Raw genomic sequence first — 144,179 nt, forward strand, 5'->3', positions numbered from 1 at the left:
ATGTTGGATAGAGAGATAACCTGGTACTCAGGAAAACTGAAATTCAAATTTAACCTTTGACAAGAATTAGTTGTGTGATCCTAGTAAGTCACCTAACAGGCTGGTTGCCTCAATTTCCTCATCTGTAAAATTGAGATAATAATAATAATAATAATAACTATATCTCATAGGATTATTTTGAGGACCAAATGCGATGTTTGATAGAAAGTGCATTATAATGGTTTCTTTCTTTCCTCCCATTGGAGGTAGTACCATCATCTGAGCTGTGCATTAAAGGCAGAGAGCATTTTAAGGGAGGGTGGTAAAGAGGGAGAGCATTCCGAGCATAGGGGAACAGAAGGGAGACTCATACACAGACATCCATGATGCAAGGTAGAATGTAAGAGTGCAGGAAAAATAGGGAGGTGGTGGAATAGAGTAGTAAGACCTTTGAATTTGGAGTGATGGGACTTACAACTGACTATTGCCCTGCCACTTATTGACTTGAATTCAGTTTTTTCTTTAATAAATGATGGAATCTGAACTAGATGAACTTTGAGATGCTTCAAACTCCAGATTAGGAGTTTCCTAACCATTTTGTATGTGATGGACTCCTTTGGCAAGTCTAGCAAGGCCTATAAACCCCCTTCTCAGAATAATATTTTTAAAAGCATAAAATGAAAATGTATATAATTATCAAGTAAACAAATTATATTGAAATATAGTTATCAAAATAATTTTTAAAAATTTATTTATGTCTTGAATTCTAACCACATGGATCTGGAACCCCCAAGTTAAGAATCTCTGGTCTGTATTCATGACCCTATAATTCTAGCACTTTTAGGTAATAGGAGCTCAGAGAAGCTTTCCTGAAAAATATGGCATTTGAACTGGACTTGGAAGAAAATGAAACTGGGTAGGCACAAAATGAGGATGAATCAAGAGAATCATGTACTTAGAAAACATAATGTGACTGTGGGTGGTACTGTGAGTGGTACAATGAGAAAGTAATGTACAATAAACAAGAAAGGACCTTTCTGAATTAGTAATATTCAAATTAAAATAGTGAACCAGGTTTGAAAACGTTTTTTAAAAAGGAAAAATCAAAGAGAAATATGGGAGAACAGCAAACATTGCTTTAGAAATAGTGAAAGCAATCAGAATTAGTCTGGAGTAGAGAAGGCAAAGGAATGAGCTGATTTCTCTCTTCAAAGATAGGAAGGTTTTTGTTTTTTTATGAGGAACATGTGCTGAGACTGTTTTTAGTTCTGTGGATGATTACATAAGAGGAAATGATCTTAAATTAGCTCAGAAGAGATTCCGGTAGTACCTAAAGAAGGTTTTCTTTGGATAAAACACTTAAACAAGCCCTCAACAGAGGTGGGGTGGCTTTGATCTCTGGAGAACTTTAAGAGAGAACATTAATGGGTGTTCCATCCTCAATAGCTAAGGCTACCTTTGGGATCTAGGTTGGAGCAGAAGAGCTTTGGATATCTTTTACCTTGAGTCTTATGTGATTCAGGGTTTAATCACAAGCAACTTACTTAACCTTTCTTAGTCTAGGTTTACTCATCTGTAAAATGGCAGTAATAATAAGCCTTACTTCTCAAGGTTGTCATGAAGATGAAATGAAATAATTCACATAAAGTACTTTCTAAACTCTAAAGCACTATGCAAATATGTTATTTATATAATGACTATTACTATAATGTACTTTATATTATAACATTATTTTTTTAAAACAGATTTTCTCCCCCCCCCCCAATTTTTTATTTTTAATCCTTTTAAAGAAACAGTTTAAATTTTGAACAAAAAACCATTAACCTCTAGCCTTTAGGTTTTCTTTGCTCTCTCAAATATGATGGTCAAAAGGATGAAATAATTAATTTTTTTCTTCCATCTAGCTTCATTCACTGCTATAAAGATTCCAGCTTAGTTTAATTTAGTTTTTATTTAAACATCTATGAACTTCAGAAAAGGTGACACAGTACAGAACAGTGAAAGGATTGTTATGATACATCTCATTGTCACTTAATAAAAGTTTTATTTGAATGTATATAAAGAAATAAATGTCAGCTCTATTGGTCAACAAACATTTATAAAACACTTATTATGTATGTCCAGTTTAAACAGATTTTAACAATGAGTTACCCCTTCCTCTACAATCCAATTCATCATCAGAACTAAAATCTCATTTTTAAATTTTTTCTTTTGTCTTTTATGGCTAAAGGGCTGAGTAAACCAGAAACCCAAAAATCAGATAGTTGAAGAAATAGAGATCAAAAAGTTGAAGGATCTACAAATTAGATGATTAGGCTCCAAATAATTTAGAGGACACCATCATTATAATTATTATAACTAACATTTATATAGGATCTACAACATGCTAGGCATTGTGCTAAATGTTTTAAAATTAATATCTCATTTGATTCTCCCAACAACTCCAAAAGGTAGGTGCTATTACTACACCCATTTTATAAATGAGAAAACTGAGAAAGGCAGAAGTTAAGTGACTTGTCTCAGTCACATAGGTAATAAGTGTCTGAGGCAACAATTGAATTTAGGAGACTTCCTGACTCCAGGTTCAGAACTCTTGTTACTTCATACATTCCCAAAGTTCTCAATATTAAATTAAAACTACATTTATTATTTTTTTCTATATTCTTGGGGGGGTATTCTTGCTAGAGAAATAAGATTAAAGATTCAGGACCAGAAGAAACTTTTATAGAGTGTCTAACCCAGTCCTCTGATTTTACAGATAGGAATTGAGGTCAGGCTAGCTTTTAGTGACTTGCTCAAACTCACACAGGTAAGAAGTAACAGAGAGAAGGTTTGAATCTGATTCCATTATACTAAGCTGAATCCCTGTGGTAGACTGGCACTCTAGGAGCTTACCCATTGAGATCCAGGGAATGTCACCTACTTGATGATTTACCTCCCATAACAAAAACACTTGTAAGTATTAAAATGCAATATAGTATGTGAACTACTATGATTATTTATCTACCTTGCTCTAGTTTTCCAATCTGTAAAACAAGGACACCTTCCCATTCCCTCTTCCCCATCTTTCCTTAGAACTGTTGTAAAATGAAATAAAGATTGTTTGCTTCTTATGGAAAATCATTAAGAACTGCTTCTCCAGATTCAATTCCTTTCATAAAATAAAAGTGAAATTGCTCTAAGATTGAGGGTATTGAGAAGAGAATGGGGATTTCCCCAGGGCCTCTATTTTTGTCAGACATGGTAACCAAATCCCTTCTCAGGAGAGATAGAAAATGCCTCTATTTGAAGATGGAAAAGGTATATAATTCCATGGATCTTTTCCCTCTCCTAAAGAACCTCCCCCTGACACACACACTTTTTAAAAAAGTAGATGCACTTATTTTAGTAAAGAACCACAGCATTAAAAACAGAACTTGAATGAGTAGAAGGTAAAAAGGATAGTTTCAATTTGAGTCCTTTTCTGGAGTTTAAACTAAAAATTCTCAAGAGACAGCAGTGGAGTAGCTTCCATAAGAACCTCAGAGAAGGGGTAATAATGTCTCCCTAAGCTGCGATTCTGAAAGTGCTGGACTTCCCAGGGGTTATGGATTGCAGTCTTCCCGCCTTTCTTCCAAAGAGGTCTAGAAATTAATTGTGAGACCTCAGGTCTTGCTAGTTATATGGATAACACCATTCTCTCAGAGGCAGAAGGAAGAGAGGGCTGGAGTGGCTAATTAGACCAACTAAATGTTCCCCCTTTAAACTCCTTTTCTGTGTTCCCTCCATTTTTTCTCCCCCAAGATTCTTTAAGGAGACACCAGATAAAATATCCATCACTTCTTTCTGGGGATTGATCTGTGGAAGGTTGAGCAGGGAGACTCTTCCCTGCTCTTTAGCCAGAGGACAGGGTCTTGGGAGATAAGGGCCAGTGGTAGTGGTCCCCAGTCTTCTGCTTTCATTTCCCCAAAAGTCGAGATTGACCGCGAGGTGCGTGTGTGATGGCAGTGAGGTAGTGGGTGGTATAACAGTGAAGTCCCTGGGGGGTAAGGGGAATGCTGAGGGTAAAATCCTGGTGCCAAGCCAAGACGGGCCATTCCTGTTGGTTCCCTTCCCTCCCCATGGGAATCCCAGAAGATGTTAGAAGATTGAGGCTTGGTGGAGACAAACCACTTGGACATCTACCAGGTAAGTCTTTGAAATATTGCAGTATATCCTAATATAATGCTTAGGGGACCAGTGATGAAGAGACCAAAGAAGGGGACAAAACCTAGAGTGGATTTCCCCCAGACTCTCAGTGCATTAGAAATGAGGACAAGTTCCCCAACTATTTTTTCTTACTGCTACTTATAGAATTGGAAGGGGCCTTAGTGGTAATTTAATGCCCACCCGCCCCATTTATGGCTAAGAAAACTAAGACCAGGATTATTGGTAAGTGACTTGCCCTAGATCAGTGATTCTCAAAGTGTAGTCCAGAGAAAACAGGGGGGTCTCTGAAACCCTTTTGGAGGGCTACAGCATATATCTTTAAGTATAACTAACATAAAAAAACTCTTTAGACAGATTCTCAATAATTGTTATAATATGATATTTTTACATAATATAATAATATAAAGATACTGAGAACAAAAGAACTGCCCTCCAGAATACAGGTAATGAGAATCAGATGTGGCATTTGACTTCAGATCCTCAGGCTCTTTGATTCTAGTCCTTTATTACACCATACCACTTTCTATCCATCTCTTTAACCATCTTTCCCCTCCAGGATTATCTCTAATTAGACAAAATTTAAGGAACCCTAGCTCAGGGTCTTAATGTTCAATGAGCCTTCTTGGTTTTCTTCTGACTTTATATCTCAAGTGTAATAATAAAAATCTTACCTTATCTGCTGTGATTAAGTCACTGGTTTATATCTTATTTCTGATAACTGGAACTTGATTTGACTTGTTTAGGTTGAATTTCTTCCTTAGCTGTCTTGGCTTCTTAATCCCTGAAATCTTGCCCTTATGTCTGGGTTTAGCTGCTTTTAATATCTGCATCTCTCCTACCTCCCACCCTATGTTTTTATATTTATTCTTGTAGGAGCACAGGGTCTTTATGATGACAGATCTTTTCCCTCTACCGCATTACATTTTTAAAAATGAAACCTCTTGCATCAGCTCCTTCAATGCAAAGATGACCGGATATTTCATTTTCCTAGATTATACTGTTCTCTTACACTTTTAGCTGGCATTCTTTAAAATCATGCTTTAAAAAAAAACTCTTATGTATATGGCAATATACATGTACACTTAATGTATAAGGTGATTCAGACCAATTCCAATAGACTTGTGATAGAATTATCTGAATCCAAAAGAAGGACTATGGGGACTGAATGTGGATCACAACATAGTATTTTCACCTTTTTTTGTTGCTGTTTGCTTGCTTTTTTTTCTCTTTTTGATCTAATTTTTCTTGGGCACATGAAAAGTGGAATTATATATAGAAGAATTGCACATGTTTAACACATATTGGATTACTTGATATCTAGGGGAGAGGAGTGGAGGAGAGAAAGGGAGAAAAATTTGGAACACAATGTTTTTACAAGGGTGAATGCTGAAAACTATCTTTGAATATATTTTGAAAATAAAAAGCTATTATTTTTAAAAAATCTATTTTTTTCGCTACTGTGCAAGTTTATTTTATAATGCTATGACTTGGACAAGTAGAATGAAAGAGAAAAGGAAGACAGCTAAGGCATGATCTATACATAGTGTCCAGGAACCAATACAAATGGAATACTAAAATATAATTGGTTACAAAGGGGAGCCTATAATTAAGCATGTTGTTAGGCAGAAAAAGATGTGATAGAAACCATGCTTTCATAAAATGACCCTGACACACATCAGTGTGCACAGTAGAGCAGAGCAAAGAGAGTCCAGAGTAGGATAAGTCAATTCTAAATCCAAATTCAGCATCATGACACTGGGAAGAGAGAGATGAGAAGGAAAAGCAAATCTTTAAAACTATACTATATACTATACTTTCACATGTTGGGGAGACAGTATGAAACAATGTATAGAAAGTTGGCCTATTTTCCCAGAAGGCCTGATTAAGTTTGACTTCTGCAACCAGAATGTGAGGCCCCTAATATATCGGTACCCCAGGTAACACTATGAAAATACAAATTACAAAGAAGTCATATTTTCAGAGATGATTCTTCACCAGAAGCTTTTATCAATAAAACTGATAAAATTGCAGATTCAATAAACAAAACAAAACACTAACAAACCAAAAACTTCTAGACCAGCTGATCCTTCTAATTTTGAAATCATGACTTCAGACCCTTTTTCTCTACCCCCTGTCTTTTCCCAAATCCAAATCTTCCAAATGTAAGCCATGTTTAAATCAGATGAATTTGGAATTAGCTGCATCTCTTTGCATTAATATACTAAATTCCTAAAAACTGGATTGTTCTCTAAAAGTAGGCACAAAGGTAGCAATATTCTTGTTATTCTATTAACTTGTGCACAAACCATTTCTTCACAGATATCACAAAGATCAATTTTGAAATTAACATAAATTTCAAGTTATAAAGACTTAATTAATTAGATTTTACAAATAGTTATGGGAATCACATCATAATAGAAGGCTAGATTTAGTGTCTGTAAGACTTAGATTCCAATCTTTTTTTAAATTTTATTTTTCAAAATTTTTCCACTTACTAGTATTTTATTTTTTCCAATTATATGTAAAGAGAGTTTTCACTAATTTTTGTAAGATCTTGATTTTGTATTCCAATCTTGACTCTGACACTGACCATTTCTGTGGCCATGGGTAAGAAACAAACCTTCTGAACTTTAGAAAACAGTAAGACTATAAATTAGAAAGGAGTTATCATCAGCATTAATGGAAAGATAAAATCACTTATGTGTTACACCGATAGCTTAAGTTAAATTTTAAGTTAGGTCCTTATTATATTTTAGTTTCTATACATTGTCTTCTTTTTTGTCTTGATCTATAGTGGTATGGAGAATTCCCAATGTGTAAATGCCCTCCACAAATGCAACTCTTCTGTAACTCATAGTCCTAGAGTTGCCTAAATCATAGAGAAGTTAATTGCTTTGACCAAGGCCCACAGCTAGACTGTGTTAGAGGCACTACTTAAATCCTGCTGCTTCTCAAAGAGTTTTTAATAACTACTATTTCTGAGATCATTGATGAGGGGAATTTTTTTCACATCAGGTTTCAGTTAATTTATAGTTAGTTCCTATGAAATTATTTTGGGAATACTTATTTTTTTGGATTCCTTACTGGAGCACATATTACTAGGACAGAAGAAGGTCTGTTTTAGGACATTAAAACTCAGTTAACTACTGCAGCACTTCAACTTCTCCAACTAGATAAGCTGGAAAGAATAAGTAATTTGAGAATAAGTAATTAAAATTGAAAACTAAGAGATGGTGGATGTTTTGGGGTCTCTGCTAATGAGGTTCCTGAGCTTTTCCTCCCCCATCAGCTGATTTTGTCAAAGACTAAGGAGTGGGGATGGGGAGAAGATGGTGGGGAAATATTTTATGCTTTTTGCCCTGAGTTTATTTCATGAAGCTTTCTCCAGGACACCAAATTTTCCAATTACAGCTTTTGACCTTGCAATTTTGTCTGCTTGTGAGACTGGATAAAAATTACCACACATCAGAATGCATTTTTTAAAAAGTGAAACATACTTATGAAGCTAGTGATAAGGTCTGCATTTTTAAAAGATGCTCTCTAAATAAGGAGTTTATGATTAGATATTAAACTACTAATTGAGCTAAAACGTATTGTTTTCATAATTCACTTTAGTAAACGTATAACTTGGTAACCGTTATGGCTAATATAAGTGTTTACTAGTAGAAAAATCTCACTTACTTCTATTTTCCCTAGCAGGTTTCTGCAAGTGGGAGTGAGTTAATTCATTGAAACTAAGACACCATTTTGTTTCTGTCAGGATTCTGAGAAACCAAAACTTGGCTACAATGTGATATACTAGGCAAAAAGCAAAAACAAAAAAAAAACAAAAAACGATACATATCTGCTGTGTGACCTTATGTAACTCAACCTTTTAGGGCTCTAGGCAACTCTGAGTTACAGAGAAGTTGCCAATTTTATTTAGAGAGACTTATCTAATGAGAGAAATCCCTATAGTAAAATAAAATAAGGTCTTATCTCTAAAAGCCAAAGTCTGGATTTCAGAGTTTTCTGAATAGCATTACCCATTTTGGGGGGTAGGGGGTAAAAGGAGGGGAATGCAACGTATTATCATTTCATAAAGATGAAATTCAAGTGGTTTTATTTCAAGACAGCAAAAATATAAAAAAAAATCTAATTTCAGCTCTCTGGTTCTAAAGACTCTTCTAGACTCTACTCCCAAGAGGGTGGGGTAGGGGTATGTCTGAGGGAAGGGCTAGGGGGGGCTTCCCTATATATCCAATTTCTCCTTATGTCCACCAACCCCACCATTCTATCTTTGGTTATGTTATTCTCTCTGCCTGGACCCCGTGTCTCTTTTAAGGGTCAATATCATTTTCAGATGATGTGAAACTTAAGGTTGGTTAATTTACTGGATGTCAGAGTCAGGATCCAAAGTGTTCTGTATAAGCTAGGAGGATGTGGTTGAATTATTTCAGTTGTATCTGAGTCTTGGTGATCCTCATTTGGGGTTTTCTTGGCAATGATACTGTAGTGCTTTGCTATTTCCTTCTCCAGCTCATTTTACAGATGAGGGAAGTGAGACAAGCAGGGTGAAATGACTTGTCCGGGGTCACACAACTAAGTGTCTGAGCCCATGTTTGAATTCAGGATTTCCTGACTCCATGACCAGGGCTTTATTCACTGTACCACCTACCTGTCCGATGCTAGAGCCATGGGTGATTTCTAATAAAGTGAAATGCATTAGGAATAAATTCAAAGTCTCACTCTTGGGTTAAAAAAAGAAATACTTTCACAAGTACAAATGGTTGGAGACGTGGCCTAGATAATAGTTCTGGGGAAAAGAATATGGAGTTTGAAACTGAACGTTCAAAGGGAGTTAATAATGGATTATAGCAGCCAAAAAAGCCATTATAATCCTAGGCCACATTAAGAAAAGCATGATGTCCAGTTCTTTGCACTTTGCCCTAGTTAAATAATGTCTAGAATATAAAATTAGGTCCTGGGTCCCTCATTTTAGATATAATTATGAATAGAGGTAAGGAGACTCAAACTCACAACACATCGAGATGAGCTGAAGAAAATGGGGATATATTTTGTTTGGAGGTAGTCATCTTCAAGTATTTTCAGGATTTCTCTTAATTTGGAAGAGAAAATAGACCTTTTATACTTGTCTGCAGAAGGCAAAATGAAGAACAATGGGTAGACATTGCTGAGATAGATGTGAAGAAAAACTCTCTAACAGTTTGAGTGATCCAAAAGTGGAATGGACTGCCTTAGAAGGATCCCCTTCAGTGGGGAAGTTTTGAAAGGGATTCCAATTCTGGAAAAGCCTGGACTTCACTGGATGACTGCTGAGGTTCTGAAACTCTACTATCTACAACCATAGGAAGTGTGGAGGAGTGAAATATGTCAAAGAGAGTTGTAATGTGTAAAGTGCAGAATTTCCCGGTATATTGAAGTTCATTACAGGTGTACCTCAAGCTAAGAAAATCAATTTTAAGAAAATCAAAATTGACATTAAGCCTGATAATGATTTTTAATCTTCTAAAAGGAGTCTTCACAAAAGGACTCATCACTGACTTATTGATTAATTTTTAAAAACTTTCTACTGTTTGTCTTTTCTTTGTTTTTAATATCTCAAAAATACCTTTTTTTTTTTTTTTTTTTTTTTTTTAGTACTTCACTGTTTACCAAGAGTATTTCTATCTGAAAATAACTCTAAGGGACAAATAGTGAAACAGATAGTGAGAGTATTATTATGCCCATTTTATAGATGCAGAACCTAATTTCAAAGCAGGTAAAAGACAACAGTAATACAAGTACCGGAACTAAACAAATCAACTTAATTCTTCTTTTTTAAATTTTTGTTTATTTTATTTTATTTATAATTTGTGGAATAAAACATGCCTTCCCATAACATAGTATAATAAAAAATTATTGCACATGAAACTTCAAATCTATAATGTACAACTTGCTATTCCTTTTAAATATATAATAAAGTTATGTAAATTTTTTCCCTTTTTTTCTCTCCTCCCAAGATGGCTTCCATTAGACACAAATATATATGTGCCCACAAATGTGAGCATACACAGACACACACACACAAATTCTATAAATACCTCTATTTATCAGTTCTTTCTCTGGATGCAGATAGCATCTTCCTTCCTAGGTTCTTTGTAGTTAATTTGAGTATTGATAATAGGCAAATTGACTTATTTGTTCAAAGTAGTTCTTAAAACAATATTGCTCTTTCTTACACAACATTCTCTTGGTTAGGCTCATTTTGTTTTTCATTATTTCCATCCAATCTATCCATATTTTTCTAAGATCATCAAGTTTATCATTTCCAAAATTGGTTTTCCATTACAAAGTACCCATGAGCATGATATTATCCTTCTGTATGCTTCATGTTGTTTTTCCCATAATGCTGGAGAATTTATGCTTATCCAATTTTTCTTTCACCAAAAGTATACAAGCATTGTCCTATGTATTGGAGATACAAAAAAAAGAAAAATAAGAAGCAGCAGCTATTATTTATTATATAATAATTATATTATTATATAATATTATATATAAGTTCCTTGAGCTACCCTCAAGGAACTTATTATATAAAACATAGAGATGGGAAAGAAAGGAGGGAAGTAGAGTGAGATCATATAGCCAAAATATGTGATGGGGGTAAGACTCTTACTCCCAATGCCTTAAAAAAGATGTAGTCAGGGCATGTAGTCAGGGCAACCTAGGGTTCAATCCCAACTCTTACATATACTGGCTGTGTAATTGAGGCAAGTCACTTAACCTTTCAATGTCCCCCAGGATACTCTGTAAGACCATAAATTTCAGATCTACTTTAGCAGAGGGAATTTCCACCTGAGACCTCAGTATACTAATGTAATTATAGGTCTAAACAACAAGAACAAAAGAAAAAAAAAAATCCAGCATGATTTTGGAACATCTGGACAAGACATGTGAGTTTGGGAGTTAACCCTTTACTCACCCAATGCCTTGGAAGCATTCTGCGTATGTGTACTTGATCTACTAACTTCGCACAAAAGCCTTCCCATGTCTTAGGAGAAGGTTTAATGAAAGGAAAGTTTTCTTATTGAGTCATTTCACTCATGTCTGACTCTTCATGAGGCTATTTGGGATTTTCTTGACAAAGATACTGAAATGGTTTGCCTTTTCCTTCTTCAGCTCATTTGACAGATGAGGACACTGAGGCAAATAGGGTTAAGTGACTCGTCCAGGGTCACACAATTCCCTGAGGTCAGATTTTAACTCAAGTATTCTTGATGATAGGCTCAGAGTTTTATCCATTGCACCATCTACTTGACCCCAATAAGATACTATTTGCAAAACAACAAACAAAATATCCCAAATCAAAATTATCATCTGGTGTCCAGTGTTTTGAAAATCAGCTTGTCTAAGTTTAATTAGACTAATTCTTGGATGACAAACATTTAAATCAGTGGTGTCAGACTCAAATAGAAACATTATAATAAGGATTCCTGCCATAGCATATTGACTTAGAAAACCACATATTTTATATTTTAACATATTTAACATGTATTGTATTACCTGCTATCTAGGGGAGGAGGTGGAGGGAAGGAAGAGAAAATTTTGAACACAAGGTTTCTCAAGGGTCAATGTTGAAAAATTACCCATGCATATGTTTTGTAAATATAAAGCTTAATTAAAAATTAATAAAAAGAAAACCACATGTTAACATTATTTGTGATCTATTTTATTTCTTTATTTTGTTAAATATTTCTCAATTAATTTTTGATCCGATTTAAACCTGCTGTTGCACTGTATTTGATGTAAGTTATTGGTGGGTCTATACTTGAAGACCTGATATGATTTGTCAGAGTTTGTGGCTTAGCCTTTGAAAAACCAGAATCATCTTAGAACCCTGAACTATTTTTATTTTCAATTTTTTAAAAAAGGTGAAAATGTTGTGTAAATATATAGATACAAATAAGTTCTCTGTGAGATAATCAGGTAGCCCAAAAGTCAGAGGTATCGATGACAAAGAAATGTGGAACAGGAGGGTGGAGGACAATTCCTTTTTAACTTATTTTTTTTTTTTTTTTTGTGCTTAACTTCATTTGCATCCCAAGCTTAGAGGATCTTGAGAGTGAGGTGCGTTTTACAGTAAACTCTACATAGCTCCTAGAGATTGGGGTTTTTTTTTTTTTTTTTTTTTTCAGAATCTTTGAAATCGGTTTTGTGGTTTATTTGGTTGTTTTTTGTTTTGTTTTGTTTTGTTTTTGGAGGGATACAGCATTCCCATGAAGGATTGAAGAGTAATTACAAGGAATTTTCTTTGTCATTTGTCTGGTACCATGGATCAATGCCAAAAGCACATAATTAAAAGAATAATCTTAACCTGAAACACTCCAGTAATTTTTGTTGGCTGCTTGGCTTTCGGTATATTTATACTAAAGGAGATCAAGCTTCCTTTGTCAGGGAGAGGCTTTCTAGCCTCCACACCTTAGAAGATGGGAGCACTGAGAATTAACATATAGTGTGAAAGAGCTGAAGCCCTCTAGGTGGTAGAAGATAGAATCTTGCAGACTAGAGATATTCAGTAGAGACAATGCAATGCTTAGTAGACATAAAAGTAAAAGTTGGGGACATGGACTCACCAGAGAAAGCATGCCCAATGGAAAGCAGAGATGTGATATCCAGTTGGTGGTAGTGTGATAACATTGTCAGAGAACACTGACAACATCAGAAGTGGATGTTGCTTCAGCCATATAGATGCCTTGGACACTTATGTTCCTCCATGTGCATTTGTTCTTGAGTCATGCCTTTCCCCATATATAAGAGAGTATATCCCATATATGTGTGGGGTGATCTCTTCCTGTCACTTTATGTGTTATGTTATTTGATTAGCTCACTTTTGTTTTTAACTAATATATACCATTGGTTGATTGATAAAGTAAACAAATTGGTGAGAGCTTATTAGCTATGGTTTTGAATAGATGCTAACTCATAGAGTGCTTTGATCCTGAGATGGTTTTTCTGAGTGCCAATGTATGAGGTGAAAAAAGAGAGAAAAATAAATGGAGAGGAAAGGAAAGAAATGAGAGCAATAGAAGTCTTCTAAGTGGATAATAAAGGTCTCAGACAGGAATAATACAACCTAGTATTTGTATTATAATATGTATCATATATTTTATAATTATTATATATTTATGTTTCCCCACTTTAATATTTAGAGTATAATAAATTTAACCTTCTCTTGCTGACTCATCATCATTTTAAATATGTCTGCCTATATTTGTCTGCTAATTATCACTATTTTTCAGTGTCATGACTGTCTCTAATCTCTGCCTTTTACTCTCTAGGCAACTAGCTGGTATTGTTCATAGAGAGCCAGACTTGGAGTTAGGACTATAAGAGTTTAACTCTAGCATCAGATAGTGTACTAGCTATGTGACTTCTCAGTGCCTCAGTTTCCTCATCTGCTAAATGTAGATGATTATAATAATACCTATGTCCCAGGGTTGTTGTGAGAATCAAATGTAATATCTATGTAAAGTATTTTGCTAATTTTTAAGCCCATATAAATGTTAGGTACTACTATTACTGTTTGAAACCTTTGCTATCAACTTAAAAGACTTTTACTGCTCTCATCTTTCCTCTCTTCTCCTTTTATTCTTTCCTTTTTTCTTGTTCCTGGTATCTTCTCTCCTTTCTCTGTCATTTCTTCCACATTTCTTGGTTTTAGCACTACCTTTTAGAGCAAACAGAAGCTAACAATAGCATTTTTTTCCAACCTGGTCAGCAAAATTACATCACTTCTCCCGTAATTTTATGCATCTTGGGCTTTTCTTCACTATTTCCCCCATTACTTCTACTCTGTGGTGATGCAGTGGTTTATAGGGTTATTTCCAGGTTCTAGATGGTCAAGGGTCTGAGCATCTTCTTTTGATTCACAGTTTCTGCTAACTTCTCTTGTTTTCTTGGTTTTCCATCTTCCACAAAGGAGATATATGTTTCCCTTTAGTCTCTTATTCCCTGAGATCTTCACAGTTCATTACTTTTTTTCTTCTTCATATCAATCAGTAAGCATTTATTAAATACCTCTTATGTGTCAAGCACTATGCTAAAAACTAGGGACACAAAAAGACATAAAATACAGTTCTTGCTCTCAAGGAGCTTACAATCAGATGAATGAGGGACTCTATTTACTATTCCTTTATTTTAACCATTGCAAACAGAAGATGTCATTAGTTGTAATATACTCTGCAGCGATTTGGATTTTCTATGATCTTGATATTTTTCCAGGAGGGCATCAGGCTGGGGTCCTCAAATCTACGAAATTCCAAAAGAGTTGCAGAATCTAAATAGAACATAACCTAACAGTATACTTAGTGGGAGCCATGAGGATTAAGGCTTGGGATTAAAATGTCACAAAGTAATGAAAAATGTTGGGGGGGAATGTGGGAAAACTTGGATACTAATGCACTCTTGGTTGAGTTGTGAACTGCTCCAACCATTTTGAAGAGCAATTTGGAACTGTGGCCAAAGGACTATCAAACTGTGCATACCCTTTGGTCCAGAATGTCTCTACTGGGTCTATATCACAAAGAGATCATAAAAGAGGGAAAAGGGCTCACATGTACAAAAATATTTGTAGCAGCTCTTTTTGTGATGGCAGGGAATTGAAAATTGAGTTGGGGAATGGCTGAATAAGTTGTGGTATTTGAATGTAATGGAATACTATTGTTCTATAAGAAACAGGTACATTTCAGAAAAGCCTAGAAAGATTTACATGAACTGATGCTAACTGAAGTGAGCAGAACAAGGAGAATACTGTACACAGTAACAGCAAGATTATGTGATGATCAGTTGTGATGGATTTGGATCTTCTAAACATTGAGGTTATCCAAGACAATTCTAAAAAGCTTAGAATGGAAAATTCCATCCTCATCCATAGAAAAAACTATGGAGATTGAATGCAGGTTGAAACATACTATTTTCATTTTTTTGTTTTTTCTTTCTTATGGTTTTTCCCTTTCATTATAATTTTTCTTTCACAACATGACCAATATGGAAATATGTTTTAAAAGACTATACATGTGTAAGCTATATTAGATTGCTTGCTGTCTTGGGGAAGGGCAGAAAAGGAAAGGATTAAAAAGTTTGGAACTCAAACTCTTACAAAAGTAAATGTTGAAAACTACCTTTACATGTAGATGAAAAAAAAATACTATTAAATGAAAAAAATGTCATTAATCAATCAACAAGCATTTCTTAAGGGCCAACTAGACTCCTCTCTAGCTTATTTTTGATCTGTTTTTATTTATGGTGTCACTTAATAACATTCCACCAAGTTCTTCTTCAAACCTTCATTGAAGGTTGAAGTACTCTTGGGTTTTCAAAGATATACCAATGAAGCATATTCCATACAATCAGAAAGTTTTGAAATATATTCCTACCATCAGATTATATGTGTTCTATGAAGCTGCCTAGATTAGTATAGAGAGGCCCATCACTACTAAGTTGGCCACCTCATGATTAATTCTTTGGCTATGAAAATGAAAATTAAAAAAATACAAAGTAGTCCTCAGTCCTGGGTTGTACAATGGTAGAAAAGGTGGCATAGGGAACTAAGATTCACAGTTTTTAGACCATCTTAGCTAATGGTATTCTAAATGGGAAAGATTTGTCCAAGACTAATGAGTGGTACTACTTGAGAAAAGAAATTATATGTATTTCTCTGTTTTTTCTTCAAAGCATTCTTTAGTTGCTTCCTCCTTCAGGTCTTTCCTGAAATTTTCAGTTATCATCATTCTTTAGTTTTTTAAAAAAATTTATTTAAAATGAACAAGTCATTTTTCTTTCCTTCCTTCCCCCACTTCAATCTAAAAAGAAAAGAAAAAAAGGAGGCTTTGTAAAAAAAAAAAATCTGTGTGATCAAGCAAAATATTAGCCATATTAAAAAATGTATATAAGTGTTCAACATATTGAATCCATCTTTCAGGTGATGGGTAACATAGCTCATCCTCAGGTCTCTGCTGTTATAGTTAGTGTTGCTCAGAGTTCTTATATCTTTCAAAGTTTATGCTTACACATTTTTATTATTGTATAAATTGTTCTCCTGGTCTTACTAAATAAAGTTTAGTCTCATTCATTTCACATAATTCTTTTCAGATTTTTTGAATCAATTTCTTTTATCATTTCTTATAGAATAATAACACTCCATTTCATGCATATATTATAATTTGTTCTGCCATTCCCTAGCTGATGGCACATTTTTTAGTTTCTAGATCTCTGCTAACACAAAAAGACCTACTATCTATACTTTTAAGCAGCTAGATGATGCAGTGATTTGAGCACTGGACCTGAGTTCAAATCTGGATTCTCATACTAGCTATATGACTCTGGGCAAGATAGTTAACCTCTGCATGCCTCGGTTTTTTTCATCTATAAAATGGAAATAATAATAATAGCATCTATCTCCTATAGTGATAGTGAGGATCAAATGAGATAATAATTATAAAGCTCATAGCACAATGCCTGATGCATAGTAAGAACTATATAAATGTTAGCTACCACTGCTATTGCTACTACTACTGCTGCTGCTGCTACTCCTACTACCACCACTACACTACTACTACTACTATTGCTACTACTATTACTACTGCTGTTGCTACTGTTACTACTACTGCTACAGCTACTACAACTACCACTACACTACTATTGCTACTACAATTGCCACTGCTGCTGCTACTGTTACTACTACAGCTACTCCTACTACCACTACACTACTATTACTACTGCTGCTGCTACTGTTACTACTATTGCTACTGCTGTTACTGTTACAGCTACTCCTATTACAACTGTTGCTGCTGCTACTCCTACTACTACCACTACACTACTATTACTACTATTGCTACTACTATTACTACTGCTGCTACTACTGTTACTACTGCTGCTGTTGCTGTTATTGTTACAGCTACTCCTACTACCACTACTGCTGCTGTTACTCCTACTACTACCACTACACTACTATTACTACTACCACTATACTACTATTGCTACTGCTACTATTACTACTGTTACTGCTTCTACTACTACTACTACCACTATCACTATTACTACTGCTGCTACTACTATTGCTGCTCCTCCTCCTACTATTATTACTGCTGCTAATGCTATTACTATTACTACAACTACCATTACCACTACCATTACCACTACCACTACTACTACTATCACTGCTATTACCACTAGTACTATTATTTCTCTTTCTCTGATCCCTTTAGATTATAGTCCTATAGATTTAGATTATATACTAGAGGTATCGGTGGATCAAAGTATATGCAAAATTTAATGACTTTTGAGGCAGAGCTCCAAATTACTTTTCCAAATGGCTATTAAATTTCATAGCACCAACAATCTTTTTTCCCCACAGTCCCTTCAACATTTTGTCATCTTTACTAATCAGATGGAGTGTGAAGTGAAACTCTCATATTTGATGTGTGAAGTAGAACTCTAAAAGATGCTTTAATTGTTATTTCTCTGTTTATTAATGACTTGAAGCCTTTTTTTCATGTGGCTTTTGATAGCTTGTATTTCTATCAGAACTATTTGTTCAAATCCTTTGACCAGTGGTGAATTTGGAATATTCTTTACTTCTTGAAATGACTTTGCATTGCTTTGTATTTACTTTTTTATTTATTTGCTTTGTATACATGTTGTATATCCCTACCAGAATGTAAGCTTCTCCAGGGCAAGGACTCTTTTCTTTTTTCTTTGTATCTCCAGAACCTTGAATAGTGCTTTTAATGTTTTCTGAACTGAACCTTAAAATTCCTACTTTAAGTGTATGAGGGACTGGGTTTGGTAGTCCCAATCCTACATTACAAATGAAATTAGAAAGAGTGAGGGGTAACCAATGAACAATAACATTCTGCATAGAGGTGTATGTAATTTTATTATTATTGTTTCTTATATATATATGTTTTATATATATATATATATATTTGTCTAGTATATATATATGTGTCTAGTAGTTTGTTTTTTCTTCTCAATAGTGTTTTATTTTTCCAAATACATATAAAGATAGTTTTCAACAATCATTTTGTAAGACTTTGTATTCAAATTTTTTTCTCCCTTCTTTCCTTACTTCTATCCTACTCACCACAGCAAACAATCTGATGATGCACATTGAACCTGTGCAATCATTTTAAACATATTTCCATATTTCTTACACTTTTCAAGAAAAATCAGATCAAAAGATTGAAAAAAAAAACACTAGAAAGAAAAAGCAAACAAATAAAATTTTTAAAAGGTGAAAAATAGTATTTTTCAATTCACATTCAGTCTCCATAGATCTCTCTCTGGATATGGATGGCATTTTCCATTACAAGTCTGTTGGAATTGTCCTTGACTCACCACAATGCTGAGAAGAGCCAAGTATATCACAGTTGATCATCCCATAATCATCGTTGTTACCGTGTACAATGTTCTCTTGGTTCTGTTCACTTCAATCACCATCAATTCATGTAAGTTTTTCCAGGCTTTTCTGAAATCGGCCTGCTTGTCATTTCTTATAGAACAATAATTTTCCATCACATTCATATACTACAACGTATTCAGCCATTCCCCAACTGATGAATATCCACTCAATTTCTGGTTCCTTGTCACTATAAAAAAAGCCTGCTACAAACATTTTTGCATATGCAAATAATTTTCCTTCTTTTATGATTTATTTGGGATACAGACCCAATAGTGGAGATCCATGCAATGTTAAGAGTAGTCAGAAGACTTGAATGTGAGTCTCAGCTTTTATGCTTCCTCTCTGTGTGATATGGGGTTTGACACCAAAATAATGCGTGTTTTGGCACCAAAAGGATGTGGGTGATATATATACCAGATGATGGTAGGCATGAAAAACTGGTGTTCTGTCATTTGAAGAATTCACAACAGCCATTCTCTTTGGCAAAAGGTAGATTTATTTAGGGGAATAGGTTACAGATAAAATGAAGGAATACATAGATACCAGGAATGGTAAATATGAAATAGAGTAGGAAAGCATATGAAAGACAAGTTCCTCAGTGAAACTCAAAATTACCCAGTAGAAAAGGAGCGCCCTGTGAGGTTGGGGTATGTCCTTAGTAGGCAGACTAAATCCTGAAAGATTAGCTATAAGGAGGAGAAATAGGGTTGAGAGGCATAGTGGGTAGAAGAGATACCACGTGGCACGGGGGAAGGGATATGAGGCAGAGTGACATGGTGGACTGACAAAGAAAAGCAACAGCCATGGGATGACCCATAAGTATATTTTATAGGGGAAATTTAACCTTAGGGACATGACTGGGATTTTTGACAGAGCATGGCAAGGTGAGACTTCTTGAGGTGCCTATAGATGGTGAGTTTTAGGGGTTTAAGATAACTTGAATTTGTGACCAGACCTCTCCAGAAGGTGGGATCATGAAGCCAAACTGATTTCTATCAGAGTCTTTTCCCTGTCTGCCTCAGGAATCAATTCTTTAGTTTCTTTCTGTCCAACATCCCATTCAGGATCTCATCATGTGTCAAACTGTAAAAGGCATTTCACCTCTGAGCCTCAATTTTTTCATCAATAAGGAAGACTTTCTGAGCTTTCTGTACATCCCACTCAGCCCCTACTATAGTGCTTTGTACATAACAGGTGCTCAAAGAGCTATGAAGAGAAAGTTTAATTTAGAGATTAGAGATTAAATTGATGAAATTATTTTGTTCCAAGGTTTGGTTGGATCTTGATGCAATCCATTCCCCAGAGTACCCCATTATATGTTATTTTCCAAGCAGGGCAAAGATGGATTTAAGTAACATTTCTGTTACAATGTTCTGGATTTTCTCACACTGCTTTGCCAATTTTTGGGCAAGAAAACCATAGATTTAAAGCTGAAAGGGGCTTTAGACATCACTATACTAACCATTCCTAATATAGGTATGAAAATTGCGGACCAGAAAAATTAATATTTGCTCAAGGTCATGTAGGTAGTGTTGGGATTTGAATCCAGATTTTTTTATTTCAGATAACAGATTCTTTCCATTGTGTCACATTGCTGTTTGAACCAATGGTGTGCTGGCAAATATTTAACAGGCTCTCTAGAAAAAAAGGAATGCAAGTATACTTTTTTTGCACTCTTGGAGATGTATTAGGAGCACAGAAAATCCAAATAGCTGTGAAATCTATTACAATTTAATTTAATATGGATCATAGACATTTTCTCCATGACTTTCTTAAATGTAGACAATAAATAAAACAATAAACCAAATCCTGACAATACTATTTGCTGATTTCCAACATGTAAATGCTCACACTGAAAATTTAACAATAGGTTCTCAAAAACTGGTGAGCTGGCTCCAGCACATTCCTTGGCTGTACTCCTTACTAGGTGCAGAAGGGAGGTAGTGGGGAGCATCATAGGAGTAATTTAAACTTGTTAAATTATGGAAAAGAACCGAACCATGAGTCAGGAGGACTGCATTATAGTCCCAAATTAGCCAAGAACTGATTGTGATCTTGGACAAATCATTTACTTGATCTCTCTGGGCCTTGGGCATCTGTGCAAGAGATCTGGTTAGATTACTTTTAAGTTTCCTTCTGGGTAACTAGATGGCACAATAGATAGGGTCTGGAATAAAGAAGACCTCATCCTCCTTAGTTCAAATCTTGCCTCAGGCACTTCGAGCTGTGTTATCCTGGGCAAGTCACTTAATCCTGTTTGTTTCCATTTTCTCTTTTGGAAAAGGAAATGGAAAACTACTCTAGTATTTATGCCAAGAAAACTTCAAATGGGGTCATGAGGTCATTTTGGACTGAACAAAAGTTTCTTTCCAATTTCAACATTCTCTTCTAATACTATTATCTAACTGGGTATGAGCAGAATAAATGGAAAAGCTACTGGATTATACTATGTGGGGATGGGGAGGGGAGATAATATACACTGATAAGTTCCATATGTATGACACATATTGAAAAATGATTGAAGACCTATTTTCTTATAAATTCTGGAAAAGTTCCTGCAGAGTTCTGAGTATATATGGGAAAAATTCTTTGCTACCAAACAGTAGCTTTTCAATATCTGGGAAATTCAGAAATTTCATTTAGGTTAGGCAAAGGACTTGAAGTGTAACTAAATCCTGAAAGTCACTAGAGGAGTAGGTGGGGGAAATCACTTTCAGTGGTTGCTTTGTTGTTCCTTTACACTGAAAGTTGACTTGGTGAACTTGCCCCAGATTTCCCTTCTTAATTACAATGATTTTGCTGAAATCAACATAAAAGCTACTTGATAGAGTTTTGATGGATCTGAGCAGAGTGTGGCCCAAGAGTGGGCTGAATGGTATCCAAGGAGAAAATAATTTGATATTTTAAATGCCATCAAGAAGGTAAACTGAGGTTACCATAATGTGGAATTTGGGAGCTAGAAAGTCTTTGTCTGTAATATTCTTATCTAAAATGTAATCTTCTCTGGGAGCAGGTTTTTTTTGGGTTTTCTGGAGACAGCCTTTCTTTCAGTTCAGTAATCACCCCAAATGCAGCCAGGTATTAAAGTCCAAATCCTTTATTGTCTCTTTCCAAGTCTTGTCTCCTTTCCTGCGGCCTGGTTAGCTTTCTTAGAGGCCTTCTGTAGTCTTGGTTCCAAGAGCTTGAGCTCTGGCTTCTGAATCTCCCGGACTGAATCCTAGAATATAATCCTAGTTTATATATGCTCTCTTAAAGGTGTGAATCTTGTAGAATTATAGTAAATACTAAGTAGATGTATGAACTAGAGAACTGTTTAATACCATGCTAAATAATCATTGTCTCTATCAATTCCACTGACTTAGCACCTTGTTTCAAGTTCTGGTCCATAACAATTATCCCTGGCTAATTTCTTTTTTACTCTCTGCTTTTGATTTGTTTTATTTGTGGTATTGGAGTGTGAAGAAAACCAAAGATCTAAGTCTGAGTGCTGGCATTGGCACTTCCTAATTGAATGATAGTGGACAATTCATGTTGATAAGGCCTTTCAGTTTAGGTGTAGTTAGCAGAGGAATTGATAAAAATTAATCCCTGAAGCAGGCAGGGAGAAAAGCTCTGATAGAGATCTGTTTAGCGTCATGGATCCACCCTCTGGAGAGGTCTAGTCTGAAATCCAAGTTATGTCAAACCCCTGAAACCCACTCTCTGGTTGAGGTCTGAAGCAGTGTCACCTTGCCACACCTGGTCAGAAATCCAAATTATTTCCCTGAGGTTAAATTTTCCCTACAAAATCTACTTATGGGCCATCCCAGGGCTGCTGCTTTCTTTTGTTTTGGATCAGTCCACCAGGGCACTCTGCCGTGTGTATTTCCCCCACCCATGCCATGTGGTATTTCTTGTAACTCCACCATGCTTCCCACACCATTTCTCCTTTTTATAGGTAACTGACTCTTTTAGGGTGCCAAGTCCCTTTCAGGATTTTGTCTTCCAGCTAAGAACATGCCCCAATCTCATGAAGTGCTCCCTTTCTACTAGGTAATTATGAATTCTACTTAGGAACTTGTCTTTCATGTGCTCTCCCTCTCTATTTCATATTTACCATTCCTAGTGTCTATTGTATCCCTTCATTTTGTCTGTAATATATTCCTTTAAATAAATCTTTTGTCAAAGTGTGAAATCTTCATATGACAGAACCCCAACTTTTGATGCTTACCATTATCAGGTGTCTACATCACTCACATCATTTTGATGCTTGAAATGCATCAATGTCAGTTTAGGAACCTTATTTCTTCAGCTGTAAAGTGGGTATAACAATACTTTCATTATGGGTTCCACATGATTATTGTGGGAAAGTGTTTTGAGGTTGAGAAATGTGAGTTTCAAATTGACAAGTATAACCAAAAATAAATTATCAATGTTGGAGGAATAGGGAAAGACTGGCACACTGCTGCATTGCTGATGGATCTGTGGATTTGTCTATTCTGGAAAGTACTTTGTAATCTCTTTCTGTGTATCTCTGTCATGGTCTCTCCCTATCTCTGTCTTTCTGTCTCTGTCTCTCTGTCTCTCTCTTTTCCCCCTTCCTTTTCTCTCTTCCTTTCTCTCTATCTCTGTCTGTTTCTGTCTCTCTTCCTGTCTGATTCTCTCTCTCTCTCTTCTTTTTTTTTAACCTCTCTTCTTTTTCTCTGTCTCTATTCAATCTATTTATCATATATAGATATGTACATATGTATATGTAAAATCTATATACCTATCTTCAGCTATCTCTATATATTTGACTGCACTGACACCAGGCACAATATCCCAGAGATTTCACTCCTATCAAAGAGGTCAAATAAAGAATGAAAAAATATCCCATACAATCTGAAATATTCATAATATCACTGAAAAAAAAATAATGAAAAACTTGTACCTGCCACTGGGAAATGGCTAAACAAATTGTGGTATATGAATGTAATGGAATATTACTGTCCTGGAAGAAATAATGAATATGAAGAATCCCAGAGACTGTTGGAAAAACATATAAACTGACATTGCATCAAATTAGCAGAAAGCCACAAAAAGCAATAGATTCAATGACTGCAACAATGTAAAAGAACAATAAAACCCAAACAAAACTAAATGTCTGGTAATGATCAAGCTTGGTTCCAGAGAAGAATTGAGATAACACAGCTCATTTCCTTTGGAGTGGTAGGAAAATTAGGAGGGTAGAATGTTACATATTCTGTTAAATTTGCTAATTTGGCTGGTATTTTCCTGAACAGTTTTTCTCCCCTCTTTTTTAAAAATCTTTGTTACAAAGGATGGCTACTGAAGAGTGAAGGATTACATTTGAAAATTAAGGAGATTATAAAAAGAAAATATATCAATTACAAAGAAATTTTTAAAAGAAAAAATACAAAATGAAAACAATATACCACTTTGTAACAAAGGATGGCTACTGAGTAAGTAAAGGGCTGTGTTTAAAAATGAAAATGATGTAAAAACAAGATATCAATAAAAATAAAATTTTAAAGGAATAGAGATGATTTTAGCAAATGAAAAGAAAATACATCCCATTTTGTTAAGAGGGATGATTCCCAAGTAGGGAGGAGGGAAAGAGGTATTAGAAAATCAATTATGAGGAGGAAAAAACTTTTTTTTAGAAAATGGAAAAAAAAAGAACTATGAGCCATATTAAACTTGGATATATCAAAGGCTTCATACATTCCTTCTGAAAATCAAACTCTTCTGAGTTTGGGTGAGCTTTCCAGGCCATTATAAGTTTCTCTAGAACTTCTCCCTCTTATTTTGGATTGGCTTAATTTTTGGCTGAAGTCCCCCCTGTCTTCCTGGGCCTCAATTTTCTCATTTGTGAAATAAGGTGATTCCTCTTTTTAAATTTTTTGGTTGGACAACATTATCCACAATAACAGCAAGATTGTGTGATGATCAACTATGATACTCAGCTCTTCTATATAGCAATATAGTGATCCAAGATAATTCCAGCAGACTTGTGATGGAAAATGCCATCCACATTCAGAGACAGAATTATGGAGACTGAATTCAAATCAAAACTACTATTTTTGCTTTTTTTTTCTTTTGTGTGGTTTTTCTCTTTTGTTTTGATTTTTTCACATGATAAAATGACTATATATATATATATATATATGCTATAAGCTATATCAGATTGCATGCTGTTTTGGAGAGGAGATAAGGAGGAAGAAAAAAATTTGGAACTAAAAATCTTACAAAAGTGAATCTTGAAAACTCTTTACATCTAACTGAAAGAAATAAAATACTATTAAGGGAAGGGGGAAAAAAGAATAAAAGTAGAATTAATTCCCCAACAGCGCTCAACAATACTTTCCCCCAAGAGAAAAAAGAATATGAGAAAAATCATAAATCCTTTTAAAAAAATGTTCTTGCAGAGAGAAAAAAAAAAAAAGCCAATGGAAATGAGCAAACAATAAACACTTCAATAAAGGGGGGAGGGGGAACAACCAATACCAAAACATTAACAAACAAACAAAAAATCATTCTCCCGTCCTCCTTTTATCCATTTCACGTCCCTTTTGCAGAGGACCTAAGGGGCAGGATAGTTCGTATCCAGTATTTTTTTGTTGAGAGGATTCAATCAGCCCGCCCCGCTCCGTCCGCCTGCCTCCTTAAAGGGCGCGGCTATCCCGGGTATGAATCTTTTCTCTTTGCCCTTGTTCCCGTCTGGGCAGACCCACAGCAGGCCGGAAGACAGCTCTGGGTAGAGTGGCCGTTGCCTCTGACCTGCAAGCGCTTTTGGCCTTCATCACGATTGGATAATCCCTCTAAGCCGAGCCGGATCCAAGGCCAGAGCCAAGAGAGCTTTCTCTTTCTGAACCCCACGCTCGGCTTGAGAAGTGAAGGTATGGGGGGAAAGGGGAGTTTATCCCCCCGTGGACTCCTTGGCACAGAAACGGGGCACAACCAAGAGTGGATTTCCCCAGGGCTCCCTGTCGCCAGCAGTTAACTAGCTGGGTGGGTGCTGGGTTCCCGATCATAGGCTGAGTGGTTTCTGTTTCCTTACGTTTGGAGAAGGACCCTGAGCATAGTTGGTTCCGAAACCGCAGCGTTGGGCTAGGATTTCCTGACGGCCTTTGCCAAAGTCCTGGATGAGGCGAGTACCCGCACCCAGCTTCGCAGTTTTGTTTCTCACCCACAGTCCTGGACTATCAGGAAACCACCGTCTGGGCCTTATTTTAGAACATTTGATTTCATTGCTGTGAAAGTGAAGGGGTCCTCAACACTGCTGGTGTATTTCAAAATCATGCACTACACATGAGAAATCTCTTTGTAGGCACAAGTTAGAAAAGCAGTAAGAAATTGCTGTCAGGAAAGGTTTGGATTCAAATCCCGATTGTGAGGCTAATTACTAGTTGCATAATCTCGAGCAGGTTACTTAATATCTTTGAAACCTCATTTTTCTTATCTGTAAAATGGGAATAACCCTCCCTTTTTTACTGAAAGAGAGAAAAGAGAGTCTGAGGCCCTGGCTTGAAATTCTGACTCGCCACTTACAGCTTATGTGACACTGGGGAAGTTACTTAAGATTTCTGGGCCTCAGTTGCCTCATCTGTGAAATGAGTAGGTTGGATTGTATGATTCTATGACCTTTCAGGACCTCAGTTTCCTCATCTGGAATAATAATAATAATAGTTAACATTGACATTGAAGTTTGCAAAGCATATTACAAAAATTCTCTTGTTTGATCTTCATAGCAACTGGTGAAGTGAGGTTGTTCAGTCCTGTCCAATGAGATAATTTTAATAATAAATAACAAATTAGCTCCTTGCAAACTTTGAAAGGATATGTTCAGTCATTTCAGTTGTGTCCAACACTTTGTGACCCCATATGGGGTTTTCTTGGCAAAGATGCCAAAATGGTTTATTTTCTTCTCTAACTCATTTTACAGATGAGGTAGACAGGGTTACATGACTTACCCAGGATCACAAAGCTAGTAAGGATCTGATGTCAGATTTGAACCCAGATCTTCCTGACTTCAGGCCTATCATTCTATTCATTACCCATCTAACTGCCTTGAAAAGCTATATAAATGTTAATTATTATTTTTATTATTAGTATTATAAATGTGACAAAACCCATCTTAAATATGTGATGATGTTAATGGTTAAATGACCAATGATTATGAAAGAAAAACCCATATCAGGAAAGGTGGGGTAAAGGCTCTGAAAATTCCCAGAGGAAAGCACCAAGAAAATGGAAACTCACACAATCCCTGGAGGAATTCACCAAGATAAGCAAGAGTATTTAAAGTATTAAAAGACCAATAGTTTTATAGTCAGAAGATTAGAAGGGATCTTAGGGATCATTGAATGCGATGAGAACAAAGATTGTGACTGGCCTGTGGTCACAGGGAGGTATAAAAGCTAGAATCAGAATTTGAGCTTAGGTCCAAATCCAATAACTCAACAAGTATTTATTAAGTGCCTATTATGTGTTAGACATTGTCCAAAAATGAGAGAGGTACAAAAAAGAGCAAAAACAGTCCCTAACCTAAAGGAGTTTATTTTTTTTAATGAATAAAAATCTATTTTCTTTCCCTTTCTACCCCCACTGGAAAAACAAAAAACAAAACAAAACAAAAAGCCCAATAAAACAAATTCCTATCTTGATCATGCCCCCAAAATATGTCTCAACTGAAGTTTGAGCCCATTATATCTATCAGGAGATAAAGAGCAAAGCAAAAGAGTACACATTCTAATATGAATTAGATATGTATCGAGCACTGGACCTAGGATCAGTCTCAGAAATTTATTACATATGTATCCATGGACAAGTCACTTAAGTTCTATTTGCCTCAGTTTTCTCCATTGTTCAATGGGAATAATAATATCCGTCTCCCAGTGTTGTGAGAACCAAATGAGATGATGATTGTAAAATAATTAGCACAGTGCAGTTAGTGATAGACTGAAACTCAGAAGAGAGACTAGGGTAAGATTAGGTGTAGGTATGCACATACACATATATACACCCATATATGTTTATATAAGTGCATATATGTGTCTATGTATGTATTGTATGTACAAAAATTTATTAAGCATCTCTTATGTACCAGGCACTGTCCTAAGAACTGGGGATACAAAAAGAGGCAAAAGACAGACTCTTCCCTCGAGAAGTTTACAATTTAATGGGGTAGAAAACATGGAAGCAAATATACACAAAGCAAACTATATACAGGATAAATAAAAAATAGTTAACAGAGGGAAGGCACTGTAATTAAAAGAGGTTGGGGAAGGCTGCTGATAAAAGATGGAATTTTAGTTGGGATTTAAAGGAAGCTATGGGGTCTGAAAGCATTGCAAAGGAGGGAAAGGGTGTGTGTGTGTGTGTGTGTGTGTATCTCTATTTGGAAATTATCTGCATTAGAAAAAAAAAAAAAAAGCAAACTGGGGCAGCTAGGTGGCGCAGTGGATAGAGCACCAGCCCTGAATTCAGGAGGACCTGAATGTGGTCTCAAATATTCAAATGTGGTCTCAGACACTTAACACTTCCTAGCTGTGTGACCCTGGGCAAGTCACTTAACCGCAGCCTCAGAAAAAAAAAAAAAAAAGCAACTCCCCCTCCTGGAGTTGATAAAATCACTGAGTGAGTTAGTTATTTAGAATGAAGTGGGACCAGGACAGAGCCTTGGGGGACTATTCAGTTGTTTCAGTTGTGTCAGACTCCATGACTCCATTTGGGATTTTCTTGGCAAAGATACTGAAAAGGTTTGCCATTTCCTTATATATACACATACACATACACACACAAACACACACACACACACACACACACACACATATATACACAAACATACATACATACACACATATATACAGATGTATATATACATATACACACACACATACAAGAGGTAGTTCTGGCAAAGAGAAAGGTTGCCTTTTCATCAGACACTAGAGTGAAGGAAACTTGGGGAGTGAGATGGCTTTCAAAAAAAACTTTTGGGGGTGAATTGTCTTTAGCTAAGCTAGTGAGGGAAGTATGTAGTATCAGAGGCTTGAAGTATGGAAAGGTTTTCGAACAATCTCTGTAGTTATTTGAATAGTTCTAGGAATCAAGGCTAAAGGTAGTCTTAGATAAACATACATTCTGTGCCTATTGTATATGGAATTTTGTTCTGGAGACTAATGAAAACATAAGCTGGAAGAAACAGGTCCTGCCCTCAAGGAACTTACAGATGAAACAATACTGATAACTATAGTATAGAATATCACATATAAACTACAAGTGTATTAGGAGGATACAAAGCAAAATGCTTATGAGTTCTGAGTACAGTAAGACTAGGTATAGTGACCTAAGAACATTCTGAAGGTCTAAGTAAGCCAAATTGAAAGGAGAATCTTATTTGACTTTATCAGGTCTCTTATAGAGTTAAACTTGACATTCACAGATGTTATATTCTCTTCCTTTGTATGTTTACAGATTTTCTCAAAGGGGACCTATTTGGGATACACAATGTGCATAGCATTATTAGAGAGATACATGGCTGCCATGGTACTAAGTGCAGTAGGTGACTCCCTGGGATATTTCAATGGGAAATGGGAGTTCCTCTTTGATGGTGAGAAGATCCATCAACAGCTTGCTGAACTTGGAGGATTGGATGCCATCAATATTGAAGGCTGGAGAGTCAGTGATGACACAGTGATGCACTTGGCAACGGCAGAAGCCCTCATTGCTGCTGGGAAAGAAGAGGACTTGACCCGGGTGTATTCCCTCATAGCAAGACACTACAAGGAATGCATGAATGACATGACTGGCCGAGCTCCAGGTAATCATCATTTTAGGGACTGGCAAATCAAGTGTGTGTTACGGGAACTACCTGCTAGTGGCTGCTGAGGATCTAATTCTGACCAACAGAATAGATCCCTTCATGTGAGGGGATGATAATGATACATCAAGGAGACTGAAGGGCAATTGCATTCTCTGATTTCTCTCCTCTCCCCTCTTGTCTCCAATTTATTTCATTTCCAATCCACAAGCAACATCTGCCTCAATAAAGGCTGATTTGCAGTTTCTTCATGTATGTTATGATTCACAGCTGTGGGGGCTTTCAGAGAACTGTCCCACCCCGTCCCTTAATGGTACAGTCCCCTTTAACCTTTTACAAGCTTTCTGAGTTTTTCACTTAGGTGTAGCCCTTAACAAGTGTGGTTAGGTGAAAGAGAATTGTGTTTGAATTAGATTGGGATATAGAATTTTCTTCTGGACTTTCAACCATTACCAGTCTATTTTGTAAAATAGTGGCAAAATGTAAGACCTGTGGATTGGAGTCAGAGGATCTTGTTTCAAATCTTCCTCTGCTTCTTTGGGCCTAAGTGACCTTAAGCCAATCATTTAACTGCCCTGGATCTTACTTTTCTCATTTATACAATAAAGGATTGGACTAAATGACTTCTAAGGTCTCTTTCAGTTCTAAATCTACCATCTTGAAACCTTAGAGGGATTAATACAGTCCACTTTTCCTTGTAGTATTCGAATCTAATAGTCTGCCACTCTTGCCAAGGAGAGGTATTTCCTATTTCTGGAACCCTATCTCCCTTCATTTTCCGATGGTTTGTCAAGGTCACATAGATGGTAACATTCCATATCTTGCACCAACTCTACTAGATATATCCTCTTTGATGTCTCAAGAGTGAACTCAAATCTATCCTCAACACTTATAAGCTATGTGGCCTTGGGCAAATCCCTTAACCACTATCTGCCACAGTTTCCTCAATTATAAAATGGGGATGATAACAACACCTCCCTTCCAGAGTAGTAGTGAAAGTCAAATACAGTAACATTTTAAAAAAATAATAAAGTAACATTTGTAGCACAGTGCCTGGATTATTATAGACCCTGAATAAATACTTATTTACTTTCTCCCCCTCCTACTTTTATAAAAGAGACTGGGGAAATGTGTGTTATGTGCCCAAGTTAATTAAGCTTTACTATACATGCATCCTTGGAGCTGGGGCCAAACTAATCAAGCTGAGTTTCACCAGTCCATGGCTGGCACTGATACATTGCCTTACAGGTGCTGCTAGTGAGAGCAATGCTTTGAAGCTGAAGCCAGATGAACCCAATGGATGGAGGATTCCATTCAGCAAAAAGGAGGGGGGCTGTGGTGCTGCCATGCGTGCCATGTGTATCGGACTAAGGTTCCCACACCCTGAACAACAGGACACTCTGATCCAAGTGAGCATTGAAAGTGGCCGCATGACCCATCACCATCCCACCGGCTACCTTGGGGCTGTTGCCTCTGCTCTTTTTACCTCTTATGCAGTGAATGGCAAACCCCCTCAAGAATGGGGAAGGGGATTGATGGAGGTGCTACCAAAAGCCCAAAAGTACATTGACCAGGCTGGCTATTTTGTGAAAGAGAATCTTGAATCCTGGTGAGTCTAATGCTATTTTTGGTTTATAGTATACCTTGGTCATACGATGGGATTAATAACTGTTTTTTCCAACCCGTGGCTTAGAGAGAAGCCCTCAATAGGTATCTTCTCCTTTCTCTCCTCATTCACTTAAGTTTTCAGGTTTACTTGAAGTTAACAGCTACTTGAAAAGTTGGCTCTATTGGGAGATATCTTGGTTTGAATATCATCCCTAATGTTCATACTCAAAATCCATAGCCTATGATAATCAGGATGGTCCAAGTGAACATACAAATAATCAATCTAACTCCCCCTCATTATTTGCTTTCTAGCTTTCATTTGCCAATGAGAGGCATCTACACACAGTAGTGATTTTTTATTTTAGTGCAAATGCAAAGATGTACTATTTTCTGTCTTCCCCATGGATCCCTTGATCCATGATGCTAATGCATTGCAATACTTAGTGATGATCCTTGAGAGATGATTTTTTTTCCACTTGATATTTTGATAATGTAGGAAGTCACTTGGAAAGCAGCCACATAACTTCCTTTTTCCTCTGTATTCTAGAGGTCACTCCATGCTGCCATTCTTAGAATAAGAAAGGCACAGGTAGATTTTTCCTGAAGACTCCTGTAGTTGTGGTTATGTGTTTCATGTTCTCCTTTAAAAGGTGAAATTTTGCATAATGCTCCTTCCCTCCCAAATCCATCCATGAAGATCTGAGTTCTTCCCATCATGCTGTTTATTCATATCAATCTAACTATCTATTTAGTAGAAAAAGTACTTTGTTTGGGGCCAGGATTTTTGGGTTGACACACAACTCTGATATTGTTTATGATCATAAACAATTCACTGATTCTCCTTAAGTCCCATTTTCCACATTTGTAAAATGGGGTGAATGCTACCTGCACTAGTACCTATCTCACAGAATTGTTGCAAGGAGAGTGTTTTCCAAATCCTAATTAAGTCTCTTAGAAATGTTACTAATTTTAATTTTTATTCCTGTAAGCTGTTTGCTATCAGTTTGCTAATTTCCTTAGTAAGGCATCTGCTTTGGCTTTCTACTGTGGATTGCTAACTTTGGGATTTACAGTTTACTGCACATTCTCCCCCCAACCTTTTTTTTTTTTTTTTGGCTACAGGGATTATTTCAAAGATCAATGGGAAAAGTACTTGAAACTTCGAGGGATTTCAAATGGTGGACCTCCTATTTTTCCAGAGTCCTTTGGTGTGAAAGAGAGAGATCAATTCTATAAGTCAGTGAGTTATTCTGACTGGGGAGGCAGTAGTGGACATGACGCCCCCATGATTGCCTATGATGCCATCCTTGCTGCCGGAGATTCTTGGAAGGAACTTGCCCACCGAGCTTTTTTCCATGGTGGGGACAGTGACTCAACAGCTGCCATTGCTGGCTGTTGGTGGGGGGTTATGCATGGATTTAAAGGGGTTAGCCCCTCCAACTATAAAAAAATAGAATATAAAGATAGATTGGAGAAAGCAGCCAGGGCTTTGTATGCTCTCCAGTCAAAAGAAAGTTCGACAATTAACCTTTAGGAAAAACAATGTTCTTTCCTAATTAGTTATAACTCTTTGTTAAGAGAGAATGGCCTTTCACATAATGGACACTTAATAAATGTTTATTGACTGATTGATTAACAATCCTGCCTCACTTTTTCCAAAGCTGAGGTTTAACTAAATAGTCAAGGAATTTTAAAGCATTAAGTTGCATTACTTTTGGAAGATTGTTTATGCCCATTTTTTTCCCTGGAGCATATGCAATCCTATACCAGGCTCCATATTGTCATTACTCGCTCTCATTGTTTTCTTAATTAATTTATTTATTTTTAATACACATTGCTTTATGAATCATATTGAGCGAGAAAAATCAGAATAAAAGGGAAAAATCATGGGAGATTATTAAAAAAAAACAACAGAAAAAAGAAGTGAACATAGCATATGTTTATTTACACTCAATTTCCACAGTTTTCTTTCTGGATGCAGATAGAGTTTTCTATCCAAAATCTATTGGGATTGCTTTGAACTGTCATTGCTCTCTTGAGCTCCAAAAGTAACATAGTTGGAATTGAAAGTAATCTGATCTAGTGTTTCAAGAGAGAAAGCAGAGGCAGTAAGATCTTACCCTTGCCTTCTTTGCAAATCTCACTTTTTGTCAACTGCATGTTTCAAGTGAAAGAGACAGAGAAATGAGGTGGGAGGGAAAAGGAGGGAGAGGAACAGAGCTAACATAAAAGCACAGAATCAGTATTTTGAATTTCAAGGGTCCTCAGACATCTATTTACCTAGAGATATGTTAATATATCTATTCACTTAGGAGTATATTAAGCTTGAAGAACAAAGGGCAAAACAGGTGAAACCAGCCATGATTTTGTTTAAATAGCCTGAGTGGTTGCTGAATAATACCAGTGGCAGGTACTGGATGATAGGATCTGTGCCCTTGTGCTGTACCTCAAAATTGACTTTTGCTTGGTTTCAGGCCACCATTAAAATGTTTGCAGTGGCAGAAAACATCAAAGTTTCTTTGTTTCGAGTGGCTTTGTCTATTTCCTGACAGCAGGGTACATGTTCCAACTATCCAATTACGCCTACCAAGACATGAATCGGAACTGTCTTTTAAAAGAAAGGGCACCAGATCAGAGAGTCCACTCATCTTTGATTTAAGTCTGTATAAATGTGGTCCATATGTACACTGTTTTATCATTTGAGGCAATAAACTTTCAATGTGCAGATGGAGGGAGAAACACAAAATAAAGAAAAAATTAAATCTCAACTGATCTTGGGATGTCATGCTGATTAGACTAGTGACCAACAAATACAAGGAAGAGAGAGAATGTCAAGAGTATTTTTATCTATGGAGGACATATGTCACTGCTGTTTTGCTTCTGTAACCACATTTGCATATGTGCGACAGGCGCTTGGAAATGCAAAATTATGGTGAGATAGATTCCCCTGCCCTCATGAAGTTTAAAACCCAATAGCATGTGAGCTGACAGAGGAATTTCTTCAACCATGCTTGTTCAAGCTCATCATATACTGCTTTATGTATTTTGAAGCAAAGCATGTATAGAACTCTGATTGTTGTTTGCAGTTGCTGAGTGCATCCAAGAGAGTTGGGAATGAAATGACACTTTCTGGGCATTCATTCATAACAAAATATTTTGGCCTGCAGCATTTTCATAGACCCCATGCACATGTACCTTTCTTGTTCCCATCAGTTTCACCGGACCATACCCACTTCTTATTACTCACCCTCTGTCTCACAAACATAGACAATGTCTCACTAAAACATTTGCCAGCTACAAGATTCTATGAAGAAGCTTTAATGTTCCATGGAACAAAAGAGACTGGAAAGGATATCTATATTTGTGTTTCAAATTTCCTTCAGTGTGTTTTGATTTCTTTGAAGTTCATGAGTATATGGGTCATCCTCACTAGGTACGAACCCCCACGTGTTCCAGAGGCTCATCTTTAATCCCAATTTCAAATCTAACCTTGAAGAACTAGAACTGAAAGTGTTAAATCCATTCTTTGATCTGTGTCCAGGCCTGTGATTTTGCTAAGTTCAGATCTAGGGAGCTTGGTCTTTAATGAGATATCTCCCTTTTCTCACATATTTTGGTTCATTGAACTGCCTACTTCCATACCACGAGAGTTAATTTTTATGTAAGACACTCATCTAGGGCTTTTCCAAAGAGAGAGAGTAAAAAAAGTACATCAAGTACCAAATGAATAAGGTATAAGATAAGTAACTTATTGGTCCACACATTGAACAGAACAGGATTGATTTTTTTTTTATTATATATATATATATATATATATATATATATATATATATATATATATATATATATTTTATAATATTATCCCTTGTATTCATTTTTCCAAATTACCCCCCCTCCCTCTATTCCCTCCCCCCGACGACAGGCAATACCATACATTTTACATGTGTTACAATATAGTCTAGGTACAATACATGTGTGCGAATATCATTTTCTTGTTGCACAATAAACATTAGAATCCGAAGGTACATGCAACCTGGGCAGACAGATATTAGTGCTAACAATTTTCATTCCCCTCCCAGTGTTTCTTCTCTGGGTGCAGCTACCCCTGTCCATCATTGATCAACTGGAAGTGAGTTGGATCTTCTTTATGTTGAAGATTTCCACTTCCATCAGAATACATCCCCATACAGTATTGTTGTTGAAGTGTACAGTGATCTTCTGGTTCTGCTCATTTCACTCAGCATCAGTTGATTTAAGTCTCTCCAGGCCTCTCTATATTCCTCCTGCTGGTCATTTCTTACCGAGCAATAATATTCCATAACCTTCATATACCACAATTTACCCAACCATTCTCCAACTGATGGACATCCATTCATCTTCCAGTTTCTAGCTACAACAAAAAGAGCTGCCACAAACATTTTGGCACATATATGTCTCTTTCCGCTCTTTAGTATTTCTTTGGGATATAAGCCCAGTAGTAGCACTGCTGGGTCAAAGGGTATGCACAGTTTGATAACTTTTTGGGCATAATTCCAGATTGCTCTCCAGAATGGTTGGATTCTTTCACAACTCCACCAGCAATGTATTAGTGTCCCAATTTCCCCACATCCCCTCCAACATTTGTCATTATTTGTTCCTGTCATCTTAGCCAATCTGACAGGTGTGTAGTGGTATCTCAGAGTGGTCTTAATTTGCATTTCTCTGATCAGTAGTGATTTGGAACACTCTTTCATGTGAGTGGACATAGTTTCAATTTCTTCCTCTGAGAATTGTCTGTTCATATCCTTTGACCATTTATCAATTGGAGAATGGTTCGGTTTCTTGTAAATTATGGTCAGTTCTCTATATATTTTGGAAATGAGACCTTTGTCAGAACCTTTGTTTTTAAAAATATTTTCCCAATTTGTTACTTCCCTTCTAATCTTGTTTGCATTAGTATTATTTGTACAGAAACTTTTTAGTTTGATGTAATCAAAATCTTCTATTTTGTGATCAATAATGATCTCTAGTTCTCCTCTGGTCATAAATTCCTTCCTCCTCCACAAGTCTGAGAGGTAGATTATCCTCTGTTCCTCTAATCTATTTATTATCTCCCTCTTTATGCCTAAATCATGGACCCATTTTGATCTTATCTTGGTATATGGTGTTAAGTGTGGATCCATATCTAATTTCTGCCATACTAATTTCCAGTTTTCCCAACAGTTTTTTCCGAATAATGAATTTTTATCCCTAATGTTGGAATCTTTGGGTTTGTCAAAGATTAGATTGCTATAGATGTACCCTTTTTTGTCCTTTGTATCTAATCTGTTCCACTGATCTACCGGTCTATTTCGTAGCCAATACCAAATGGTTTTGGTGACTGCTGCTATATAATATAGCTTTAGATCAGGTACACTTAGACCACCTTCCTCTGAGTTTTTTTTCATTAGTTCCCTTGCAATTCTTGACCTTTTATTCTTCCATATGAATTTTGTTGTTATTTTTTCTAGGTCATTAAAATAGTTTCTTGGGAGTCTGATTGGTATAGCACTAAATAAATAGATTAGTTTGGGGAGTATTGTCATCTTTATTATATTCGCTCGGCCTATCCAAGAGCACTGAATGTCTTTCCAATTATTTAAATCTGATTTTATTTTTGTGGCAAGTGTTTTGTAATTTTTCTCATATAATTCCTGACTTTTCTTTGGTAGATGGATTCCCAAATATTTTATACTCTCAACATTTGTTTGGAATGGAATTTCTCTTTGTATCTCTTGCTGTTGCATTTTGTTAGTGATATATAAAAATGCCGAGGAAGAACAGGATTGATTTTGAAACAACTATAAATACTGGTACAATCTGCTGGGAGGATGTCAGTTAAATCCCATTAGTACATCATGTGGTTTATACTACTGCTAATTAAACATTTTATATTTCCTCCTGGCACTGCACTTTCCATACCATTCCTTGTCCATTTTTTGGTAAATTGGTGAAGCTTGGATTGATTCTCTTGTTGATAATCTTCTCTGATACGGAAGGTTTCCCTACCGCCAGTCTATTCTTACTGCTACTGCAATCAACCACTCTTGTAGATGGATGCAGGATCCTTGGACCTCTCAGACTCAAAAGATCACTTCCAAGTCTCAACAAAATGAGAATAGTGCTAAACCATTCCATAAAGAAAACATAAATCAGAAAAGATTAGGAGGGGTTCACACACTTTTCCCTTCCCATACTCTATACCCTTGCACAAGAAAGACAAAACAATGTACTCTCTCCTTGCTATACAAGTGACTTGTAGACAAAAGGCTGAACTTGAAGCTATCTGATTTTTTAATCAATATAGCTAGTCATTCAGTCAACTAAAATTTATTTTTTCCCATCTAAAATTTATTAAGTACTTATTTGTGCTAAATATTGCACTAAGTTCTAGGGATACCAAAAAAGGTAAAAGATGGTCCCTGTCACAATCAAATGCAGCCCCTGCCATTGCCTATCCCTGCTATCATGAGGTACAGGGACAATCAAGGTATTACTCAATGTGTTGAAACACATCACAATAAAATATGAAGTCCTTTCAGTACTAGAAAGCCACGTTGGTAGAATAAGATGCTCAAGCATCCATGCAGTGACTGAGACTAGCAATGACAACTTGAGCATGTTCTATGGGTGTGGAGGATGGGGGAGAAAATGTCTCATTACTTAAATATTTTTTGTTTCTAGTGATTGACATCCCAAAATTCTGATAGTTTGGCACATGTTGCTAAATGAATTAAGTCAGTGCTCATTGCAATAAAAAGATGCACTAATCCCAAAAGAGCCATCGAGCCAGTGAACTACTGTGATCAGTTGTGAAACAGGAGAGAACTAGCTTATTCCATCATATATTTCTATAGCTCGTGTATGAGTGTGCATGTGGTATAGTGCAGGTGCTAGTTGTCCCCATTGTTTCTCAATTATCTGTGTCATTTGTCTGCCTTTCAGGTCATTTTGTTCTGGGTTCATTGCTCTAAGATTGCCTGACTTCTCAAGGGCCATCTCCAGTCATCCTGCTCTATTCTTGCCTCTGAACCCAGGTGGTTTCAGAGGAGAGAGTGATGCTTGTGATTCTGCATAATTCTCCCTCACGTAAATCCATATCACTTGCATGTTATGGCATCATCTTCCTGATGTCATAGTCCTCTACAAGAACAAAGGACAAACAACAATAGCCTGCCTAATCAATAGAGGATCTTGGCTCTTAGTGAAGAACAGATTTGTGGAGAACTATTCTATTTTTGGCTATAGGGCAAAGAGTTCTCCCCAACTGGAGGGTGGCAGGCCGGACATAAATACTGGTGCCCAGAATTCTACACCTGACTCAGAAATAGAACAGACAGTATTATTCCTATATAGAAAGGTAAATGCTAAACAGTAGATAATTATAGAATAATTATAGTCATTTGAAAGTCTAGTTTCCAAGGCGCATTGGGATATTTGAAATAGAATTGCTCATTAGCTATTTGACATTTCGTTTCCACTGAAGAAAGTCTAATCATCCTTAAGTGGGTTCTTTCCCTTCCAGTGAATTGATTCTTTTTTTAAAATTTATTTTTTAAACTTAAATACAAAATAAGAAAAAAATCATTATATGCACAGCAGAAAATAAGAGGATTCAAAATATAAAACAAATTTCCCTTTCGAAAAAGCCTATATAATAAATACTACACATTTTATTCAAAGTTGCCCATCTTTTCTTTGCTTCCTCATAGGTTTTTTTCCTGCCATGTACTTTTTGCTATATTTCCCTTTTTCTTCATGTCCCCTCCAGAAGGCTACAATTAAGCACAAATATATTTATTATATAAACACATAAATATACATATACATACATATTCTAGATTCTACTCTTTCCTTTTATAATAATAATGATAAGAGTAATTATTATTATTATTATTGTTGCTGTCTAATAAAATGCAGGCCAGGGCAATCTCCAAACAGCCTGTTTTGAGGCTAGTCCCTGCTTTTGTCTTAGGTAAATTTCAGTTGCCTGTATCTGGGAGAGCAGGGGGATTTCTTCTCTAAAGATACCATATACAAATATATATACACCCCACATATACACATACATATACATAGATATCTATAATCATGTATATAATATATATTCATATGCATATATATGACAATACTATGCTTATTTCTTCTTCTACTGTTTCTCTGAAGATGGATAGCATCTTCCTTCATAAGTCCAAGTCTGTAATTGACTCCACGAATTACCCTTTTCTTCCCAGATGCTTTGCCAAACCCTCTGCTGCTGCTAGTGCTGCTGAAGCCATGGCCTCAATAGCTGCTATCTCACTATCAGGGTGCTCAGATAGGAGGAAAGATGCCAGTTGTCTTTGGTGATCACACAAGGCCCAAAGGAAAGAAGAGGCGAATGAGAGGTGTACTCATTTTAGACACATTTCCCCAGGAGGCAGTGCATTCTCAGGTCAGGACTGATAGAGTATGGTGCTCACTGAGTCATCTTGGCATTTGAAGGGCAGCAGTAATGACTGACCTCAGAAGTGGGGATTGTCCTTTTCCTCCACATAGTCATGGAGTTCTGGCATAGCTCCCAGTTGAGTTACCATGATCAATAAGAAGCTGTCAGAAGATATCTGTGCTTGTTCTAAAGTGGGGAAAGGGGAGACTCTCCCTCCATCCCATCATATACCTCCACTGGAAATGTGTCTAGAAGCTTGGGAGTGTCCTTTCATGGAAATTACAGTTAAAATAGTCTGGGGAAAGGAGGTAGAACTTAGACAAAACAACAAAGTAGTCAAAACTTATTCTCAACTCTCCTTTCAGCATCCTTTTTCTATCATGGGAACCTTTCTTCTCCTCTACTCAATTTCATAAGTGCCTTCATGCAGTCATCTCTCTAAAATCAAGATCCCCCCCTCTCTCTTCAACCTCTAACTGTTGCTCCTTTTCCTCTCTAGAACTCACTCACCTTTCCCCTAATTAAAATTTGCTTCCTTTGTCACTTAAGGATCTGACCAATTACTTTGCACAGGGTGGTTAAAAAATGAGACTTGCTTATCCCCCCTTCTCTCCCCATCTTTTTTGTGCAATGCTTTAATCTGAGGTTCATGAACATTTAAATGTGTGTGTGTGTGTGTGTGTGTGTGTGTGTGTGTGTATAAACCCTACACTCGGAAGGAATCTTTAGACTTCATCAGATTGCCAAAGGGGTTCATTATACATAAAAGGTCAAGATTGACTACTTAATCAAAATAATAAGCCTCTTGGTAGAATTTTAGGCATCAGTGGGAGGGAGGAGAGGGACATTTTTAAACAGGAGAAGAACATAGTATAGCAGAAAACATTGTTTTTCAAGTTGGATGCATGGGCTGAAGGCACCACTGTGTGTTTTAGAGTAAGGCATTTAATTTATGGCTGATGGTTTTCTTATCTGTAAGATGAAGATGACAATGTTATGCCTTATTTAATTCCTGGGCTGAAGTAAGGAGTAAAGGAGAAATTAGGTGTGGAAGAAAAGTATTTTATAACTTGCAAATAAGTTAGAGCTTTTCCAAGGATCTCAAATGCTATGAAATAGACCGGGATTGAGGGACCTGAAGGACAGGGAGCCTGGGGACCTCAGTCAATAAGCAGCCTGTATTGTCTGTGATGTATCCTTCTTTTCACTATCTGTTGAAGATTTTAGGTTCTGTTCTCTCCTTTTTTTTTTTTTTTTTTTTTTTTTTTTAAATTATTATCGCTATCTAATAAAATGCAGGTCAGGGCAATCCCCAAACAGCCTGCTCTGAGGCTGATTCCTGCCTTTGTCTTAGGTAAATTTTAGCTGGCAGTATCTGGGATTGCAGGGGGATTTCTTCTCTAAAGACATCAACTCGGAATGAACAGCTTTTCCCCTTTCCCTTCTTCTACAGAGCTCCTCCCCTTACCAAATTCCACCCAAGCAGAGCTCAGGCAAAATCATCTGTTTAAAAATCTATGCAATGGGGTTGAGGGAGGGAGGAAATCACTGGGAATAAACACAAGATCATAGAATGTCAGTGCTGATAGACGCTTTAGAGATTACATAGTGCCTCTTGCTTATTTTAATGAAGGCCCATAGAGATGAAATGACCACAACCACATAGTAGGAAGAGGACTGCACCAAGCTTTCTTGGATCTCAACATCCTTTCTACTATACTAAACTATCTTTTCAAAGATTAGTTGCAGGCACAAATCCTCAACCCCCCATACTCTTTAACTCACTGACTGCAAAATGTAAATGCATAAAGTTGTAGATAGGACAAGACCTTAGAAGTCATCTATAACAAATTCCCACCCAAAGCTGGAAGATTCTCTATAACATTACTGAAAAATGATCTGCTTGGAATAGTTCTAATAATTGGGTATTTTTTTTAATCTTCCTTATATTCATACAAAATCTCCTTCACTGTAATTTCCCCCATGATTCCCAATTTTCTCCTGTGGATATAGATAGATTGATAAACAGATGACAGATAGATGATGGATGAATAGAGCATTTATTAAGCACTTACATCAGGCACTGTACTAAAAGCTGGGGATATAAATACAAGTAAATATGATAGACTCTCTCCTCAAAGAGTTTACATTTTATAGGGAACCCCCACATTAAAGAAAGCTGCAAAGTGGGAGAAGTTACCAAAACTAGGACAAGTGAGTGGAGAGGATATAGAAGAGAAGCAGAAATTGAGAAAGTGAGTTGAAGTGTTAATGAAATGAAATTTAACTAGGAACCTTCCCTGAATAGATATCTGAGAGATGGAATCACCATTCAGGAGAGAATGGGGCTTCAGGACAGAGGTTTCTCCAGTATGGGAAGCTTGCTAGTAAAAAATAGAAGTCCAGACATCTTCAAAATCTTTGAAAACAATTATCCTATTTCCCCTTGAATCTTTTCTTCTCTGGATTAACTATCTCCAATACCTTTTATAGGTTCTGATCTCTCTACCCTTCACTATATTGGGTGTTCTGTCCTGGATAAGCTGTAATCTGTAAACAATCCTTTTAGAATCTTGACCCCAGAACAAACACAATAATCCACATGTAGCACTGAAGACATTGTGATATATTGGATAGAATGATGACCCTAGAAGTAGAGGTTCTGAGTTCAGAGGGATGAATCTAAGAGATGAGATGTCAAGTGGTAGACAGTGTGGTGCAATGGAAAGAGCCATGGATCTGGAGTCAGAGGAACTAGGTTCAAATCTGGCCATCTATTGCCCATAATACTTACTACATGTGACTTTGGGCAAACCACTTAACCCTCTTTGGTCTCAGTTTTCTCATCTGTAAATAGGAGGATTGGACTAGATGACCTCTGAAATCTCTTCTAGGTCTATGATTCTACAACTGTATTGCCTTTTTTGTCTTTAAACATCATGCAGAGTACTTGATATCTTTGTATCTTTGATAGACATCTCTAAAATCTAAAAGATACTTGCATTATTTGCTTCATCAAATTCTTGTGAGGAAAGAACATTGTAAACTCTAGAGTGCCATATAAATATGAATGATTATGAGGAACATTATTATTCACATTGAACTGTAAAACATTTTTCAAATCAACTGTTGTTAAGCTATTTCTTGACTTCTGTACTTATACAACTGAATCTTGAGCTGAACTGGTCTTTTTCATTTATGTTCCTATGTCTTTGTACCAACTGAAATTTAGACTAAGCTTAAAATCGCTCTGTGGATATAAACTGCAGCCCTAGTCCATTTGTTAGTAATGGGGTCACTAGCCAAGAGAATGTGGATGGCTCAAAAAGCCCAGCAAACAAACCAAATGTGTTGCCTATTGATGGTGAAAAGTTCTAGTTAAAAGCTTTAACCACAATCAGTCCTCTGCATCCTGCAGATGGATAGCTCCCCTTCAGTGTCACTCCATTTGCCATCATCCTGCTCTGACTGAGGTTCACTATGCGGGAAGGAATGAATATAGAAAGGCTAGAGTAGCTGTAATGAATCCAGAGCCATGCTCTATGTGATAAGGTAATCACAATGTCAATACTCATTCAAGATGTGTGACTTGCCCTTTGGCCAAAGAGATTTTGCCACCAATCAGAGACACCAATTTACAATTTTTCACAATAGCCTGATTTAATAAGTCTTCTGGTCAACTCTTTGCCAGTTGTTTCAGTGGGGAGTGCAGGAAACACCAGGATCACTGTCCAGTACTGCTCCTCAGCAGCTGTAATTCCTTAGGCAAGTTCCAAGAGCAAATATTTCCCTTGCTGAGTTTCAATTTCTTCCTTTATAAAATGAGGGAGTTCTATATAGTTATAGATGGGGAGTTATAGATGGGGAGTTCTTACCCTCTTTTTTTATGTCATGGACACCTCTGGCATTCTATTCAAGTCTATAATCCACTCTAGAAAAATTTTTTTAAATGCATAAAATAAAATATGTGGGATCACAAAGGAAATCTATTATATTGAAATATAGCTCTCAAAATAATAAATTTGAAGAAATAAAAACATAATGTTCACAAATCCCAAGTTAAGGTTTGGACTTAACTGGGCTAGATGATTCCATAGGAGGGGGGATAAAAAGGCCATAAAGGCAAGATTTTACCTACTACAAACGTTTCCAAGTTGAAGGCATCTTTGTTGTAACTCTATTGTTATAGACACATTGTAATGGGAAGTGGGAGAGGTACAGGAAACTGTTTCCTGAAAATATTTGATTCAAAGAGGAAGGAAAATTTGTCTAAATATCCTTTGGTTTAAAAAAAAAAAACAAATAAACAAATAATAAAACAACAGAAAGTACCCAGCACATTTATTTCCAATAGGGAAACTTTGGTCATTGAGCAAACATGGACTGAGTCGATTGCCACATTTTTCTTTTGGGGGGGTCATAAGGCCAGTTAATGATTAGGATAGTAAAAGCAAATATTCGTGCCTGTCAGGGGTTGGTTTGTTAGCCTTTTGCACTAAGAAGGAGTTCAATTCATTCCTATGCCAAAGGAGACCCACTTCACCATGACCAACAGTCTCAGAAGATGCCTCTGTTTCCTGGGGATACTGTTATTCTCTAATGGTTCAGGTAAGATTTTTTAAAAAAAAATCTTATTCTTCTTGATATCTTTTGTTTACACATCAAATTCATTTCCAAACACATCCCATCCTTCTCCCTGCTCCCTCTCCCAAGCTATCTTTTTTTATAAAGATTAAAAAGAAAAGAAGAAAAAATAGTTTAACAAAATCAACACACCAGCCAGCCACCTGTGATAAATAGTTCCTCACCTTTTCAGAGAAGGGAAGCTAGTAATATTTTAACCAAAATGAGAGGAATCGAGTATCTCTTGTTGAGTTTTATCAAGCAATGACTTTGGCTCTCAATATTATATTAATGTGGTATTAATTCTGGGATGTCCCTTGAGATTCTTTTCCCCCTAGTCAGCCTGATTTTTTTTAAGCCTGAAAATCACATGAGTGACAGTAAAGATGGCACTTTCTCGTTCTAGAAACACCAACTTCCCCTATGGTGGCTGACTCATTTGTTAAAAGTCAACTTTACTTAGATTCACAGACTAACACTGGAAGAGAACATGGAGGTCATCTACACCAGACTCTTGGCTTGACATGAAACCTGATCCAATCTGCTTAGGATGCTAGGATCAAAGCTCTAGAGCTAGAAAGATCAACCCTCTTATTTTATAGATTATGAAACTGAGACCCAGAGAAGTGAAGTGACTGGCCTAAGATCACATATGCACAAAATGACATGGCCCAATTTTAACCCAGTTCCTCTGACTCCAGATCTAGAACTCTTTCCATTGTATTACATTGACTACTATTTGCTACCTTCTCTCTTAGAATCATCCCTTCCTTTTTAATCATTCTGTCACTACCCAGATCCAGCCCATTATCAGCTCTGTTCTCTCCAAGACTCTGGACTGACTATCTGTCTCTATCTGCCTCTTTCTCCCTCACTCTGTCCCTCTCCTATCTCCTTTCTCTCTGTCTCTTTCCTTTTTCTGTTTCTCTTCCCTTCTTTCTGTCTCTGTTTTTGTTTCTTTCTCACTTAACAAGGGGTTTGAATTAAATAGTGCTCTCTCTCCCTCCCTCTCTCTTTCTCTCTCTTGCTCTTTCTCTCTCTCTGTGTCTCCACATATACATATACTCACACACTCTCTTCTCTCAAATGTATGTACATACTCGTACACTCTTGTCTCTTTCTGTCTCTGTTTTTCTCAATCTATTTGTATGTGTTTGTCTTGGACTATCTCTGTCTCTCTGTTGTCTCTCTGTCTCACATACATACTCACACTTTCTTCTCTCTTACATACATACAACACACTAAACTTTAACTATAATTTTGTATATAAAAGTAACCATATATAGTTAGAAAACAATATAATCACAACAAAACTCTCAAGAATATAGCACCTATATTACTATTTCAATTTTATAATCAAGGTAACTGAAATGAGTGACTTATCCAAAATCAAAGAGATTAAAAACAGCAAAGGGGAGACCTGGATTAGGATTTGGAATTATTATAGTAACTTTCTATTTGGTTTTGGTGGATCAAGTCTTTCATAGTCTGCATCCTCTTAACAAAGCTACAAATGGGATTTTCCTAAAGCCCAAATTTGATTGTATCACTCTCTTCACTTAATAGATTCCAATGGGTCCCTCTTACTTCTTAGGATAAAATATAACCTTCTATTACAATCTTAGCTCCATCTTAACATGCCTTACTCCCACTTTTTGTACTCTACAATTTTGCCAATTTGCCCTTCTTGCTGTTTCTCATATAGATCATCCTGTTTCTTACTTTTGTATGTTTCTAGTGACTGTCAGTCATTCCTGGAATGCCCTCTCTCCTTGCCTCAAAGCTCATTTCAAGTGCCACCTTCTGTGTGAAGCCTTTCCTCATCCCCTCAGCTCCATTTAGTACTGTACATCTCTTTAGATCACTTAGTAATTATTTTGTAGATACAGTGTTGTATGAGTAATACACAGCCTGGATAGAATAAACTATTCTATTTTTGTCTTCCTACTTCCATTGTCTAAAATCCTTGTCAACTATTAAACATTTTTCATTCTTAATAACAAAGAAACAAAAATTCACTTTATGCTAACTTTACTTTAAGCTGTCATCTTGAGTCTGTCCAATCTTTGCCAAACTCCAGGAAAAAATTGGCTACACTTGTTACCTCTTCTTTACCACCCCTTCATTTCTCATCTCTTCTCACTACTGAAACCACTTTATCAGTTATCAATGATCTCTTCACTGCTAAAACTAATGTCCTTTTCTCAGTTCTCACTCTTTTTGACCTCCATAGTTTTACTCCTTGACCAGTTATTTTCCTGGTTCTTCTCTCCTCCCTCAGCTTCATGAAAGAAGCTGTTCTCTCCTGATTTTCTTTCTAGCCATAAGGCCATACCTGAGTCTTTTTTGCTGGTAATCATCCATCTCCCAATTTGCAAAGTTTTCTTTTTTGCTGGTCATCATCCATCTCCCATCCTGCAAACAAAGTTTTCTTCCAAGAATGTTCTAGGACCACTTCTTTCTCTATACCATCTCCCTTGATGATCTCATCTCACATGCATTTAATTATCATCTCTACTCAGATGAATTCAGATCTACATATTCAGCTCAAATAGTTCATCAGATCTTTAGTTCTGCTTCACCAATTGCTCATCAGATGTGTCTCTCTGTTCACATTAATCACTTTTCTAGTAATACTTCATCCATTTGCCAAAAGATTATCTCAGGGCGTACATAACTTCTGAGCAGGTCACTTGCTGATAAAAATCCTTCTGGAGCTATCTATTTATTGACTAGAGTAAAAGGCAGATTCCAACATTTAAGGCCCTCATCATCTGGCTGCAACTTACTTTTCCAGACTTTTTTCATCCTATTCCCCTACTTAATTTTCTCTAAATTGGCATTCTTTCTAGTCTGTATATTCATATAAACTGTTTACTTCCTAGACATCCATGATTCTTCATACTTATCTTCTGTAGAAATTCAGTTCACATGTCACTTTCTCTGTGGAGTTTTCCCTGTTCTCTTCTTCTCTGAAGATGTCATTGTTTTTTCCCTCCCGAACTTTGTATTTGCTTCTCTCTGCAATATGCAATGTCCCATTCTGGCTTCATCCATGACTACATGCTTTTAAAGCCTACATGGCTAAGGCCTCCAATACTGACGCAGATATAACTTAGGCTGACAAAGTATAGGAGAATTGAATTCTCACTATCAGTTCCCCTGGCCTCTTTGAAAGCACAGCTTAAATCCCATCTCCCAAAAATCGGCCTTTCCCCATATGCTACCTTTATCTTTTCTCCAAGATTACCTCCCACCTACTCCGTATATTTCTTGCATAAACATTGTTGTTTGCATATCCCCACACTAGAATATGGACTCCCAGAGGGCAGAGACTGTTTTGTCTTTCTGTGTATCACTAGAGCATAACACCTAGTCTGATACACAAGCACTTGATAAATGCTTGTTGAGCAATTGATTGGCAGTTTCCATTATCAGCTTTCAATATGAGAACATGAAGGCCTTGTTGTTATCAAGGCCTTCTTTCTTATATTTCTATTCTTGACCAGGAATTGGAAATGAGTCTGTCCTCAGATTTGAGGAATCCTGTGTTTTATGTAGGATCCTAGTGCTTAAGACCTCCTACAATCATCCTGATGCTGCATGGACAAGTGAATAAATATGTCTAGGAAATAGAAACTACAAAGTCTTGAAGAATCCAGATAATTTTGTTGCCATGTATACTATGCTAGTATTATCACTTTGGAAATGAGATGAGTCTTTAAAAAATGTTGGAGATAGGGTGCCAAGGGATATTAGCTATTTTGTCCATATAACAATCTATTGGATCCATTAGGGGTATGCTGGCAAATATTGAACAAATGACTCTACCAAAAAAAAAAAAAAGTATGCTCAACACAATTTTAATTATTTAATCTGTATAATTAACAATTTCTTCATTGTTTCTTTAAGTTTAAAAATCAACAATAAATCAAGTCCTGACTTGTAGCATTTGTCAGTTTCCAAGATATAAATAATCATACTGGAAATTTAACAATCAGCTCAAAAGCTGGTTTAGCTAGTTCCAGTATACCTTTGTACTTAATGACCCTTGACTCTTGTGCCCCTAAACAAATTGCTACAGGCTTGGAAATAGGAATTTATAAATATTTTCAATAAATTTTTAAAAAAATTAATTACTGATATCTTTTGTCTTTATATCATTGTGCTATTTGGAGATCATAAGCCTTTGTCCTGTGTCCAATGTATCAAATCTACTCTTGAGACAGAAAAAAATTGAGCACCAATATTAGATACTCTGATGGCTCTTGACAAGGTAGACAATATCCTCAGCCAAGAATTATTTCATGGCATTTTATAGCAAGAAATAAAAAATTCTTTAATAAAATAAATATTATGCACAGATTCTTTTTTGGGAAAAGAACAATTTAGCACATAAAGGCAGGCGGTGATATGTGTGTGTATGTTGGGAAAAGGGATCTGGATCTACTTTATACTAGCTACTTAATGGCTGTAACTAAACAAATATTATGCCAACAATGAATAAAAGTTAAAAGCACAAGGAACCACCTTTTCTCATTTCTAACTTTAGAAGGAGACAAATGTATATTTCTCATTTCTAATTTTAGAAGGAGACTAAAGTATCTTCATAGGTTTTACATTTCTGATTTATAGTTAGTTATCTGTCACTAATCAGATAAGGGAATTTAGTCTACTCAAAAAGCTTATCAAATGTGTTCTCTTATCTATCATCATGCTTATATATAGTTGTTATTATTGAATCATTTCAATTGTATCTGACTCTTTGTGACCCCACTTGGGGTTTTCTTGGCAAAGATACTGGAGTGGTTAGCCATTTCCTTCTCCAGGGAAGCAGGGTTAAGTGACATGGCTAAGGTCACCCAGCTAGTAAAGTCTGAAGCTGGATTTGAACTCAGGAAGATAAGTCTTCTTGATGGAGGTCTGGTACTCTATCCACTGTATTACCTAGCTGCCCTTTGCTTAACTCCGTGTGGGGGGGTGTGTATATATATGTATGTGTGTGTGTGTGTGTGTGTGTGTGTGTGCTTGTAATAAGTATTGTGCTTGCTTTTTTCAGTGTGGAAGAAAAGGGAAGTGAGAGGGACAGAATTCAGAGCTGAAAAAAAAAATTTAAAAGAGACATTCCCTAGTTGATGGGTACCTACTTTATTTGCAGGTTTTTGCTACTAGAAGTTATGAATATTTTCTGTAACATTAAAAGGGAAGTACAGAACTGGGAAAAAAATCTTTACAGACAATATTTCTGATAAAGGTCTAAACTATATAAAGAACTGTGTCAAATTTATAAGAATACAAGTCATTCCCCAATTGGTAAATGGCCAGAGTTTATAAACAGACAATTTTCAGATGACAAAATTAGAGTCATTTATAGTCATATGAAAAAATGCTCTAAATCACTATTGATTAGAGAATACAAATTAAAATAATTCTGAGGTACCACCTCACATTTTTCAGATTGTCTAAGATGACAAGAAAAGACAATGATAAATGTTGGAGATGATGAGGGAAAACTGGGACACTAATACATGTTGGTGGAGTTGTGAAATGATCCAACTGTTCAGGAAAGCAATCTGGAACTATGCTCAAAGGGCTATAAAACTGTGCATACCCTTTGACCCAGTAGTGCCATTACTAGTCTGTATCCCAAGGAAACATAAGAGGAAAAAGGACCCACATGTGCAAAAAAATGTTTGTAGCTGTTCTTTTTGTGATAACAAAAAAATGAATAGATGCCCATCAATTGGGAAATAGCTAAATAAGCTGTGAAATATTAAGGTAATGGAATATTAATGTTCTGTAAAAAATGATGAACAAGCTGATTTTAGAAAGACTTGGAAAGATTTACATGAACTGATGCTGGGCAAAACAAGCAGAACCAAGAATACATTGTACACAATAACAGTAAGAATGTGAGATGATCAATTATGACACTTTGTTCTTCTCAGTGGTTCAGTGATCCAAAGCAATCCCAATAAATTTTGGATAGAAAACACCATCACCAACCAAAGAGAGAGAGAACTATGGAGACTGAATGCAAATCAACATATGCTATGTTCACTTCTTTTTTTGTTTTTGTTTTTTTTCTCCCTTGGTTTTTCCCTTTTGTTTGGATTTTTCTCTCCCAGCATGATTCATAAAAAAAAAAACAATTTATTAAAATAAATAAATTAATTAAAATTAAAAAAAGAATATTGTGTATATTGGATCTTTGTTTCTACATGAGATCTTTCCTGATCTTTGTAGTTGCTAGTGCCTTAGCTTCCATAATTATATTGCATTCTTTTTGTATATTTTCTCTATACACATATGTGTGTATATATGCAGGAGTGGAAAGGACTTTGGATTTGGATTCAAAGAATAGGTTTGAATTTTGGTTGAATTCCTTATTATTTATGTTGGGTTTTGGGGGAGGGGTCTTCCCTTCCTTCCTTCCTTCCTTCCTTTCTTCCTTCCTTCCTTCCTTCCTTCCTTCCTTCCTTCCTTCCTTCCTTCCTTCCTTCCTTCCTTCCTTCCTTCCTTCCTTCCTTCCTTCCTTCCTTCCTTCCTTCCTTCCTTCCTTCCTTCCCTCCCTCCTTCCTTTTTTTTTTTCAGTTAGGTGAAAGAGGAGATTGTTTGCCTCAATTGCTATCTAGCCTTAAGCACTGAATGTGTGCAGGCTTCAGTTAAACTGAGAACTGCTAAAAAACCTTAGTTTAAAAAGATCAAGGTTTCCCATTCCATCCAGGGCCCTCTTCAGTCATCTTGATCTATTATCTTGTTTCTGGGTCCAGATGCCTCGGGAGGGGAAAGTGAGGCAGGTGATCTTGAATAGCCCCTCTTTCCCTTAAATCCAATTCACTTGTATGCCATGGCGTCATCTCCCTCTTGTCATGGTTATCTTCGAGAATGAAGGACAAATAACAACAACAAATAATGGGAGGTTAAATTAGATGTCCTTAAAAATCTTCTCCAGCTCTAGCTTTACAATCTTAGATTGTTTCTTCTCTTGGATGTTAGCTCCTCTAGGACACAAATTATTTAATTTGCTCCTTTGTATCCTCTATTCTTTATCTTTTTTTTAAATTGTAGTAAGTTTATTTATTTTTAATACACATTGCTTTATGAATCATGTTGGGAGAGAAAAATAAGAGCAAAAGGGAAAAACCATAGGAGAGTTTAAAAAAAAAAAAAAAAACAATAGAAAAAGAAGTGAACATAGCATGTGCTGGTCTACATTCAGTCTCCTTTGTTCTTTTTCTGGATCAAATGTTATTTTCTGTCCAAAATCTATCGGAATTGCTTTGGATCACTGAACTGCTGAGAACCAAGTCTTTCATAGTTGATCACTGCACATTCTTGCTGTTATTGTGTACAATGTTTCACCTAGCATCGATTCTTGTAAATCTTTCCAGGCCTTTCTAGAATCAGTTTATGATGAACATTTTTTAATATAATAATATTCCATTATCTTCATATACCATATGTTTCACCATTCCCCAATTGATGGGCATCCACTCATTTTCCAATTCTTTCCTACCACAAAAAGAGCTGCTACAAACATTTTTGCACATGTCGGTCCTTTATGATTTCCTTGGGATACAGACCCAGTAATAGCCCTACGGGTTGAAAGTCCCCTATTCTTATCATAGTGTGTGGCAAATATTTTTGCTGTTGTTGTTCAGTCATATTTCTGTCACATCTTACTCTTTGTAATTCCATTTGGTTTTCTTAGTAAAGGTACTGGAATGATTTTTTCATTTCTTTCTCCTGCTTATTTTAAAGATGAGGAAAGTGAAGCAAACAGGGTCAAACAGCTAATGTCTATTGTCAGATTTGAATTCAGTCTTCCTGAGTCCAACCCTTTGCCGTATCTACTTGAGTCACCTAGCTGGCACATAGTAGGCACTTAATACATGTTTATTGATTGGACTTTGATTGGCATATGTAACATATATTTTAATGAGGCATTGTGGTATAATGGAATGAGTTTGGGGTTAGGAATCAGAGTACCTCAGTTGAAACCCCTTTTCTGTTAAAGAATTGTGTGATCTTCCAAATAAGTCTATGATACTATGATCTTTATTGGTGATCTTTTGTATTAGTCACAGAACATTGGAACTAGAGGGGACTTTGGATTATCTAATCCATTTTCTAGATGGGGAAACAGTCTTTGGCAGACCTGTTTAAGGATATCCAGGTAGTTAGTAGAACTAGTTATTCAAACTTAGGTCTTTAGACTCTGAATTAAATTTTTTTTTGTTGTTTCTCTTTTTAACGATGAAAAAATGCTATCTTGACTTCACATCAGCCACCCATCAGCATGACCACACCCTGGCCCCAGCTATTAGATACTATGTCTTTGTTCAACATTTCCTCTCTAACTACAGCATTTGGACATGCAGTTCTCATTACAACTGCTTTTTAAATCCTTACCTAAAATCCTTTAAATTTCTATTCCACATGGTTCCTAATTCCCCTCCTGCTGCATCCCTTTTCTCCTCTTTCCTATTCTAAAACCACCAACTCATGATTGGCTATTTTATTTTTTTAATTTTTATTGGTATCTTTTGCTTTTATGCCTTTATTTTCTTCCTTCCTTCCCTTCTTCCTTTTTTTTTTTTTTTTTCTTTCAGTTAGGTGAAAGAGGAGATTGTTTGCCTCAATTGCTATCTAGCCTTAAGCACTGAATGTGTGCAGGCTTCAGTTAAACTGAGAACTCTCTTGCAACAAATAATAAAAAAGGAATAAAAAAATAACACCAGCAAAACTAGGCAGTTTTCAAAAGAAAAAAAGTGAAGTATCAACAATCAATGGAGAAAAAAAAGTACAAGTCACTTAATCTCTGCATTTTAGCTTTTTCATCTGTAAAATAAGAGGTTTGAACTAAATAGATGTCTTATCAGTGAAGCAGAATGAAATGACTGTGGATTATTTTGCTTAACTATAACACACAAATTACAAGGGAAGGTTTTTCTGAAGGCAGAAAGGAGGAGTGAGAGAGATGTCAAAAAATCAAAAAAAAGAAAAGAAAGAAAAATGCCCTCCCAAAAAAATTTTCTTTAATAAGGTACAGAAGAACAAAAAGTTCAGAGACACAGATAAGCAGGATAGCTTTGGAATTAATATGTTGCATTTATTTTATGTATTTTTTTAAAAATATACTTCACATTCCTTTTTGCACAGAGAAATGTTTATTTGTTTATGCTTGTCAAATTCATAATATTTACAAATTTAAAAAGAAAATGTAAACCTCAAATATATAATTCTTTATTCTTTTCTTTGTCTCCCAAAGCATGAATAAATAGCTTTTAACTTTCTTGCTCATAGGTCATGAGCTTCCCCTTGTACAACACAAATGCACTGACTATCAGAATGCCAATTTTCTACGGGGCACCAACCTCAAAGTCCAATTCCTACTCTTCACTCCTTTGGATCCTGGCTGTGGAAAGCTAGTAAGAGAAAGTAGTGACCTTCAGCATTCTGGATTTAATACTTCTCTGGAAACCAAGTTAATTATCCATGGATTCAGGTAAGAACAGAGCTCTTTAAAGAATGCATATTTAGGGGCAGCTAGGTGGTGCAGTACATAGATCACCAGCCTTGAGATCAGGAGGATGCAAGTTCAAATCAGATCTCAGACACTTAACACTTCCTAGCTGTGTGATCCTGGGCAAGTCACTTAACCCCAATTACCTCAGCTAAAAAAAAAAAAAAAAAAAATACATTTAGATCCACATTGTTTGTTGATAATAAGTACTAATGTGCTTAATAGTACCATGAAAGTACAATGGGAAAAAGGTAAAAAAGAGAGAATTGGCTGATTACCTATTTAAATATTCAAGATTTTATACACATTCATATAGTATTACTATACTGAAAAGTTGCATATAACATAACCTTTCTGGACTTCAGTTTCCCCAACTATAAAGTGGGAGTGTTGTACAAAATAATCTCAAAAATTCCCTCTATCCAATCATCTGCCAAAGTAATTTTCCAAAATAATTTTTTAGGTTTGACTATAATACTATCATCACCACCTCCTTCCACTGAAAACTCAATAAATTTCAGTGGTTTCCCTTTAAATAATATAAAAATATATTTATAACAAAAATATAAATTCTTTCATTTGAGTTTTAAAGCCTTTCTTAATCTATTCCCTTCCTACCATCCCAGTCTTTTTACACTCGACTTTATTTCCTTCCTTCATGTTTACCTCTTAGCTTCCCTGACTTATTTTAAGGTTCAGCTAAAGACCTCTCTTCTGTAGATAGATGGCCTTTCCGACCCTCCGACCCTGAGTTTCAATAAGTTCTCTGATTACTTGTTCTGTGGATCTCATTCTCATTATCCTAGAGAGCTCAAGCAATATTTACAGACCAACATAGGAGTATGCTGGTAAATGTCTAATAACCAACCTTTTCAAGAGAAAATAAATGAAATGCATCTTTTAGAATTATTAACGGGGAGAAGATTCTGTAGGTTGAAGTAAACTTCAAACTCTCCCAATTTCCCCTACAAAGAAAACAAATTTGTCTTAGGGCTAACATAGATTGGCAAAAAAATCAAAAAGATTTAGGACTGAACAGGGATCCTCCCAAAACAACCCAAGAAGATCTTGAAAAAAAGACTTTGGGGTGGGAATTAATCTATCTGAAGTACAAGCAGCTCCAAGTTAACTCTGTAGAAAACATCACATGCTAACGCTCAGCTAGCTATGTCTATAGCCTCAGCAGAAACCACAAAGACTTTCACCCTCAGGACTATTTGTCCATTTGGGTCTGAGTCAGGGAAGAAGAAGTGAATCTGGGCTGATTGGGAGAACCAAGCCTATCTGTGCTGCTGACATGTCCTTGGGTGAGAAGGAACCAGCACCCAGTGAGTGCAGAGGCAGAGTGGGCAGGGATGCTGCTGGCTTCGGGTAATTGCAGGAGAATGAAACTCTTGGTTTAGGCTTCCTGGTCAGAATGGAGAGCTGAATGCAAGGTGTTTACACTAATACCTCTTATTTTAAAAATTGAATCAGCAAAGAAGAAAGAATCCTACCATTGAAACATATTATGGGAACAGGGAAGACAGGAATTCATCTTTACAGGACATTTTAGTAAAAGCAAAACAAAACAAAAACATTCTACCCCAAAGAGTAATGTGCAATGGCTCTCTAGCCAGAGAGAATTTATAAAAGAATTTTTAAAAGAATTTAAAAATCAAAAGAGAGACATTGAGGAAAAACTTAAAAAAAAAAAAAAAAAAAACACACAGCCAATTAGAAAAGGAAGTAGAGTCTCAAAGATGAAAATAATTCCTTGAAAATTAGAATTGGACTGTGTGAAGATGTATTCTGATGGAAGTGGTTATCTTCAACATAAAGAAGATCCAACTCACTTCCAGCTGCTCAATGATGGACAGAAATAACTACACCCAGAGAAGGAACACTGGGAAATGAATGTAAATTGTTAGCACTACTGTCTATCTACCCAGGTTACTTATACCTTCGGAATCCAATACTTATCATGCAACAAGAAAATTGGATTTACACACATATATTGTATCTAGGTTATATTGTAACACATGTAAAATGTATGGGATTGCCTGTCATCTAGGGGAGGGAGTAGAGGGAGGGAGGGGAAAATCTGGAAAAATGAATACAAGGGATAATGTTATAAAAAAAATTACTCATGCATATATACTGTCAAAAATTATAATTATAAAATTAATTTTAAAAAAGAGATTTAAAAAAAGAAAGAAAATTAGAATTGGGCAAGGGGAAGCCAACGAATCTATGAGAGACCAAGAAATGACAAGCCAGATTATAAAGAATTAAAAAATAGAACAGAATGTGAATTATAAGAAAAAAGAGAGATCTGGAGTTCAGATCAAGAAGAGAAAACATAAGAATAATTGGACTGCAGAAATTTGTGACCAAAAAAAGATCCTTGACACAACAATGTAGGAAATAATTCAAGAAAATTGTCCATGAATGATAGAACATAAAAGAAAAGTAAAAATAGAAAAAAAAATCTGCTGATCACTATTTCAATGAGATCCTTTGTGGAAAACATACAGGATGTTATTGGCAAATTTTGAAATGGCCAGATCGAAAAGAAAATTTTGTAAGACACAAGAAAAAAAATTCAAATATACTAGAGCTACAATTTAAATTGTACAAGACTTACCAGCAGCCACAATAAAAGATTGCAGGTCCTGGAATCATATCTACTGAAAATCAAAAGAAATAGGCCTGTGGCCAAAAATATCATATACAGAAAATTTATCTGTAATTTTGCATGAGAAAAAAATGGATCTTCAACAAATTTGCAAATTTTCAAGACTTTCTATCTATCAAACCCAAACTTTTTTTAAATTTAATTTTATTTTTTTATTCATTTTTATAATTATAACATTTTCTTTGACAGTACATATTCATAGGTAATTTCCCCCCTCCTTCCCTCCACCCCCTCTCCTAGATGGCAGGCATTCCCATACATACTAAATATCTTATAGTATATCCTAGGTACAATATATATGTGCAGAACTGAATTTTGTTGTTGTTGTTGTTGCAAAGGAAGGATTGTATTCGGAAGCTAAAAATAATCTGGGAAGAAAAACAAAACAAAACAAAACAAAACAATGCTCACAGTTTACACTCATTTCCCTGTGTTCCTTTTCTGGATGTAGCTGATTCTGTCCATCATTGATCATTTGGATCCGAATTAGATCTTCTCTTTGTTGAAGATATCCACTTCCATCAGAGTACATCCTCATAGTGTATCATTGTTGAAATGTATAATGATCTCCTGGTTCTGCTCGAATCAAACTCAAACTTAACAGAAAATTTAACATATAAAAGCCAGTATCAAAGATCAGTTTTATGAAACTCAACATGGACAGACTGTTTAAACATGGCCAAATCGTTTTTTTTTTTTTTAACATGGGAAATGTATATCATATGTTTAATTTTTGCATCAACAATAGAACAGCTCAAAAGAAAGATTGGCAAAGTTAAGATAAAAATAATAACTAGGTTATTCAAATGAGGTATAGAGGAAGAATAGACACAGAGTCATTGAGGGGAGGAGCAGAGGAAAGCTCATAGTTCTGAAAACCTACTCACATCTGGAATGGGATCAATAGGCAATACTACATATATACCATGAAGGGGATACAACCCTCCAAAATCTATGAAGAAATAAGGGGGGGTGTTGATGGACAGATAGGGAAGGTGAGGGAAGAAGCAAGGAAGGAATCCTTGGGTGAGGAGAGATTAACAATAGCAAGGCAAACTATGGAGCAGAATTTAATTAAAGAGCCAGTAGGGATAGAAATGATAGGAAAGAAAATGCCTCTCATATAAATAGCTTTTCCTAGGATAAATATTAAAGAATGTTTTCCCCAAAATTCCCGCTTTTGTGTCCATGAAGGGATGGGAATAGTGTCTGAAGCACTGGCATTATACACAGTGAAAGGAGCACTCAGATAACCTGGGGTGCAAGCACCATAATAAGTCCTTCAGAAACATCAAAGTAGAATAGAAAACCCATTTTACAAAGAAAAGCACATCCCTTAGTTACACAAAGGGTACCTGAAGTCAAGTTTTGTAGTACCTTCCTAGTTAAGTTGTCCCCAAGGATGATTATAATTATGACATTATAATGACCTGTTAAGTCTCAGGAAGTAATGAAGAGAGTCCAAGGAAGATGGGGTAGAAGTATTATGAGTGAGTTGCCAGAATAATTTTGGAATGAATATCCTACAATTATTATGTGGGTAAAAGATCCTTTCTGTCAAGAAAACAGGATAATCAAGTTAAAGTTATTCCCCTGGAGGGATAGCTAGTACAAATAGAATGACATCCAGGGTGGGATGGTGATATTTGGGAATAGGGATTTTGAAAATATGCAAAAATGCATCGGGTTGAGTATGTGGGCTGCCTTGAGGATGCTGAGGGCACACTCAACAATCCTGAATGCTCCCATTGCCCTCAGAGTTCCCTAGCCTGACTAAAGACTGAGAATTTATCTCCCCATTGGTTGGGCCCACAGAGTGATACCCAGAGAGTTGGAGAGAAAATACTAAGAGCTAAGCTCTCATCCTCGGAAGTGTTGTTAAAGGTACACCTGGAAAAAGTGGAAAATAGCAAGCAAGCAAGAAAGCTAATCTTAAATTATTTGAGAAGTAAAGGCTGGGTCATTGTGGATCTGCAAAGATCTGGGCAGATAAAAGAGAAATTCCCTCTAGCTTACTTCTGTGATTAGAAGTTGTTTTGAGAGTGTTTGAAACCACCAGAAGGAAAAAAGCTATACCCCCTTTCTTTAGCAAAGAGTTTGTTCCTGGGAGCTATAAAACTGTAGGAATTGGGGAGCTGGGGAGTTAAAGGTCATATGCTCAGGAGCAAATAGGTAGCAGTAATCTGCTGAATCTGTAAGCCTGTTTCCCTTCATATTTAATAGGAGAAATTTTGCTGTCAAAAGTCCCCTTTCTTTCCATATAGCTCCATGAGTGTGCAAAATATGAAAAACATATTTGGAGCCTATATAGATGTTGACTCTCTTTCCTTTCCCCACTTCCAAGAAAACTGGACCCATCTGTAAATCATTCACCATCTAGGTTGTCAAGAGGAATGTTCCTCAAGTCAGGTCAACTGGAGGAGACAGAATCTAAAGCTTCCTCACAATTATGAATAATGACACCTGATTGAATGTTGTCAGGGAGCAGAGTGACAGGATTAAGTGTGTGGCACTGTAGGAGAGTTAAGTTGGAAGTGTCTAGCAGGAGACTCTGATATCTGGTAAGCCTTTGGCTTCCAAAATGCTCTCAACATGATGAGGGTTGGCCTGGGATGAGCTCAGAGGCTTCCTCAATTAGAAGGGCTGTGGCAGCTAACTCTAAGGCAGGAGGGTCACCCCAAAGATATTAAGTTTCTTTAAGAAGTAAGCAAGGGGTCTGGAATAAGGTTCAAGAACCTGAGTCAAGGTCCTTAGGGCTTGGCCCCACCTTACCTCAGCATACAGAGTAAAAGTAGGGCTAAGGCCAGAGCAAGAGATTAGTTTAACTTTCAGGATCTTAACAAACTGATAGGAAGAAACTTCATACCCCTGGGTGGGAGAGGGGGAGGTGGAAGTTAGGGGTTTTCCAAATGTGTGTGGAGCTGTCACAGAAGCCCTGAGCTACCTCCGTGTTATGGACATGACTGTCCATGTTCATTGGTGGCAGGTTACATTCCCTTGGATTTGCTCCTTCAAGGATAAAAAAGAAATTGTGAGTCTTAATACAATGATATGCAAAAGAAAGCATCTTTAAAATCTAGAGCAGAAAACCATTGTGTCCACTGGGATACTTGTATTGTGCTCATGGCTTCTACTGACCATTGCTCTAATTATAGAAATTTGCTATAAGAGGAAAAAGCGGGGACATGATTATAATAGCATCAAAATAAGTCCTTCAGGCTTCAGCCTGAGAGCATACACATGACAGGATAAAGCATCCTTAGATCCCAGAAATAATCAGGTGGGAAACAAAGAAACAGAATTGGGAAACTGAGTCAGAAAGATTTCACTCTGAGTAGAGGCTAAAATTGTCCTCCCAACTCTTATTCATATAAGATATTCACTTAGAGACTTATGTCATTTCTCTGGAAGGGTGGGCTACTGATTTAATGATCAGGCAATCAAATTAAGAACGCAAAAGAATAACAGGTACAGTCCCAAGAGATTTTATCTCTACTAGCTAATTCTACTAATCAAAGCTTAGGGCTAGATAAATTATTTTAAAAGTTTACTAAGATTCACACACATAGGAGATCTTGTTTAGTATGTTTAATATGTTTAAACTTATCCTGGTGCAAAAGTTCGATCATTAAACAAGCTTATACATTCTTAGTATTCCTTGTTTAGATACTGTATAAATCCTAAACTGGCTAAGTTCTCAATGACTTTGCTTACCCTGATGGTTTCAAGAAAACTGGAAAGCTTACAAATTAAAAGGAGCTGACAGAGACCCTAATGAAGTGGCTGAACTTGTTGCTCCCCCTCCCAACTATTCTTAGTGTTTTCATGGGCTGTGCTGTTTGATACCTCTCCCTATTCTGTGAAGGGGGAAAGGAGTTTACAACTCATATTTGGAGGTAAACTGATAGGTTTAACATTATGACAATGACTCCAAATAACTTAATTAACAATTTTAGAATTTTCCTAAATAATAGCCAAATAATTTTAGCCATAATTTTTATTCCCTTAAATAAGTTTCCCTTTTGTTTTAGGGAGAAAAAATACAATTCTTAAAATTGGGATAGAACAAATTTTTAAATTGATAACTTTAGTTAATGAGATTCCCTAGATTCTGATTAAACATCCTAGATAAACTGAACTGCAATTTGATTATTTTCCAATTCACAAAAATCACTTCTTTTGTGAGCCAAGAAAAGGGGTAAGGTGCCAGTTTTTATTGACAGGGAGCTAAGAAGTCTGACTAGATAACTAGAGGTTTGGCTTTTTGTTTTGTTTTGTTTTGTTTTTATTATAACTTTTTTTTACACTACATATGCATGGGTAATTTTTTTACATTATTGCTTGTACTCACTTTTGTTCTGACTTTTCCCTTCCTTCCCTCCACCCCCTCCCCTAGATGGCAGGCAGTCTTATACATGTCAAATATGATAACTAGAATTTTTAAAGTAGTCCCAAACTCTTCTGTTAACATTATCAGAGCAAATAGATCCCTTTAGTGGGTTTTCATTAGAGCTCCTTTAAAATTACTTTACACACACATAGACTTCATGTATCTGTTGGTCACATTTTTAAAAATCCATAAAGTTATCAAATATGAAGCAATTATATCCAATAAAGCAATTAACATTCATACAGCACATTTTATGCTAAATATTTTGCAATCATGTGGTCTTCAAAACAACTATCGTTTCTCTTGACAAATCAGAAAACTGAGGAGAGATAAAATAATTTGCCATAAATTACATAGCTAATGCATATCCACAGTTGAGACAGAGAATGGTGAGAGGCGGACTAGCTTTCTCACCTCACACTGCTGTGCTGGGTGGTGCCAAAGGTACCAGAATTCTTTCCAGTCAGTTCTGGACAAAACTGCTAAAAGCTGAGGTGATTGGCACCAGGATCTCCCTTTGATGGTAATTTTAGGTGCCAGGGCTCAGGGAATGCTGACCACTGGACCTTACCTCCACTCACCCAAAACTGAGCTGGGAAGGTGTTTGGGCAAGGTTATGTGGGGTTCCCACAGGCTGCTTCCCCTATTTCTACAGGTGAGGCAGAATTTAAATTTTAATCTGATCTAAAATGAGAGGGGTTAGCAAAGAGGGACTTGAACTGTAGTCCCCTATAGTTAGTAATCCCCACAATTGAGATAAACTCAGAATCACTCTGGGGAGTAGAGTAGAGAGGATCCCTTAATTAATACCTTCTGGGGTGCTTTCCCAAAGGAGCAGAAGGGGACTTCAGACAAGATAGGAACCAAGGAAGGGTTAACAAAAAGTTGCTATTTACCTGGTTTGTTTTTCCCTTTTCTTCTATAATGAGATAAATTCTTGGAATTATCTCCAATGTTTCAGGAATTTTTCTTGCAATATTTAAATGACAATTGCCAAACTTCTTAATCATTGTTTTCAAAATTTTTAGAATCTGTTTAGATGTTATTTTAATTTTAATTAGCCAATTTTTTGTGTAGCCCCCAACTTGGCCAGAGCTGAAGTCCACAGAAAAAATTAGTTTTTTAAGAAATTTCCCCAGCATTATAACTACAGCATACATTTTTTCTTGCTGGTTGCATTTTAAATCTTTCTTGATAATAAAATCTAACTCATAGAACATGACACATTCTGCACAGAGCACAGACACAGAGAAAATGATGTCAAAGAGAACTGTCCCATCTTTGCCAAAAGCCATCTTATAGAACTTCTGTCTTCTCTGGCATTCCAGAGAAGGTGAAAAAGTAGTAAAGGTTCCCTAAGAACTTTGCCAAAAATTGCAAGAATTTCTCAGTCTGGATGTCCCCAATCAAGGAAAACTTGCTGAGTGTGGAGTTCATGATTCAGACAAGCCTTCTCCCAGTGGCTTGGAGTATCCTGCTATAGGACTGTGGGGGAAAATGGGAGGCTTGCCTTGACAAGGAGGGAATCAAGCCAGGGGAGGCCAAACTCTCCCCGTATGGGCCACTAAATGTTGAAATTGGTATGGGGACCCTAAAAGATCTGATGATGTTAGTGGCAGTCAGAGAGTTGTTAAAATCCCCTTTTGATCGGCCTACAGGTTCAAAGTGAAAGAATTCACTTATCCAAAAATATTAATTGGCAAAAATGAAAGTTTATTGTTGGATAGAAATTAATTTGCTAAGAGACTCACTTCTATAATGGCAAAGTCCTATTAAGGAAATGGAGTCTGGCACTGAGAAGAGAACACCTTCTCAGCAGGCAGGGTCCTAGCAAACTCTTGGGCCTCTGCAAAGAGTAAGTTTAGAAGTTGCCCTTTAAAAGGAGTCTTGAGGCTTCAAGGTTTCCAGGCTTAGATGCTTATCAGTATCCAGCCCAGATCTCCTATTGGAATTAACAACACTTCAAAAGGTGCCTTTTGACCAGGATTTCTAATTGAATCAAAGAGTAAAGAGTTTGGTATCCCCAAAAGATAACTTATCTAGGGGGATAAGCCTTCCCTAGGAGGGACTGAGACTCCAAAAGGGATTACAGTTTCAGAGTGATAATCTTAAAGGGAACATAGATTCAGTAAAGGGAACAGTTTCCCTCCCCCTTCAAGACCAATGTCATGAAGTATCTCAAAAGAATTTGCACCCATTTTCCTAGTCAAGGGGCAAAGTTTTATTGTAATTATAATGCCATTACTAGCAGGCTAAATTCCAAAAGAAATTAGTAAAGAAACAGAAGCAAAGATCTACATTTATCCAGCTTTCTATCATTGACATGTTAATTCTGTGGCCCATGGTAAAGGCCAGGGAGTGGTCTCTAGAATTTGGTTCTCACTGACCAGATTGTATTAGGCAGCAATGAATTGAGTGGTCTATTCAGAAATCAAATTGTTCTTAGAATCAGATTGTGTGGGAAGTCCCTGAGGATTACTGACTTATTGTTAGAACAGAAGTCCCTCCCCACCAAAAAAAATCAGGGGACCTCAAATGCTATATTACATCAGCAGGACTGCTTAGCCTGGAGAAGAAAAGCCTTGAAAGACCTGATAGCCAGCTTCAAGAACTTGAAGGATTGTCCTGTGAAAGAAGGACATGAATGGTCTCAGAGGGCAGAACTAACAGTAATAGGTACATTGGCAGAGATTTAGGCTCAATGTAAAGAAAAACTTCCTAAAAAAAGGTGTCTCAGGAATCCCAACAGATTCCTGTTGGACCAAAGGGCTTGTGAAGCAGGGATATGCTGATGTTTAACTGATTTTCCCCTCAAAAACCATACAGCATACTTTTAAGTTTAATTTGCATTGCAAACGTGTTCTCTACTACTTCCTTAGGTATAGACAGTCAAAAACAAACAAACAAACAAACAAAACAATAAATCATGCTCAGACTTGTAGCTCCTAGGATGGATGTAGCAATAACTTGAAGGCTTCCTGGCTTTGGGAATGTCACAAACGATACTGGCTGTCAGATGACAAAGTTTCTAAGAATTCAGTAGTAGGGTACAACTCTTCCTCTAAGTCCTAGAATTCAATACTCCTCAAATCCACTCCTCAATTTTACTCCTAAACTGTAGAATTCAATAATAGGTACAACACCTTTGCCACTTCCCAATTCTACCTCTAAGCCATGAAATTAGCATATCAGCTTAAAGAAGGGAAAGGGACCTGTATGTTCAAGAATGTTTGTGGCAGCCCTCTTTATAGTGGCCAGAAACTGGAAACTGAGTGGATGCCCATCAATTGGAGAATGGCTGAATAAATTGTGGTATATGAATGTTATGGAATATTATTGCTCTGTAAGAAATGATCAACAGGATGATTTCAGAAAGGCCTGGAGAGACTTACATGAACTGATGCTGAGTGAAATGAGCAGGACCAGGAGATCATTCTATACTTCAACAACAATACTGTATGATGATCAATTCTGATGGATGTGGCCATTTTCAACAATGAGATGAACCAAGTCAGTTCCAATAGAGCAGTAATGAACTGAACCAGCTACACCCAACAAAAGAACTCTGGGAGATGATTATGAACCACTACATAGAACTCCCAATCACTCTATTTTTGTCTGTCTGCATTTTAGATTTTCTTCACAGGTTAATTGTACACTATTTCAAAGTCTAATTCTTTTTGTACAGCAAAATAACTGTATGGACATGTATACATATATTGTATTTAATTTATACTTTAACATATTGAACACGTATTGGTCAACCTACCATCTGGGGGCGGGAGTAAGGAGGGGAAAAATTAGAACAAAAGCTTTGGCAATTGTCAATGTTGTAAAATTACCCATGCATATATCTGGTAAATAAAAGCTATTAATTAAAAAAAAAAGAAATTAGCATATCGATGACTGGAAGAACTAGATCTTTCTTTTTTCCTATAAATTTATCTTCTTGCTCCTGATTCTTTGCTATCTCTTAGAACTTAGCCAGTGTAAGAAATCTTTACCCTTCAACTTGGAAACAAACTGAGTTCTTTCATCATATTGATAACACTGAAGTGGGTTGGGGCCCCTTTAAGAAACTGTATTTCCTATTGATCTGTGATTCCTTTCTCCCAGAGTCTCCTGCTTGAGGCATATCCTCCCCAGACAAAGTTGTCTTTCCTGGATGCCAGGGCCTTTGCTTCATAAATCCTGTTCAAAACATCCCTTTGAATTCCAATAGGAGATCCAGCCTTATCTCAGCCCCCACTGGTTCTGATCTGCTCTGGTTGTCCCAGCCCCCATTCTGACTTTCTTGGGCCACCCAACTTGGGCTTCCCAACCCCCACGAAGGTACCCAATATAATAAGTGTCCATCAACTAAAGTCTTTGCAGATGGATCTCAGTGGCTCACTCAACTGCCAGGACTTTCTGTCCACTGAGAACTGCATTCTCAGTGCAAAACTCCATTTTCCATAAATCTGCCACTACAGAAGTCAGTCTCTTGGTAAACTGATTTCTATCTAACAATAAACTTTCATTTTGCAACTAATATTCAGGAATGAGTCGATTTAAAGGGGATTCTTAATAACTCTCTCATAGTCATTAACCTCTAGAACACCAGGAATCTAGACCACTCTTAACCTCATCAACACCAACCTGGGGACCCTAATATTGTTGAGATGCCTTTCACCTTAACATAATGTTTACACTGAAAAGTTCAAGAACTGTTCAAGCTGGGAAAAGCTGGCTCTAAAACAGCCATGCTCTGAGTTTGTATCCCTGGGCCTCATTTTCTCATATGTAAAATGGGGATAATTTTTGTCCTATCTACATTAAAGAAAATATTGTCAAAATCAAGTAATATAAAAACTTTTTGCTAACTATAATTTATTATCAGTATTTTTGGACCATTTTTTTTTTGTAGCATTTTAGACTATCAATAAATATTTGACAGTGCCAGTCATTGTACTATACACAAAGACAAAAATGAAATAGTTCCTGCCATTAAAGAGCTTATATTCTATTCAAAAAGTTTTCACGAATAGAGTGAAATATATATGTGAGAAATGGATGGGCATTTATTTGGTTTCCACAATTATGAAAATTAAATTGGAGAAATGAAATTTAAATTAGAAAATTGAACACACACACACACCCAGGGCACCAAAGAATAATCAAGGGTGGAATTTTATCTTCCTTCAAAAGAATGTAAGCTCCTTGGGAGGGACTGACTTTTGTAATTAGGGATGGTGGCCTGAGATTTGAAAAGAATCTTTTGTTATTTGCTCTAGCCCTTCTCTGTAATTTCCCCTCTTGTAGAATGTGAGCTTCTTGGGAGCAGGGACTGGCTATGTAATGAGGGCTGGAGATTTAGATCATGTAATTTTTGGAACATCCATTTAATGGGGAATGGGGTAATGACTTGCTCTTTAGTATAGAAAATAAAATATTACCTTTGGAGTTTCAAAGTTATGTCTACTAACTTAGGCACCTATTTTGCAAGAATCTAAAATAGATCTTTCCTATTCATCAGTGAACATTCTTGCTAAGACATTTTGTTTCTAACAAATGGGGCTCTGTCCAGTATCCAGACATTATGAGCTGGGAGTGGCCCCCATCAAAACATGAGGAGACTCCTCCCATTGATAAATGATTTCAAAGCCTTGGGTTCAGCTCCTGGTTCCTCATTCATAGATTGTCCAAGATTCCAGTATCACATTGGTAAGTAAGGTCACTGATGAATTCAGGAAACAGGAACAGAAATAAAGTATGTTCTGCAGCAACTAAGCAATTCTGCACAGACCAAGAGTAAGAATGCAGACTATCTAATATTACTTTTGTTGGCTGGGGACATCTTACAAGGTCTGAGGTGTGAAAAATGAAGGTTGAGAGATCTCCTGACAGCAATGGGTCCTCTGGCCATTTGCTGCGAAAGAATTTGCAAACTCAAATGAAAGAGGGGAGGTTTGTGGCACAAAAGTTGGTTTATTAAACTAAGAAAATAGCTTTCTTAGTGGGAAAAAATCCTGTTAGGATTATTTGTAAAAGTTTGGGCACACAGTGTTTGATTATATTGGGATTTTTTTGGCGCATCTGGGAACCTTTCAATAGATGGTAATGATTATGCCCCTGGCCAAGATCTCCAATTGAATCATAGGAGGAGATTACTTATCTGGGAGTTTCTCTTATAAACAGGAATGTGGGGCCCCTCCAAATGTCCGGGAAGCATTTCAATTCAGGGTCTTTCCAACCCTTCCCCCACAAAGATCAGGGGGACAGTTTACATCAGTATCAGATAGATTGGTAAAATGGGGAATTTAATGGTACTATGGAGTGGGAACTGTGGGACATACCTCTCATATAGTCCTAGAAGACAGGGGATGTCAGGAAATCTAGAAATGAGTAAATATTAGTGATTTGGGATTACTGTTGTGGAGTGTTATTTCATGTGAGGTGCAGGAAGGAGCTGCACAAGAGATATTTACAAGAAACTCTATGGAAGAGACAGTAAAGTAGTAGAGTTTCAGAAGAGAAAAGGTTCTCCTCCAGGAAGTAGTGAAGGAACAACTCTGTACTAGACAGAAAGAAAAGGACTTTAAAAGCAGTTTGTGAATGTATCAGTGTAAATGTATTAATGATGAGATTAGGGTTCCTGGTGGTCAGGGAGTTAGATGATAAGGTTAGTGGCAGGTTTGGGGTTCAAGGAACCAAATGAAGAGGTTTGGCTCCCCTAAATCCTCTTTAGGATTCAGAGCAGGATAGGGAGTTGTGGGAACCCCTTGTGGCAGTGCAGAGGTTCTTCGTAAAATTTCTGAAAATTATTGATTAGGATTTTTGGTAGTTAGTCCAAAATTTAGGATTGAAAACTGTATACTAGTTGTTTGCATGATCAGTTGTCTCAGGAAGATGAGGGCTTAGTCCACTCTTCTTCCACTGAGTTGTGACTGCTCCTTAGAGCTCACACTCTTATTAATCTCTTCCATTTACCTGCCACTGCTCCCCAAGCTGGTTAAATGAAATTCCTTTAACATTAATTGCTTCTTTTGTTTAAAGGGGTGGCTTATGTTTTGTTGGTGTTAATAACTGAATATTTGTTTTTTTATTTTTCATGTCTATGGTTGTTTTAAGGCAAAGTCATTTGTGATGCTTTATCAAAAGTTCTACTGCTTATCATAGCAAAGAACTTTTAAGACAAGTTTGCTAAAACTTCAAGTTGTTTGAAAATGATTACTTCTACGGAGGTTTCCATCTGTCTTCAGTAAAGTTATTTAAGTGCATCATGGTCTCATTCTTTAATGACTATGATTTTTGAAGTACCTAGAGCAACATTTCAACCTGAAAGTTCTGTATCTAGTTTTGATTGTTCTCTGCAGGCAAATGGTATAGATTAGGATCTAAAACCTGAAATTAGGGAAATTAGTGCTATCGAGATTAAATCTCTTGGGATTATAACTAATATTGTTTTGAGTTTTGAATTTGGGAATGATTATCTGACGAATTATTTAGTAACTCATTATTTGAGAGAAATACCGTTGTTACTCAGATAGATTCCTGAATTAGTGGTTATAAGGTGGGATAGTTGCTATAGGATTGGTTATCAACTGACTATTATGTGCTCTCAGGCCTAAGTCATCAGTTTTGATGCTATTATAATTATGCCCCTCCTTTTTCCTCAAAGCAAATTTCTGTAATCAGAGAAAGTGGCCACTAGAAGCTGTAAGCATAATTCAAATATATTTTTCTGTTTTCAATCTGAAAATATGTAATTATTATATCTTAAATAATTAGGCAAATGAATATTTGGCCTAGTCATCTATCTGTTGCTAGATGTATATGTCAGTATGAAATAAGGTACTTAAAAGTTCCAAAATAATGTAAGAACAATTAATACAACTGTCTGTGGGACCTATTATATTACTGATTATTGAACCTAAAACTGACACATTTTTAGTATGATCTAGAGAAGATTTTAGTGTATTCAAATTTTCTTAGAGGGACATAACTTTTAGAATATTTACATCAATGGGAAAGTCAATTTTATTTAAGTTTGTTATTAATGTGGGAATAACATGTTTGTCCTATATGTATCCTGTGGCACAAACATGTTTTCTTTTGATATGAAAAACTGTGGCTAATCTATATTGGCTTCTCCTAAACCATCCTATAACAGATCCTGGCAAAAGAAATTAATGGCTTTTAAATCCCCTCAGTCTGGCTTCTAATCCCAGAGTCAAGTCAGTGAAAACTCAGAAGAGGAATACTTATCTAGGAAAAAAAAACAAAAAAAAAACTGCAGAGAGGATTTCTACATATACCTCATGTAGAAGTTTGGGTTAATCTATCTTAATATCCTACTTTTTACAGGTAGGATGAACCAGCTAAATGCCCATTCTAAGCAGGAACTAATTTAAGAAGATGAGCTCATTGCTCCATACCCCAAAGGACTTTGGACCCTACTGCTTTGAAAATGAACTGGAACTGGTTAGTGAATGGACCCCAAACTACCCAGTATCTGAGAGGTTTCCCTATAAGGTGTTCATCAATCCTGTGAAGGGAGAATTTATAAAAGTAATAATGCTACTTTCCTACTACAATAGTGTCTGGGACTTAGGATTGGGGATATTGGGTTAAGATTTTGGTTAATATTACTGAAAAATGATACCCCACAAACAATTTAATTTCATATTTGTCAAATTATAGAATGTAGAGACTTGATTAGCTGTACATAAATAGTTACAATAGGTATTTGTGTCCTGATAGAGAAAGAAGATTTTATGGAACTGCATATGCAATTTGGAATAATGTTTGGTTTGCTACAAGGGGTGGACATTTAGAAAATGCAGATCAAAAAATAAGTTGGGAATAGAAGTAATACCTATTTTAGGAAGATTTGGAATCAAGTCAAGGACTTAAGGTAAAGTACTCTGTAAAGAGTCTGAACAATAAAAAATCACAGGTCCTGAAATCTACCAACAATCAAAAGAACTAGACCTGCAGCCAAAAATATCATATCTATCAAAATTATAATATTGAATAAGAAAAAATGGACACTTGCAGATTTTCAGGACTTTCTATTAACCAAACTCGAACTTAATAGAAAATTTAACATATAAAAGGAAATATAAAAGATCAATTTCTAGAAACTTAGCATGGACAAATTATTTATGGTTTTATTTAATATAGGAAATATATACCATAATGTTTAAGTTTGACATCAACAATAAGGTAACTCAAAAGAAAGTTTGGGGTAGAGTTGTTAAAAGTGGTAAATCATCTTATACAGCTGAGGTGCAGAGGAAGAATAGACAGGCATTAGAGGGGGGAGGAGAACTTTTGTTCTGAAAACCTACTCATATCAGGAATGAGTAAAATAGGCAACACTCCATATATATCATAAGGATATAGCACCTTCCAAAATCTACAAAGAAATAAGGGGGGAGGAATGGGTGGATGAGGAAGCAAAGGATGTGGGTAGACAAGGGAGGAATCCATGGGTAGAAGGAGGAAGTTAAGTAATAGCAAGACAAGTAAAGGAGCAGAATTAAAGCTAAGTGTAAGCAGGGATAGGAAAGGTGTGAGGTTGGTAAGAGGAGGAGTGACGTGTGTGTACATAAACATATTTTCTTAACTATACCTTATTTGGGGAGGGTGAGAGGTATGAAAGGGGGGGAAATAAAGTAAAAAAATTGCACATCAGAGAACAAAAGAACAATTTACAAGGAAGTAAAGAAGAGATGGACATTCATGAATATAAAATTTTTTTTTTACTAATATATATGCTTTTGAAATAGTAATTTATTATATATTTTGAATTCTCCCAGATGTTCTGTTGGGCACATTACAATGTTCTCCTTTGTTTTAGTATTTCTTTTGTGTTTTTCTTTTTTTCTTATTCTATTTTTTTTAAAATAATCTTTTTTAAAAGAGTGTGAACAAAAAGCAATCTCTATTTCTGTGCTATGGGTTGCTTTATGCCCAAATAGTACTATTCCATTTGGGTATGGAAAAACATGAGCTGAATTTAAATGAAGAATCCTCCTGTTCCTAAGAAAAATTGCAGTGCTTTGTTCTGCCTATTCTCTTCTGTGAGGGAATAAACCAGACTAAACTATTAAGTCTCTTATCTCAGTTTTGGAGATCAGTCAGTTTGCTTTTCATGGCAGGGTGAAAGATTCCAAAATCTAGGGATTGTAGTGGCACGTAGCTGAGTTTGGAATGTAACTGAGCATACCTCTGGAAATTGTGGAGGCAGCACTTTCAAATCTGCTTTTCCAGGGAACTGAGTGGGCACCTGTGCACCAATCCAAGTGACTATTCCTTTTATCCTGGTATTTGAAGAAGAAAATAAGACTGAATCAGGAAGAATTAAGTCAAGTATAGTAACTGGTGAATTCAAGGCTAAAAATCTAGTTAGTTTTGGATTTGGGTCGTTCCCACTCTATTGGATAAGTTACACCAGAGAGACAGTGAAGGGAATAGCAGTGTAGTTAGATACTACTAGCAAAATGGCATGGGAAAATACAGTGATTCTGGACAGGTTATTGGCTGGAAAATGAGATCACTCCTAGTACATTACTGTCAGAAAAATTAGCAGAGAATTCAGGGATTAATTGTACATCCTGTGTAAGGAGATCTGTGAAGTGGGATGTAAAAAGTATTAGCTAAATTTGAGGGGTTAGAAAAGGATGTGGAAACCAAATTATTAAAAAGGAGGGAAAAAGAGAGAAATTATGAGAAATGATTGGGAATTTATTTGGTTTCCACAGTTATGAAAATTAAATTAAGGAAATGAAACTTAAATTAGAAAATTGAAATCCACAAGGGTATCAAAGAATAATCAAGGATGGAAGTTAAGTTATCTTCCTCCAAAAGAATGCAATCTCCCTGAGGGCAGGGACTAGTTGTCTAATGAAGAATTGGGGATTCAGGTCATGTAACTTTTGGAATATCCAATTAATGGAGAATGTGGGAGGGACTTGTTCTTCAGGATGGGAAATAAAATTCTGCTTTTGGACTTTCAAAGTTGGGTCTACTAACTTAGGCATCTGTTCTTGCAAGAATGTAAAATAAATCTTTCCTGAATTCATCAGTGAGGCAGTGGAGTTCTTGATAAGATATTTTGTTTCTTACAATATACAAAATAAATACAAAGTTTTTGGAAGGTAAGGAAACAAGCTTTTATTAAGGGCCACTATACATCAGACACTATGTGATGCACTTTACAAATTTCTCATTTGATCAAGGTACTCACAACTGGGGAGATCAGGAAAAGCTTCATGTAAAATGTAACCCTTGAACTGTTTGGAAATGAGCTACAGAGCTCTTATAGGTGGAGAGGAGGACAATGTGGGGAATGGTTAGTACAAAAGTGGGAGAGAGTGTGCTTTGTGTGGACAGCAAGAAAACCAATTGGGCAATGGAGTGTATGAAGAAGGATAATGTATAAGAAGGCTGGAGACCAAAAAGGGCTTATTTGCTAGATGAGGGATTATTGTTTCAGTCTGATTTTTCATGGCCCTATTTAGGGATGTTTTTAGCAAAGATACTGAAAGGTCTTGCCATTTTTTTTTCTCCAGCTCATTTTACAGATGAGGAAAGTGAGGCAAACAGGGTTAAGTGACTTGCCCAAGGTCACACCATTATAAGTGTTTGAGACTGAATTTTTACTCATGTCCCCTGGCTCTACCCACTGCACTACCAGGTAGTGCCTAGCATCTATCTAGGTGGTGTAGTGGATTGAGCATGGAACCTGAAATCAAATAAGGGATAACTAAGAGAAACTTGAATTTTTATCAGCAGTAAGCTACAAATTCATTTACCTGGCATTTATACTGAATGCCTCCTGTGAAAGGGCAGCTAGATAGCAGAGAGAATAGAGTGCTAGGCCTGGAATCAGGAAGATTCATCTTCATGAGTTCAAATCTAAGCAAGCACTGCTATGCTTTATACTAATCTTCTATTTTTTTCTTTATCTGGGTTCTCTTCCTTGGTTTGGGACCTTGTAATGGGACTCAGTTTAGAAGGAAGATGTTTCTTTTATTTTTTTTCTGTCACCTCCTATAGGGTATTAGGAACAAAGCCATCTTGGATTGATAAATTCGTCCATACTCTTCTGCATGTGGCAGATGTGAACGTGATTGCAGTAGACTGGGTTTATGGATCCACGGGTGTATATTACTCAGCTGTGGACAATGTGATAAAACTTAGTCTGGAAATCTCCCAATTCATCAGAAATCTACTGGTAAGACCCAAACAGGATTGCTTGTTTGTGGGGTGAGGTGGGAGTGTATAGGGTAGGGATTGGGCTGTTAACACTTCAAACGATAAAGCTTTCCTAATGTTCCTTTGAAGGGTTTTATCTCCAAGGGTATAGACTGGATAAAGAAGTCCTTGGGTTGAGTTGAGACCTGTCTTCACTTGGGCAGCTCATTCTAGATATCTCATTCCAGGTGCTTGGTGTATCACAGTCATCTATCCACATCATTGGGGTCAGCCTTGGAGCACATGTTGGGGGAATGGTGGGACATTTCTATAAAGGCCAGCTGGGAAGGATAACAGGTAACATTCTATCTTGGCTTTGGAATTTTCACTCAGGGTTTAGAAACAGTCCCATTAGATTGTAACCTACTTGAGAACAGGAATTTTTACCTTTCTTGGTAACATCATTGCTTAATGCAAAACTTGACATATAGTAGGTGTTTAATAAATGCTTCTTGCTAAACAGTATGAACATAGCCCTGAACATAGCTAAGGCAAGGAGAAGAGATTATAAAAGCATATTTTTAATTTTAAATAAGCACTTCCTTTTAAAACAATGTTATTGTGTTATATAACAACATAAACCAGTAAGGCTTGGTAGTGGCCTGGCCTTGGAGTGTAGTGATGTGGTGACTCAGGGCAAATTATTTGAGCTCTTGGTGTCTCAGATAACCTTCTGAGATTTTAAGTTGCAGAGATGTTGATCTAGGTTAGTAGAGAAATTTTTCATTGAGAGTTTCCTAAACTGAAAAAAAATAATTATATTGGTAAAAAAAAAAAAAAGAAAAGAAAAAAACAGCCTAAGAACCTGCATTAGAATTGGGACTCTGATACATGTGACCTGTGCAACCACAAATAATTTAATTATTCAAATATTTATTAAGTGCCCACTATGCTCAAGATAAAGCAGCTAGGTGGCCTAGTGGATAGAGCTCTGGGCTTGGAAGCAGAAAAACTCACCTTCCTAAGTCCAAATCTGGCCTCAAATACCTAGATCAGTCACTTAATTCTGTTTACCTCAGTTTACTTTTCTGTTAAATGAGGTGGAGAAAGAAATGGCAAATTACTGCAGTATCTTTGCCAAGAAAATTTCAAATGGGATCAAGGATAGTAAGACATTACTGAATTGTAAACAATCGACAACAATAAAATGTGCAAGGTATCAGTGGGAATACAAAGGTTTATTTTATTTTTTTTTAATTTTTTTTTTTTAATGATCTGGTTCTTATCCTCAAAACACTTACATTCTATAATCAAGTTCCTTAAATTCTCCGGCCTCAGTTTACTTTTTAGTAAAATAATGGAATCCTTTTCTCCCTACATTCTATAATACAATAGTAAACAACTAAACTTGAACTCAGAAGATCTGGTTTTGAGTCCTTGGCTCTGGCACTTACTAGCTAGCTTTGTTACATTTTCTATGAATTTCAGTTTCTTTATCTATTAATTGGAGGAATTAGTACTTGGTACTCTATATTCCAGGGCTATTGCAAGAAAAATGCTTTGCAAGTCTTAAAGGATTACATTAAATATGACAAACAGTCATTAGCTATTTTTCAGTGGAATCTTAAGGCAATAGGCTTCCTTGGGGTGGGATCCAATGGGCACTTTGTTAGGTGGGGTGAGAAGTAAAGGAAACATCTCCAGGATAATGAATAATCCCCTTTAAATCTTTTGCCCTAGATAGTACCTTGTTTCCCCACCCTTGTTATAGCTATACTTTCAGCTATCCTTGCTGGATCTTCATCAGAAAACTACAATCTTCAAGAAAGCAAAATTCAATTTCTTGGACCCAACAAACTTCGATCTAGGAGCTACAATAATAGTTTCCAGATGACTATTCACTTGTGGCAAGAGAAGATGTTCCTGAAATCAGTGCTTTCTTTCATAGGTCTGGATCCTGCAGGACCAGAGTATACCAAGGCTAGCCTTGAAGAACGACTGGATCCTGGGGATGCTTTATTTGTGGAAGCCATTCACACAGATACAGACAGTAAGTTGTGGACTCTTTCCTTCTCGTCCCAGGTATAGTGGTTTTTTGACATTTCTTTTAACTCATTTTATAGATGAAGAAACTGAGGCAAACAGGCTTAAATGACTTGCCTTGGGTAGCACAGCTAGTGTGTGAGGCAGATATAAACTTAGGGAGAGGAGTTTTGTTGACTATATGCCCTGTGTTTTATACACTGTGCCACCTAGCTACCCACTCTAATTTTTAAGTATCCCCAAAACTGCTGCTATAAGTATCTTGGTGCATATAAGAACTTTATGCTTATCAATGCAGTAATGGAATCTCTAATTCAAAGGCGTTTGTAGTCATTTTATTTGAATAATTCCAAATTCCTTTCCAAGATGGCTACACCAAAAAATGAATTGGTGCAGTGATCATTCCATAATTTTTCCAAAATTGACTATTATTATTTTTCTCATTTTTGCCAATTTTCAGTTGTAAGATGAAATCTTTGGGTTATTTTAAATTTGCATTCCTCTTACAGTTAGTGATTTAGAGTATTTCCAGTAATAGTGAATATTTTATAATTATTTTTTGGAGAAGTGTTTGTATCCTTATCTATTGCTTATCTATTGAAGAATATCTATTAGTCATCTATATGTTTATTAATTGTTTATATATCTTAGATACCAAACCCTTATCAGAGAAATTTAATTCAAATTTTTTCCCCTTTCTACCATTTCCCTTTTTATCCTAGATATATTAATGTTTATTGTGCAGGAGCTTTTCAGTTTTAAGTAATCAGTTATCTATTTTGTCTTATAATTGCCTCTATCTTTTGTTGATTAAATACATCCTTCCCACTCATAACTGTAAGAAGTATGTGATCTATTTCTCTTCTAACTTTTTTTGTATGCTGTTTAATATCAAAGTTATGTATACATTTAGAAAGTATTATGGATTATGGTGCAAGATGTTGAGCTGAACCTAATTTCTGACAAATTGCTTTTTAATTTTCCCAGAAGTTTTGATCAAGTTTTCTCTTGACTATTTTATGGTTCCCATTTTATCAAAAGCTAATTTATTGAGTTTTGTAGTTTCTAATTCTCTATTGTCTATTCAGTTACATTGATCTGTCTCTTTATTTTTAAATTAATACTACATGGTTTTGATGATTGCTGTTTTATTATATGGGCAACTAGCTGGTGTAGTGGATAGAGCACCAAGCCTGGAGTCAGAAAAGATTTGAATTCAACTCTGATCTCAGATATAGATAATCAGATATATGACCCTGGGCAAGTCACATACCCCCTATTTACCTCAGTTTTTCATCTGTAAAATAAAGGCACACTGAAGAAAGAAATGGCAAACCATTTCAGTATCTTCCCATAGAGTTGGACACAATTGAACAAAGCAAACTTTATAAAATAGTTTGAGATCTGGAAGTGCTATTATCCCTTCATCCCTACTTTATTTTCATCTTGTCCCTTGATATTCTAGATCTTTTGTTTTTTCCAAATGAATTTTGTTATTATTTTATAAAATTTTATAAAGTAGTCCCTGGGTATTTTGATTGATGTAGCATTAAAAATGTAAATTAACTGTGGTGATACTGTCATTTTTATTATATTAGCATAACTCAGCTATAAACACTGAATATTTTCAGCTATTTTTCTCTATTTTTTTATTGAGCATTTTGCAATTGAATCTACACAATTCTTTTATGTATTTTGGTAGATTGATCCTCAGCTATTTTAGGCTTTGTATTGTTATGTGAAATGAAATTTCCTTTTCTATTATTTCCTCTTTAGTTTTGTTATTATTACATAGAAATGATGCTAATTTTTCTGGGTCTATTCTGTAGCCTGAAACTTTACTGAAGCTATTGTCTCAATTAATACCTTTGCTGATTTCCTAGGATATTACATGTAAACCATGATATCAGCAAGTAGTGATAGTTTTGTATCAGCTTTACCTATTTATCTCTTTAATTTTTTTCTAATCTTATTGCAATTGCTAGCATTCTAAAACTATATCAAGCAATAATGGGAAGAGTGCACATCTTTGTTTCATTTCCATATTTGTTGGAAAAGGTTCTAGACCATCCCCATTGCATATGATGCATGCTTTTAAAGAAATGCTTTTTGTGATATTAAAAAAAAAGGTTCCTGTATACTTATACTTTGTAGGTTTTTGATATAAACAGATAAATTAAAAAAAAAACTTCTATGCAATTCTGAGAAATATATATATTCTTTTACTGTCTCATTTAGAAGATGCTAGAAATCTTTTAACTCTAGTTTCTTCAGGAATTTGTTCAGTTCCATATTTTCCATTTTATTTAATTTTCTATACAAAACAGAGAAGAATATTAAAGTAAGCTGTCATTCTTGTGTTACTGTCTATGTCTTGTAGCTAGATAATATTTTCTTATAAATGCAGATGCTAAGGCATTTGGAGTATATGAGTTTATTATTAATATTGATTTATTGTCTATGGCTCCTTTCAGTAAAATATCATTTTATCGTTTATTCCTTTTTAGTTTATAAATGTTTATTTTTGTTTTGTCAATGTCATTGTAAATTCTGCTTTCTTGGATTCACTTGGTGTAAATTTTTTCCCATTCCTTCAGCTTTATTTTGTGTATGTCTTTTTTTTTTTAACGTAAGAAACAGAGGGTTCCCCCCCCCTTTATCCAATTTGTCACTCTTTTTCAATTTATTGGATTGTTTAATTCACTCACATTTAAAGTTATGAGGAGGTTATATTTTCTTCCATCTGTTTCTAATATTGGAATTTTTTTAGGTTATGATTTTCCCCTCTTCTGCTGCAAATACTGTATAATGTTACTTTAGTTATTTTATCTTTAAGGTGACTGTTTCTACTGGCTCTTTTCCTTTCATCCTAGATCCCCTCTTCTCATTCATTTCCCTTATCTCTTTGACATTTTGCTTATTAGTTTTTTTCTCTCCTGCTTTTAATTTGAAAAATTAGTTCTTTTCTTCCTCTCAGCTAGATAAGATTTCCCCTTCCTCTCCTTTCCTTTTTTCTATCCCTTTATAAAAAAAGGATTTTTTAATCTCTTCATTGTCTATCCTTTCCTTCTGTCTAGTGTAGATGCTTATTCTGATTCATGACTCCTATAATTATCTGATCTTTCCAGGTAATTATGAGATTATCTGATCTCATCAGAGACGTGATCATCTCTCCATATTTCTCTTATAGTTGAATTATTCTGGGTACTCTTCTCTAGGCAGTTTCTGCCACTATCTGGTAATGTCAGTCTTGTATGTCCTCCTTTTCCACTGCCCCTCACTTCTAGAAAAATGCCAGTTAGTTGAGGTGTCAACAAGGACACTTCCTTATGATAGAGCCCTTCCTGAAGACCTGGATTGACATCTTAACATTCACTACTGTGTGAACTTAGGTAAGTCATTTAACCGCAACTGCCTTGCCAAAAAAATAAAAATAAAAACTAATCTATATCCTTCCCTGGTTTCCTTTCTTCCTCCATTTTCCTTAGTTCTTCTCTCTAGGTCCATGCTTGCCCACTCTGGGGAAAATTGCCCCTAGGAATTCCAATTTCTCCTTTCCTAATGTATGATAAGTAGGCTTTTCAAGCACAAAATTCCAAATTCACATCTAATATAAGGTTCCCATCTCCCTTACAAACCATCTTTCTTCCTCTATAGGAGCAATCATCAGTGAAACTCTCTCCCACTGCCGAAGCAAGATCTCCTTCCTTTCAATTCCTACTTTTTACTCTTCCCATTACTCTGTAAGCTCTTTTTGAGACATTAAAAGTCACCTTCCTCTCAAAGTTAGTCTTAGATTTTAAGGGGGTATATCACATTCCTCTCTATTCCTCTGCTGAGGAATTTTATATCACATTCCTCTCTATTCCTCTGCTGAGGAATTTTATGTCTTCTTTCATGTTATTATAAATTCCCACAAAACCAAAACAAAACAAATATTGACTCACTCACTAGCAGATACGATGTTGTCCCGTTATGGTAATGCCTTTGTCCTTCATCTTCACTGTTACCTCCTCAGGACTTAAACTTTCATTTTTGTCTCCTTGTGTACTTTTAGAAAGAAATTTGTTATTGGTCTTTCTGATTTCACTTTGTTGTTACTGAGGATCTTTCTCCTGATGACTTGCAGAACTTGTGGTTTCAAAAATGAATTATTAAATTTAAGATTTAAATTTAAATTCAAATAATGTTTTTATTTTATTTTTTCTCATTTACATGCAAAAACAATTTTGATATTTTTAAAAATAAATTTTGAATTCCAAATTTCCTACCAACCCTCCCCACTCCTTTAGAAGGAAAGCATTTTGATATAGATTATATAGGTACAGTCATGCAAAACGTATTTCTGTATTAGCCATGCTGCAAAAGAGAAAATTGATCAAAAATGGGAGGGGGGAATAAATGCTCCAATAAATTGGAGATTGCAACCTTGGGTTTTTCTCCCTGAAATAATCTGTGAATTTTTTAAATTGATATTTCAGTTTTTATATTCAGAAGTTCTAGGATATCCTTCTCTATTTTTTCCTGCATTACAGTGTTAAGATTATTGTTGTGGTGGTTCTGTCATATTCCTTTGAGGGCTTGGTGTTCCTTAGATTGGATCTATACACCACATCCTTAATAGCATTATTTTCCTTGAATAATAAGCATATTTTCTTTTAACATTTTTGTTCTTGACTCCCCTTCTGGATTGTCCTTCATTTCTGTTTATTTTTATTCCCAATCTATTTTTCTCTTTCATTTCTTTGGTGAGATTTGTCATCATGGACCTAATTTTTCTATTTTGTTCATTATTTTTGATGTGTAAATGCTGCCCTTATAATTCTCATTTTGCTTTTGGAATACTCAGAAACAGTTTATTGTGATATTATTTTATTCTCACATTCCAGTGTCCTCTGTCTCATCAACTGTCTCATCCCTTTTTCTTTGCAGTATTTATTTAGAAATGCTTAAAAATATTTACTAGTTATAGAAGACATATTTCCTTATGTTGTAAATGTCTTCCCTATTTATTTTTGTGCTTATGTTCAAGTCTTTCGAGTTTTCTTCTTCTTGAAATCCTTGATCATTTTCCCCTTATTTTTTTTCCTGTCACTCACTTTCTGATTCCCTTCCCTTTAAGGGCAGCTGCATATCAAAACCTCTCAGACTCTTTCATATTGGACAATACAGGACTCTTTCCCAAATGACTTGGGTGATCAGAAATATTCTTAGCTAGAAGTTGTCCTTTTTCTCAGTTTTACTGGAGGGCTGCATAAAACCTACTTACACACAGTGTCTGGTCCTGCTGTCCCTTCATGCTTCCTTTTGGCAGTTCAGAGAGGTTATATTGGTGGTGCCATAGGGTTGTTCACCTCCACACTGGCAATTCAGAGTTTGCACCACAGGTGCTATGGGATTTTATTCCCCAGCATGAAGTGGTGCCATCTGTGACACTGGCTTTCTGTCATTGCCTAAGCAAACTTCAGTAGCTTGGAGCAAAGATCTTGATAACAGTAAAAAGAGGGAAGGGAGACTGGAATGTGGGGTTCAGTTTATCTCTAAGCCTTCACCCAGGTGTGAGATCCTTAGGTTTGATAGTGCAGTGCTGATACCCATCACCATAGTTTGGAAGGTAGAGAAGTAAGTTCAGGGTCAGTAAGTTTCTCTTCATGTTTTTCTTACCTTTTTTTAATTAAAGGTATCCTAGGACATGGAGTCAGCTAAAGTTATTTTATTTTTGGTGCACAGTTTCTGGTTTGGAAAAGTTTGAGAGAACATGGGGGATAAGAGAAAATGCCTAGTCTTCCATATGTTTTTCATGTGACCTCTCCATCACCTCCTCAAATCTAGATAATTAGCAAAACAAAACATGAAGCCACAATTTATAGCTTGTGCCAATTTCTAGGTGTAAATACTCCCTTTAAAAATTTAACAATCTTTCCGTAAGAGCTAGTTCCAGCATAACCTCAGGAAATATAATTTTTTAATTGCAAAAAGTTGAGGTTCTTCAAAATATGGAACTCTGTTATATGATCATAGAAAAGACCTCAAAGGCTATCTTGTCCAAACTGCTCATTTTATAGATGAGGAAATAAAGAATGTCTTGTCCAAGATCACATAGGTCAGAGGCAGGATTGGGACCAGGTCTTCTGTTCCCAGAACTAATGTCTCATATATAATCTTCCCAGTATACTTTCAAGTTAGGCAATAGACTTTAAGGTTATTTTCCCCAACTCTCAGAGGAAACACAAGCTCCTTTGGGCCCCAAAGATGCTAATAGATTAATGATTTCTTTCAGATTTGGGTATCCGGATTCCAGTAGGACATGTGGACTACTTTGTCAATGGTGGCCAAGACCAGCCAGGATGTCCCTCATTTCTTCATGCAGGTATTTTAGCATGTGACATCATAGATTAAGAATGAGAAGGAATGACAGAGGCTATCAAGTACAGCTCCCTCATTTTACAGATAAGGAAACTGAGACCCAGGTAGATTAAACAATTTGCTCAAAATCATACAAGTAGTGAGAATGAGAGGTGGGATCTGAAGCTGGGTTTCCTGATTCCAAAGCCAGTGCTCTTTCAACAATCAGATGATTAAGAAAGGAAGTCCTTATATTTTCTCTTGACTCAAGAAATAACTGACAAGCACTGTTTCCCACTGAAAAAAGCTCTTATAGGTTGCAAAGATTGATGACTACAGTTTCTTTTAAAATTGTCTAATATACTTAAGATGATTTTTAAAGAATATTTTTATTTTTTTATTTAGATGTAAAAATGATTTTTGATATTTTTAAAAATAAGTTTTGAGTTTCAAATTCCCTACGAACCCTCTCCACTCTTTTAGAAGGCAAGCATTTTTTTTCAATCATACAAGTACAGTCATACAAAACATATTTCCATATTAGCCATGTTACAAAAGAGAAAATTGATCAAAAAAAGGGGAGGGGAAATAAAGCAAGTCCAAAAAATATGCTTCAATATGCATGTAGACTCTTTCAGTTTTTTTCTTTGAAGCATTTGTTCCTATAAAGCCTTTGCAATTGTCTTATATCACTATATTGCTGAGAATAGCTAAATCATTCATAGTTGATCATTATGCTATATTGCTGTTACTGTTTATAATGATCTCCTGTTTCTATTCACTTCACTTTGAATCAGTTCACATAAGTCTTTCCAGGTTTTTCTGACATCTACCTGCTCATCATTTCTTATACAATCATATATTATAACTTGTTCAGTCTTTCCCCAATTGATGGGCACCCCTTTAACTTCCAATTCTTTTCCAGGATTAAAAAAAAGCTACTATAAATATTTTTGTACATCTAAGACTTATTCCTTTGATCTCTTTGGGATACAGGCCTACTAGAGGTATTGCTGGATCAAAGAATATAGATAGATTTTTAGCCTTTTAGACATAGTATAAGATGATATTTTGAACAAGAAAAAGTATAGGGGATACTGAACAGGTGCCTGGTCCTGGGTGACAAAACTAAAACTAGATATTTTTGAGTCTGGGCTACAATCTAGAGTACCCACCATAGTTTTGAAGAATCCCAACCACTCTTTAACTAATCACCTAAAGCTAGAAACGCCTCTCTCCTCTTGAGTCACATTTGTAACATCCAAGTAGAATGGCTTCTCAGTTGCCTAACAGCTGGGTTGTGGGGTGGGGAAGTGAGAAATATCTATGTGGATGACTAAGATTCATAAAAATGAACTCTGTGGGAGACTTGAGGACATTTTTTTCAGGGTGACAAACAGAGTCATTTTAAGAAAGTGGTGTAGAACTTCCAACAAGATGGGCAGGCAGCTGCTCTCTCCTTAGCACTTTCTCCAAGAAGTGGAAGAGTCCGGAAGGCATAGCTTGAGATAACTTTATCTGTCATCAATCTATTACTAATTGATATTAATATCATATATATATATATATTATTCCCTACATATTAAGAATCCTTAGTCATGAGCATAATTCAACTTTTTTTTAGGATGGCAGACTAGATCTCTAATTTCATTGGCAAAGTGGTAAAAGGAACTCTATTCTTATGTAGAATTCCTTTTACTGACTCAAATCAGCAAATCATTTGTAAGGAATAGTATTACCGAGTCTTCCAAGACATAGAAGTCAAGTACTCATGCTTACCTATGTTTATATAACTGTATATATCAGAAGCAAAGGAGGCAGCTACATGGCTTAGTGGATAGAAGGCTGGGTCTGGAATCAGGAAGATCTGAGTTCAAATCCAACCTCAGACACTTACTAATTTTGTGACCCTGGGCAGACTTCTGTTTCCCTTAATCTATTGGAGAAGAAATTGGTGAACCATTCCAGAATCCTTAACAAAAGGCAGCTAGGTGGTGAAATGGACAGAGTGCTGAGCCTAAGGTCAAGAAAATTCATACCTTCCTGAGTTCAAATCTGGTCTCAAACATTTACAAGCTATGTGACCTTGGCCATGTTACTCACTTAACCCTGTGTGCCTCAGTTTCCTCATCTGGAAAATGAGCTAGAAAAGAAAATGGCAAACCACTGCCATATATCTGCCACGAAAACCCCAAATGGAGTCAGAAAGAATCAGATAAAACTAAATAACAACCCCACCTTTTCCTGATCGCCTTTTAATCCACCTTGGGTACCCTGCCAACCCCTGTGGTGCCTCTGCAAAAATGTCTCCCACTAAGTAAAATTTTATGTTCACCTTAGTCAACCACATAAATATTTCTCACTTCCTTACCCCCCCAACTCAACTGTCAGGCAACTGAAAAACCATCTTCTTTTTTTTTTTTTAAGCTTTTAATTGCAAAACATATTTCAAAACATACTCACCCTTGCAAAATCTTGTGTTCCAAATTTTTTCCCTCCTTTCTCCCCACCCCCTCCCCTAGAGGAAAATAATCCAATATATGTTAAACACATGTAATTCTTCTATACATATTTCTACAATTATCATGCTTCACAAGAAAAATCAGATCAAAAAGGGGGGGGAAATGGTAAAGAAAGCAAAATGCAAGCAAACAACAAAAAGAGTGAGAATGCTATGTTGTGATTCACACTCAGTTCCCACAGTCCTCTCTCTGGGTACAGATGGCTTTCTTCATCACAAGACTTTTGGAACCAGCCTGAATCACCTCTTTATTAAAAAGAGCCATGTCCATCAGAACTGATCATCCTATAATCTTGTTGTGCTGTGTACAATGTTGAGAAACTATTTTACTTGGATATTGCAAATGTGGCTTAGTCAGAAACCAGGACCCTAGGGAAGAAAGGTTTTGCTGGCTCAGTAAGAAGACTATCGTATAGGCCATTTACATGGTATCATGAGTTTGTACCATTGGATTTGAAGTCAAGGAACTAAGGTTTGCTTTTGGGCAAATCTCCCAGCCTCTTCAGGCTTGAGTTTCAGCATCTATAAAGTCAGAATCCTTGAAGATAATCTCCAAAAACTATTCCTACTCTAGCAGCTTACTATTGTTAGAGGTGATACCAGTCAGGAGTTGAGAGTGAATGTCTTATTTTCACTTTCTCTGACAGGTTCTCCCAGAGTTTACCACATTTATTTTCTTTGCAAAATGAGAGGCAGCTTGATTCATAAGAAGTTGGCCTCCAAATGGGTGTAATCTGCTCAATTGCATCTCTTAATCTCTCAGAGTCCCAGAAACCTCTAAAACCATAAATGGCTGAGGTACCTATCCATATTGATAGAAGTTCCTTACACTGAGATCCTGATGTAAGTCCAGTCTCTGCCTCCTACCCAGACTACCCTCCACAAAAAATAATAATAATAATAATAAAAATACAAGGAGTACAGGGTGAGAAACCAGTGGTTGACCTTCTCAAGTGGAAACATGAAGGTTAGAATTTCAACCATTTTAGGCAGCTAGGTGACCAAGTGAATAGAGAACCAGGTTTGGAGTCAAGAAGACCTAAATTCAGATCCTGCTTCAGGCACTGACTAGCTTTGTGGACCTGGGTAAACATTTTAACCTCTGTTTGCCTCAGTTTCCTCAACTGTAAAATGGAAATAATAACAGTACCTACTTCACAGAAGGAGTCCAATGAGATAATAAAGTTCTCATTTTAATAAATTTTTAATAAATTTTAATAAATTTTAATAAGTATTTTAATAAATACTAATTAATTAATTAAAATAACTTAATAAATGTTTATTCCCTCCCTTTCTCCCCTTGGTGAAGACATCTGTTGCCCTGTTCTGAAGAGCAGGCTACTCTGTTGTGTGGGATCAGATCCAGTATAAACCGTATTACTTAACATTCAAAGTACTATTTCAGTGGGGGAAGTCCCAAATACTTATAATCTGTCAACTTAAAGATGGAGGATAATTACTGGTAGTCGGTAGAGAGGGGGAATTTCCATCTGCCTTCATTCTTACCTCATTTTTATATTTCTGCTCAGGTTACAACTATCTAATTTGTGACCACATGAGAGCCGTTCATCTCTACGTCAGTGCATTGGAGAATTCCTGTCCACTCATGGCCTTTCCTTGTACCAGCTTCAAGGATTTCCTTTCAGGAGATTGTCTGAATTGTGCTAATCCTTTTCAGCATTCCTGTCCCAGAATCGGTAAAGTCTTCACCTCGGCTGGGGAAAGTTCAAGCCCAACTCCAAGTTCAGATCCCTTGTGGTCAAAAGCAATCTTTTCCTCAAAGGAAAACAGTAAACAACTGAAGAAATTCTAAACCAATTCTGTATTCTGTGCTCACCTCCCTACCATCCTCTGATTCATCCAGGGACATCTCCGATCATCCTGATAACTCAGGGTTGAACTGGACTCAGATGGCTCTAGAGCGGAAAGTGAGACAGGCAGCCTTCCCTCACTGAAAGCCAAATCACTTGCATGTCATAGCATCACCTCTTTGATTGATTTATTTACTTGTTCATTCATTCTACAACTGTTGTATCAGAGGTGCTAGAACCTAATAGCAATCAAGAATAGCACTTTGATTCAGAAGACAATCTGGCTTCAAATTGCAACACTGATATGTATTTACTTTGTGACCTTGGACAAGTCATTTAACTTCTCTTAGCTTGGGGAAATTTCTTTACCTGTAAAATAAAGTGTCTAAGGTATCAAACTCCCTTAAAGCCAGAATTAGATTAAAATATATATTATGACATCATAATATATATGATATAAAATCTGTTTTATGATATGATAATACATAATATATTATGACATCATAATATGATTTTCAATATATGATATAATTATGATATGATAATATATAACATGATATAAAATATATTTTGTAATATGATATGATAATATATAACATGATTATATATTATGTTATAATAATATATAATATGATATAATAATATATAGAATGATTTAGAATATACTATGATAAAATAAGGTATGCTATGATATACCATACATATTATGTTGGCATAAATATATGCCAACACAAATAAATATGTATACACATACATACATGAACACACACATATAAGTAATTTGTCAATTTGCGGTTTTCTAAGTCAATATTCAACCTTCAAGAATACATCTCTATTTGAGTTTGACACTGAAATAGATGACCTCTTAGATCTTCCAGCTCTAATTATTTTAGATAAGTGATGTTAGCAGCTCATTTCTATGGAATCTTAAGCTTTAGGAAGCACATTCCTATATAGTGAAAGGAGATGATTTCCATTACCTTCCCCAGCCTAGCTGATGCAATCACAAGGTGTTGCAGTTCTGGGCCCTGAATTCAGCCTCAGATGTTTACTAGCTGGGCAAGGAATAGATACTAGAAAAGAGAAGTTAATATAGTGAAGAAAATGTAAAGAAAATGTGTCTATGCTCTATTATCCCTTTGCAGAGGGTGAAGAAGTTTCCCAGATGGAATTAGAGAAATACCTTGCCATTGGGTGGCTGAAGATTGGCTTTTAAAAAGCTAAGATTTCCAGGTCTTCAGAAGTTCAAGGAAGTAAACAGCTTTATGAAATGAAATTCCTGACCTTCTACCAGAAAGGAGGAAGAAATTTCTGTCTATTCTTCCCTCTTGGCAAAGGTGTCTTCTACAGAACTACTTGCCCAGTAAGAAATAGCATATCTAGTAGGGAGGAAGGAAAAAGTCAAGAGATAAGTGAAAGAAGCTCTTAAATGAATGTGAGCCCTGGCAGACAAGAAGAGAGCTATCTATGGATTCAAGAAAGGATTAGGGGGCAGCTAGGTGGCTCAGTGGATAGAGCACCTGCCCTGAAGTCAAGAGGGCCTGAGTTCAAATTTGACCTCAGATACTTAACACTTCCTAGCTGTGTGACTCTGGGCAAATCACTTAACCCCATTTGCTTCAGTTAAAAAAAAAAAAAAAAAAAGAATTAGGTCTTTAAGTCACAAGTTGAATTAATACCAAGAGAAAGCTCAGGAAACCCAGGAGGGAGCAATCGGAGGATACAAAGAGAAAAAAAAAAATGTGTCAAGGCTCTTCAGGGTGAAGGGGACAAGTTAGCTGCCTTGACTGCACATGTTCCCTCCATGTTATATCTCACTAACAGCATGCTCTATATAAGCCCAATCTTCCCTCTGATACTGTGTATATCTGTGAGAGAATGTATTTTGGGATATTTTGGGGAGGTACCTCATGGTTGTCCTTACTAATCATCTTATAAATGTCTTTTCTTTGAGTTAATTATATTGCTGACTGACTGAAAGGTAAGTACCTTGGTGGGAGTTGGTTCACCATCATTTTTGAAGTGGGGATCCATAGATACCTTTGAATGCAGGGTAGTATCCGCTAACATTTGGAGAAAGAATTCAATTTGCAAGTGACATTGGGAAAAGGCATTTACAACAACCCTGTGAGATAGGTACTACAGGAATTATAACTCCCATTTGGCAGATAAGGAAACTGAGGCTAAAAAAGGCTTGCCCATATTCATCTAGGAAAGAGCCCTGAGTTGTTGTGTGAGTAGAGAGAAGTTACATTCCAGAGATTCTGTGGAAAAAGAAATTATGCAGTTTGGCAATTGATTGTGGAATTAGTGAGGTGACCAAGAGGTTATGAACCTGCATAACTGAACAGTGGTGGTTTCCTCAACAGTAAAAGAGAAGTTTGTAAGAAGGGTGGGTTTGAGGGAAAGGAACAAATGAATTGTATTTTGGACATGTTAAGTTTGAGTTGTCTAAATGACATCCAGTTCAAAATACCCTATAGGCAATTGGTAATGTTGAGCTGGAATTCAAGAGAGGGATTAGGGTTGGATATTTAGAGCTGAGAATCATCTGTATAAACATGAAAAATGAACCCAGAGGAGTTGGTAAAAGAATATATATCCAAGATCTCCAGAGCATTGAGGGGGAGTACCTACAATTTGTGTATGTGACATGAATGAAGATACATCAAAGTAGACCAAAATGGAAGGGTTAGACCATTCTCAATATTCCAAACTTCAATATTCGAGAGAATATGCAGGAGGTGATCAACAATCTTAAAGGTTGCATATAGGTCTGAGAAATGAGAAAAGCCCTTACATTTGACAGTGAAAAAATCTTTGGTAACTTTGGAAGGAGTAGTTTTATTAGATTGATGAAGTCAGAAACCAGATTTTGAGGGTTTTAAGTAGAATAAAAGAATAGGAAAATAAAGCTTAGCCAAGAAGAAGAATAGATATGGGAGGAGAGTCAGCAGGAATCATCAGATCAAGTGAGGGGTTTTTAGGAAGTGAAGACTTTGGAGTGTTTGTAGACAACAGGAAAGAGGTCAGAAGACAGGAAAAGGTTAAAAAAATGAGATAGAGACAGACAGATAGTCAGGGGGAAGAGAGAGAGAGGTGAGAGAACAAAGAGAAAGAATAGAGAGAAAGAAAGAGAAGATAGAGAACATACATAGAGAAAGAGATAGAGATAGAGGAACTAGAGATCATCATGAAGATAGATAAAATATTTGAGAGTAGTAATGTGTAAGGATGCAATGATTAAACACTGTGACTAGATAATAAAATTTTAGAGTTCTTGAACATAGGAAGTGGAACAATTTGTGGTTAATGACAAGGTCAAGGATGTGATTACACTTCATGTAAGTAACTAAGGTTGAATGGAGGAGGAGGTCATGGGTTTGAGTAGACTGAGGAACTGGAAATTCAATGTATTTGAGGGAACATCAATATATTTTTTTGAAATCCCATAATATGAGAATAGGAGTTGGGGCAGAGAAGGGGACTGTCAGATAAGAGGCATTGAACCTACTAAGAAGGAAAAGAAACTGTTTTGGGAATCAGTAAATAATGACTGCCAGGATATGGATTAGGTGATGAATTTAGGTAGAGTGAACTTCAAGGGAGAAGTCTCTGAATGAAGATGGTAGAATATTCCAACTCCTTCAATGGGCCAGTGGTTGTGGAGCTGTAGCCAGTTTTGAGAGAGTAGCTCAGAAAGCAGTGACAAGGAAGGATCCAGTCTTTGTGATCGCCAGAAGATGAAGGGAACATGAGATGAGAGACGCTGCTAAACAACAAATGTTCATTTGGGCCTTATAACAATTCTGTGAGGTAGGTGCTATTATCCCCTTTTTATAGATGAGGTCACTGACTTCACTGACAGACAGAAGTTAAGTGATTTACTGGGGATCATACAGCTAATAGAAGTTGAATCCAGATTTGAGTTCAGGTGTCCATGATTCCAGGCCTAAATCTTGGCCTGAATGTGCTATTCAGGAAGAGATGAAGTGGGACCATGTGGATTGAAATAGATGCAAACAACTCTGGCTGGGGAAGAAGACTTATTCTTCCAAAGATAAAGGTTTAATACCTTTGGGATGGAGAAAATACATAGGAGATAGCAGGGATGGGGAGGGATGCATCTAAGCAGAAAATCAGTGGTTTGGGAATAGGCTGATGAGGTCAGCTGCTTACAAGGTTCAAGGTTTGCTCATCCAGTCCTCAGCACAGCTCCTATTTCTGGAGACAGAAGACAGTGTTGTTGTATCCTAGGGCACCTAGAAGATTGGCCTGAAAGAAAATATCACCTGAATCTGGCAGTGTTATGTGAAAATGCATAAAATATTTGAAGGGTCTATAATTTTTTTGTTTGTTTTTATTTTTTATTTTTATTCATTTTATTTATTTGTTTGTTTATTTTATTTTTATTTTATATTTTGTTTATTTTTATTATTTATTTATTTAAAAAATATAACGGCTCTTTATTTTTCAGAGCACACGCAAAGATGGTTTTCAACATTCACCCTTGGAAAATCTTGTGTTCCCATATTTTTCTCCCTCCTCACCCACCCTAATCCTGTTTCTCCTCCCCCAAATAGCAAACAATCCAACAAAGGCCAAACATATGCAATTCCTCCAAATATATCCCCACATCCATAATGCTGCACAAAAAATATCAGATCAAAAAGGGAAAAAAATGAGAGAAAAAAAAACCAAGCAAGAATATGACAACAAAAAAGGTGCAAATACTATGTTGTGGTCCACACTCAGTTCTCACAGTCATTTCTCTGAATGCAAATGGCTCTCTCCATCACAAATCCATTGGAATTACCTCATTATTGACAAGAGCCAAGTCCATCACAATTGATCCTATGATTTTATTAGGATGGAGAAACTCTTGGTGTGGAAACTCCTTCCACTGATACAAATCACACACCATTTATGGCTTAGTAAATAAAACCAAAGGAGTTGCTTGAGTTACCTAGTAACTCAAGGTTCCCCTGATAGTAAAGGTCAGAGGCAGGATTTGAACCCAGGACTTTTGGCCTCCAAGTCTAGCTTTCTATCCACTTTATCAGTGGTATCAAACTCAGAATCAGAACTGCTAAACAGCACATTGAAAAGGCAGCAAAGGATAGTATGGAAGTATCAGATATATGGGCAGCACCATTCCAGAGTACTGTCTGAAACAGATTTTAATCTGATTTGGAAATATTTACCAAAATAAATAAAAATACAATAAATATAGATAATGTCAATTTATGGTTGTGTAGATGGTGCAGTAGATAGGACACCAGCCCTGGAATCAGGAGGACCTGAGTTCAAATGTGGCTTCAGACGGTTTATACATATTAGCTATGTGAACCTGGGCAAGTCACTTAACCCCAATTGCTTAGTTGAAAAAAACCCAACAACAAACAAATATAGCAAACCAGTACATTAGGATCTCTGTGGGCTACATGTTGATTTAGAAAACCACAAATTGCATTATCTATATTTGCATTTTTATTTATTTTGTTAAATATTTCCAAATTAGATTTTAATCTGTTTTTTTAATTTTAATTTTTAAAATTAGATTAATTTTAATCTAACCTGGTTCAGGCCGCACTCTGGAATGGTTCAGCCCATATGTCTGACACTTCTATACTATCCTATGCTGCCTCTATAATGTAAGCATATCCAAGCCAAAGAGCCCACAAGAAACATATTCCTCTGCCATGATGTCACCCAAGGCTGCCAAATGTAACTGCTATGGCCAAGACTGTCCATCTTCTCTACCTCTCATCCCAGCTCTGAAGACATCATCATCATTTTGCATAATACAAATAGATACTTTCATGTTCCTAATCTCCCACCACCACTATTCACTTTTCTCAGTTTTCTGGTATGTTTTGCTTTCTTAGTCTACTTTAGTCTCATGGAGTTTCATTTACAGAAGGAGAGAAACAAGAAAACTGAGAGAAAACATTAAAAAAAAAAGTCTTATGAATTTTTTTTTTTTACTATCTGGCTGAGAAAGGGAGATCAGTATCTCCTGAGTGAATATGGCTGTTTGCCGGGTTGCTACAATGAACAATTATAACAAAAGAGAAACCAGAACACTCGTTTCTTGCCCAGACCTTCACAAGCTCAGCTGTTCCTGTTTCTTTTCTTCTAGGTTTACTGGAACGAGGAGGGATCAATATGGAAAAGCTTCCCAAAGAAGTGAAAGTGTACCTGCTGACCACTTCCAAGGCTCCATACTGTCGTGAGTGGCAACTTCCTCCCAAATAAAATCGAACAGTAACAATAAAAAGGGAAAAGGACACCCATCTCATTTCAGAGTTCTAATATTGAAAGCAGCTTCTGTTGTTTTCGGTCCTGTCCAACTCTTAGTGATCCCATTTGGGGGATTTTTTTGGCTAGATACTAGAGTGATTTACCATTTCCTTCTTTAGCTCATTTTACAGATGAGGAAACTGAGGCAATCAGGGCTAAGTGATTTGTCCAGGGTCACACCTAGGAAGTATCTGAGGTCAGATTTGAACTCATGAAGATGGGTCTTCCTCATTCCAGGCTCTTTGCACTGTGGTGGTCCTCAACAGCCTGTTATGGAGGAAATTTGGTGGAATATGTTTGATTTCAAGTCTGGCTCTGACCATTAGACAGTGCCACATGAGGACCAACTCAGCAGTCACAGGGACTTCATTGAAATCTCACTTCTGCTACTTACTATTTTTAATTTTAATTAATTTATTTGGGCGGTGGGGTGGGCAAGGCAATGGGAATTAATTGACTTGCTCAGGATCTAGTGTCTGAGGCTGTATTTGAACTCAGATCCCCCTCACTCCAGGGCCAGCTCTCTCCACTGAGCACCTACCTGCCTTCTGCTGCTTATTATTTCTATGACTGGGCAAGTCACTTCCCTTCTCTGAGTCTCAGTTTCCTCATATGTAAAACAAGGTGTTTGGACTAGATGATCTTTAAATTTAAAGTCTCTTTCATTTCTAAATCTATAATCTCTATTTATTACCCATTTATATAATCTAAATCTATATTTCAAGTCAAGCCCAAGTTATACACAGGATAAATAGAAAATAATTAAATGAGGGAAGTTTTAGAATTAACATTGGATGTACATTCAGAGGATCTAGGTTCAAATTTTATCTGTGATGTTTACAACCTGTATATTTAATTTCCCAAGATCTGGGTCCCTTCAGCTATAAAATGTTGGTCATTAAGGAACCTTCCAGGTCTATCTCTGGGTTCCTATAACTCCATTTCCAAGCATCCCTCATTGTAGCCTTCCTAGATCTTGTATTTTTCGGCAACTGTCCATCTTCTCTACCCCTCATCCCAGCTCTGAAGACAGCATCACCATTTTGTATAGTACAAATAGATAGTCTCATGTTCCTAATCTCCTACCACCACGGTTCACTTTCCTCAGTTCTCCGATATATTTTGCTTTCTTAGTCTACTATAGCCTCGTGGAGTTTCAGTTACAGGAGGAGAGAAACAAGAAAACTGAGATTGAAGTCACACTGCATAGCAGTAATCTCACAACTTCCATTAAGATCACCATGTAAGTAACCTGGTGCCTTTCCCTTCCCATCTAGATTACTCCTTTTCTTTTTCTTGGATGTCTATATGTGAGTCTCACACTATTAAGAGATAAATCACTGGAGATCTAGAACTGTCTTTTTCTTTGTAACCCCAGTGCCTATTTTAATCCCTGGCATATAGTAGGTGTTTACACAATGTTTTTTCATTCATTCATTCATCCTGGCATCTGAGGCTAGGAAAGGGACTATGGGACATTAGTGCACTTTCCTTATTAAGTAATTGAATAATTAGCAAGAATACAACTTTTCCTGACACATGATACAATTCCACTCTCAAAAACCTCTCTGCTTTCTATTACTTACTTAGAAATGGAAGGGAGTTCTGATGTCATGCAGTCAAAGCAGTTCATTTTATTGATGGGAAAACTGAGTCCCAAGGGAGCAAATGTTTTGATCAAGACCACGGAGGGAGAAAGCAGCAGAACTGGGACTAGTAGTCCCAAACATCAATGTGCCTGACTGTCACATTCAAATAGAGAATTGAGCTTTACAAAGTCTTTCATTTATGACAACCGTGGGGGAGGAGGGAAGAGGGGTGCAATGAAGAGTGCTAGATTGAATCCAAGGACCTGAATTTGAATCTCACATCCCATTACTTACTCTCTTTGAGACTTTAATCAAGTCATTAACTTGTTCAAACTTTACTTTCCTCCTTGGTGCAATGAATGAGTTGGATTATTTTAAAAACAAGCACTTATTGAGTATTGAGTACTTACAGTATGCCAGACATTGTGTTAGACACTGAAGGTATAAAGGCAAAAGTGAAAATAGTTTTTGCCTTGAAAAGCTTCCAATCCAGCTGCACATATATGCAAATTTATAAAATAATTTTTGGGGGAAGTTGATTGGTTGGAGGACATCAGGAAAGATTTCATTTATTGTAGATTAAAGGTGCTAAACACAAAGTTCATAATACTCTTGGTAAAATTAATTGGGGAATATTTAACAAAATAAATAAAAATACAATAGAATATAACTTTTGTTATTATGTGTTTTTCTAAGTTAATACGTGGCTACAGGGATCATTGTGTGTGGTTTAATGACCCTGTTTATATTAGATTTTGACATTACTGTTGTAGAAAGTGACATTTGGATTGAGGTTTAAAAGATGTTAGGGATTATAAATGATAGAAGTGAGCAGAATTTAAAGGAGAGAATTAGGGGTGATGTCAAGGGGTTAGAAGAGGTAGGGAAGGGAAGAAGAGGGAGCTCAGGGTGATTGGCTCCTAATTTCTTAAAAAAGGATGAAGCAAGGTCCTCAATTATTAGGATGAAGGGAATATAGCTGGGCAGCTAAGTGGTGCCATGGACTTGAAGTCAGGAAAACTCATTTTTGTGAATTCTAATAGCTGTGTGACTGGACAAGTAATTTAGCCCTGTTTACCTCAGTTCCCTCATCTGTAAAATAAGCTCGAGAAGGAAATGACAAACCACTCCAGTATCTTTGTGAAGAAAATCCCAAATGAGATCATAAAAAGCTGGACATGGCTGAAATAACTGAACAATAACAAGGTATTAGTTACACAAGTAATTAAGTTACTAGCTGGCTCAATTCTCTTCTTCTTCCATGTTATTAGCATTGAACAACTTCTTTAAATTATAGATTTAAAGCTAAATTTTAGATGAAGAAGCTGAGACCAAGGGAGTTTAAGCAATTTGTTTAGGGTTACAGAGCTAGTCAGGGCTTGACATAATGTGAACCCAGGTCCTTTAACTCCTGTCCAGCACTCTATATACTTACTTTATTATTTTTCTTCTTTTAAGATCTAAAATTTTGCAGTCCACATTAACCTATTTTTGCAATGAGTCTAATCTTTCTTTCTTTGATATTTTAAAGATATTTTAGCATAAAAATCATTTTAAAATAGTTAGAATCTAATTTTATCTCTATGTCTTTCCTCTGGATGTATCCTCATGCCTGGAACACATCTCTTCCTCACCATTAGATAATGAGCTCCTTGACAGCAGGGACTATATATTGCTTTTCTTTGCATACCCAGTAATTAACACAGTGCCCAGCACATAGTAAGCATTTAATAAATGCTTGTTGACTGTTGACAGCTCCATTTCTTAAAATCTTTAACAACTTAAGGTCTTTTAAGAATACCTCAAGCACCACCTTCTAAATGAAGTTTATCCCGTTGGCTATTAATGACTTCCCCTCAAATCACCTTGAATCTATTTTGTATACATCTAGGTAAGTACATGTTGGCCCCCTTGATACAGTGTAAATAAACTTTTTGAGGACAGGGACTTTTTCACATCTTTCTTGTATCTTCAGGGCTAAATACAATACCTGGCAGATAATGGATTCTTTACAAATTCTTTTTTGATTCATTGGCAGATATAGAACTGGAGGGATCCTGAAAGAACATCTGGTTTAATTCTTTATTTTATTATTGTTATTATTATTATCAATAGTCTTATATTTTTTAAAAATTATTTTTTTCAATTCTGAATATTCTCCTCCTCTCCCTCTCTGCCACCCACTGAGAAGGCAAACACATTATAAATATATATTGTCGGGGGCAGCTAGGTGGTGCAGTGGGTAGAGCACCAACCTTGAATTCAGGAGGACCTGAGTTCAAATCTGATCTCAGACACTTAACACTTCCTAGCTGTGTGACCCTGGGAAAGTCACTTAACCCCAGCCTCAGGAAAAAAAAAAAAAGAGAAACAAATATATATTATCATGCAACATAAATTCCTCCTTAAAAAAAAAAAGAGAGAGAGAAGAAAATAGACTTCAAATGTGTTCTGAGTCTATCAGCTTTCTATCTAGAGATGGATAGCATATTTCATCTTGAGTCTTTGGAACTATAATGGGTCATGGTATTATTCAGAGTTTTTAAGTCTTTCAAAATTGTTTATTTTTACAATATATTACTTTATAATCTTACTGTTGCTATGTAGATTGTTCTCCTGGTTCTGCCAACTTTATTTTATACCAATTCATCCAAATATTTCCAGGTTTTTCTGAAACTATTCTTTTTAATCACTTCTTACATTACAATATTATTTCATTATATTCATAAGCTCTAACTTGTTCAGCCATTCCCAACTAATGAACATCCCTTGAATTTCCTATTCTTTGCTACCACAAAAATTGTTACTGCAAATAGTTTTGTACATATGGGTCCTTTTCCTCTTTCTTTGATCTCTTTGGATATAAACCTAACAGTGGTATTGCTGGGTCAAAGGATATATACACAGTTTAGTAGCTTTTAGAAATTGTTCCAAATTGCTTTCCTGAATGTCAATCTGATGGTTATAAAATGATGTCTCAGAGAGTTGTTTTAACTTGCATTTATCTGATTATTGGTGATTTAGAGCATTTTTCATGTGGTTTTGATTTCTTTCTCTCAAAACATCTTATTTGTATTCTTTGACTATTTGTCACCTGGAGAATGGCTTATTCTTATTAATTTGAATAGGTTTCATATTGAGTCAAATTTCCTTAAAAATGATACCTTTATCAGAGAAACTTGCTTCAAAGATTTTTTTTTAAGTTCTTTGATTTTCTTTTAAATTTTTAGCTGCATAGGTTTAATTTGTGCAAAACCTTTTTTTTTAAATTATCAAAATTATCCATTTTATCTCTAATCAATCTATCTTTTTTTTAAGTCAGAAATACTTCCTTTATCTAGAAATAGGTGGAAACAGGTAATTTCTTCCCTTCTCCATTAATTTGCTTATTATATTATCCTTCATATCTAAATTATTTATCAGTTTGAGCTCTTGTATTTGATGTAAGAGTTGGTTTATATCTAGTTTTCAGAAAGTAGGTGTAGGAAAATGGAATCCAGAAAGTTTTGATTAATTTAGCCAAAGTCACACAGCATTGGCAAATGAACATGAAAATTCTGATTCCAAATTCATTTTCTTTCCACCACACCATGTTATTTTTGGTGACTCAGGGTTTTTCTCACAGAGAAGAAATCAGTTTAATTAACTCTTGAGAATAAAGTTGCCCTAATCCTGATCAAGGTGAAAATGGAAAGAGAATTTAAACCTTCCTCTCCCTTTCAACATTATATTTATTAATGCTTCTCCATTCCCTCTTATCATCAAAGGCACTCAAATATGAATGCCTGTCTCTATTCTCTCCTTTTACTAATATCAGGTCTCACAGTGGGTAAAAAAATAAAAATAAAAAGAGCATTATCCAATTCCAAAAGACTTGTGATGAAAATTCCATTCATATCTAGAGATATTGTGGAGTCTAAATGCAGATTGAATCGTAGTATTTTCACTTTTTAAATTTGTTTTTTGTTTTTTCTTTCTTATGGTTTTTCCCTTTTGCTCTGTTTCTTCTTCCACAACAAGACTAATATGTTTAACACGATTGCTTACTGTGTTGCAAAGTGGGAAGGGAAGGGAGAGAGGAAGAAAAATTTAGAACTCAAAATTTTACAAAAATGAATATTAAAAGCTATTTTTTCATACAATTGAAAAATACATTGAGGGGAAAAAAAGAAAAAGAGTGTCATCAGAAGGAAGGAACCAACCTTTACTCAGTAATGTAATCCCTCTCTGTTCTCTCTAGTCAAGACTCATAATTCCCAGCCTTTCTCTATACCCGATATGAGGCTTTCTATTTCTTACTGAACTATTTCTAACTACCCATCTCTGTTTTCTTCTGATCCTTTATTCTTTTCCTTTTCCTTGAGTTTCATAAAAAGATGTTGTGGATTGAATAGCCTTGAAGTCAAGAAGTTCTTCCTCTGAAGGTCATACATTGGCTGTGTGACTCTGGGCAAGCAATTAACTTCTTGGTGACCAAACAACTCTAGAAAATTCTAAACTGCAGAAAAGGTACTGACCTGCATTGGGAGAGGGAATTTCTTCACCTGGGAGTTCCCTATAGCACAAAATCAAAGATCAAAATTTTTTTATCTAGAGTTTCATATCTCTTTTTTTTAATCTCCTTGTTCCTGAGCAACCTGGTTCTAATCTGATACCTCATAGTCTTTCTTTCTGTAAATTTGGGCTTCAAGGCAAGGAAGATGGGGAAAATGAAACCCCAGCTCTGTAAGAACAGAATATAAAAAGAGGGTATTTAGATCTGTATTCAAACTTTCCCCTTAGTTTGAAAGATCATGTGTACATATCCTTATTCTTCAAAATCTAAGGGTCAGGGATAAAACCCTTGGAGACTACTATTTGACATACTTAATAGATGTAAATGCTGCCAATTAAGGTCTGAAAAAAGCAAGTCTTAAGGGTCTTTGTCACAATTCTTATGATCAAAAAAAACCTTCTCAAACTAAACCAAAACCCAGACAACCACCAACAACAAAATCAAGACTCATTCCAAACTCCTAAGAAAGAATAATCCTCTTAATAAGTTTCTTGAACTAAGGAATTTTAAAATAAACTTTTCCATTTCTAGGTAATTGAACCTGGAAGTGAAGCTTTCTTCCTATCTCATTTTTGCTTATTAAGAATCCAACTGGGTATTTTTCTCCAAGTGATGAAAATGTCAAGAATTAGGAGAATCCCCTTTTTGCTAAAGTTTTCTTTCTCCTTTTCCTCCTTCTCACTTTCTCCCCTTCTTTTTTCTCCTACTCTTTCATTTCTCTCCCAAACCCCATTTCTGCTTTTGTTTCCTTCTTTTCTCCTTTCTCTCAACATAACATAAAATTTTTATTGAGTACTTATTGTATGCAATTTTTTTATTGTATGTAAAGTGTCTGCCTTCTAGGATTTCATGGTCTAGTACTATAGAAAGCGTCATAGCATTTCAGAATTGGAAAGTAAACTCAAAGACTATTTAATCTAAAGATCTGGAACTCAATGGGCACCAGTGCTTTCAATGCCTTCCCCTTTCTACCCCACTTTGTCTCTGCTTTGAGGTAGTTTGTAGAACCTGGACCTGAAGTCAGGAGAATGGGTTCTAGCTTCTTCAACAAGTTGCTAATATAAGTAGATGTATCTAGCTGTCTATAGATATATCTATATATATGTGTGTATCTCTATGTATGTCTCTGTCTATCTATCTATCTATCTATCTATCTATCTATCTATCTATCTATCTATCTATCTCTTTGCATGGGCCCACTCACTGTGTTGTGGTTAAGTTCAAATGACTTAAGATCTGCAAAGCAAAGCAGATTGTGTTTTTAAGATCTATATTAGTTTGAATTATTAATATTTATTCATTCAGATGGATATCAGAATCAGATGAAAACTTTTTAGGGACAGAAACAAATCTATATGTGAGCAGTATATAATTGATGCATGTAAACAAACTTAAAAAACAAATTTGAGACTCTTCCCTGCTGCATGAATCCTCCTATTGAACATCCCAGATGAGAGGTCAACCAGTGACTTGCTGAGCAGAGAAGAAAGAAGGAAACCATTCAGAAATACATGCAATATAAAAACAAAAGGATTCAATTAAAAAGGAGAAATCATCCATCCTTGTTCGAGAGCTATCTAGCTGAAGAGCTAAGATATCCATGTTAAAGAGGGTTTATTAAAAATACCAGGTAATATCTGATGTCTTCCATTTTAGATTTGCTATAAGGATTCATTATGAAGTAGAGGTAGTCTTAGGCTATCAAAAGAAAATATGAGAAATCCACACTCCAGCAGGTCCCCACCAGGTTAGAGAGGTTTGGGATATCTGACTGTCAATTCCTAAGTCATTAAACATTTGTTGTTGTTTAATCAATTCTGATTCTTTGCTATCCCCTTTCAGGGGTTTCTTGACAGAGACACTGGAGTGGTTTGTCATTTCCCTTTTTAGTTCATTTTATAGATGAGGAAAATGAGGAAAGGTTAAGTGATTTGCTCAAGATCATACAGCTAGTAGGTGTCTGAGGGTGGATTTGAACTCACAAAGATGAATCTTCCTGAGTCCAGGGCCAGACTCTATCTACTTCAATACCTATCTGCCGTCATTAAATATTTGCTTAGTTCCTACTCTGTGCCAGGCAATGTTAAGCACTGGGGATACAAAGAAAAGGAAAAAAACAGTCCCTGACTTAAAGGAGCCCACAGTTGGGAAATGCGAGTTTCATAAAAAGATGTTGTAGATTGAGGGATAATTTCATAATCTTGTGTTGTGCAAACAACTATGTACAAACTATATGCAACATCAATCTTGCATATATGCATGTATAATATACAAGATGCTAAAGTGATCTGAGTGGAGAAGGACTTGTAGCCAGCAGGTCATTGCTTTAGTAGAGGCATAAAGTGATAAGGGTCAATGTTTCTACTATCTGAGGGCCAGTCTAGGTAAGTTTAAAGAAGTTCAATATTAGAAAGTTGGCTACAGGTGTTTATTTATTTTGGGAGCAGAGAATTTAATGAAGACAATTTTCTAAAAGAGTGGTGTGTAAATTTCTTTAAATATATAGTCCTAAAAATGTAACAATATTATGGGTGTGCAATATATGCATATTTATGTTTTGTAAATTATATAAGTACTATTATACTAGTAATTAGATATATTATACAATTTACATAAAAAAGAACATGTTCAAAGTTTGAGATAAAGATATAATAATATTTGACCCTAGAGTCAACAGGACCACTATAATTTACCTGGGGAGGGGGAAAGATAGTGATGTGTCAGATCTGTACTTTGGTAAAATTACTTTAACATCTGTATGGAGGATGGATTGGAGAAGAAAGCTACTTGAGACAAGATTAACGAGAGTTCCAACTTGGGTGGAGAAAAAGAGATAAATGTGGGACATGTTGGGGAGATAAAAATGTTTTACAGCTAATTCAAACTTGGGGATGAAAGAGATTGAGGAGATAAGATGATACTGGGTAACTTGGAAGGCAGATGGTGACCTCAACAGAAATAGGGAAGTTTGGAAGAAAAGTGGTTTGGGGGTAGGCAGAATAATAAAATGACCTCACTAACTCATCCCTTCTTGCTCAATACCTGTGCCTCATTCTGTCTCACTCAAAATGAAAAGGGAGAGGAGGGACTCTTATTAGTGCAATCCTGTGGTTCACTAACTCTCTGAGGGCTACCTTGGACACTCATAAAGTGAGATGGAGGGAGGGGTGGGTATGGGGGTGTGGGTTTCTTAAGAACCCTGCTGCTATGCATGCCTGGGTGGTGGTTAGCTTATCATTTTCAGTTATGACCAAAAAGGTCAGCAGATTACAGGGGAAAGACTTTTTGTACTTAAAGGACATGATGTCCAATCCCACTTCTGTCCTTTATTATACATGTCAATGCCCAAACTTCTTTGGCTCTCAGTTTTCTCATCTATAAAATGAGGGGAATGGACCAGTAGCTTCAAATCTTTTCCATCTATGAATCTATGATCCAATTTCCTCTTTCCTGCTCCTTGCTCTCCCCTTCACGTTACCCCATTTCCCAAGGAAGAGCTTGGGAGCTTGAACAATGGAGAGAGGGGGTAGAATGTGGGTGTTTGAGGTAGGTGTAGTTGTATTGTAGATAAAACCAAGTAATAGTTATTGTGAGGAGGATGGGAATGACCTGCCTTTCCACTCTGGTTGGTCAAGTCACAGCCATGTCCCCTACTTTGGAGACCATTGTTCTAAAGATTAGAAGGGTTTCTCTCAGCCCTCATGGAAGGGTCATTTCTACTGATGAAATAAAAGGTCCTTGGAATATAATATAGAAGTATGTGCCAAACAAGTGCTGGATAAGAAAATCTCTAGGACTTAACTCTTGTGTCTCCTTACAGACCGAAAAACCAGTTGATTGGCAAAAGACTGATAGCCTACTCAACCCCACATTGCCATATAAATCAAGTGATCCTGAAGGCTCTTTCTTCCAACCATATTTGGGGAAAAGCCAAGAGTTCCATCAGAGGGACATTCTGCGTCATTCCTTTGCCTGCTAACCACAGGTAAACAGACCCTTTCAGTGACCATTGCCAAGCACAGTCATTTATCCATTCTCCCTGACTATAGGCTCCCTGACTCCTAATATCAAAATCTCTCCAAAACGAACCAGGGCCAACAAATGGACTTGCCCTGGGCAAAATCTATTTTAGTTTTGGCTAGCTGGGTCTGTCCTGGCATGCCAGCCTGAACTTTTAAGACTTCTGAGTAATGGAACCAACACAGTCTCGTGAAATTTGATATGACAAGATACCATTCAGTCACCACTTTCCCACATGGAAATATGCTTGTATGAGTAAGTGGTGATTAGGACTTCCCTGCCCTGCTTGTTACTAGGTTCTTGTAGCTTGCCACTTAAAGCTGGAAGTATTCCTCTGAGTCAGCCCTGTAGTTGTTCCTCTTTATACTCTATTTACATTTCTCTAATATTTGTTTGTTTCACACTGGGTTAGAAATAATTGTTAAGCTGACATTTCAGTAGCATGGAGGCTGCTTCTGAGTTAATGATTGCTAATGATCCTAATAATAAATTGGAAGGAAGAAAGAGAAAAAAGTAGCTGATTTGAGGTGGGAAGCTACTGATTGTCCATCAAACAAACATTTTAGTCCTACTGAAAATAGAACTTCTTATAAGATACACGGAATAGCACTGAATCTCTGATGAGTAGGCTCGAGACATGTTTGTTCCTGTCCAAGAGGTAGAGGATTTCTAAGGTTCTGGTGATCCATTGATTCTAGGAGACTTATCACCTTCGGGCATATTGACTTTCATTGTTATCCTTCCCTTCCAAAAATGAGACTGATCAAAAATAGACCAAAAAATGGGCATTGTAGCAGAAGATCCCATGGGATTTTCTGCATTGAGAATGTAAAGGAGAATCAGCTTGGAAGAGTGGATGTAATGGCAAACTAGCGTTAGAGAAAACCAGGCCTTAGAATAGCTTTCTTGGGGAAGTTCAGCTCTTGCCTCAGTTTTCTCACCTGTAAAATAGGAATTAAAAATAGCACCATCCTCCCTGGATTGTTTTGAAGCTTGAATGAGATGATATACAATCACAAAGTGCTATCTAGGTAATTATGAGCTTTTTGGATTATTATTATTGACTTGGGAACAACAACCCCAAGGTGAGGGACTCATTCATAAATGAAGCACTACTCCTGATCTCAGTTAGCCAGAAACCATTGCCAAAAAGAGAAAGTATTTTTTTTTACTTTTTATAAAGCTTTTTTATTTTCAAAACATATGCATAGTTTTCACCCTTGCAAAACCTTAAGTTGAATTTTTTTTTCTCCTTCCTTCCCCCCCTATCCCTGTCCCAGATGGCAGATAATATTCTTTAGAGTGAACATTTCCAATGTTTTGGTTAAATGGTGTCTAAAACTAAAAACATAAGAGGAATGGAAATTTTGAAAAGTAAAATGATTTTTTCAAGGTCATTCAGATAATAAATGTCAGAGATGGAATTAAATCTTCAAATTCAGAATTTAATCTCCATTACCTCTGATCTAGTTTTCCTAGTGATTGTTTTTCAATGGTCTGAATAATAAAAATAGCAATAGTAACAAAAACACAGTCAGAATAGTACTTTAAAGTATGTAAATTATTTTGCATACTTTATTTCATCTGAGCTTCAAAATTTTACCTGTGAAGTAAAGATTGAGAACTGAAAAGGACCTTAGAGGCTTATAAATGCAGCTGTTCTATTTTCCAGATGAGAATACTGAGGCTTAGAGAGATTAGGTGATTTATATGTGGTCACAGCTGGGAAACATCAAAAGCAAGATTTGAACTCTAGTCTCTTTCACTCCAAGTTCAGAACTCTGTCCACGTTGCCAAGCTATTGTAAGGACTTAATAGTTTATGTGTTAAAGTACTGATCTTGTAAACCCATCCACCCTTTTTTTTTTTTTTTTTTTTTTGCTGAGGCAACTGGGATTAAGTGACTTGCCCAGGGTCACATTTGAACTCAGGTACTCCTGACTTCCGGGCTTGTGCTCTATCCACTGCACTACCCAGTTGCCCCATAACCTTTTTTTTAACTCTTGAGATTATGAATTTTAATCTCAAAGTTGCATTAAAACATACCTCTAATCTTGCTTGGCTCACTATTACTCATTTTGCCCAGTTAATCACCTATGGTAGGACACAATTAACACTCCTAACTTCTTGCTGTTCTTCCCTTGTAGTACCAAGATGTGGTGCCGTTCCGAACCAATGACCTTGGAAACAAATGTAAATGCTTTTGTAAACCTGGAAATACCATGTACATAACATAATCCCTGAAGATTTGGAGGGAAACAAGTGGTTTGATTCAGATTGCTTTTATCAGACTAAGGATAATATCTCTTTGTCATTATCTACTAAGTAGCACAAAACTAGTCAGCAGTACTTTTATTAATGCATTTTGTCTAGACATATGTGCCAATTAATTACCAATAAGCAATGCCCCCTCCTGCCCTGCATCTTTTTATTAAAAAGATTAAACAAAGTCATCTAAGAGTTGTTGTGCTTAATAGTACACACAATTTTCAACTCTTTCCTCCTTACTTGAAAGGAAACATATCACCTGGGAGCAACCCAGTCCATTGCAATTGACTCGAATTTCTTTGCCTTCTAGCATTATCTTTTTCTTATTAATATTTTAGGCAGATATGACCCCATCTCTTCAGGCTTTCAACTTAGAATTACACCTGTTATTCAGCAGAAACATTTCTAAGGGGAAATCCACAAATTCCATAGAATAGTCAGATTGTTTTGTTTTAATGAAATTGTGTTACCATGAGTATACAGAGAAAAAAGAAAGGACAAATTTAAAGATTTCAAAGAAATATGGGAAGGTATATGAAGTGATGTGTAATGACAAAAGCAGAACTAAAAGCATATAAATTGAAAAGGTCAAATTCATGTTAAAGTTAGAGGATGACTTTGTTGCTCCCATATAAATGTTCATATGCACATTATATGCCAGGCACTATACTAAGCCTTGGGGATATGAATACAACCAAAAAGATAGTTCCTACCCTCAAGGATCTTACATTCTGATGAGGGAAGACAACACATAAAAGGGAATCGAAATCAGTTAATAACAGAAGAGTATAGTTACATGTACAATCATTTGCAATAACTTTTTAATTTCATTCATTTTTGCATTTTATTTCTTTTTTATTGTTTATGTATATAAATATACTTGTCAATGAAAATTAAAATGTATTAATAAAGAAAAATTAAAGAAAAGTAAGGGTATTGGACTAAATGACAGTTTTTTTCTACTTCTAAAATCCCATGAACTGGCATTTGCTTTCAAATTGTAAACTCACTGTCTCATAACAGCACCCAATCCATTTTTCAATAGTTCTAATTGTTAAAAAAAAAAAATTCTCTTTCCTATCAAGTTGAAATTTGCTATCCATTTTCTTCCTCTCATGATCTTAGTTTTGCCCTCTAGAGTTACAAAGAATAAGTCAGCTTGCTTTTAGATGTCATTCTTTCAAATGGTTGAAGACAGCTGTCATATTCCCTCTATGTCTTTTCTCCATGATAAAAATCCCCAGTTCCTTCTACTGTTCCTCATATGTACTCTTCCAGATACACTGTAATTTGCTATTATTCCTTTCAGAATGTTTTATTTAGACCTCAAATAATATTTGAATATATACATATACATACTTATAATATTACATATGTAATTTGTTGAACTGAATGCTAATTTCATTTAGTGAAACCTGAGATGGCATTTATTGCTCCAGCTATATCATGCTATTAAATTTTATTGGCTCACAAGATTTAGAGCTAGACAGATAATCCAGTTAAAATTCTTCCTTTTATAAATATGGAAACAGAGACCCAGAGGATTTGGGACATGTTCTAGATTGCACAGGTAGAAAATGGGAAAGCTTGAATTTGAACTCAGCTCTTCTGATTCTACAGTGCTTTCCATATTGCCAATTCTTCATTAAACTTTTGATTAACTAAAATTCTTGTCTCTTCCTCATGAAAAGTCCTGTCTCCTTCATCCTTGTATTTTTATAGTTGAATTTTTGAAACTAATTATAATTTATCCTCATTACATTTCATTTTGTTCTTATTCAGTTGCTTTTCAGTTGCATCTGACTCTTTGTGAACAAGTTTAAGGTTTTCTTGGCAAAGATCCTGGGGTAGTTTGCCATGCCCTTCTCCAGCTCACTTTACAGATGAGGAAACTAAGTCAAATAAATTTAAGTGATTTACCCAGGGTCATACAGCTAGTGTCTGAGATCAGATTTGAACTCAAGAAGAGGAAGCTTTCCAACTTCAGCCTTGCGTTTTACTGAGCTCATCAGTTCTTATAGCACACTAGCATTCCATCATGATTGTATACCATAACTTGTTCAGGAATCCCCTAATTGATGGTCATCCCCACAATTTCCAGTTGTTTGTCACTAGAAAAAGATCTCTTATAAATATTTTAGAACACATAGCTTCCTTTCTTTTTTGACTAATGATCTCTGGAATTAGAACTAGTAGTGATATTGCTGAGTATTTTGTGCATTTAAAAACATAATTATAAGAAGGGGATCATAACTGTCAGAGGGTCTCATGACACAAAAAGAATAGATTTCCTACTCTGAAATGCTACTCACCAACTGTTCAGTATTCATCTATAGGGCATGAGGGTCCCAGGCTTTATTGCTAAGGTCTGACTCCCTTCCCTCCCTTGATTTTGTAATCAACACACATAGTAAGTGACAAAACTCCATTCATCCAATTCAAAAGTGAAATAAAAATGAGAAAAAGTATACAAAGGAGAATATATATCAGATAATTCAGTGAAGGAGCTCTCCCATTAGGAGTGATTTGAGTAGATGGCAGAGAAGGCACATGTGACTTTCTAAGCTCCTCTCATACCCTCATGACCACTTATTAAATTCAGCCTCAAAAATAGCACTTGACTGGAAAAATTCACGAAGATGAGAAGTACAACAACTTACCAGCCAAAGATAATCTGGAAGATTGCCAGAACAGGTTTGTCCTGAGGGGTAGGAGCAGATCAAGATAGGGAGATAGGAAAGACTAGCATCTGAAGTGGACCAGGGGCAGGGGTGGCCTCTCTAACTAGAAAAGTTATAAAGACGATTCTGCCATAGGCTGACTGCTCTGCCTTGATTACAAAGCAGTAGACCAGCAGAGAAATTAAAGCCAAAGGTAGAGGATACTCTAAAAATTCCAGAACCTAACAAGATCTGGTTATACCCACCCAAAACCGGAAGTGACTCAGCACAGACCACAGCACAGCTGTGCAGTGGCAATCTGCAGCATGGGACTCTAGCCAGCAGCCATTAATCTGCACCACAGAGGGGTGCAACCTGGGGCAGCCTCTAATCTGCACAATGGGGAGCTCACCCTGGGGCAATAGAACTTCCCCAGTCTGACTGTGCTTTCCTAGGCAGAGCCACTTCCAGTGTCCTGTGGAACTATTCACTGGGCAAGTGCTAATACTCACAGCCCCACAGGGTATTTGGCTTGGGGTAGTGACACTTTCACTGCTCAGCCTCTAGTCCAGGGCAGTCACTAATCCGCACAGCAGGGTTCTTTACAGGACACTTCTACAGCTTAACCCAGGCCTACTTACTTCCTGGTGTGGAACATTTTTCTAGAGCACTCCTGTACCCCGCAGCTCTTTGCAGCCATTGGCAAGACAACTACTTTCCATACACCCATCACTGCTCTGCAAAGAAAGCTAGTAATCTCCTTGCCCTGAAGGCAGACCCTGCAGGCTTTAAAAAAAATTAAGAAAAAAACCCAAAAGGATGATCAATAGCTTCTATAGAGAAAGAGAGTAGGTTTTCAACTTGGAGGAGACTAATAGGATACAGTCTCCAGACAATTGTTGGTCCCAACACAAAAGGCTCTCCTAGAAGAGACTATTAAAAATCTTAAAAGAGAGCTAGAAGAAAAATGGGGAAAGGAAAGAGAAGCTATGCAAAAGAGTAACAACTTCCTGAAATGTGAATTGGAAAAGGTAAAAATCTTCCAGGAAGTGCAGAGAAACAGAATTTGTGAATTGGAAAAGATAAAGGACTCCCAGGAAAGTAGGATTTGTGAATTGGAAAAGATAAAGAACTCCCAGGAAAGTGGGATTTGTGAATTGGAAAAAGAAAATAACTCACTAAAAAAAAATTTAGTGAAATGGAAAAAAATTCCATAGAGCAAAATAACTCCTTTGAAAACTCAATTGGACATATACAAAAAGAAGTAAAAAAAGCTAATGAAAAAATAGCTCATTAAAAATCAGAACTGAACAAATAGAAATGAATGATTCATTGAGACATCAAGAATCAGTCAAGCAAAACCAAAAAAATGAAAAATTAGAAAAAAACATTAAATATCTACTTGGAAAAGCAACAGATCTGGAAAAATAGATCTAGGAGAGATAATCTGAGGATTATTGGACTTCCCGAAAATTATGATTAAAAAAAAGAGCCTAGATACTATTTTATAGGAAATCATCAAAGAGAACTGCACAGATGCAATAGAATCAGAAGGCAAGATAGGCATTGAAAGAATTCATCAGACATCTTCTTAAAAAGACCCTAAAATAAAAACTCCAAGGAATATTGTGGCCAAATTTCAGAACTATTAGACTAAGGAAGAAATATTACAAGCAGCCAGGGGAAAAAATAATTCAGATACCGAGGTGCCACAATAAGGGTCACTAAAGATCTGACTGCCTCCAGATTAAAGGATCAAAGGGCCTAGAATCTGATATTCCAAAAGGCAAAAGAACTTGGAATGCAGCCAAGAATAAACTGCCCAGCTAAGCTGAACATTTTCTTCCATGGAAGAAGATGAACATTTAATGAAACAGATGAATTCCATTTGTTTCTAAGGAAAAAACCAGATCTAAACAAAAAATTTGATCTCCAACCATAGGACTCAAGAGAAGCAGAAAAAGGTAAAAGGAACTTTTGAGAACTGTATTTCTGTTGTATATATACATAAAGACCACATGTTTAATTTTATTTTACTGTTATAATAAGGGAAGTAGAGATGGAAAGGGGATAGTAAAAAAAAAATGGGAAAAGGGGAGATAAAAAGAAGGAAACTATATCCCACAAAGAGGCAAAGGAAATCTCTCATATCTGAGGGAATTTAGAGAGTGGCAGGAACATTTTGTGAATCTTACTCTCATTAGAGTTGGCTCAAGGAGAAAATAAATGACATATTTGTTTTACAGAGAATCTTCTCTTACCTCATTAAAAAGTGAGAGAGGAAAAGGGAAAAGGAAAAGAGTAATAAGGGAAAGGTATAAGAAAGGTGAAGGGATTCAAAGGGAGGAGGGAGGGATCCTAAAGAGGGAGAGCTGCGTGACACAAGTGGGGCTCATAAGTTTAATACTGGGGAAGGGAGTAAGGAGGGGCAAGAAAAAGAAAAGCATAATCTGGGGATAATAAGATGACAGGAAATACAGAATTAATAATTTTAAACACAAATGTGTTTAATCCAGTAGACTGGATTAAAAGTCAGAACCCTACAATACGTTGTTTACAGGAAACACATTTAAAGCAGGGCAATACATACAGAGTAAAGGTAAAAGGCTGGAGCAGAATCTATTATGCTTCAGGTGAAGTCAAAAAAGCAGGGTTAGCCATTCTTATCCCAGGTCAAGCCCCTAAACAGATTCTGAAGTAGCTGAACCTAGAAAGAAAGAGTGAAACAATTTCTCAGCTTAAGATAGCTTTCAAGGATTTCAGGAAACATCAATCTCACTTGGGTGAAAGGGGAACACAGCCCAGCACAGATGGTATCTGAAGAAGCCATCAGGAAGGTCTTAGTCATAGCAGAGATCAGCAAGACCTCTCAGTCCTAATTCAACAGAACAGTGGCACAACAAACTAATGGTAGAGCCTCCAGCTCCAGGACAGAAGTCAAATTGCCAACCCCAGAAATCAGACAACAGGACTGCCCTAGTACAACAATCAAGTCATCAAGCATCAGAAGCCCCAGCACTCAAAAGTAGTGACCCCAGCAAAAGAAGCTTGGGATGGTGCCCTCCCCCCATACTACAAAAGCAGAATTAGCTGTGAAATAGGCAAAAAAAAAAAAAAAAAAAAAAAAAAAAAAAAAAAAAAAAACACCCAAGAAGCAAAAAAGAACCTTGACCATAGAAAACTACTCTTTTTTTGCCTTGTCATTCTTTTTGAGTTTCAGGTCCCAAAAGTTTTCTTGGAAAACCTCAAAAAGATTTTTAAAAATCAAATAAGAGCAACAAAAGAAAAATCAGGAAAAGAAATGAGAGATAGAAAAGAGATAATCAACATCTTGAAAAATGAAGGACAAAAACTGGAGAAAATAATTCCTTTAAAAATTACAATTGACCAAATTTGCAGGGGAAGGGGAATCCATGGAAGAAAACAATTCTTTGAAAGTAGAATTAACAAAATAGTAAAGAAGGTACTAAAGCTAACTGAAGAAAATCATTCTTAAAAATTAGAATTGGGCAAATGGAAGCTAATGACTCTATGAGCCATCAGGAATCAGTCAAACAAAATCAAAAGAATGAAAAAATGAAAGAAAATTAAAACACCTCATTGGAAAAATAACTGACCTGGAAAATAGCTCCAAAAGAGATAATTAAGAATTATTGAAGAAATTAAGAGTTGAAAAAAATGATTATACTAGAAGGAAAGGAAAGGGGAGGCAAAATAGGGTAAATTACAACACATGAAGAGGTATAAAAAAATCCTATTATAGTAGAGGTAAAGAAGAAAGGGAGATGAGCATTGTTTGAACTTTAATGTCTGGATTTTGCTCAAAGAGGGAATAATATGCACATTCAGTTGGGTATACAAATTCATTTTATCCTATAGGGAAGTAAGAGGAGAAAGGGGAAAGAAAAGGAAGTGGATAGGTACAAGAGAGTGAAGGAGTAGGGGAAGGGGGGAGGAGAAAAGGAGGTGATAACAAGGAGGGCAGATTGAGGGTGGGGTGAGTCAGAAAGTAAAATACTGGTGAGAAAGAACAAGTTGAAAAGAGAAAAAAGTATAAACAGTGAAGAAAATAGGACGGAAGGAAATACACAATTGGTAACCATAATCATGATGTGAATGGGATGAACTGTCCACATTTGAAACAATGTTTCTACATACAAACTAAAGGTAAAAGACTGGAGTAAAATATATTATGCTTCAGCTTAAGTTAAAAAAAAAAAAAAAAAGGCAATCCTGATCTCAAGCAAAGGAGAAGCAAAAATAGATCTAATTTAAAAAGAGGAAGGAAATTACATCTTCTTAAAAAATGCCATAGACAATGAATTAATATCAATATGAATAACATTGATAAATATATATGCACCAAATGATATAGCACCCAAATTTTTAGAGAAGTTAAGCATTACAGGAAGAAATAATACAGCAAAATGATAATAATGGGAAACTTCAATTTTCCTGTCTCAGAGCTAGATAAATCAAAATAAATAAAATTGAAGTTAAGGAGGTAAATTGAATTTTTTGAAAAGTTAGATATGATGGACTTGAGAAAATTGAATGTTATACAAAAGAATATACCTCTTCTCAATAAAACATAGCACCTACACAAAAATTGGCCATGTATTAGGGCAGAAAAATGTCGCTATCAAATGTAGAAAGGCAGAAATATTAAATGCTTTCTTTTCAGATCCCAATGCAATAAAAATTACATTTAATAAGGGATCAGAGAGAAAGACTAAAAACTAATTGGAAATTTAAAAATAGAATCTTAAAGAATGAGTGGGTCAATTACATGAACTGATGCTGAGTGAAATGAGCAGGACCAAGAGATCATTATATACTTCAACAACAATACTATATGATGATCACTTCTGATGAATGTAGCCATCTTCAACAATGAGATGAATCAAATCAGTTCCAATAGAGCAGTAATGAATTGAACCAGCTACATCCAGCAAAAGAACTCTGGGAGATGACTATGAACCACTACATAGAATTCCCAATTCCTTTATTTTTGTCCACCTGCATTTTTGATTTCCTTCACAGACTAATTGTACACTATTTCAAGTCTGATTCTTTTTGTATAGCAAAATAATTATTTGGACATGCATACATATATTGTATTTATACTTTAACATATTTAAAATGTATTGGTCAACCTGTCATCTAGGGGAAAGGTTGGGGGAAGGAGGGGAAAAATTGGAACAAAAGGTTTGGCAATTGTCAAAGCTATAAAATTACCCATGCATATATCTGGTAAATAAAAACTATAATTTAAAAAAAAAAAAAAGAATGAGTGGGTCAAGTAACAAATCAGAAACAATCAATAATTTCATTCAAGAGAATGACAATAATAAGACAATGTATCAAAAATCTAGGAGATGCAGTCAAAGCTGTTCTTAGGGGAAATCTTATATCGTTAAATGCTTATATGAACAAAATAAAGGAGATAAATAAATTGGGTATACAACTTTAAAAAGCTAGGGGAAAAAAGAAATTAAAAGTCCCTAATTAAATACCTAATTAGAAATTCTAAAAATCAGAGGAAATTAATAAAATTGAAAGTAAGAAAACTATTGAATTAATAATATTTTTAAGAAACCAAGCTGGTTTTATAAAAAAAAAAAAAAAAAAAAAAACAACAAAAAACCTCAATAAAATAAATATACCTTTGGTTAATTAGATTTTAAAAAGAAAGAAGAAAACCCAAATTATCAATATCACAAATGATAAGAGTGATTTCATCACCAATGAAGAAAAAATTAAAATAATAATTAGAAACTATTTTTCCCAATTATATGCCAACAAATCTGACAACTTAAGCAAAATAGATGAATGTTTACAAAAAAATACAAATTTCCCAGATTAATAGCAGAAAAAATAAAATATTTAAATAACTCTATTAAAAAAAAAGAAACTTTGATGACTTGTTAAATAAAAATTACATGTAATAAAGGGCCATAGAAAGATAGACTAAAAGCTAATTGAAAATTAATCTATATGTAATGATCAACTCCAATGGACATGACTCTTTTCAACAATGAGGTGATTCAAGCCAGTACTAACAGACTTGTGATGAAGAGTGCCATCTGCATCCAGAAGGAGGACTGTGGGGACTGAATGTGAATCATAGCAAAGCATTTTCACCTATTTTGTTGTTTGCTTGATTTTTTTCCACTCTCTAATTTTTTTTCTCCTTTGTGGTCTGGGGTTTTGTTTGTTTGTTTGTTTGTTTTGTGCATGGGAGATGTGGAGGTATGTGTGGAGAAGTTGCACTTGTTTGGCATGTATTGGATTGATTACTCTCTAGGGCAAGAGATGAGGGAAGTAAAGGATTTTGCAGGCGTGGGTGCTGGAAACTACATGTATTTTGAAGATGAAAAACTATTATTAAAAAAAAAAGAAAATTAAACAATCTAATCCTAAAGAATGAGTGTGTCAAACAACAAATCACAATCAACAATTTCATCCAAGAGAATAACAATAATGAGAAAAACATATCAAAATCTATGAGAGCCAAAGCAGTTCTTGGGGATAATCTCTTTGATAATATTTTATTTATAATTTTTATCAATATTTATTAGGGAGATTGGTATGTAATTTTCTTTCTATATTTTGGCTTTTCCTGATGTTGATATCAGCACTATATTTGTGTAATAATATAATTTGGTAAGGCTCCTTCACCTATTTTTTTTTTAATCATTTATATTTCCTCTTTTTTTATATATAATGGGGATAAGCTAGTATCTTCCTAGTAAGATAAGGAATGAAGCAAAAATTCTCATTATCACTACTATTATTCAATATAATACTAGAAATGTTAGCTTTAACATGAAAAGAAAAAGATATCAATGGAATTTGAATAGGTAATGAGAAAATAAAACTTTTGCAGATGATATGATAGTACACTTAGAGAATTTTAGAGAATCAACTAAAAAACTATTTGAAATAATTAACAACTTTAGCAAAGTTTCAGAATATAAAATAAATCCACATAAATCATGAGCATTTCTACATGTTACTGGTAAGTCCAGCAGTAAGAGATAGAAAGAGAAATTCCATTTAAAATAACTGTAGACAATATAAAATATTTGGGATTCTATCTGCCAAGACAATTTCAGGAACTAGCACAATTACAAAATAATTTTCACACAAATAAAATGAGACTTAAATAATTAGGGAAAAAATTCTCAATTGCTTATAAGTAGGCCAAGCTAATATAATAAAAATGACAATCCTACCTAAATCAATTTATTAATTCAGTGCCATGCCAATCAAACTGCTAAACATTATTTTATAGAGCTAGAAAAAACAATAACAAAATTCATCTGAAAGAACAAAAGATCAAAAATGTCAAGGGAAAGAACGAAAAAAATTTCAAAGGAAGGGGGCCTAGAAGTATCAGATCTAAATCATCACCTTAAACTATATTATAAAGCAGCAGTTATCAAAATCATTTGGTACTGGCTAAGAAATAGAACAGTGATCAGTGGAATAGGTTAGGTTCATAAGACACAAGGTCAATAACTATAATAATCTAGTGTCTGATAAACCCAGACTTCAGCTTTTAGAATAAGAACTCACTATTTGGCAAAAATTGCTGGGAAAACTGGAAAATGGTATAGGCATTGATCAAAATCTAATATCCTATATTAAGATAAGATTGAAAGGATTCCATGATATAGACATAAAAGATGATTCTATAAGCAAATTAGAAGAATAAGGGATTGTCTGCTTCTCAGATTTGTAGAGAAGGAAGGAATTTATGGCCAAAGAAGATATAGAGTATATTATGAAATGTAAAATGGATAATTTTGATAATATTAAGTTAAAAAGGTTTTTATACAAACAAAACCAATGCAGACAAGATTAAAAGGGAAGCAGAAAGCTGGGGAAAAAATCTTTACAGCCAGTATTTCTGAAAAAGATCTCATTTCAGGGAAAGGGGGAAAGGAAAGGGGAAAGTATAATTTTGGAAAAATAAGATGGTGGGAAATAGAAAGTTAGTAATTTTAACTGTGAATGTGAATGGGATAAATTCTCCCATAAAATGGAAGCAGATAACAGATTGGATTAAAATCCACATTTCTACAATATGTTGTTTAAAAGAAATTTAGAGTGATGCGTACAGAGTAAAGGTAAAAGGCTGGAGCACAATTTATTATGCTTCAGCTGAAGTTAAAAAAGCAGTGTTAACGATCCTGATCTCAGATCAAGCAAAAGCAAAAATAGGTCTAATTAAAAGAAATAAGGAAGGAAACTACATTTTGCTAAAGGGTACCACAGATAATGAAGTAATATCAATACTATATATGTATGTGTGTGTGTGTGTGTGTGTGTGTGTGTGTGTGTGTGTGTGTGTGTGTGGTATAGCATTCATATTCCTAGAGGAGAAGTTAAAAGAGCTGCAGAAGAAAAAGACAGCAAAATTATACTAGGTAATCTCAGCCTTGATCTATCAGAAGTAGATAAATTGAACCACAAAATAAACAAGAAATAAATTAAGGAGGTAAACAGAATTTTTAGAAAAGTTAAGTATGATATACCTTTGGAAAAAATTGATTGGGGAGAGAAAGGAATATTTTTTTTTCCTTGACTGTACATTGCACCTACACAAAAATTGACCATGTATTAGAGCACAAACCCCTCAAAATGAAAGGCAGAAATGCAGAAATAGTAAATGCATCTTTTCCAGATCATGATGCATTAAAATTACATTAATAAAGGGTCAGGGAAAAATAGACTAAAGATTAATTGGAAACTTAATAATCTAATCCTAAAGAATGAGTGGGTGAAACAAATCATAGACACAATTGTTAAGTTTATCCAAGAGAATTACAATAATGAGACAATATACCAAAATTTATGGGATGTAGCCAAAGCAGTTTTTAGTGGAAATTTTATCTCTCTAGATGTTTATTTGCATAAAATAGAGAAAGAAAAGATCAATGAATTGGGCATGCAACTAAAAAAGCCTTTTCTGGCTTTTTTAGTTGCATGCCCAATTCATGGGCAAAGAACAAATTAAACCCCCCCTATTAAATACCAAATTTGAAATTCTGAAAATAAAAAGGAAGATTAATAAAACTGAAAGTAAGAAAACTATTGAATAAACAAAAGTAAGAGTTGGTTTTATGGGGGGAAAAACAAAATAGATAAACCTTTAGTTAATTTGATTGGGAAAAGGAAACAAGCTAAATAAATAAAATTGTTAGTATCATAAATGAAAAGGGTGAATTTTTGACCAATGAAGAGGAAATTAGAGCAGCAATTAAGAGCTATTTTGCCCAGCTTTGTGCCAATAAATCTGATAATCTAATCGGTGGTCCTCAAACTTCTTAAATAGGGGGCCAGTTTACTGTCCCCAGACAGTAAAAACAAAAACTCACACTCTGTCTCCACCCTTCAGCCCATTTGCCATAACCTGGCTGGCCGCATAAACGTCCTCAGCATCTGGCCCGTGGGCCATAGTTTGAGAACCCCTGATCTAAGTGAAATGAATAAATATTTACAAAAACATAGATTGCCCAGATTAATAGAAATAGAGATAAATTACTTAAATACTCCCATTTTAGAAAAAGAAATTGAACAAGTTACTAAACAACCTTCTAAGAAAAAGTCTCCAAAATCAGATGGATTTACATGTGAATTCTACCAAACATTTAAAGAACAATTAATTCCAATACTATGCAAACTATTTGAGAAAATTGGGAAAGGATTCCTACCAATTCCTTTTATGACACAGATATGATGCTGATAACCTAAAGCAGATAGGGTCAAAAATAGAGAAAGAAAATTATAAACCAATTTCCCTAATGAACATTGATGCAAAAAAATCTTAAAATATTAGCAAAGAGATTACAGCAATTTATCACCAGGATAATATACCATGATCAAGTAGGATTTATACCAGAAATGCTAGGCTGGTTCAATATTAGGAAAACAATTAGTATAATTGACTATGTCAATAATCAAACTAACAGAAACCATAAGATTATCTCAATAGATGCAGGAAAAGCATTTGAAAAATTCCTTACTATTAAAAATACTAGAGAGCATAGGAACAAATAGAATTTTCCTTAAACTGATCAGTAACATCTTTTAAAATCCATCAACAAATATCACATGTAATGGGGACAAGCTAGAACCGTTCCCAATAAGATCAACAACAAGGTTGCCCACTACCACTATTAATATTCAATATTGTATTAGAAATGCTAGCTTTAGCATAAGAGAAGAAAAAGAAATGATAGGAAATAGAATAGGAAATGAGGAAACCAAATTATCACTCTTTGCAGATGATATGATGATATACTTACAGAATACTAGAGAATAGACTAAAAAACTACTAGAAACAATTCACAACTTTACTAAAGTTGCAGGATATAAAATAAATCCACATAAATCATCAGCATTTTTATGTTACCAACAAAATCCAGCAACAAGAGATACAAAGAGAAATTCCATTTAAAATAACTATCAATAATGTAAAATATTTGGGAATCTATCTGCCAAGACAAAGTCAGGAACTATATGAACACTATTACAAAACACATTCATGTGCTCATGGGGAGGCTGAACTAATATAATAAAATCACAATGCTATCTAAGTTAATCTATTTATTCAGTTACATACCAATCAAACTCCCTAGAAATTATTTTACAGATCTAGAAGAAAATAACAACAAAGTTCATCTGGAAGTACAAAAGGTCAAAATTTCAAGGGAATTAATGGAAAAAATGCAAATGAAGGTTGTCTAGTTATGCCAGACCTAAAATTATATTATAAAGCAGTGGTCATCAAAACCATTTGGTACAGGCTAGGAAATAGAGTAGTCAATCAGTGGAATAGGTTAAGTTCACAGGATAAAATAGTCAATGACTATAGTAATCTAGTGTTTGACAAACCCAAAGATTCCAGCTTTGGGGATAAGAACTCTCTATTCGACAAAACCTGCTGGGAAGATTGGAAATGAATATGGCAGAAATTAGGAATGGACTTACCTAACACCATATGCCAAGATAAGGTTGAAATGGGTCCATGACTACATAAAGGATGATACTATAAACAAATTAGAAGAACAAAGGATAGTCTGTCTCTCAAATCTGTGGAGAAGGAAGGAATTTATGGCCAAAGAAGAAATAGAGTACATTATGAAATGCAAAATGGATGATTTGGATAATATTAAGTTAAAAAGTTTTTATAAAAACAAAATCACTGTAGACAAGATTAGAAAGGAACCAGAAAACTTGGGAGGAAATTTAATATCCAAGGATTCTGATAAAGAACTCATTTCTAAAATATATAGAGAATTGACTCAAATTTATAAGAATATAAGACATTCTCCAATTGATAAATGGTCAAAGGATATGAACAGACAAATTTCAGATGAACATATTAAGCCATTTCTAATCATATGGAACATGCTCTAAATCACTATTGATCAGGGAAATGCAAATTAAGATAATTCTGAAGCACCACTACACAACTATCAGATAAATTAAGATGACAAAAAGATAATGATTAATGTTGGAGGGGATGTGGGAAAATTGGGACACCAATAAATTATTGGTGGAGTTGTGAAATGATCCAACCATTCTGAAGCAATTTGGAACTATGCCTAAAGAGTTATCAAATGGTGCATACCCTTTGATCCAGCAGTCTCACTACAGTAGTTTGTATCCCAGACAAATTGTAAAAGAGGAAAAAGGACTCACCTCTCCAAAAATGTTTGTAGCAGCTCTTTTTGTGGTGGCAAGGAACTGGAAATTGAGTGGATACCCATTAGTTGGAGAATGACTGAATAAGTTATGACGTATGAAGGTAATGGAATATTATTCTATAAGAAATGATGAATAGCCTGACTTCAGAAAAGCCTGGGAAGATTTAGATGAAATGATGCTAAGTGAAAAGGGATGCAGAGACTAGAGGCAGTCATGACACTGAAAAATAGACTTTTTTTTGGATAATAATGATAATTAGCAGACAAATATAGGCAGACATATATTTAGGTTAACTTTATTATACAATGAATATTAAGGTGAGGAAATATGTAACATATGAATATATAATATCTATAAAGTACATGACATATAACATAATATAAATGCTAGGCATTACTATTAGTGTCTGAGACCTTTGTTATCAAATTAGAAGACTTTCTATTGCTCTCATTTCTTTCCTTTTCTCTCCATTTATTTTTCTCTCTTTTTCACTTCATACATGGACACTCAGAAAAATTATTTCAGCATCAAGGCACTCTATGATTTAGCACCTATTCAAAACCATAGCTAATGAGCTCTCACCAATGTGTTTACTTATATCAATTAACCAATGGTTATATATTAGTTAAAAACAAAAGTTAACTAATCAAATAACATAACACTTACAGTGACAGGAAGAGATCACCCCACACATACATGGGATATACTCTCTTATATATGGGAAAAGGTAGGTGCAGAGAGAACATTTATGACTCAAGAACAAACATACACGGAGGAAGATAAATATCCAAGGCACCTATATGGCTGAAGCAACATCCACTTCTGATACTGTCAGTATTGTCTGACAATGTTATCACACTACCACCAACTGGATATCACATCTCTGCTTTCCATTGGGCCTGCTTTCTCTGTTGAGTCCATGTCCCCAACTTTTACTTTTATGTCTACTAAGCATTGCACTGTCTCTACTGAGTATCTCTGGTCTTTAAGCTTCTATCTTCTACCACCTAGAGAGCTTCAGCTCTTTTACACTATTATTAATTCTCAATGCTCCTATCTTCTAAGGTCCAGAGGCTAGAAAGTCTCTCCCTGAGTTCAGCTCACTTCATTTAGTATCAATTCATGTAAGTCTCTCCAGCCTTCTCTGAAATCATCCTGCTGATTGTTTCTTATAGAACAATAATATTCCATTATATTCATATACCATAACTCTAACTGGTGGGCATCCACTCAGTTTCTGGCTCGTTGCCGTCACAAAAAGAATTGCTACAAACATTTTTGCACATGTGGGTTCTTTTCCCTCTTGTATGATCTCTTTGGTATATGCACAGAAACTATCTAATTTCCTTCTAATTACCACTTTCTAAATCTCTTCTCATCATCTGGCAATTACATTGGAGTTGTTTGCACTGGACACTGCCGTGTTGTTCTCCCCAAGTGTAATCCATTTCTGCAATCTGATTGCTTTTTGGCTGATTTATCAGGTAATCCCTTTCTGCCATGTGATTGCTTTTCTGCTGGTTGATCAAATCAGAGTCCAGACCTTCTAATGGCTCTTCGAGTGTAACCTCAGTTGCCATCATGCCCCACCTATCTTTTGGTTGATATCTTGGAGCTGGGTTTCACTTCTCATTTCCCTGGGTCAGTCTGCATTCTGAGGCCCAATGGAACCCCTTGTGACATTTTGGACATGGAGTTTTAGGTCTTCTCGTACCCTGTCTTTTCACTCTATCTCCATATCTACATTGAGCTCTTAGATGCCCAACTTTTCCACATTGGAAACATCGACAAGTCTCTCTAGAAGTACTGCTGGATCAAAGGATATGTGCAATTTTATAGCAATTTGGGCATAGTTCTAATCTTAGTATTACAAGCTCATGCCATACTTCTATTTGCTCAATACATCACTCTTTTTTATTTTAAATTTTATTTTTTACTATAGCTTTTTATATACAAAACATATGCATGTGTAATTTTTCAACATTGATCTCTGCAAAACCTTCCCTTCCAACTTTTCCCCTCCTTCCCCTCACCCTCTACGCTAGATGGCAAGTTGTCCCACACATGTTAAATATGTTAAAGTATATGTTAAATACAATATATGTATACATATTTATACAGTTATCTTGTTGCACAGGAAAGATTTAGAAAGAAGGTAAAAATAACCTGAGAAGAAAAAAACAAAAATGCAAGCAAACATTAACTGAAATAGTGGAAATGTTATGTTGTGGTCCATACTCATTTCCCAGTGTTCTTTCTCTGGGGTTAGTTGATTCTGTTCATTACAGATCAAATGAAACTAATTTGGATTCTCTCATTGCTGAAGATGATACATTGATCGTCATGTACCAATACTTCACTCTTTCTGTATTTTGTATGGGCCCTATTAAAGTCTGGTTTCATTTGATATCTAGCTCCCAGTATAACTAAACTGCTTGATTTAAATGTCCCATTTTTAAATTTCTCATTAGAGTAACTTGTATGGCCAGAATACTATTCTAGAGAACCTCCCATCTCTCTTGTACCATCAACCTTTTAAGATTCACTTATCATGGGATCATACTTATCTCTGAAATCCCTTTGCAGCATAGCATAAGGGAAAGTACATGAACTAGGAGTCCTCACATCTAAGTTCCGATCTAACTTTTGACACTAGCTAATGTGATTATGGGGCAGTTAGTGAATAGCAGTGAATAGAGGACTGGGCCTAGAGTCAGGAATTCAAAGCCTCAAAGACGTAGTAGCTATATAATGCTGGACAAGTCACTGTTTCTCTTCTGTAAAATAAGCTGGGGAAGGAAATTGTCAAAAACAAACAAACAAACAAACAAACAAACAAAAAACTCACCCAAATGAGGTTACAAAGAGTCTGAAAAATGTCATGGGCAAGTCACCTAACCAATTCTTGAAATCTGTTTTTCTAAAGTTTAGGACTGATATCTATAACTAATATTTCTTTTCGTGACTATTTTGAACACTAAGATGACAAGACCATCTTCAGCCAAAATTCCTGTCATTTCCCTTCAACACTAAGTTCTTTGTTGCTTAAAATTAAGTCCAGATAAATAGATCCCATGCCCACCCTGATTTGCTCTTCAAGTAGCCCTGGGATGAAATGGCCAACAAGATTCAAAGCAAGTCAAAAATGTAGCAAGTACTCTGCTTTTAAATATATTAAGTGCTCTGCTTTTAAAAGACCTTATGTTACTTTGAGATCTGCATTAGAAAGCATCATAGATATAATACTTTATGGATCATTAGTCTGTGATGTATCACTACAATATCATTTCTATTTCTCTCTCCAAATATTTATCATTCTTTTACCCTAGATCATAAGATCAAAGCATAATTTTGAATCACAAATTTAGAGGTACAAGGGATCATCTAGTCATTTACTAACACCTAAAGGAGTTAAATGACTTCCCCAAGATCAAAGAACTATTTAATAGTGGTGCTACTTTGCTATTGCTTTTACCAAACTTTTTTTTTTTTAAACAGTACCTATTTTATTTTCAAAGGACTAACTAATTAGAGAATGGGATTCTTCATGATAGCCAGTTACAGAGATTTTCTCCAACACAGCTAATATATACCATCTCCTTTCACCCACTCTCAGACTATACTTCCTAGGACTCAGATCCTTTCTGTAGTTAGCCTTCTACAACTGTACAAAACATACTACAACTTGGGCAGCAACAGCATTGGGAAAATCCCCCACACCTGTCTAGCAGATCATTTTGTAGCATATGCCTCTCACTCCAATGCAGAGGCTGATGAGATCAAACTCCATCTCTCCCATTTAATATTTGGTGGGACTGAGAGAGACACCTTGGATGAGCAAATAAGGGTAGGTTTCAATCTGCATACCAGATATTATATTATCTTTCTCTCTAAACTCATCACTATTCTGAATGTTTCTATTTAAGTCAAGGGCATCACTATCCTACCAAATTCCTTAGGTTCTCAATCTCCTTTTCAACCCTGACTAAGTCAACTTAAATAATCTTCTTAAAGTTAATTATCTTTTAAATTTTTTCAAATTCAATTTAAATCTAATGGCCTTTTCTCCATTCTCATCCTTTTAGATCTCTATACATTTGATACTATTGACTACCTTCTTCTCTTGAAAATGATATAAATATGTCATTTATAAAAATATTCATTTCTGCACATTAAAAAAAACCTTTGGAAACAGAATTTTCTAACTTGTTTTAAATTTTTTCCAAATGAAGTATTTTGTGTTTTGAAGCTATTTTTAAAAACATAAAGATTAAATACCTTCTGATTAGTTTTCAAAAACACTTGTTTGGCATCTGGGAAAATGAGGATCAGGATTTAGAAAATACAATCAATAACTAATTTCTTCTTTTAGGATCCATACATCTTGATGAGATTTAGGTATGACAACCATTAAAATTACTATCAAAATAAAATATTAAAAAGAGATATCCAATAAACTGAATTTCAAAGCAGAGCTTCAAGTTACTACATCACAGAGTGCATCCATTGCCTTTTCCTTCTACCTTTATAACTGCCCTTTTTTCCATTGGCATGTTTCCCCCAGAACTTCCTTTCCTTTCTTTTTTCACTCTTCTTCCTCTCTCCCTTTCTTCCTTTCCTTCTTTCTTCCCTCTTTTCCTTCTCTTTTTTCTCCTCCCTTCCTTTCCTCCTTTCTCTCCTTTCTTGTCTTCCTCCCTCCCTCCTTCTCTCACTCCCTCTCTTTCTTTTTCTCTTTCTTTCTTTTTCTCTTTCTTTCTTTCTTTCTTTCTTTCTTTCTTTCTTTCTTTCTTTCTTTCTTTCTTTCTTTCTTGATTTCTTTCTTTCTCTTTCTTTCTTTCTTTCTTTCTTTCTCTTTCTTTCTTTCTTTCTTTCTTTTTTTTCTTTCTTTCTTTCTTTCTTTCTTTCTTTCTTACTTTCTTTCTTTCTTTCTTTCTTTCTTTTCTTTTGCCTTGTGATGTGAGCGTATAGAAATAATATCTATTTACCAGGGTCTCCCCTCCCATGTAGATATTTGTCCATATTTTCCCTAAAAGGCAAAGTAATTATTCCCTGAGTTTAAATTGGTCCAAAGGGCCCAAGTTATTGATCCTTCACTGGTGAACAGATAATTCCTTTGTGGGAATGAAGAATATGGAATTTATCTGAACCAATGCTGTATCCTTGCTGAGTACCCTTTCTAGCTATGGCTCAGTAAACATTTTGTTAACTGTTAAATGATATACAAGCATCTCATTACAGTCTAGTATTGAAACTTAAGCACCAGCTTGCCCCAAATCAGGCCTGATATTTTCATTTAAAAAATTTTTTTTTTCATTTATTTTTCATTATTGCATCCAGTTCCCTCTTACTAAGCTGTACTAAGAACAAGAAGGAAACTTTGCTCTTTGAAGAAGAATATATCTGTAAACAATGCTAGTTTAAAAGCCAGCGATGTGTGATTATAGAGGATTCCAAGGGATTCTTTTTAAAAACATTCAAAATCCTAGGGGGCTTCCAAGAGGAGAGTATCACTTGGTTTTCAGGAGAAAAACAGTCAAGACACTGCAATCTTTTCTGAATTCATGCATTTTTAGAACTAAACAAGCAGGAGAAGAGCTTTGAAAGCAGAATATCTCCTGACAGATCACATAGGGAGGGCAGGAGTTGGCAAGGCAATCCTTGAGTAGTTTGTTAGGAGAAAAAGTTTTAGGTGAATTGGTATGGGGGACAGTGGGAGAAAACATACATGTGTTTTCATCCTGTCACTATCTCCAAGCTGAGAAAAGCTCTTTACTATTCACTGATACATCTTATGAATATGGCCGTGAGAAGTGACTCCTGAGAAAATGTTTCTAGAATCACATAAAACTTCGCAGAAAAAGCCCTGGGGAGGACATAACTATTTAGATTTTACTAATATGTACAACTCTTCTTTGAAGACTGTGGTTTTAAGTTAGAATACAAATAAGCATCTTTAAAGGGCAACAGAGAGGTGTATAGTGGCTGTGGGCAGGTTGCAACCCATAGCAAATAAGGAACTCTAGAGAAAAGCAAGAGTAAAGGATGTCATACAAGTAGTATATGATTTAAAAAGATGAGAAGTACTATGATGAATTAATCAGTGGAGAATCCATGAACTCCAATGATGCCCTTTTGCATCCAGTTCCAGTTTTTGATGTTGAAAAAAAAGGAAGCAGGCCCTCAAGATATTGAGTAAGCCATCTGTGGCAAATAAATGGAAAGGAATATATTAGTTGTTTAATATGTGCCAGGCTAAGCACTGGAAATACAAATATAGAAAAAGATAGTTCTTGCTCTCAAGGAGCTTACATTATAATGAGAGAAGGGCTTGACACGACATATTCAGGAGTGGTGTCCAAGGAAGGATATTTGGTTTGGAAAGTCACAGGGCCGTTAATTGAGACATTCTTTCTGGAATAAGTGCTATCAGAATACCAAGAAGGAAAGTAGAATGGAAGGTGTGGATAAGTATGACTCCTGGGAATTCTGAACCCAGTAATTCAGTAGCCTGAGTGAGGAAGCATCAGGGCTGAGTGATTTAGTTCCACAAGGACACCAGCCTCTATAGATCTATTCTGGAAGGTAGAACAACAGTAGTGAGATGACTGGGATAGAGAAACATAGTGAATAAATGGGAACATAGAAGAGACATAGGCTTATTAGTTTGCAATCTATCTTGTTGGAGAGAGTATCCACATTGATGTAATCACACATAGCTCCTTTTGTCATAGAATCATTTAGGGTTGCACTTTTATGACTACTCTTCAATTCTGGGAAGAAGCTTCTAATCCAAGTTTTCTTAGTGAGGAAGTTGAGTTTCCAATTGGTAATGGCCAAGGTCATAACTGATTAAAGAATTCAATCTATTGCTTAGTCCATTGAACCACAGATTTTCAAAAGAACTTATCATAAAATCTTAGATATGGAAAGGGGCATCAGCAACCATCTAGTCCTTATTTTATAGACGTGAAAACTATGACCCAGAGAGGTCAAATACTTTCATAGTGATCAAAAAGTTAAGCAGTAGCAGAGCCAGGATCTGAAGCCATGTTAAGGCTATTCAGATTTCCAGTTCTCACCATCTAACCAAAGCATAGTCTTCATGCTTTTCCACCTGTGCAATATATCTCCTGACCTCTCACCAATTCCTTGTCTACCTTCTCCTTCCAACAAGTTCTTCCATTAGTTGGTGTTTATTGCAAAGGGACATCAAACCATCCAATCCACAGTGTTACAATTACAGAAAAGTCATCAGCATAGAGAGTATATTCATAACCAAAAAGCAAGATTGGCTAAGCAGAAAAATAGGGGATTAGGTAAAGGAATGGGGAGAAAGCAAGATAAAGGTGGAGCTAATGGTAGCCAAAAATGGCTCATGTTGGTGCACATAAATGAGGACTTCCTGGCATTCCTCTGGGACCTCGAAACAGTTTCCCTTAGTCAGTGGCCCATAAACTGTGGTTAAACACTTCAGTGATTAACTTCCCTCCAAGGACTGGGTTTGTCCTTCCCACCCACACACTGGCCCCTGATATATCTACGCTTAATTTACCATCTGAATGTGAATATTCTGAGTGTGATAATCACTTGGTCTATCCTTGAACCTATATGTTTCAGGAGTCATGTTGGGAATCTTTTTGAGCCACTCTGGGTCACTTCCACCATGGGAGTGAATTGTTTTCCCATCATGTAGTTTGGGTTTCACTTCTAAGGCTCCTCTTCAGGTTTCTATCTGATACAGACAGTATCTATCTCTTTCCTAGATTTTTGATGCCCTATTTGGGGAAATATCAGGGAGAAAAAAGGATAGGGCTTCCCACCTCCCCACAAGTATATAATTTTTTTCAAGCTTTTGTTTGAAAAAAGTTTGTTACTGTCAAAATATTTTGGAGATGTTCTGTTTCTGAGAGGCTGTACCCTGAGCTTGACATAACAACAACCTTTTGCATCCTGAAATCATTTCACTCTCTGGCAAAGTATATTGCTTGAATCAGCACCAGGTGTTCACTGAGGAATTTAGCTACCCTTATTAACTGATTAATACTTATTGACTGAAAGAGTGAATGATGCAGACCTTTGATTCATTTTGTATATATAAATGTTGTCTATAGATCTTAGAGGGAAGAATGTGAAATATATTTGTCAATAGATATTATTTTTTCTTAGTTCTGTATCCCCCTTTCTTATCAGAAGCCCCTTTTCATTCATATCTTCCTTGACTTTCAAAACTTGTAGTACCCTGTCTCTTATCTGCTGGGGGTGTTTAACATCATGTTATCCTTTCCCTTTAATCAGAAAGTGTCTCCCTTCTTTTGTCTCTGTCTCCTGTCATTTGACAATAAATATCTTATACTTTCTAATATCAAATATGTGCTAATAGCACACATAGGGTAAAAGGTAAAGGTGTGTGGGGGTAGCTAGGTGGCGCAGTGGATAGAGCACCAGCCTTGAGTTCAGGAGGACCCAAGTTCAAATCTGGTCTCAGACATTAACACTTCCTAGCTGTGTGACCCTGGGCAAGTCACTTAACCCCAGCCTCAGAGGAAAAAAAAAAAAAAAAAAAAAGTAAAGGTGTGAGAGGCCAGAATTAGTAATTCTTAGCTGGTCTTCACCCTTAGACATGAGGTGCCCTGTGATCCCAGCATTTCCCTCCAGATAAGACTTTTCTATGAATACTTCTGTTTCTACTCCTTGAAAGGATAGGTTTCTTTAGCAAATGAATCAAATTTGTCGGGGGTAACTATTCTCAGAGCAAATGCTAGTTCTTCCCCCACAGAAACTAAGGCTCAGTTATGCCTAGATTTCTTTTGGTCTAGGTCCAATTGATCTTTCTCAATGTTTGGAAGGTTATAAAATACTAATGAATAAAATGCTTTTCCAGTCCAGCTTTGAGGCCCCTGTTTGAATGGAATATTCTCAGCAATATGGAGGTTATTGGGGAGCCCGACTCTCTACCTGTACTCCAGCAAAATAAAACTGAAGACTAACATAAGTTCTTCTGATCAGTTGGAACTGCATAAAATGATGGCCAGAACCCAAAGGAATCTGGGAGAGAGTTTATGCTAGAGAATTTAGTCCAAGTCCAAGTAAATAGACTGAAAATGTTCTACTACCAAAAAGTAGTTATGCCTGGAGGGAAATGAGTTAATCATAAGAAAACACTACCAACCAGAGACCAAATTTGAGTTAAACATAAGAAATCACCACTAAAAGTAAAGAAAATGTATGGAGTAAGAGAATCCCAAAGATAATTCCAGAGAAGAATAACTAACTCCCTAGTAAATATGAGCAAAGTTGTAGAGAAAAAAAATTATTTAGTTTCAAGGACTTTAGGAGTGGCTGGGGAAAAAATGATGCAAAAGAAAATTATAATTAAGAACAGTGGAAGAAAAAATTAGGAGAATGATAACTTAAAATAACATGTTCTTTTTATAAGAAACATAATCAAACCCAGGATTTATAAAGGATTAAAATTAGGGATGAACACAAAATTTATTATTTAGACATATTTTTAAAAAGCTGGAGTTAGTAAAAGAAGCATTTTCAGGTGCCAATTATGTGCTAGGCTCTGCACTAAGTGTAAAGGATAAAAATCAAGGTAAAAGACCTGCCTTCAAGGAGTCCACAATTGAATGGGGAAGAAAAATAAGCAAATAAATTTGTACAAACTAAACAGGAAATTATTAGTAGAAGGAAAGAACTAGAAATAAGATGGGTTGAGTATGGCTTCCTGTAGAGGGTGGAACTTTAATCTAGAAGAGAGGTCCGGGAAAGTAGGAAGTTGGGCGGGGGAGGAGAAAGAGCAGTCAGGCATGAAAGGCAACTGGAGAAAATGCCCAGAACCAAGAATTGAAGTGTCCTTTCTTGTGGCAAGGCAAGGACACCAGTGTCACTGCATCAAAGAGTACATTCAGTTTTAGGAGTAATGTAAGGTTGATTCAGTTAGTGGTAATGCAGAGAGTTAAGGTGTGAGAATCCCCTTTTGGTCGCCACAGGTTGAACATGAAAAAATTCATGAACCTGAAATATTAGAGGCAAAAAAAGTTTTATTATTTATTATTATTTATTTTTATTATCAGACTTCCTAGTGACAAGGTCCTAGTAGAGAAAAAACAAGGGCTATCGCTGAGAAGAGAATGTCTTCACAGGGGGCAGGAGTCCTGGCAACATGTAAAGACAGATGTTCCTTGACAAGGCATAATCCTGCTTTGGACATTCTGTAAAGAAATGAGTTTAAAATTGCCCTTTAATAGGAAATCTGAAGCTGAAGTTCCCAGTTGAAAAGAAAGCCAATGCCCCCAGGCCTAGATACTTACAGATAACAGGCCCAGATCTCCCAAGTGAATGAAAATCACTTTGAAGGCTTTTTTAGCCTGAATGGGGGATCCGGTTTCCCAAAAGATTAATGGTGGGGGCGTGGGTGATTTGCCTTAGAAAAGTCCAGCCTGGAAAGTATACTTTCTCCTAGATTCTTTGGAGCCTGGGAGACCCCAATCTCTCTTCTTTTGCAGATCAAAGGGGACATAGTTTCAGTATTATTTTACATAATTTTTACAGAGTTCACCTGTGTCATGGTGATACAGATCCACAAGAACCAGAGGCAATCAGACCTGAAAATATTTTTATTATCTTTGTCTTTATACCAGCTACATTTCCCTTCTTATTTTATTTTTTTTTAATAGAAGAGGACTCTAAACCCCAGAGAGAATCAGTGACTTTCAAAAGTCATATAGAGGTAGTATGTATCAAAAAGTGAGTTTTGATCTCTAGCCCTCTATCCAGCGTCAGTGTATCACACTGCCTGCTTTACACATTAGTATATTCAAAAGATGTCCAGATTTGTTTACCCATGGATGGGTGCATTTGAAAAACTCTTATTCTTTCTGCTTCTTTTCTCTGAGCAAGAAAATAGTTACCTAGATTGCAGTTGCCTGGTGCACAAGGACTATCTTTTGCCTCTTTAGGTATCACCAATGCTTAGTGTAATGTCCGAGAAACTAAGGCAAGATAGAGATTAGAGAGTTTTTAATATTTTATTAATTGGAGAGTTTGATTGACTGGACAGAACTCTCGTCTCAAAGTATCCAGTGAGGAATGGGGGAATGACAAACCCTTTTATATCTTTCAAACAAAGAAAAGAAGAACAGGAAAAGTTAGAACCGTTTGGTTCTGTCAGAATGGGGGGAGTAATAAAAGCCAGAGTCAGGAAAAACAGAAGTAAGGATGTCAGTTGAAGTATCTGGGATGATCTTATCTCTTAGAGGGACAGTGTTAAAAATTCTTTGAAGGCAGAGGGAGCTAGGAGCCAGGATGTCTCATCTGCTCCTCATCTCTCATTGACAATTTTTAACCTTAGAGCAAATGGTCCTCAGTCTTAATGAACCAGGGGGGTTTTACAACTTAAAGGGACTGAGGCACAATAGTTAAGGAAACTGAGATAGAACAATTCAGGGAAACTCAGTCAGGACAATAAGGGAAACTAATGCAGGGAAACTGAAGTAGAACAGCTCAAGGAGAATGTGGCATAACATTAGCATAATGCCTGGCATGTAGAAGGTACTTAATGTTTATTGTTTTATTGATTATCTCTAATCTCTGGGTTGCCAGTTAGACCCAGTCTGTAGTTTAGGAGTGACCTGATTTTCTTGGAACTCCTACATGCACTGTTTTGTCTCTCAGGGACCAGAATATACATCTGAGAAACTAATAAAATCAAAGGTACCCTTACTGAATATATGTGCCACCTTTAAAAAAAAACAAAAAAACCTTTTTTGGCACTAGATTAAGGAGTATGGATTCTGTGTTTCTGTTCCACATGTCTAGAATTAGACTAACTCAATCTAACATATTTCCCTGCCTTAGCAAATAGATTATATTGAACAAATTTTCTATAAGGGGATAAAGCCCAAGGAATTTATTTCATCCATTCAGATGGACAACTATTTTAAAATTTATTTATAGTCTTAAAGAATTGCTTGGGATGCTAAAATACATCTGGATTATAGCCACAAGTGTGACTGCACTTGAACCTAGTTCTGCCTGATTTTTAGGAGAGCCCTCAATCCATTTCTTCAAGTTGCCTCTCTCTTCCACTGTGAACCCAAATTATTGGTACTACAATTAGGGGCTTACCATTGAGGCATTTGAGTGACAGGTGTTTCCAAAGGTGGATGAGAAGTCCTCACACCAGAGGTGCTAGTCCTTAATGAACACTTCATACATCCCACTGAGCTTCAATGATTCTGGAAGAGAGAAGCTGAATACTTTATGTAGCTCTGCCTCACTTAAATACAATTCACACAAGAGTCAAGACAACACCCAGAGTGTCACTGATTCTCTTCCAAGGTGGAACAATATTGAGGTATTTAAGGCTCAATTGCATTTGAACTCAATACCTCCAGATTTAAACAACATTCTAGGTACTGGCTCTTGTTCTCTCTTCTCATCCATTGTGATTCTTTTGCCTGTCACTACTTGAGAATACTGAGTTCTGCTTCTCCCTCTCCCCTTCTCTGCCATTCATCTTCCTATTATCCGGATGCCCTCTTGAGTAGGACTAAAGGTTGCCTGGGGAAAACAAATAGCCGAGTCTTAGTAATATGTGTAATAAATAGAAAGTCAAATTAGCACTTTGTAGGTGAAGAGAGGTGGCAGCTGTACTCCTTCCTCATAGAGCAGAAGGTTTGAGTTTTGTGACAGCTATTTTTATCCCAACTCACACTAGAATGGTCCTTTTTTTTTTCTTACTTCCAGGATAAGTTTCTATTCTAGATGGTTAAGGCTGCCAGATGCTTAATTGCTGGGTACATGAAATGTTACAATACATTTACACATAGATTTCTACTCATCATTCAACAACTTGTAATATTGCAACAATTTCTGAACAACATCAATCAAGGAATAAATGTACTATATTGCAAACATTGTTCTAGCCTCCAGAGAGAAAGGTAGACAGACAGATAGAGACGGTAAAAGGCAGAGCTAGACAGAGAGAAACAGAGAGTCCCTGACTTCAAGGAGTTTATAGCCTATCAAGGGAAATAATATATTTGTGTATATGTGTGTGTATGCATATAAATACAAAAATGTGCGTGTATATGTGTGTGCGCACGTGTGTGTGTGTGTGTGTGTGTGTGTGTGTGTGTGTGTGTGTGAGTGTGATGTATATAGCTGAGCTGCTTGGCATTTAAACCATATATAAAATAAACTTATTTTTTAAACATATGATTAAATAGCCAATAGCATAGTAAGAAGTCAATCAGTAGTCTTCAGGCCTTTTGAGTCAGTTTAATCGGTATCTCAGAGACCACGTAGTTCACAGGTTAATGTAATGCAAAGATTATTTATTGCAGATTCATAGGTTTAGAAATGGAAGATCAGTTAGCCAAAAAGCATTTATTAAATGACTACTGTATGCCAGACTTTGTACTAAGGAAGGAGGATACAAAGAGAGGCAAAAGATAACAGTCCCACCCCTTTGTTAGAATGAGGGAGGGACTAACATAGTTATGTTTCAGGAAAATTAAAAATAGGAGCCAGTCAATAAGCATTTATTAAGCACCTAATTAAAGAGACAAATTTGGAGAGATTAAATTGAGTAGATTACACAGGTAGCAAAGACCCCAAGAACCAAACAGAATTTGAACCCAGTTTTTACAGCACAAAATTTACAGCTTTTCCTACGGCACCATGATGCTATTGATAGACAAAGGGAAAATGCGATAGCAGTGAGCTGAAACCAGGGGAGTTGGAGAGATAGTGTTGATCCTTTACATAAATCTGGAAGAAAGTGGGGGTTGGCTGCCTGGCTCTCCTGTGCAACTTGTCTCTTCCTGGGAACCTACTTCACCCAGAGAAGGATGCTAAATTCAATACTGAAGAGACAGTGAAATCTTGCACCCAATTACTCAGGGAGGGCTCATTTGCCACAGTGGGTGACATGGGTGCAGACCTTATTTATGGTTCAGTGGAGTTGGTAGAGGCAACAGATCACACAAATATGATGTTGCTGTGACTTATACCTTCATCATTCTAGGGTTTTTGTATTGAATCAGAAACCAATGACTTTGGCCCTTCTGATATCACTGAAATAATTAATCTTGCTTTGTTTGAGTCCAATTTGAGCTCTGTTTTCACTGATAAGGAAAGAATTGGGTGTAGGAAAAATATCTAATTAAAAATATCAGATGATTTTTGGCTATTGCTTCAACACTTCCCCCCTATCTTTGTGTATGAGGAGGGGTGCTCTGCACAGTTTGCAAAACTGCTCTATTTGTTTATATCCTGAGGTGAGAATAACAGGAAGAAGTAAAGTACCTAGGGCAGAGTGCCCTTCAGTTGGCTGGTCTTTGACTTCCTCTCAGGAAAGGAAGAAATAGATATATGAGATCTTGATAAGTATCATCTTCTCCACACTGGTTTAGGTTCTGCTGGGAATACTCCCAGAAGCTCAAGGGAATCATATTTGAACATATACCTCCCTGATGGGAAAAGAAGCTGTGTGTCTTCTGTCTAGGGGTAGAAGGTTGGGAGGAGTGGGAGTATCTGGTTTCCCAAACAGACTTACCACTGAGAGATGAGCATGGTGGGGAATGGCTATAAGGAAAGCTGCTTGCCATAGGCTTGTTCTGGTCATAGGAAACACTTACAGGCATTTCTTGTAAGACAGTGAGGTGCATGTCACTTATCCCTGAGTTACCTGTACTTTCTAAGCATATACCCTATAATTTCTAAGACTGATAACTCCAGGACAAGAAGACATATTCACAATTATTCCCAGAATCCAGGTTAGAAGAGGTGAGAACTATAGCAGAGCTCATTGGTCTGAAGACAATTGTAGGCATGAAGTATGAAAACCTATCCATTTGCAGATGGTTAGATGAAACATTTCGAACTTTTAGACCATTAATTCTGACTTAAGCGAGGCAAAAATAAACAAACCACTGTTTTTAAAAATATACATATATATTAAATTGAAATCTTTTGTTTTTACATCTTACCTTTTACAGAAAAGCCTTCCTCAATCCCTTTTAAATCTGGTGCCTCATGTTTAACATATATTGGACTACTTGCTGTCAAGAGGAGGGGGTGGGGAGATAGGAAAGAAAAAAATTAGAACACAAGGTTTTGTAAGGGTGAATGTTAAAAAGTATCCATGTATATATTTTGAAAATAAAAAGCTCTAATTTAAAAAAAAAATCTGGTGCCTTCTCTCTGTTGATTATTCCTATTTATCCTGCATATAGCTTGCTTTGTATAGATTTATTTGCATATTGTCTTCCTCATTATATCATGAGTTCCTTGTAGGACTCCTGTCTTTTGCTTTCTTTTATATCCCCTGTGCTTAACACAATGCCCAGTATGTAGTTTAGTGATTATTTGAAATTACATAAATTTCTCCCATATCTGTTCTCTTTCCTTTCCCAAAGAATCATGCCTTCTAATGAAATTGTTTTTAAACAGAGGAAGAGAAAAAAAATTCAGAAAAACTAACCAACACATTGAAAAACATATGCTATATATTCCAGGCCTTATCCCCTGCAAAGGAAGGAAAAGGGAACTATCATTTCCTATCTCTTCCCTAGGAAGACTTTTGAGGTTTTTAAAAAACAAAACAAAACAAAAAAAACACCAATTTTACAAGATTCAGTATTGATTGTCTTATGTTGGTTGTTCTTTCCATTTATATCATTGTCATTATTGTGCATATTGTTTTCCTGGTTCTGCTTTGCATCAATCAGCTTTTGCCTTTCTGTGCTTCTCTATCGTCATCACACACGTAATTTCTTACAACACTGTAATATTCTATTACATTTGTATACCACAGTTTGGTTAGCCAATGGACATCTACTCTACTTCCAGTTTCTTGTTAGTACAGTGAGTGCTCTTACAAACATTTTACTGTATGTGGGAATTTAAAAAGAATTTTTTTTTGGTCATTGACCTCTGTGGGGAACAAATTGCTATTGAGCTATTTTTAAAAAGCCTTTCTCCGCTTTTATTTTTTAAAATATTTTTAAAAAATTTTTAAATAAAATTTTATTGACATCTTTTTTCCTATCCTCCCAGGGAACCATCCCTTATAATCAATGGCTTTTAAAAAGAGGAAGAAAAGGGGTAGGTACTTGATAGAGAAAGCACAGGTCTAAGAGTCAGGAGGACCTGACTTCAAAATCAACCTCAGACACTTAATAAGTAACTTTGTGTCCTGGGCAAATCACTTAACCTCAATTGCCTCCAAAATTTAAAAAAAAAGAAGAAGAAGAAGAAAGATTCTTACCAGAGATTTGATACAGCACATCACATACCTCTTTAACCTAGTTACACTGATTCTGTAACAGTTAGGGGTTTCAGTGGAAAAACAGCCAGACTTGGAGTCAAGAGGAACTCCCTGCCCTTCAAATTCTGCTTTAGACCCTTATTAGTTCTGTGACCATGGGAAAATCACTCAACCTTTCTGAGTTTCCCCAATTGTAAATTAAGGATAACAGCAGCACCTATGTTACATGGTTATTGAGACAAATGAAATAACATATATAAAGAACTTTGTAAATCTTCAAGTATATTTAAATACTACCTCTTATTATTTTTTCTCACCCAGCTTATCCATGAGGCCCTCTATTCAAGGGGGAACCCACTCCCTCAAATCCAGGAAGGGATATGTTAAAATCTTGCCTCTGTTGTATACTAGTGGCCCTGGAGTAGTCACTTAACCTCTAAAAGTTCTGTGCACCTCTCTAATTCTATAAATTGCAGAGAATTCAGTCAATACATATTTATCAAGCAGGCACTCAGCATCAGTTCATGTCTTTCCAAACTTTTCTGAAATCAGCCTGCTCATCATTTTTATAGAAAATAGTATTTCATCACATTCACATATCATAACTTATTCAACCATTCCCCAATTGATGGACATCTGCTCAATTTCCAATGCCTTGCCACCACAAAAAGAACTGCTACAAACACTTTTGCACATGTAGGTCCTTTTCCTTCTTTTACAGTTTCTTAAGAATGTAGACCCAGTAGTAATATTGCTAGATCAAAGAATATACACAATTTTATAGCTCTCTGTGCATAAGAATATTTTTAAATGCATAAGACAAAATTCATATGATTATAAAAAGAACCAAAGTTAATGCAAAATAAAGATGTAATTTTTCCCCATCCAAGTTCACAGATACCCTGACATTTATCTGTGGACTCCCAGGTGAAGAATCTCTGCTGTGAGGCCTGCGCCTTCAGTGTCCAGTCTCCCATTAGTACATATGAAGCCAATTGGCTTGTTTGAGATCACCCCAAACTAATGTTCTTTTCAATGCATCAAAATATCTTCTAAGCTGATTTCATTCATCCCTGCATTTTACATAATATTAAGAGTCTGTTTCAACCTAAGGAAAAGAACCACAGCTAGTATTCAAGGGTGCCTGCTTAGCTCTAATTTATTGATTTTAAACCAAGGATATCAGGAAGACTTGTACAAATGTGTGAGACAGTCAACTACCTGGATTCTTCTTGTTCAGTGCTGTTGACATCTCACTGAATCTTGATTCTGCCATCCAATGTATTAATTGTCTCTCCCAGCTTTTTATCATCTACAAATCTGACAAATATTTCATCTAGACCTTTTTCCAATACACATTTTTGGGGGTTCATTCATTCAATCATTTCCAAAATACCATATTCTCACTATCTTTTAGCTCATATCTCTCCATTTGTCCTCAAATATAGAACTGGGGCTCCAGTCTAATCTTCACTACTTAGTAGCTATGGCACCTTGTCTCTGGGAATGTTGATTTCCTCATCTGTAAACACAGTAATTTCTTTGCTACTTATCTTCCAGGTAGGGAAAATCCTTTTGAGCTATTAAAGGTGGCATGAATATAGATTTTATTATAGCTCAAAGAAACACTAGAAATAATCTTTTCTAAGCCCCTTAATGTTAAAAAATGAAGAAACTGAGGCATGGAGAAGTGGGATGAATTAGTGACAAAAGTGGAGGAAGTCCTGTAACCTTTCAAGTTCAGTGTTCTTTCCATTAAATCAGGTTCTTCATTTATTACTTGATGGATTCTAAGGAATGAAAATCAGACAGTTTGGTATTTGTATCACTCATAATCCTTTTTCAAATGTATGTTAACAGTTCCACTGTTTTTTAACAGGGAAATACAAGTAAATAATGGGGAGACATGATTAGACAGCTGTTTTTCTGAGGAAAAAAATATGGAATTTGTGGTTTGTAAACTCAACAAGAATCAGCAGCTTGTGTAGTAGGTAGAAAGGACAATGGAATCATGGGCTGTGGTAATGAAGATTTCACCTCTCAGGTTCCCAAGCAATGCCCCAAGACCATATGCTTCAGAGTAGGGACCAACCTGCAATGTTGGAGGGAGTTTCCTGAGGGGGAATTCCCTGTGCCAATGAAACCAGTCAACAAACATTGACTAAAGTTCTGCTCTCTTCCAGGAATTATGCTAATGCCTGGGGATAAAAAGACAAAATAATCAAATAGCTCTCCAAGAGTTTAAGTGGATTTGGAGAAAAGAGCACACAAATATAAAGAAATTTAAGATAATTGGGGGTAATAGATCATTAGCAGTTGTAGGGTGGAGGCTGAGGAAAGTCCCATGTAGAAAGATAGTAGTAGAAGTCCTGAGTTTTGAAGGAAAACTAAAGATTTTTGAGAAGCAATTGAATTCAATTTTAGGCAAAATATTTTAAAAAGGATGTTGATAAGCCAAAATTGGAGAGAAGAGAGATGCTAGAATCATATATTTAGAACAAGAAGGAGATCTCAGAGGCATTCTAAGTCCAATTCCCTTATCTCACTTAGGTAAGCAAACAAAGAAATTTAGTGATTTATCCAGTCACATAGCATGGGATTGTAACTTAGATTTTCTCACTGCCCAAATCAATGTTCCCTCCACTTGTACCTTACTTGTATTCAAGGACCTTGAAACCATACCATAGAAAGATTGGTCAAAGAAACTGGAGATGTTTAGATAGATGAAGAAAAGACTTAGAAGGAACAGATTATTAGATATATTATTGCAGATTCATTTCAGTTGTGATTTGTAGTAATTGTATACACAAGTCTGTCCCTAAGTGGTGTAGTGGATAAAGTACTGGGGTTAGATAAGGAAAACCCGAGTTCAATATAAATTTAGATACTTCCTAGCTGTGTCGTTCTGTCTGCCTCATTTTCCTTAACTGTAAAATGGAAATAACAATAGCACTAACCTCACAGGGCTGCTGAGAGGCTCAAATGAAATATTTGTAAAAGTGATAAGCTCATTGGTTGGCCTTGATAGACACCTAATAATATTTATTCCTTCTCCTCCCTTCTAGCCATGGATATGCTGGAGCCAGCTTGTGAAAGCCAATTACTAAATTATATGTATGAGTACTGACATCCCAGAAACTGGAAAACCCTACAAATCTGAGTTTAATTTATTACTTTGTTGATTGGCTAGACTTAAAGTGAAGAAGAAAATATTAACAATAATAACACAGATTAATCCTGATTGTGTATACATACATTCCTCCTGATCCCAGAGCCAGCTGTTGAACATTTATCATCATGCTCCTATTTCCAATTTTAAAAATTCCTGTGACTGGGAATACTTGCTGCAAAGGAACTCGATTCACCCAAGGCAGGACCAAGGCAATTAGACCCTAACACTACACTAAGTAAATAAGTTAGCAGTAGGCACATAGTAAATAAGTGATTTAAGTCACAAGAATAGTGAGCTATCAGAGGCTTGTCATGAAGTCAAGTCTTTCTGATCCATGTTTGGCATTCAATAAACATAATAATGTATTTATTAATTTAATTTAAATTAATATTTTCAATTAACAAACATTTTTTCTCTCCCACCACCCTTCCCTCAAGAAAGAAAGAAAGAAAGAAAGAAAGAAAGAAAGAAAGAAAGAAAGAAAGAAAGAAAGAAAGAAAGAAAGAAAGAAAGAAAAATTCTTGTAACTCATATAACTAAGTCAAATCCATTTTTGGCCATGTTTAAAAATATATGTTTTATCCTACAGCTCAAGTTTATCACTTTTCCTTTAGAAGATGGATAGTATGCTTCATGATTAATTCCTTGGAATGGTAGTTGTCATTGATTAAATCTTTCAAAATTGTTTATCTTTACAATGTCATTGTATAAATTGTTTCCCCAGTTCTGGTTACTTCACTCTGCATCAGTTTATGAGTCTTCCCAGGTTCCCCTGAAATTATTCCTTTTGTCACAAATGGTATTCCATTACATTCACTTCTTTTCTATTTTTTTTTATAATTATAAATTTTGCTCTTGCCTTAGATAGACATTATCTAGCTTTCTGAATATAGGTGAGAGCTCTAGCTGCTGAAAATGGATAGATTTCTCTGAATTTGGGTAGAAACATATACAATATTACCCTTCCCAAGATGCTTCCCTGTAGTTTTCTGGATGCTATAGTTTCCTCCTGAAATCCCCTGGGCCATTGACAGCCACTCTTTATCCTGCCCCTGTAGACATATAGATCTGGAAGATGACAGGAAGGAAGAAAAAAAAAAAGAGAAAAAGAACTTGGTAAATATCCTGGGCAGGCAAACCTTGGCATGCTAATAACCAATTGCAATGACACTGAAGTAGGGTACCTGAAAGGCTTAACTATGGGCTAGAGAGCCCCTGCTTCCTTCTTCCCTGCTCTCCTGGATTCTATGTTGTCACCATTCAAACTTCTCAACCCTCAGATACAGTATAGACAATTGGAGTATAAACCTTGGGTCCATTTGAGGATGTCTAGCTCAAGGTCTAACCCAGAAAGCCCAGTGCTTTCAAGTAATAGAGGGAAGTGGATAAAACTGTATAAAGACATGTCTGCCCACTTCATAAAACTTCAATGAAACTCAATAACAAGAAACCGATATTAAGATACCAATGGAACATTTCGAGCCAGAGTTTTTAACTTGGGAATAAATGGAGAAATTTCATGAATCTGAATGGAAAATAGTTTATATCTTTATTTTCACTAAAACTTCTAATTGAAATTTACCATTGCCTTCAATTATTTGAAGTCATTTTTCTGAGGAGGGCCCTTAGGTTTCACCAGACTTTGGCAGACTGCCAAAGACTCAAACAGCTTAAAAACCTCTTGTCCTAAGTTACATTCAACTCACTCTACCCATCTTATTCTCTCTGTTTACATTCTCAAATCACACTTAAAGTTGCAGAAGCTCCAGGGGACCGATAACTACCTTATACTTCAATTTGAGGATTGAAGATGGAGAGTGCTAATTAGAATTAATAATCTGCTAATTTCTGGGGAAAAGCTAAAAGACAAGAGTTGCCTTTCTCTGTAGGCAGTGATGATTTCATTTTTTTTTTTACTTTATATGCTTCATGCCTACCTAGCATGAAGGTACCTGGCACATAGCTTATTGATTGATTGTGATTCAAAAGGTAAAAGTTAAGAAAATTTTGTCCCTTCCTGCAAAAAAAAAAAAAAAAAAAAAAAAAAAAAAGAAGGATAAAAAGAGACAATGTGGAATAAAGGGTGATTAAAGAAGCAAACCAGCCAAACCCTGGGGCTGTGAAAGAAATAAAGATATAGATATAGGGAAAGAGAGTGGAAGCAAGAGATCTTTCTAGAGGTTTAACAAATACTGGCAAGGAATCTCCACATGATTTTCTCCTTCCTATTTCTGTTGTTTCCTAGGTAAGACTGGTCCATCTATTCTCATTTCAGAGCTATTATCTGCCAGGACCAGTACCAAGAATATCTTTTTTGGCTTGTGCCATGATGGAACAGTCTAATGTTTTGGGATTCTCTGCCCAAAATTACGCATTTGTCCATGTGTCATCTGGGAGCTACCAAAACCAAAATAAAACTTCCCAAAACATATATAGATTGGATTATAACTGACTTTATAAAATGTGTTTGAAATGTGTAGATTATAATAAAGATACAATGACATGAGGGGATATGATGGGGGACTCTGGATCACTTTTTTTTTTTTTTTAAGAGGGCTGTGATTTCACTGATATGGGGAACTCCCAGTGTGGTAACTCCCTTTATCAATGCAGATCAGCATGTGCTCTGCAAAATAGTTTTAGAAAATTTCATGCTTGGATCACTGAGAGGATTAAGCGACTTGTCAAGATTAATACAGCCAGTACACATCAAAAGGCAAGATTTGAATGCAGGTTTTCTTGGCTCTGATAGCAATTCTCTATGCTGAGCTTTCTTCAAGCAAATTGAGCTGAAACAATTTAGGAGAAAAGACAGAAGAGCTGTGGGGAGAGGAAAGAGGAGAAGAAAGGAAAGAGGAAGCTGGGAGGAAAATTGTCAGTCAATAAGTAGAAAGTTGCTGAAGAGGAAAGAAAGGCCATTTTGCAAAATATTGGAGTTTTCTGGGCTCTACATTTAGGTAAAAGATAGACTGGATTAAGAAAATTTCTGTAAGAAAGTGGGACTGGCCTAAGGGCTGCCTGGAGTCTATCCTGGCTTGAATGGAGGGAGGCAGGAAGGTTGAGAGAAATGAGACAGAAAGGACCTAGTGACCGATAGTGCCAGGGTGAAAGGGAAAGCCCTGGCTTGAACTAAGGGAAAAAGGAAAAAGAGGAACTGGGAAGGAGAACTAGAGATGCCTGTAAAACCCTGTTTTATGTCAAGTTGCTGCAAGTGAGTCATGAGATACCTTGTTCCAGTAATTTACTAGGTGTGGTGCTCTGTACCCTGAGAGGGAAGGAAAGTTGTTTTGTACTTTAGATGACTAAGCAGGGCCTTAAATGGAAGAATATTGCAGAAGAAGAAAAGAGGAGAAAGATACCTTTGAGCACTTGAAAAGGGGACTCTGGAGAATAAATCCTCCACAAGTAACTTTAAAAGAAATGTGTATATAGAATAGTTTGTTTTCTTCAAATCATAGAATCTTGGTGATATGAATAGGTAAATTGCAGATATACAGTATAGTTATAAGAGCAATCTTTATTCAGTTTAATAATGTCTAACTAATCTCTCCTCCTCCTTCTCTTCCTTCTTTTTCTTTTTCTTCTTCTCTTCTTCTTTTTCTTCTCTCTCTCTTTGTCTCTCTTTCTCTCTCCTCTTCTCTCTCCCTTCTTCCCTCACTCTTTCTCTATCTTTTTTCTCTTCTCTTTTTGTCTTTCTCTGTCTCTGTCTTTCTATCTCTCTTTGTCTCTGTCTCTCTCTCATTTGACCTCAACTTGCTTTATTACAACACAATGTTCTTTCTGGGAGTCTGACCTGCAGAGAAATTAGGAGCAAGAGTAGCTGGTATGACCAATAAATGATATATCATGGTTCTAACTAAGAACTGAAAAAAGAATGAAAGGCTGCAAGTTTGAATGGAGTTCACTTTTCCTAGTGTTCCTCAGTAACAATTGCATCCTTTTCTTACTCATTGCTACTGTAGAACCTTGCAATGAAGCTTGAGTATCTCTTGTCTCTTTTGTCTTCACAATGTTGTGGCAGAGTAAACATAGTTCTAAACTTGGAATCAGGAGACCTGATCAGAGCCTATCTTAGACACTTAGCTAGCTGTGTGACAATGGGCAAATTGCTTCACTTTATCTTTAAAGTAGGAATAATAATTCCTGAAGTACCTACCTACCTTTAATTAGAATGAGGAAAGCACTTAGCAAACCTTAAAATACTGACTTACAAAATCTGACTTATTATTTTTCTTTGATGTTATCAGTTGCTGGTACTAGCACCACTGATAGACATTGAAATTTCTTTGCCTTAGTCTGTGAGCTGTTATGACCAAAAGAAAAAAAAAAATTCATTGCCTGTTGGCCATGGACTCCTTGTCCTCTGTCTGTAAATCTTTCCAAACAAAGCTAGGGTAATACTATAGACCAAGATGTTCCCATAAATCATTTCAATCATTCTCTAAATTCTGCACATCCTGATTTCCCCTCCTGGGATCTCTGCACAAGAACCAGCACCAGGCTCTGGAGAGTCTTGATCTCTGATAGCACTATAGACATGGGGCCAACTTATCCCTTATCCCCCAAATGATAATAATTAATAATAGCTAGCATTTTCTAGAACTTTTAAGATTGATAAAATATTTTACAAATATTATCTTATTTTATTTCTCACCAACTCTGGGAGATAAGTGCTATATTATCTCCATCTTACAGGTGGGAAAATAGAGGCAGACAGGTTAAATGTCTTGCCCAAAGTCACACAGCATGTAAGTGAGGATTTAAACTCTGGTTTTCTTGATTACAAATTCAACTACTCCATCTCCTAGTGCAACTTTGTTGCCAAACTCAAATGGGAATTGGATACAAAGAACTAATCTCACAGCCACTATGTTTATACCAATGACCAAAGTGGGTTCCATACCAAGAGAGTCTTGGCTTTGTTCTGACTCTCACTATTCTAAACGCATCACATGATTCACACCTGTTTTCCTCTCCATGTCACCACCTGTATAACCACTTGGGTTGGTTTGCCAGGCCTACTCCACCCCTCATCCAGCAGCTGAGAAATAACCTGACCACTCCTTAATAGCTATAGTGAAGGTAGTAGGGTGCCTTTCTAAATTGGTAGAACATGCCAGATATCTTGTTCTATTGATATAACTTTTCAGAATACAGGATCACCCTCACACAAAGATAAGCTAGGATTTTATGTTAGTAAAAAGAACACAATTATTTTCAAGAGCTGAAAAATATTACTATAAAAATCCTATTCAACTCAACTCCCCTCAAAAAACCATTTTTAAATGTCTACTATGTTTTAAGACACTGAACTCAAATTAAAAGGGTATGTGCATGCAAAGCTCTACAACAGACATCTTATTTGCTAATAGCTACAGTTTATTTGCTATTCTTCAGCCCTCTGGATACGTGTGGGACCCTATAGGAAGCAATGACACAAGTTATAAAAAGTAGAGACTCATAATGTGATTCATCTTTTCCTTCCCCCTTTCTTCCACATTCAATCAGATTCCTATATCTGTGGATTCTTAATAAGTCACTTTTATATAGTATTTTAATGTTTACCCCCACAGTAATCCTATGAAGTAGTCAATGCAAGTTTAATTATATCTATTTTATAACTGAGGGAACTGAGGCTCAGAGGGGATGAATTATTTGCTCATCATAGCCCACCTACAAAGTTTAAGAATCTGGAGATGAATCCAGGCCTTCTATTCTTAAGATTAGTTCTCTTTTAACTATATCACACTAATTTCACAATGCATCCTGGATTGTTTCCTGCATTTTCATTCCTGCTGAAATCCTTCCTAGACTTTTTGGTCTCACTCCTGTAGCCTCATTATTAGTCCCCTAATTAGTTATCTTCACTTTCTTTTCCCTTTCGTTAATCCTACATTTACTGGTACAAACTTTTGAAAGTATCAATTAATTATGACACTTTGTTGCTCAGAAGCTTTCAATGGCTCCCTATTATCTTCTCCCAATAATGTCAAACTCCTTACTATTCAAGGTTTACCACAAAATTATC

General features: G+C 36.0%; 2 protein-coding genes across 2 annotated transcripts; both read left to right on the forward strand.

The window, feature by feature from the left end:
• The first annotated feature begins 25,227 nt into the window (after positions 1 to 25,227).
• ADPRH (ADP-ribosylarginine hydrolase) lies at positions 25,228 to 33,529 on the forward strand. Its single transcript, XM_074301317.1, has 4 exons — positions 25,228 to 25,485; positions 29,063 to 29,408; positions 30,657 to 31,017; positions 32,139 to 33,529. The coding sequence occupies exons 2-4, from the start codon at positions 29,096 to 29,098 to the stop codon at positions 32,548 to 32,550; spliced, it is 1,086 nt and encodes a 361-aa protein (XP_074157418.1). The 5' UTR covers positions 25,228 to 25,485; positions 29,063 to 29,095; the 3' UTR covers positions 32,551 to 33,529.
• A 10,256-nt stretch (positions 33,530 to 43,785) lies between these two features.
• Positions 43,786 to 105,246, forward strand: PLA1A (phospholipase A1 member A). Its single transcript, XM_074301318.1, has 11 exons — positions 43,786 to 44,070; positions 53,395 to 53,596; positions 72,727 to 72,904; positions 73,113 to 73,221; positions 74,813 to 74,914; positions 81,188 to 81,277; positions 85,303 to 85,470; positions 91,727 to 91,816; positions 93,022 to 93,130; positions 101,852 to 102,016; positions 104,199 to 105,246. The coding sequence occupies exons 1-11, from the start codon at positions 43,983 to 43,985 to the stop codon at positions 104,281 to 104,283; spliced, it is 1,386 nt and encodes a 461-aa protein (XP_074157419.1). The 5' UTR covers positions 43,786 to 43,982; the 3' UTR covers positions 104,284 to 105,246.
• The last annotated feature ends 38,933 nt before the right edge of the window (positions 105,247 to 144,179 follow it).

This window comes from Sminthopsis crassicaudata, chromosome 3, assembly GCF_048593235.1.
Source record: "Sminthopsis crassicaudata isolate SCR6 chromosome 3, ASM4859323v1, whole genome shotgun sequence".
NCBI lineage: Eukaryota > Metazoa > Chordata > Mammalia > Dasyuromorphia > Dasyuridae > Sminthopsis > Sminthopsis crassicaudata.

What these genes read in the sequence shown, in the direction of transcription:
- PLA1A (XM_074301318.1), top strand. Translation starts at nt 43,983, where the DNA reads ATGCCAAAGGAGACCCACTTCACCATGACCAACAGTCTCAGAAGATGC. An exon ending in CCAGCTGGGAAGGATAACAG is followed by an intron (nt 73,222 to 74,812) that starts GTAACATTCTAT and finishes TTTCTTTCATAG; the next exon opens with GTCTGGATCCTGCAGGACCA. An exon ending in TTCCAAGGCTCCATACTGTC is followed by an intron (nt 91,817 to 93,021) that starts GTGAGTGGCAAC and finishes TTGCTTTCTTAG; the next exon opens with TCTACTATAGCCTCGTGGAG.
- ADPRH (XM_074301317.1), top strand. Translation starts at nt 29,096, where the DNA reads ATGTGCATAGCATTATTAGAGAGATACATGGCTGCCATGGTACTAAGT. An exon ending in CATGACTGGCCGAGCTCCAG is followed by an intron (nt 29,409 to 30,656) that starts GTAATCATCATT and finishes ATTGCCTTACAG; the next exon opens with GTGCTGCTAGTGAGAGCAAT. An exon ending in AAAGAGAATCTTGAATCCTG is followed by an intron (nt 31,018 to 32,138) that starts GTGAGTCTAATG and finishes TTTTGGCTACAG; the next exon opens with GGATTATTTCAAAGATCAAT.